General features: G+C 37.9%; 7 protein-coding genes and 3 long non-coding RNA genes across 16 annotated transcripts; 7 read left to right on the forward strand and 3 right to left on the reverse strand.

The window, feature by feature from the left end:
- Nucleotides 1–2,576: 2,576 nt before the first annotated feature.
- LOC147760358 (uncharacterized) lies at nucleotides 2,577–3,574 on the forward strand. The gene is made up of 2 exons (XM_086994450.1): nucleotides 2,577–2,982; nucleotides 3,455–3,574. The coding sequence occupies exon 1, from the start codon at nucleotides 2,645–2,647 to the stop codon at nucleotides 2,966–2,968; it is 324 nt and encodes a 107-aa protein (XP_086850576.1). The 5' UTR covers nucleotides 2,577–2,644; the 3' UTR covers nucleotides 2,969–2,982; nucleotides 3,455–3,574.
- Nucleotides 3,575–8,646: 5,072 nt separating this feature from the next.
- On the forward strand, nucleotides 8,647–10,415 carry LOC106167653 (uncharacterized). The gene is made up of 2 exons (XM_013546492.2): nucleotides 8,647–9,120; nucleotides 10,084–10,415. The coding sequence occupies exon 1, from the start codon at nucleotides 8,712–8,714 to the stop codon at nucleotides 9,099–9,101; it is 390 nt and encodes a 129-aa protein (XP_013401946.1). The 5' UTR covers nucleotides 8,647–8,711; the 3' UTR covers nucleotides 9,102–9,120; nucleotides 10,084–10,415.
- Nucleotides 10,416–11,640: 1,225 nt separating this feature from the next.
- On the forward strand, nucleotides 11,641–37,466 carry LOC106167662 (cullin-associated NEDD8-dissociated protein 1-like). The gene is made up of 32 exons (XM_087019400.1): nucleotides 11,641–11,846; nucleotides 12,849–12,950; nucleotides 13,179–13,246; nucleotides 13,957–14,069; nucleotides 14,595–14,695; nucleotides 14,859–14,925; nucleotides 15,345–15,443; nucleotides 15,964–16,090; nucleotides 16,505–16,667; nucleotides 17,220–17,326; nucleotides 17,760–17,911; nucleotides 18,172–18,280; nucleotides 18,420–18,605; nucleotides 18,929–19,040; nucleotides 19,883–19,976; nucleotides 22,014–22,131; nucleotides 22,450–22,615; nucleotides 22,931–23,030; nucleotides 23,974–24,059; nucleotides 24,445–24,559; nucleotides 24,963–25,123; nucleotides 26,360–26,455; nucleotides 29,577–29,644; nucleotides 30,075–30,169; nucleotides 30,605–30,708; nucleotides 31,299–31,366; nucleotides 31,835–32,024; nucleotides 34,644–34,832; nucleotides 35,107–35,178; nucleotides 35,441–35,612; nucleotides 35,901–36,047; nucleotides 36,603–37,466. Exons 1-32 carry the CDS (start codon nucleotides 11,805–11,807, stop codon nucleotides 36,719–36,721), a joined length of 3,708 nt encoding a protein of 1,235 aa, XP_086875526.1. The 5' UTR covers nucleotides 11,641–11,804; the 3' UTR covers nucleotides 36,722–37,466.
- Nucleotides 32,043–34,023, forward strand: LOC147760359 (uncharacterized). The gene is made up of 2 exons (XR_015335720.1): nucleotides 32,043–33,068; nucleotides 33,302–34,023. It is a non-coding gene; the product is annotated as an uncharacterized LOC147760359 (long non-coding RNA).
- A 749-nt stretch (nucleotides 37,467–38,215) lies between the features above and the next one.
- On the forward strand, nucleotides 38,216–50,255 carry LOC106167647 (uncharacterized). Its single transcript, XM_087018751.1, has 4 exons — nucleotides 38,216–38,414; nucleotides 47,450–48,526; nucleotides 49,090–49,440; nucleotides 49,698–50,255. Exons 1-4 carry the CDS (start codon nucleotides 38,216–38,218, stop codon nucleotides 49,877–49,879), a joined length of 1,809 nt encoding a protein of 602 aa, XP_086874877.1. The 3' UTR covers nucleotides 49,880–50,255.
- Nucleotides 50,256–70,851: 20,596 nt separating this feature from the next.
- On the reverse strand, nucleotides 70,852–72,572 carry LOC147760360 (uncharacterized). The gene is made up of 2 exons (XR_015330787.1): nucleotides 72,403–72,572; nucleotides 70,852–71,936 (listed from the first exon to the last, which is right to left on the reverse strand). It is a non-coding gene; the product is annotated as an uncharacterized LOC147760360 (long non-coding RNA).
- A 51,821-nt stretch (nucleotides 72,573–124,393) lies between these two features.
- LOC106174115 (uncharacterized) lies at nucleotides 124,394–128,945 on the reverse strand. Of its 6 annotated transcripts, XR_015335732.1 has the most exons (7): nucleotides 128,598–128,943; nucleotides 127,150–127,251; nucleotides 126,762–126,911; nucleotides 126,335–126,443; nucleotides 126,099–126,115; nucleotides 125,716–125,827; nucleotides 124,394–125,009 (listed from the first exon to the last, which is right to left on the reverse strand). It is a non-coding gene; the product is annotated as an uncharacterized LOC106174115 (long non-coding RNA). The 6 variants fall into 6 exon arrangements; XR_015335731.1 differs by having other exon boundaries at nucleotides 125,716–126,115; nucleotides 128,598–128,945; XR_015335730.1 differs by having other exon boundaries at nucleotides 126,099–126,443; nucleotides 128,598–128,945.
- Nucleotides 128,946–129,516: 571 nt separating this feature from the next.
- Nucleotides 129,517–136,018, forward strand: LOC106157081 (cysteine-rich secretory protein LCCL domain-containing 2-like). Of its 2 annotated transcripts, none has more exons than XM_013532578.2 (10): nucleotides 129,517–129,642; nucleotides 130,107–130,153; nucleotides 130,470–130,522; nucleotides 131,159–131,333; nucleotides 132,465–132,534; nucleotides 132,949–133,082; nucleotides 133,526–133,738; nucleotides 134,230–134,296; nucleotides 135,171–135,301; nucleotides 135,884–136,018. In XM_013532578.2, the coding sequence occupies exons 2-10, from the start codon at nucleotides 130,113–130,115 to the stop codon at nucleotides 135,954–135,956; spliced, it is 957 nt and encodes a 318-aa protein (XP_013388032.1). In that variant the 5' UTR covers nucleotides 129,517–129,642; nucleotides 130,107–130,112; the 3' UTR covers nucleotides 135,957–136,018. The 2 variants fall into 2 exon arrangements, with proteins under 2 accessions (XP_013388032.1, XP_086875564.1); XM_087019438.1 differs by lacking the exon at nucleotides 129,517–129,642 and adding an exon at nucleotides 129,811–129,867 and having other exon boundaries at nucleotides 130,105–130,153.
- A 1,283-nt stretch (nucleotides 136,019–137,301) lies between these two features.
- On the reverse strand, nucleotides 137,302–140,474 carry LOC106157079 (hemerythrin subunit beta). The gene is made up of 4 exons (XM_013532577.3): nucleotides 140,284–140,474; nucleotides 138,978–139,103; nucleotides 138,164–138,291; nucleotides 137,302–137,555 (listed from the first exon to the last, which is right to left on the reverse strand). Exons 1-4 carry the CDS (start codon nucleotides 140,329–140,331, stop codon nucleotides 137,504–137,506), a joined length of 354 nt encoding a protein of 117 aa, XP_013388031.1. The 5' UTR covers nucleotides 140,332–140,474; the 3' UTR covers nucleotides 137,302–137,503.
- A 1,140-nt stretch (nucleotides 140,475–141,614) lies between these two features.
- Nucleotides 141,615–143,788, forward strand: LOC106157089 (hemerythrin subunit alpha). The gene is made up of 4 exons (XM_013532588.3): nucleotides 141,615–141,774; nucleotides 142,691–142,816; nucleotides 143,059–143,186; nucleotides 143,537–143,788. The coding sequence occupies exons 1-4, from the start codon at nucleotides 141,724–141,726 to the stop codon at nucleotides 143,586–143,588; spliced, it is 357 nt and encodes a 118-aa protein (XP_013388042.1). The 5' UTR covers nucleotides 141,615–141,723; the 3' UTR covers nucleotides 143,589–143,788.
- The last annotated feature ends 391 nt before the right edge of the window (nucleotides 143,789–144,179 follow it).

Genomic DNA, 144,179 nt, shown 5'->3' on the forward strand with positions numbered 1-144,179 from the left:
AAACTCTCTCTCTCTCTCTCTCTCTCTCTCTCTCTCTCTCTCTCTCACGCACACACACACACACACACACACACACACACACACAACATTAAACATAGAACTCATTGCAGCTATTTCTATTATTACTAAAAAACGACTAAGTGGAGAAATATATTTTGGAAAATTACCGGCGAGCGATATTAATTTGTCTGTGGAAAGAAACTGTTTTAAATGATAGTAATGAAATGTTATAAAAGGGTCGGGGGTGCAGTTTCTCTATTAAAATTACACATTGAAGAGGAGCCTTTTTCTAATAAATCATGTAGGATTCTGAAATAATTGCCTAATTTATGTATTATTGATAATGAATAATTTATATTGCAGTATAAAGACCGAAAGCTCATTGTTTGCCATTAAAAGATTTTTAGGTGGCGATACTCAAACAAAATATCGCTAAGACTGTACTACTTAAGAGAAAGAGTCATATCCTTATGTGTTAGCAGAGAGAACCCTTCCCCCCCCCCCCAAAAAAAAAAAAAATGAAAAGTGAAAATCTGACCGTGATTGGTGACCCTGTCAGTGTCATAACGACGAAATTTTCTTATTTTAAGATACAAGTAGACCTCGCTGATCTTATATATATATATATATATATATATATATATATATATATATATATATATATATATATATATATATATATAATGATAATTCAATAACACGTGTATCATCTCCACAGGGCTGCTGACGCTAGGCCGTCGCCTCGATCTGTTGCTGACTCTAAAAACCAAAAGTAATCATTTTGAGGGCAAACTGTTTTGCATGTTGACAAAAAAGTTTAAGCGTTTGAAACGAGTTTGATGATATCGGCATATTCACCTTTGGTAGTCTTATCTCCATCGTAGAATGAAGAGCGAATGGGGTTTCACAAAAATAATCGGATCGTGTGATAAAACATAGCTCCACGTCCTGAAATGCCTCTCAAAAATAAAATAATAATAAAATGAAGAAATAAATTACCTGTTTTGTTTAACATTAAGACAAACAGGTAACCATTGGCTTTATTAATATATATCATATTCATCCTGGCTCGCACTAGTAGAAGGGGGTAATTGTAGATATATCGGGGATAAAGGTCAGTGATAAAACCAATGACACACATAATGAGGCTGAGTATCTTGGCCATTGATAAAAGCCATTGTCGGTAATAAGAGATCTCATTTAAGATACTGTGTACATGTGCCTGTTTTACCTTGTAACCACAATAAATGAACACTTGACTAGTTGGGGGTGGGGCAGCAGATCCTGATTTTTTATTCATCTGGAAGTCAATTACATTTTTACCCAGATACTTGTAGATGTTTATCATTTCGTTAAAAGCTCGACGGCGCCATTCTAACAAGGGGGGTTCATTATTGTCCGGAGAAATTCTTTGCTATTTTTGAATGAAATACAAAGATATTTATATATTCTGAACTGTGAGCAGATCTTCAATCTTTAGAGAACATCAGTATTTTTTCACAATATCCCCAAATCAAGCAGTCATGATGGTGCTGGAGAGAAAAAAACATTACGTGTATATCGTTTTAGGCGCCAGTGAAATTTCTCCACATATGTGTTACAATCCACACGTGTCACTGTTCCCACAAGAAGTCGCGTGTCCTCTTCCCCCTCTAATTATATCTGTCATTTTAATCAGGGACAGATTAATTACACGATGAACAATTGCCTTGGTCTCTTTATCTTTTGTCAACCAACAAATGCTTCTTGTCCTAGAAAATCATGAAGAATCAAGTCAAAGATAGAGGCTGCGATGCATTTAGGGCTTTCCACACTTGTATTTTGTTCTCTGGCAAATTTTGATAAATCACGCCTTTCATTAATATATAATAAGAATTTTACAAAAGCTGTAACTGGCTTAGGACTTACATTAGAACAAATCATAAATGTTTATAAATGGATGACTTACTTACTATTATCGTCCAACTACGGGATAGCACTAGAATTAATCATAAATGTTCATAAATACTTCCATTATTTACCATTCTATAGGACAACGAAGCGTTCTTTAGTTACAATGGGAATTGTTTTTATAATCAATTGTGATTTAATAGAAAATGTTTTGGGCGTTTTTCGACAATCATGTATTTACATGTATGGATTTTTTTACGATTTAAATACAATACGGAATTTTAATTTTTCTTAAACAGGTAAATTGCTGAAATAACCGTTAAGACTTTACCACAAAATTGACCATTTATTTATTTCTGTCATTATGTCTTCACATGTATTACTTACATGAATTACTTACGATATTGATTTAACACGAAACACTGTCTTCGGGACGGAAAACATAGGTAAAGGTAGGCAATTTATCACAAAATGCTATCAAGCATGTTCTTCTTTTTTCTTCACAGTAGAAGAAAAATGACACTGTGGCATTATTCTCTGAAAATTATCTCAAACTTCACTGACAAGCATTCTTACAAAAGTTGGGCATGCACCAAGCCATAAAGGGAAATAATATAATACGTGATGTCTTGAAAATCTCTCTGACCACGCGATGTAATGACTATTGGTCAAGTATATAAGAAGGGACTCTGACTTGGATGGTCAGAAGCCTCCTGAATCACCGAACGCTCTCCAGAACACCGAAAACATCAAGATGATGCTCAAAGCCGCCTGCCTTATTGCCATCGTGGCCATCGCCGCCGCTGTCCCCGGCACCAAGTACTACCCTGCCCCAGACAACAGCGGAAGACTCCTCTACTTCCCAAACGGCTACAGAGGTTCCCAGAGCTATAGCCAAGGTATCCCAGTAGGCGGATACGGTGGACACGGGCTCCCATACGGAGGCTACGGCGGCTACGGATACGGTGGTCTTCGCTTCCCAGCTAAGTTCGGCTATGTCCGTCCCCTGAACTTCGGCTACAAGCGCCCAATCAACTTCGGCTATGCTCATGGTCTTAAGAAGCCATTCTATGGTTAGATTTGAAGAGAAAGGTAAGCCATATTTTTGTCTTGCCCTTAGTGAACATTTCTTCTGTCGTGTGGATGTAACAAAACGTCACAAGGTTTCGATTTTCGTAACTCAGAACGTTTTCATCATATTTCGAAGATATTTGATTTTACACTTTATTCTCTTTAACTGTACCGTGGCCTTTAGAGTTTGAAACTTAGGAAAAATATTTTAAAGTAGCCATGTAGCATTTGCTTAAAGAAGTCCAAATACGCAATGCCAAATTGAACGTTTATTGTCTTGTCTTTCAAGGCCTTGGCTGTCTCCAAGACTGTCCTAGCATCTATCAGAATAACTTATTTTTAACGCAATATCAGAAAGAAATGTACTGACTGATTATAATAATTATTTATGTTAACTTCAATGATGGCCAACTTGCGAAAGTATTCCTCGTCACGTTTCTAATAGAGTAGTTTTGAGTTAAGCTTCATATTTTCTTTTGTTTTGTTTCTTCAGACTTTCAAGCCTAATCAAAGAGGACCAACAGTTACAGCTGAAAAAGACAATGTGTCCTCAACCACCACTCCTTACGTCATTATGTCAGTCATAGGCCACGCCCACTTTGAAGAGACATTGAATGAGCTGTCGGAATGGACGTATCCACAGTGACACTTGACTCCCTTAACGTAATTTATTGTCACAAAATGTTAAATATCTTATATTTTGTGGAATTAATATCATACAAAATAAATAAAATATAAAACCTTTTGTAAATACGACTTAATCTTATTTTATTATTACTTTTTTTTTACATTAGTAAAAATCAATGCTCTCGCTCTCTCTCTCTCTCTCTCTTTCTCTCTCTCTCTCTCTCTCTCTCAGAGAGCAGGATAATCAAAACAAGATATATTTTAAAACATGTACGTGTGCCATTAACAAACTTGGACTTAATGGTATCAGTTTCAACGACATTTCAAGAGGCAATAAATATATATATATATATATATATTTTTTACGTATTGCAAGCTGAGACAAGCGCATGAGAAAAAATTACAAATCGTATAACAAGTTCTCAGCACAAAAAAAAAAGAAAAAAGCATAGAAAAATGACCCTCAATTGACTTCAATTGATGTTATCATTGGCTTATTTTCGCTGTAGTGACACATTATCTGTGTTATTGGTTTTATCAAGGTATTTAAGGAAATGTCAACGGGTTATCTAGTTGGGCAGTGACCTAAAGTGAGTGGATGTAAATTATCGGGCAGTAATGCTTAATTGTTTACTTCATTTTACGCTGGTGGATATAGGAGTTTTCCAAGCGAGGGACGGAGGGGGAGGGGAGAATGAGGGAGCAGAAACAGTCGCTCTGCATATTTTGACGAGAAGAGTTTGACTCTAATATGTAGGGCACATGGATGGAAAAATGTGCTTAGTTTTGTCGCTTTTCGTTTGCAGTACTATTTTGGAGAGAGAGCCTTAATTTTGCAGTGGCTACGTTACGATGTCATGGAACACTGTCGTTTCTGTTTGTCCACAATTTGCTGTACTCAAACTGTGACTGAGACAACATTGACCAAACAACCGAAGCAATTGTGGCAGCTTCTCTATAGCAATTGCCTCTCTTGACAGACTCCTCAGATGCTGTGGCCATTTTTTGGTTGGTATCTGTATACATCAGTTTATCATACATTATTATATTTTTTTACATCATAGTCATTGTATCAATAAAAAAAATATTAAGCTGAACAGTGTTGAATTTGGTCACCTATAAAAGAACACCTCATCATTATGTAATGAAAGTTAAAATACTTTACCTTTTTTAAAACTATTTATTTATCTATTTTATTCATTTATTATTTATTTATTTATTTTACTTTACGTCCAGAGACATATGGTTGTACAAGGCATATATCTAAACCGGAGAAGCGTTTTTTTTTTTTTTTTTTTTTTTTTGCTAATCACTGACTTCTGTTACACGATATGTGCCAGTTAATCCAAACGAGAAAATTTCAAAATACATATTATAGGCGTAAAATAACGATTACGAAAAGAGCATTGCAATGTTACAAAAAAGATAATAAAAATAAATAATAATAAATTATAATATTATAGGCGTAAAATAACGATTACGAAAAGAGCATTGCAATGTTACAAAAAAGATAATAAAAATAAATAATAATAAATTATAATATTATAGGCGTAAAATAACGATTACGAAAAGAGCATTGCAATGTTACAAAAAGGATTATAAAATAAATAATAATAAATTAAATTATGTCTAACGTCATTTTTCTGAGTTTGCAAATGAATAATTTAAGTCCCGTAGTCACTCATTTTTACCCCTATACTTGCCCAACTTGAAAAATAGAGGTTTATACAATTTTTTTTTCCAAAAGGGCGATTGTATTTTAAACTCCTAGGACCATCCCTGCATGCATACCAAGACCAATTTAAATAAAATATAATAAAATAACGAATCTTGTATGGGACAATTTTAGGATAAATTTAAGAAAGAGTTTAAGCCGTATGAGTTGACCAGGGTGGTCATAAAGTGTTCACACCTGCTACTGAGTTTTGGTGATATAATTGATGGCTGGACGGGTCGTGTTAAGTAAAAATATGTTAGTGGCATTATAAGGTCTTAGGGTACAGACGCTGAAATAGGTCAGGTGCACGTGGGGTGCTTTGCCATGAAAGAGCTAACACATTTTTACTTATCTTACAAACTGTATCTCTCTCTCTCTCTCTCTCTCTCTCTCTCTCTCTCTCTCTCATTATGTATGAAAGAACCTAAAGTTTCTGGAATAATTCAAGTACATTTCGTCAAAAACAAAAACCCTTTCTGTGCCATTTATCGCCGTTAAGCGTTGATCTTGTGTTTTGTATAACACGCCAAAGAGATAAGAAAAATACAAGGTGAAGAACCTTAATAATTATAACTGCCTATATGTTAAATATAGTAATTAAAAGCGTCCCGTTGGTTTAACTGTGTTGAGATTTGAGTACTCTCTCGTTGTCACGCTATTGGCGTGTTCTGTCCAGGTGAGATGGACTGATTAGAGTATGAGGAAACAGAGAACTCGTTCAGTTCGCATTTTATAATTATCCAGCTCCATCCCGTTTAACAGAACTGCGTACAGTGTACTAGTACACATGTACGTGTAGATGTACATTGCTTCTTTACCAAGAGTGTTGTTGCGGTTTTGCCCAATTGAAAAAAAATAAAATGCTCCGAAGGTGGGGCTTATATATGTATATACCAGCACATGTAAGTGAGTTTCTTTAATAGATGGGGACCACATAATTACTACAATAAAAGTGACTCTGATAGTGAGGGCATGAAGTAAATAATTTTACCTTTTAAGAGTTGAAAATATCAATATAAGCAACAGAAAGCTATGCATGGGGATTGCTCAATTGTGATGCGTAGAATATGCACAACTGCTTAGAGTTAAAATCACTGTTGACTAACTACAGTGTAATGTACTAATTTGCAAAGGTTTTGTTCAGTCTGTTTGTTATTAAAGCTTTAACTAAAACGATGGCCTACTTCAACTAAAACGATGCGAATTTATCCTCGTCAATATCAAACATGATGCGGCATCCTGGTACTTCCATGTGCTACATGTATAAATATATACACTCTTTATTTCTGCATTGGGATTTAGGCTCCGTTCACATGACAAATATATTTTCTAAAAATCTATTTGCGGTATTTTGTGATCACGGTCTGTGCCCTGAATACCACACGGCGTAATTACGGGCAGCGCGAGCCAGTTTCTTCCAAAGCTGTAATTAATTCTCGGCGCCGCAAGTAATTACGCAGTGGGGTATTCAGGGCACAGACCGTGATCACAAGATACCGCAAATAGATTTTTAGATTTTTAGAAAAGAGATTTTTCATGTGAACGGTCCCTTAGCATCTTTATTTGAAAAACCTGTCTACTTGCCGAACACGTGACCACACCCTGCGAACCAATCAGATATCGTTTTGCAGGATAAATTTGAATTGTTAGATTTGCAGATTGGCTGATTTATTACCAGACACGTGCATATTTTACATCTCAAAAAGAAAATGACATCCCTGTTTGCCATAAATAGTACGACTCCGTGTATCCCTAAAACGATTTGTTGTGTTCTCCTGCAATATTCCAGTGCCATTAATTCAAATATTTTATGTCCCAAAAATTTACATCCCTGTTCGCCATAGAGGGCACGTCTCCGTGTATCTCTAAAACGATTGGCTGTGTATTGGTGCAATATTTCAATGCCATTAATTTGGATTTTACTCCCATATTTTGTTGTCCATTAAAGCGAGTAATACCGGAGCGGTAGTACTTAGTATTGAGACGAGGCGCATATTTTAATCTGGATGTTTTTGATATATGGGAATACTTTATATCGTTTTAAAACACGCTCTACGTGTTGTGTGGCCTTACAACAATCTACTGGTAGTACTTTAAGTTGAAAATAATACAGCATTGATATTGTATGTTCAAATGAATGTAAAAAATTTACGGAGACTGTTCGCAGGAGTTTTGCTCGTAAAAGAGAGCGAGAGAAAAACCATAAAATAAAGATCTACGTTGTTTGTTACAATGTCCAAGTTTTCGGCTTTCTGCCTTTTTCAGGCTCGGACATTGCACCAAACGCAGTGAACCTTCATAGATGCATTATCACATGTCACATAGGGTTACACTACATCTTTAAGACAGCGGCGGCGCTGGGGGCGGTATTATGAAAAATTCAGTAGGCCGAGGAAGTTTCGGGGCTGCTATTATAACCCAAGTTCCCATGAATGGATACTATAATCGTACATCACCGAGACTGAAATTAAGTAGATGCTGATTAACGCTACGACATGCCAGACGAGAGGCTCTAGTTATTCAGTTTCAATGTCATTATCATGATGAGAAACGGCAAGGCCTTACGTGCGTGTGAAACTTGATATAAATAACAAATCTGGGTGAAAATGAAAAAAAAAATAACTAAGGGCAATGTTTTTGTACAAAATAATAATAATAATAATAATAATGATAATCCGTGGCACAACCTCTGGTTACAAACATCTGCGGCGTTGTAGCGAGGTGTTTTAAGGGCATTAAGCAGCGTATGTATAAGTAGGTATAATGACAATTTGGAATGAATAAGATAATTTGAAATAAAATCTTTTGTAAAACAAGAATTCACAAGATTCCGTGTGTATTAGGTAGATACATGTAATACATAATGATTTTAACACAGACACCATTTTTAGAGAGGGCTGTCGACGTTATTCATGGAAAAAGGAAAAAATGAGAAGGTTCAGTGAACTAGACGAACGAATAAAATGGCATGAAAAAAAGTTTCCTCCCTATCTCTTTTCTCTTCCCAGAAATGAAATAACCAACAAAAACGAGACCAATCCAAACATTTGCCGCACGAATCAAGGGGGCATGTTTTTGTCCTACCCACTTCCCCGAAATTCAGCAAAATTCTGGCCCCGCCAATGTAGTGTTCATAGGGCCTTACCAGTTTAAATGGCCTTCATGTCCTTAGCACAGAGAGTCGTCGACGTCTTAAAAGACCCCAGTTTACCCTCCCATTATGCGGTTGTTGAAGGATGAAATTACGGTACAATTTTAACGACCAGTCCTTATCTGTAATCTGAAATCTCCCCCACCACGCTACGGACTGGCCACCGCTGGAGTATAAAAGCCGGTCAGTTAGCGGTGACCAGTCAGCAGTCTCCTAGGCCAGCCAACGCCAACCTCAAACGCTGAGATCGCCAAGATGATGTTCAAAGTCGCCTGTCTTCTTGCCACTGTGGCCTTTGCCGCCGCCGTTCCCGGGACCCAGTACTACCCAGCTTCTGACGGCAGCAACAGGATCATTTACTATCCAAACGGCTACTCTGGCTCCGGCAGTTACGGACAAGGCATTCCCCTTAGCGGTCACGGAGGCTACGGCGGCTATGGCTACGGAGCTGGCTACGGTGCTGGTATTGGAGCTGGCTACGGTGCTGGCTACGGAGCCGGCTACGGAAGCGGCTATGGTGGTGTCTTCGGATACCCTGGCTTCGGTTATGGTGGTGGACTAGGCGGATTCCGCATGCCGTTTGGATTCGGTGGCAACTACTTCCACAGACCTGCTTACAAGAATCCCGTTCCTTACTACGGTTAAGATGCATTCCATACCAAAGGTACATATGTTTATCATGAAGCTTAGATTGTATTTTACGGTTCGGATTTTACATCTGTTCATTATTTAAGTACTAATACGAGGGGGTTCTTAATTAAAATATTATGGCCCGTATATTATCGATTTAAAACCATTATATGAGTTTTTTCACAAATGTGCAATTTTTCCACAGTGATATACATGATATACGGTATATTATTTTTAAAAATTTATCCTGATAAAATTGTCAGTTCATCTAGAAATGTTACTTTGAACTAAAATTCTCTGAAGCACAACCACTTACCATCGTCGACCTACGTCCTTAAAATGACAACCATCCCTGTCTTAACTCTGAGTTTCTGCCAAGGGCAGATCTTGTATAAATCCTACAAATATCATATTAAGAAACATAAAGCCCGCTTGTCGCCTTGCAGCTGCAACATTTGTACTCCCAAATGCGTCCGTCACATAGCACTATAGATTATGAATCTTTTTCGATTTCACGTCCTCAGGCGAAAGATTTTTTAGAGAATTATGAAGTAAAGGGTTGCCTTAAGCAAAGCATCTCCTTTTATATTTGCTTGCGTGTAAAATCATGCCCTTTTTCATATCGGGCAACGCATTCGTGCGTTTTGCCCTTATTATGCTTTTAGCGCTTTTTAGACAGTTAATCTACAAGACATTTATGTTTTTCCTCCGCCTTCTATTCCCGGCGTGCAAACTCTTCATTTTCATAATTAATACCAAGATCAGAAATACCGTTAAGTTAAGTTTCCCACTAAACCTCGAATGAACGTTCCATTGAGAACCATTTTTGTAACGCCTTTATCTCTTTAAATGACGGGGTCTTTAATTTAAATTCACTTAGAGCGTAAACAGGCGCATCAAACGGTAAAATGGCTTTTACCTGGGGGATCAATTTTGATAACATTTTTATTGTAGGCGAAATAAGTATAGTGATGAAGTTCCTCCTATTTTCTTTCAGTTTTAATTCCGAAAATGAAGCGGATCGCCAAAAGTGACAACACCTTGAAGAAACGAAAGCGTTCCGATAAAGAACCTAAATGTATTATCTCAACACCCTTTTCCACACACATGGTGCTTGGCGCAGACCACTTTAAGACATCAGGAGATTAAAACTCTGCAAAATTTAGGGACATAACATCGGCAAAAGACTCTCTCTTATCGGATGAAACTGTGCCTGAAGAAATTTACGTGTGATATAGGCCATGCGGCGCCTTACCATTGCTTGGGAGCTTTAAAATCGCCATTTGATTATGATGGCATGTACATGTGAATAAATTATGTTTTGTTAAATATGTTTTATTTCTTTTTTCATTGCCGTCAAAACAGCTGGTCTCGCTTCTTGTCTCCTCTCTCTCTCTCTCTCTCTCTCTCTGTGTGTGTCTGTGTGTGTGTGTGTGTGTGCGTGTGTGTGTGTGTGTGTGTGTGTGTGCAAAATGATACCAATTGTTATTATAAAAAAGATAAATAAATAAATAAAAAAAGAATGCTAGACACAAAACGTATTACTAAAGAAATAAAGCGAGAAAAAGACCCAGGCCCAATGTAAAAATGGGCTGTCATTGCCCCACATAGGCTAACATAATTTGGTTTTGACATAGTGAAGAAGAATATTTCTACGATCTGTAAACACCTGCTGTGCCAAGCTGCAGGTAGAACACACATATAGCGCGCGTTGTCCTATTTTTCCTTTATCTCAGTCTTGGAGAATGTGGATGATTACATGGGCGACAAACGGTAATTTCTGGCCTGTGGAGGATGAAAACTTATCAGTGAGATTAAACGATTAGCGGTACAGTATGTGCTCCGTCAGGAATAAAGATTGTTGTCCCTAAGTTTAAGGGCATCCATGCATTTCAGTTAACGATCTTATTCTGATGGGTGGTAATGGAGATGTGGATTTGCTTGTAGGCTTACGCTGTTATAATGCAAAATTGTGGATTTTTTTTAAGGAAATGAATTGCATGTTTAGAACTACATAAACATGTTTGGTTAGTCTACTGTATGATTATTTATTTATTTTATTTATTTATTATTATTATTTTTTTTTTTTTGGATTGCTTTAGATAGGGCCTAAAGGAAGCATTCCTAAGGATTGTCACAACTCCCGTATTAAAATTCGTTGACCACCGTGAACAAATTAAAACCTGTTATCTTCAGTTATAGGTGAGATAAGAGGAGAAATATTACTCTTTTTTCAATTTTGAATCTCCGTAAGCTCTTAAGAGCAGTTCCTACCAGTAGGCCTATATCTTCCATCATACAAGGTGCTGGGCATATGCATGTAGCCGTTTTTCTAGAATCGTGTTTTTCACGATAATAGTTTCTGGTTGCCAGAATCGTGGTTTTTTTTTTTTTTTTTTTTTGAAAAGCTTAATTGGAATCTAGACACAATCTAAGACACTAACTTCAGCGCCTTGATATCAGTGGTATATGAAAGCGGGTATGAATATATTGCAAGCCACCATTCTTAATTTATTTGAAGCAGTGGCATTGCGTTAGCTGTGACAAAACAACACAATTCAACCTCTCCGCTTGAAGTCGCCACCAGTCCTGTTGACCGATGCAGTGCTAACGTGTTGCAGACTTATCTTGTCAGTTTGCAGACAATTGGCGTTGGTCAAGAGAGATAAACATCGGTAGCTCAATTACCTGTAGCTTGGGATAACTGAAAAAATCAAAATGGCGAGCGTTTCCTACCACATCGCCAACTTACTGGAGAAGGTAAGTCGCCGGCTCTACTCATGGAGTCCGCCATCTTGGATTGTTTCCTTGTTTCGTCGTAAATAATAATAGGCGTTTTTTTTCCAATAAAACAAAGACTGATGCAAGATGTGAATAAATGTCTGTCTTGTTTTTAATGGGGTCCCGAATTCAACTGGAAATCGTGCTGTACGAATGCCACGAAGACTTGTTCTAGAGTTGTTTTAAACTTTTTTGATCATTGTATTTTGACACATGACAAGTGCACTATGGTATCTGTCACCGAAAATACTTCACTGGCTTAATTTTATTGTTTCATTTCACAGTAACACCTCTGTCTGATTATAATCAGGTCTGTTTTCCTGATTGCCAGATTGCCTCTTCAAAGACCATGCTAATTCAACCAAGCTGAAAAAAATTAGTTATGGTCAGCATAGCAAAAAATATACTAGTATTTACTTGTCCAAGTATGCTATCTGAAGGAGATTTTAGGATGTTTCCTCTTTTTCACTTTTTGAATCAGGTTATACAATAATCTGGACAGCCTGTTTCGTGCTGTCATCATATTTGAAGATTGCATTCAGTTATACAAGGACCTTTATTTCATGTAAAATATCAGAGCAAAATAAAATATACATTGATTTTTCCAGTGTAACACATCTGCACTTGTTTGGCTAAATGGTGTCAGTTGTTAAAGTATGATACTGTAAAATATCACATCCGCTTTTATATAAAGCATTATATGACTAGGACATCTTAATAATCTGAAGGTACATTGTCCCAAAGGTTCATTGGTCTGACAATTGTAGGCACAAGCCTCTGAAAACTTTATTGCTAGTACACTATACACTTTATTAATGCATTAATTCAGACTGCCAAAACTTCAAACCAACAAACCTTCAGACTAATGCTACAAGTAAGTGCTCTATTGTTTGTCAACATCTAAGAAAACAATAACTTTTTTAGCCATCTATACACGAGATACAGTGAGGAAAAAAATTAACAATTTCTCCATGTTTGCAGATGACGTCCAGTGACAAAGACTTTCGTTTCATGGCAACCAATGACTTGATGGCAGAACTTCAGAAAGACTCCATAAAACTGGATGATGACAGTGAGAGAAAGGTGGGACATCAGTAACCCTAGCCCCTCCCCTTATCCCTGCCCACTTAAGAGTGACAGGTGTCAATCAAAAGTCTGGACTACGTATCATTTAGTAAATTTTAGTCAAATGCTAATTATAAACATGCCTAAATTCAGCTTAAGAGAATGTACTACTTTCACTGTGTGTTAACATGGTTATAAAAATTTCCTCTCTTTTTAGCATGCTCAAGAAGTCTAATTTTTTTCTAGGTGGTAAAGATGTTGCTAAAACTGCTAGAAGATAAGAATGGAGAAGTACAAAACTTAGCAGTAAAATGGTATGATTTTAATTGAATGTACTAGTGGATTGATTTTGTTGAAAAGAAAAATTCTTTAACCAACCAGATTGGTACATGTTTGAAAATTCTTAAAACAGCCAGATATTTGGGCCAGCAGCTATGAAAATTTTGCACTACTGAAGGAAATTTTGTCAGACTGGCTGTAAATTTATAATGGTGGCTCTTAATATTATTGCCAGTAAGGGGCTGACACAATTTTCTATCAGTCCTTGAAATATCTTATCCGCCATGAATGGTAGGATAGCCAGTTCCATAATGTCTACAGACTTGACGATGATTAAGACTACAATAATAATAGTAATAATAATTATTATTGTAAGCCAAAGTGATAACTGTAGTATGTCATGGGTTCATAAGTATACAGAAAAATACTGGTACCTGGGGTTACCGTAGCGCTAGCAATTTTTTTGGCTTAGCCAAATCACCACATTTTTGTCAATTTGTTATCAAAATGGTAGTAATTTGACTAAAACAAGTCAAGTCAGGCCTTTTTTCTTTAGCCAATTTAATTCAGTTTTAGCATTTGGCTAAATTGGCGAGTGTTAGCGCTACCCCAGGGTACTGAACTTAGCTGTAAAACAGATTTTTTTACTCCACGATAGCTACATTTTCACTCTATCAGTCTGTAGTGTGTCTAGCACTCATGTCATAAAGGCTCAGTCCTGACCATTACCCCTGTTTACTTCCAGTCTTGGTCCACTGGTGAACAAGGTGAAGGAGTTCCAGGTGGAGACCATAGTAGACACACTGTGTAGTAATATGATGTCAGACAAGGAACAGCTCAGAGATATATCCAGCATAGGTGAGGAGGAAGTGCATGAACATGCACACAAAGACACACACATACACAGGCGCACACACACACACAGACGCATGCATGTGCATACACATACACACAGACATATGCACCCGTACGAACTCATACTTGCACACACACTTGCACATCCATATTTGCACACGCATACATACACACACAATCACCAGTGCATGCATGCACGGAAACATTAAGAAGCACAAGCGAGGTAGCAAAGCATGCACTCTGCCACATATGCAGTACAAATGAATATATGCATATAACCAGTACACATGTGCGTGGGCTAGCAGTATGTGCAGGTATAAAAATGCACAAGTCAGCTTTAAGCATAAAATTGCACACAAAAATTTGTTTTGGAAAGAAATAATTGTAAGTAACAGCTTCATGTCCCTTATTTTAATTGGGAAATGTCAGACATTATTCCAGTAACTTTTCAGATCTTTTTAGCAGGTGATAAAAAATATGCCTTGCACCATATGGTTGAATAAGAAATGTTTAAGAACTTCATTGCAGGTTTGAAGACGGTGATAAGTGAGCTACCGCCCTCATCCACTGTTCTAGCCGCCAGTATATGCAAAAAGATTACAGGGAGATTAACCAGTGCCATCGCTAAGGTAGCCTCTTGCTGTTGATGAAATAAAATGATTTTAGCAAATGGAAGAAACATGTTTTTTGAAATTTTCTACCAATGAGGCATGATAAACTAAGTCAAGTCAGTGAGTGGTGTAATTTATTTTTAGGAATCTGATTGTTAGAAATATTAAATTAATCTTCCAGCAAGAAGATGTCTCAGTCCAGCTTGAGGCCTTGGACATCTTGGGGGATTTGCTCAGCAGATTCGGAGGTAAGGCACTGTGGACAATTCATAAGTATTTTTTATCTTAAAAAAGCATTGACATATTTCTTGAATGCAGACCTTTTGTCATGAAGAGTACCTTGTTTCACCAGAATTCAAACTCTTTATTATGCAGAGACTTCTTAGTGTCAGATTAAATGCCTGAAACCTTCTGTCTTTCATGAATAAAAAAATGCTATTTTTAGTCAAAGAGTCTGAGAGTAACAGATGTTGTACACATAAGATGTGCTGTTTTCTAGAATTTGCAATTTTTTTCATAATAATTGTAATTATTTGAATTATTATATTACGTTTATTGCTCAGAAAGCTGTTGTATTTGGCAGTGAGAAGACAGTAGAATTATACCATTTAGAGCTTAATTAACTACACAAGAATTATTTTACATATGTTATCTGGTATTATTTCAGGTTTGTTACTTTCTTTCCACCCCTCAATCCAGCAAGCTTTGCTGCCTCAGTTGTCCAGCCCAAGACTGGCTGTTAGGAAGAGGGCTATTTTGGCTATAAGTAAGTAGTTTTAAATAAATAAATAAATGAATATGATATTTTTTAATGTAGAAATATTTTTCACACAGGACAAATTTAGAATGAAAAAACAAAGGGCCATTTTTTGGCTATAAGTTGGCATTTGAAAACAACAGACGGGAAAAGTAAGTTCACAAGCAGAAGTAGTATTCATACAGGAACTATTTTGAAGGGAAAGTGGTCTTACAAGTGTATGACTGGATTTCTTAGAAACTACAAGTTTGTGTGACTAAGGTATTAGTGTCTTATCTTCAAAAGTTATGTTAGACTATGAGCGGGGGGGGGGGGGGGGGGTGCATTTTGTCTGGAAAAGGTCATCTCTGAGTCAAAATTTGATCCAAGTTCTCGTGTCTCAAGTTGTTCCAACTAAATAGGCAGGTTAAAAGGTCCATTATTCTCCAAAGAAAGAACAGAAACTCCTTTTGAAATTGCTGGCTACCTGCCTGTCTATTTGAGCAACATTTGTCTCTGTATTTGTTTCTATCCAGAACTTGTGTTTCAGGTCACTTGGTGATGAGTTGCAACAACAGTTTGTTTGTGGAGTTGATTGATTTCCTGTTGAAAGCATTGTCCAAGAATGCATCTACATCTACCACTAGAACTTATATACAGTGCATAGGAGCCATCAGGTAATGAGAAGTTAAGATAAATGACTCGATCAATTAATGACTCAATCTTCGCAGTGGGGCAAATTTATGTCTCACAGATTTTTAATTTTTGAATTGTTCAAATTGTTTTTCTGTGTAGCATTTGCTGGGCTTTTACTGTTATGATAAAACTGTATGGTAGCCACTTTTTCAGTTTTGTTTCTGTCACTCAGGAATGATCCAATTTATAACCTTAAAAAATACGTCTGTAAAATTCACATTTCTCCACATTGAAAAGATCGAGTCATCTTGTGTACTTTATTTTAGACAGAACTAAATAGCACTTTAAGAAATCTTTCAAGACCTTCGCCAAGGACAAATGCAATGAAAAATATTAAATCAGAAATTTAAGGAAACCTGTATTCTGTATTAATTGAATTTGATTTATATTTCCAGTCGTCAAGCTGGCCACAGGATAGGAGAGCATCTCGAAAAAATTGTTCCACTTATCGTGAAATTTTGCAAAGTTGAAGACGATGAGTTGAGGGAGTATTGCATTCAAGCTTTCGAATCCTTTGTAAGAAGATGCCCCAAAGAAATTTCTCCGCATATTGGCACGGTAAGTTCAAAGGGCAGCGGTCATGACTGGTGTTTAAATGAGGAGAGAGACGGGGACTTGCCTCTCTGCAAAACTAACGTTGAGCGCTAGTTCAACTTTTTTGACTGAAAATTATCATTTTCATTGACCATAGATTAATTAGTAGTGGCTTATTTTTAATTACTAAAAATACTTATAGTAAAGACCAATATTTGACTCAACTTCTTTATTTCTTTTTTTGAATTATTTTTTACTTAATGATATTTTTATGAAAAACTGGGCCTAGATTGGCCTGTTTCACATCTCAGAGGCACGTCTTGACTTCCAGAAAACATTTAGTAGATCTTCTCAAGTTTCAAATATTAGAGTTAATATTTTTGCCTTTTTATGTGCATGACAATAATGAAAACAGATTGAAACCACGATTTTTCCAGAAATCCATATATTTGTGTGTTGTCCCCCACCCTCTCCCCAAGCCTCCATTTATAACGGCATTCCTTTAATGTTTCCATCTTCAAATTTTCAGTACCTCTTTCAATACTGTAATAAAGGTTTCCTTATTTTGATTTTTAGATCATAACCCTATGTCTAAGCTATATTTGCTATGACCCAAATTACAACTATGACGATGAAGATGATGAAGACACTATGGAAATGGAGGCAGATGAAGACGAAGAGGGGTAGGTAGTGCTTGCTGGAATAGAGGAGGGGGTGAAGAGTGTATGATGGAATTGAAATGTTTAAACGTTTTTTAAAAGAATAAAATGAAATTATAAAAACAAAAAGAGAACATGTGGGTAGTGCTTGCTGAACCAACCATTGGATTTTTTTCAGCTGTAACATGTGCTCCAATTTTCTTAAAGAATGTTCAGACTAAATGTTAAAGACTTTTTTTTTTTTATTATATTTTGAAAATCTGATGTTTATGTTCTTATTTGTAATAGGAAACCTGTAAGATGAAAAGTATTTGTCACAGACTGACATATGTATGGATTATCTCTGGGCTGCAGTTAATGAATATTTGTGCATACATATAACCACATAATCACCTCTGCAGTGTTGTGATTGGCTACCATGAATCCTTAGCTGATTATTTTTCTCTTTCCCCCGCAGGAGTGATGACGAGTACAGCGATGATGACGACATGAGCTGGAAGGTCAGACGTGCGTCCGCTAAATGTCTGGACGCCATTATTAGCACCAGGCACGAAATGCTGCTTGACCTGTACAAAAATGTTTCCCCAACTCTGGTCAATAGGTTTAAAGGTATTTAAAGAAAATAATTAAGTAAGTGTGAAATAAGGAGAGAAATTTAAAAAGAGTGAAATAAGAAATAAAGTAAATTTACTGAACTCTTGATGCCCATTTAAAGTACATTTCAAAGTAATTTTTTTTTCTTCAAGTTAAAATTAAACTTTTGTGAAAATACTAAGTTGAAATTATTATACCAATGTTAAGTAAAAAGTTTTTCTCAGTCACTGGGAGTATTTTTCAAGAACTGCTGTATGTAATTATTTTATCTTCAGAACGAGAAGAGAATGTGAAGTCAGACATATTCCATGCATACATCTCTCTACTGAGGCAGACCAGGCCGACAGTGTCTGCAGACCCTGATGCCATGGAGCAAGGAGAGGGGTAAGTGTCAAGTATTGTGTTAGAGGAGACACAGCATTGTGATTTGTCCCTCTGCTGATTGTTACATTGTTACATAATTACAACCCAGTGGCTACCAGAGACTGCTAATGACGTTGATACATACAATTTTACCTTCCAGGCCAGTCATCATGCTGCAGTCTCAGATCCCTTCCATCATCAAGGCCATCCACAAGCAGTTGAAGGAGAAGAGTATCAAGACGCGCCAGTGCTGCTTTGCTCTGCTCACAGAGCTGGTGCAGGTGCTTCCCGGGGCTCTCACGGATCACATACAGGCCTTGGTTCCCGGAGTGATCTTTTCCTTAGGGTAGGCGGTCATACATAATTGTTTCTTCCAACAGGCGATCTCTCTCTCTCTCTCTCTCTCTCTCTCTCTCTCTCTCTCTCTCTCTCTCTCTCTCTCTCTCTCTCTCTCTCTTAGGTACCGATTAAAAATGTTTTTTAATATCCTACATTGTGTTATTTCATAGTGACTGTAAATGATACTAACCACAGAATAAATCTATAGAAATAATAGTAATGAAAGAAAGCTTCTGGACATAATCCACATTCCAGCTCCATCTGTGGTAACCAGCTGGCTAGAGGCCACTCTGTAGTTGAATGGAATTCACTGTCATTATTTCATTTCAGAGACAAGAACTCCAGCTCCAACATGAAGATAGACACTTTGTCTTTTCTGAACTGTCTGATGTCACATCACATCCCGACCGTATTCCACCCACATGTACCCGCTCTCATCAAGGTGAGTATTCCAGCCACATGTACCTGCTCTCATCAAGGTGAGTATTCCACCCACATGTACCCGCTCTCATCAAGGTGAGTATTCCACCCACATGTACCCGCTCTCATCAAGGTGAGTATTCCACCCACATGTACCTGCTCTCATCAAGGTGAGTATTCCACCCACATGTACCTGCTCTCATCAAGGTATTCCACCCACATGTACCCGCTCTCATCAAGGTGAGTATTCCACCCACATGTACCCGCTCTCATCAAGGTGAGTATTCCACCCACATGTACCTGCTCTCATCAAGGTGAGTATTCCACCCACATGTACCTGCTGTCATCAAGGTGAGTATTCCACCCACATGTACCCGCTCTCATCAAGGTGAGTATTCCACCCACATGTACCTGCTGTCATCAAGTTGAGTATTCCACCCACATGTACCCGACTCATCAAGGTGAGTATTCCACCCACATGTACCCGCTCTCATCAAGGTGAGTATTCCACCCACATGTACCCGCTCTCATCAAGGTGAGTATTCCACCTACATGTACCTGCTCTCATCAAGGTGAGTATTCCACCCACATGTACCCGCTCTCATCAAGGTGAGTATTCCACCTACATGTACCCGCTCTCATCAAGGTGAGTATTCCACCCACATGTACCTACTCTCACTTAGGTATTTCTCTCTAAGCTAAATGCCAAAATTTTTCAAAAGTGAATTTGAACATATGGCTCAAAAACGTTGCTCTTGCACATTTCAGTTATTCAGGTATCTAATCTATAAAGTTAGAATCCAGACATTTTAAAATATTACACGTCCGGAACTTTAAATTGATTATATATGTCCAATATTTCAGCCTATAGTGGCAGCAGTGGCAGATCCCTTCTATAAGATCACATCAGAGGCTCTCCTTGTCACCCAACAGCTGGTGAAAGTCATCAGACCCCTAGGTAGGTGTGCAGGGCTCGACATTAGCGCCTGTCCGCCTGTCCGGGACAGGTAAAAATTCAGTTCGGACAGGTGAAGTTGCAGGGTTGGCTGTCCGACGGACAGGTCATGTTTTATGAGAAATTTGGATCAAAAATCTTTAAAAAAATCATTTTTTGTTGCATACTAACGTCTTTTTGCCTCTTCCTAGACAACATTGAAAAGAGTGACCTACTTTTGGCACAAAACACATGCAGTCGCAAAACGAAGTCTGAGCAAACTTACCGCCAAATTATGAAAGTGAACACCCTCCAGAACTTCATCGGACAAAATTTATTCACATATCAGGTTCACTACTGAACATTTATTTAGTTAAAATCTACGTGCTCTAGTAATAAAGACACTTCCAAAAACAGAAACTACACAAGTACTGGGATGAACTGGCTATATCTAGTTCGTTGTCAAGGCAACATACTGCCTGTCAATCAAACACGTGGTATGCTATCTACTCACTATAGAAAGTGAAATCTTTGGGACTGAAGATCTTGTTGAAATGTTGTTTATTTGCCAAAATATAACCTGAAATTTTGTATGATGCTTTCTTTAATGACTCTAGCATCACCTCTGTTATTTACAGTTTAAAATTTAGTGCTGGAATATGATAAATTAACATTGCTCTCATATACCAGTGTTATATTGATGTAAGGAAGAAATAAGTAATAACAAATATGAGAATTTAAATAGAAAGAAGGGGAACCTTTTTATGCTGATTTTATTTAATTCATATATTTTTTAAAAATCAAACATGTGATAACCCCTTAAGAAGTTAAATTGTTGACATAAATATAAGTAAAGTATTATAAAATGAATATAAAATAATGAATAAATAAAATAATATATATAATTTTCATTGAACTTTATTCAAATATTATAAAATTTGAATATTTTTATAAAATTATTTTAACAGTACCACCTCCCCACTTCCCGCTCAGGTTTTTTTTTTTTTTTTTTTTTTTTTTTTTTTTTAGCTTTGGTTAAACTTCATGTGAATCTGTTATCAAATTGCAGACTTATAATTAGTAGACCCTGTACCCCAAATCCTAGAAGAAGCCCTGATGTTAAATATCAGACTTATATGCAAGATTAAATCTTCAGGGGTTCACAAGTATGAAAAAACAACTTTTTATCTGAACATAAATTCACTTTAAGGTGCATTTTCGGGGCTCATATGACTGAATGTTTTGGTAATATATACATTAATTTAAATGTATGACTACACGTATTAATTGACAAAGTTCAAAGGTATGAATAGAAAAAAATATTGGTTTTGTGGACAGGTTGGATTGAAAATCGGACAGGTCAAATATATGAGCACCTGTCCGAAGGACAGGTGCTCACAAAAGTTAGTGTCTAGCCCTGGTGTGACCTGTAGTTTATGCTGTAGTGACACTTGATATAGGGGTGGCATTGTCTTGATACACCTAGCTTATGCTGCAGTGATTCGTGGTATAGAAATGTCATTATAGCAGTGCCTTGCCCCTTTTACAGGAATGAGAGTTTTCAGACTATCGGCAGATTTTAAACTTTAAAAGGAGTCAAAAAAAATCATTTTGAGATCTATGCAGATCTGCAATAGAAAATGGGGGGGGGGTCTGGATTCCATGCCATATTTTCAGACTTTTTAACTGTCCATTTTATCTCTGCTTTTCATGAATCCTCATTGGCCTTTGACCTTAAGATGTATCCTCCATCCCTCATCAACCTACCCCCATTACTTCACCCACCTTCATAAATGGTATCTTATTTGGGGGGGTCTAGGTTCCTTTTATAGTCTTTGTTGGTTTGTAAGTTTACAGCCTAACTTTGACTTAGGGGTTGATTTTGATCAAACGTTCAGTATGTCAGAAATGGGCTTACTTACAATCTACTTCGACGTAGTTGTTATCTTTTCATTAATTAATTACAAAATTATAAAAGCAAGCAAAGATCTGCCTTGATAGAGGTCTACCCACTCTGATGGTATTTAATGTAAATTTTTGCTCTATTTTTCTCTCTTGCAGATAGTATCACAAACTTTGACTTCACCCAGTATGTGTGGCCAGTATATCAGTGTACACTGGGCAGGTTGAAGGCAGCTGACATTGACCAGGAAGTGAAGGAGAGGGCCATTTCATGCATGTAAGTTCACTATGAGGTGTGTTTACATTTGTTATAGGGCGGCGCTTCTTGGTACAAGCTGTGATTATCAAAGAGAGGGTCATTTCATGAATGGAAGTTCAGACACTTAGAGACATGTTTTCATGTCACAGGGTGCCAGGTTGCAAATAGATTTGAGTTCTAAGAACTGCTATTCATTGAAATCAGTGTTGCACATGACAGTTATATATTGCACACTGTTCAACACTTTGTGTTTAAAAGAGACAAAAGTCTTTGCATGTTAATATTTGTATGAGAAATCATCCACAGCACTCCACATTTTATTTCCTTCTTTTCTAGGGGTCAGGTGATCTGTAACCTTGGCGACAGTCTCAGTGCGGAACTGGGCACCTGTTTGCCCATCTTCCTGGAACGGCTGAAGAATGAGATCACGCGACTGACCACAGTCAAGGCTTTGACCATGATAGCCGGGTCACCACTAAAGATTGACCTCAGGCCAATCATGGTAATTAGAATGTTTTCATTTTAAATCTAATTTAAGAGATGTTTGTGGATCGGATTTTGCAACTGGATTTTGTTGTTAATAGTAAACGCAATTAACAAAAAGAAATTACTTGATTGAGCTGTGATATTAATATAACTGGAAACAATTAAGAAAAACATATTTTCTCTGAGACTTAGCATGTGTCAGATTAAGTTTTTTAAGAGTTACCACTTTGAGCAAAGCCAGACCTTTTTTTTTTAATATAATTTAAATTTATAATTTAAAATTAGTATTTTTTACTTTTTATTAATTTAATTTATATAATTTTCAATCCAGAGCGAGGGAATACCAATTTTAGCTTCTTTCCTAAGGAAGAACCATCGTGCTCTAAAACTGTGCACTTTAACTTGTTTGGACGTCATGGTTAAAAACTATGGTAAGTGAACAAACTGTTTACTGACAGTGCCCTCAAGTATTAATCATGTACAAATAATTCCTTTGGATCTTATAAAGTTACCTTAATACTGACAGAATGCTTCATTTTGTATAGTTTTATGAAATTTCTTTGCATGATGACTGTTCAGTAGCTTTATCACTTCTGAGACAGTTGCAGAGAAGCTGTCAAAACAGTAATCAAGCAAAGTATACTGTGGATCTGTACAAAATAATTTTTTTCTTTTTAGTGTCTTATCACAATATTTATTTGAATTTGCAACTAAAAGTTGGATGATACAGTAATAGTACTAAAATTGCTATAATGATAATAATAAAAGATACAGCAAAGAACATTGAAATACATTCTCTAACACATTTTCTAGAGATGCATTAAACGTGAAATTTGTAGACTGAATATAGTTGCTTAGTTTTTTTTTTTTTTTTTTTTTTTTTTTTTTTTTTTTTTTTTTTTTTGCTAAAATGTTTTCAACCTCTGTGATAATAGACTGGGTTCCCATGCCTAGCTGGATCCATCTGGATCGGTCTAACTCCCTGGGGAGTCTCACTAAATTGCTATCAACTAACTGGCTGAAAAGTCTGTCACGCCTACCGAATCAGCTAGGGGGTAAAGATGATTACCCCCTAACAGCTTTACTAGGCGTGGCAGACATTTAAGCAGGTCAAGTTGATAACAATTTAGTGAGACTCCCCAGGGAGATAGATCAATCCAAATATCTGAGTGTGTGAATGGTCCCCTAGATGTCCTGTATAACCCTTACGAAAAAGTCCTATAGGATCCTATAAGATCCTATAGGATCTTATAGGACTTTTTCGTTAGGGAATGTACCATACCCAGTAAGTACACAGTTCCTCATTGCAAGTGGTGTAACAGTTTTGGTGTAGAAGCTTGTTAATATGTAAAGCTGTACTGGGTTTAACTTCAGGGAATGCCTTGACTACAGCCATGATAGCTGACATCATGAAGGAACTCCCACCTTTGATCAACGAGGCCGACCTGCATATTTCCCAGGTAGGTTAAAATCTCTGTTTTTGTCAGGTAGGTGAAATCTTCGGGTCTTTTTCAGCATGTGAAATCTCATGTTTCTCAAGTTGATGAATTGTGCATTTTTTAGGTAGATGAAAAAGATTATGATGTCAAATCACATTAATGAAGTTTGTTATTTTAAATAATTGATGAAAAAGATTATGATGTCAAATCACATTAATGAAGTTTGTTATTTTAAATAATTTTTCATTTTGTGTACACAAGGAAACACACACACATTTATGCATGGAAACATGCACACACACACACTGTGTCTGTCCATATTACAAAGTGAATGAAAATTGCACATTTCTGCTTCCCATTACAAGTGCATGATTCATTATTAAATACAATTATCTTGACCTTCCAGTTAACCCTGAGCTTACTGACATCTGTTTCCCACATCCACAAAGGATCCATGGCGGACATACAGTCTGGAATACTGCCCCAGATCCTGGTGTTGGTGAGATCTCCTTTGTTACAAGGTAGGGGATTTTACATATATACTGATAGTCAATGAAAACGCATCAGAAATCTTTCTTGTACTTTTTTAACGAGAATCGATTCCAACCATATAAACGAGTACAAATGCACTTGTTTGGTCATAAGAGAGTCACCTTGTTTGACTGAATAATGGGTCATATTTCACACATAAACTGTTATTTTCTTAATGTGCCAAATGAACTTTAATGTAAGTTGATAAATAAATGATGCATTTTCATTGATTGTCAGTATATATATATATATATATATTTTTTTTTTTTTACACATTTTAATTATTATTACAGGGGTGATATATTACCAAATATTGGCAGATTTCTGACTTTTTGGTAAGCTAGAAATTTCTGCGAGGTTATTCTACGCTAAACATTCTTTGCTCTTCTCTAGGTGTTGCCCTGAACTCTTTGCTGGAGTTTTTCCAAGCTCTGGTAAACTGTGGGTTGGCTGGTATGGGCTTTAGACAGCTACTTCAGATGTTAACAGCACCAGTGTATCACCCTTCATCTGCTACACAGCCAGCTAACTCAACCCTGGCCGTTCACAAACAGGTATGTTTGTTGTAGGGCACAAGAAATAATTAAGCCATAAGCTGAAAGTGTGCGGCACTGCACTGTTCAAGATGTGGAAATTGAATCAAACATGCATGCGCACCTAGATGCAGGTGGCGCTGCTGCAGGTGGCACTGCTGGGACTCGTGCAATTTACTAGGCAGCGGGCATTGTGTGATGCGTTTAAATCAGATTATCAATGTTAATCTCCACATAAAAATATTCTATAACATAACACAGTTCAGGGGGGGGATTAAGGCAGTCTTCAGAGTCTTCTGGAAGACGGTCAGATTTTCAAGTTTACATCGACAGGTATGTAATTTTCTGTCGGAAGAAGGTCAAAAATGGATGATGGATCAGCAAAGAAAATTTGGAAGACTGTCAGAAAATATCTCTGGATCTAACCCTGCATGTTCTACCCTGGTGGTGGGGCATGTTTTCAAAAGTCTCTTTGAATCATTTTGAATCATGTTGAATTTCTGAGCCTTCTCTATTGTCTCTCATTCCTGTACAACTTTTAGGAAGCAAACTGGACAAAAACATTTCACTAGCGGGTAGTAAGAGATATTATCAAAAAATCTCTTTGACTACACCTACACTTTTTTTTACAATACCCACAATGAGTTTACTCAGCAATAGCTGTATACATCTGTTTTGTCCTTTTATTTATAATTGTTGCCGACAGTGTCGTCGGCAATTTTTGTTTCATTTGTTTGTGTTGTTCGTCATGTTTACTTTGTGTTGTCTCGTCTTGGTGTGAGTGGCGCCCTCATATGTTGGATGATTGGTGTTCTGTTGAGTGGTAATAAAACGTCACCATGTATTGTCATGGTTGGAACACGCCTAGTACTGTACGCGAATGAGTGGAGGCAGCATTGTTATGTATGTATTTAGTTATTTTATATATGTGTTTTATTGTAATTTCTTTATTGTGATATTTGTATTAAGTTGAAATTTATATTTTGTTATTCTGTTACTTTCATTTGTTTCATTTGTTTCAATTATTTCAGTTCACCGTCATCAGTTTGTGTCAAGACGTGTGTAAATAAATGTTTATACCTCCACCGGAAAATTATGTTTTTGTATTCGCAACAATAATTATTGGTATTAAATAGCTTGTTATTTTGACATTCAAACTAAGTCCCTCAGTCTTTTTCTTCATCTGTTCATAGAAGTTAGCCAGATTCCCATTGTAATATTGAACTGTTTTAGCATGTTTTATATTTCTGATTATAGGCGTTTCACTCCATTGCCCAGTGTGTTGCCGTTCTGACAATAGCGTGTAAAAACGAGGCTTCCACGGTTGTCAATCAGTTTGTGGCAGACATAAAGGTAGGTGGCACTGCTTTGCAAGACAAACATGAAGAGAAGTAGGTTATATTGTGTTAATGCGTTAATAGTATGTACATGCCAGTTTTAGTTGTAAATCGGTCCATTGCAGGCATAAAGATAGAGGGTGCTGCTTTACAAGACAAGCTCAAAGAAGTAAAAACAATTAGGTATAATGTTGATGATATTATATGCATACCCCAGCCAGGCCTATCATTTATTTTACATTTGAATGAACTGAGAGCTTTTTAAAATGCCAAAATGTGAACTTAAGGAAACCTTTTGGTTCATGAAATAAAAAAAAGAAAAGGTGCTCGCTTTTTAGTTATTTATTGTTTTCTTTTTATGTACAGACACAGATGTGTCTGTACATATTGCCATCACCTGCGTCTGTCGTCGCCGTCGCCGTCGCCGGCGCCGTGCACTTTCCTTGTAAACACGATAAGTGGAGGGCAGTTTTACTTTTTGGGTTTATAGTTACAGAGCTGATGAATATTCATAAAACGCAGGTCAAGTTCGAAAATCAGCATGATCGGGCCATTATTGTAGAAGTTATGCTGTTTTTTCACTTTTCAACATATATGCAACCCTGTAAACACATTTTAAGGAAAACCGTTAGGCCTGTTGTCATGAAACTCACAGGAGTAATCAATCTTACTAAAACGCAGGTCAAGTTTGAAAATCGGCATGATAGGGCCACTATTTTAGTAGTTATGCTGTTTTTTCATTTTTCAGCATATATGCAACACTGTAAACACAATATAAGAAGAACAGATAGGCCAATTGTCATTAAACTCACAGGAGTGGTCAATCTTACTAAAACGCAGGTTGAGTTCGAAAATGAGCATAATCGGGCCATTATTTTAGAAGTTATGCTGTTTTTTCACATTTCCTCAGATTTCCTCAGATTTCATTCTTAGGCATGTTAATAGCCTTATTATTTAAGTAATAAGATACGTAAAAGTGTTTGTTTGACATTTCCTGCATCTTTACAACATTGTTAGTTGATTATGTAAAAATGATGGTAAACTTGTTATCGTGTATTGTGTAATAAAGTGTCAAAAATGGAAATAAACTCATATCATTGCAGTTTGTCAGATTCAATCATTCACTATGTTCAGAATCTCAGAATGGAAGAAATTGGACATTTAACACTGTTCTATTGATATTTTTCACATCTCATCAATTTTCTTAGTTGATCTTATAAAAATGGCAGTAACCTTTTAATTTTATTTTATGTTAAAAAAGTGTTAAAAATGGAAATAAACCCATTTCAGAACAGTGCAGTCTTGTTTACATTTTGGCATTTTTAAGGTGTGACTTTGAAGTTCCATCGGCCTAAAAACCTTTGTTAGTCACGTTTACTATTTGTCCATGATACTAATATTTTATTATTAAAAATTGATGGTTATTATGCTGTTAAACATTATGTAATATTGCATCAAAATTTGAAAAAAACCTATTTTGGGCACTGCTCCCAAGATGACCATTTAAGAAAAACCATGTCACTTACTGTTCTCAAACAGTACAGTTAGTATGTACAGATGTGTCTGTACATATTGCCATCACCTGCGTCTGTCGTCGCCGTCGTTGCCATCACTGTCGCTGTCGCCGGCGCCGTGCACTTTCATTGTAAACACGATAAGTGGAAGGCAGTTTTACTTTTCGAAAATCAGCATGATCGGGCCATTAATGTAGAAGTTATGCTGTTTTTTCACTTTTCAGCATATATGCAACACTGTAAACACATTTCAAGGAAAACCGATAAGCTTTTTGTCTTGAAACTCACAGGAGTAATCGATCTTACTATAACGCAGGTCAAGTTCGAAAATCGGCATGATTGGGCCACTATTTTAGAAGTTATGCTTTTTTTTTCACTTTTCAGCATATATGCAACACTGTAAACACAATATAAGAAAAACAGATAGGCCAATTGTCATTAATTCACAGGAGATGATTATGTAAAAATGATGTTAAACTTGTTATTGTGTATTGTGTAATAAAGTTTCAAAAATGGAAATAAACTCATATCATTGCAGTTTGTCAGATTCAATCATTCACTATGTTCAGAATCTCAGAATGGAAGAGATTGGACATTTAACACTGCTCTGTTGATATTTTTCCCATCTCATCAATTTTCTTAGTTGATCATATAAAAAGGGCAGAAAACTGTTAATTTTGTTTTATGTTAAAAATTGTTAAAAATGGAAAAAAAAACATTTCAGAACAGTGCTGTCTCGTTTACATTTTGGCATTTTCAAGTTGTGACTTTGAAGTTCCATGGGCCTGAAGACCTTTGCTAGTCACATTTTCTGAATATCCATAATACTAATATTTTATTATTAAAGTTGATGGTCATTATGCTGTTTAACATTATGTAATATTGCATCAAAATTTGAAAAAAAAACTATTTTGGGCACTGCTCCCATGATGACCATTTAAGAAAAACCATGTCATTTACTGTTCTCAAACTTACAGGAAAGAAACATGGGACTAAAATACAGCTTCAGTAGGAAATACAGTCTGTTTGGTAATTCTTACTGCCAGTCAAACAGTTATTTTGTGAAAATTTAATTTTTCACATATTGGCATTTTCAAGGTGTGACTTTGAAGTTCCACGGGCTTGAAGACCCATGCTAGTCACATTTTCTGAAAATCCATGATATGTATATTTTATTATTAAAAATTGACGGTCATTATGCTGTTAACCATTATGTAATATTGCATCAGAATAGAAGAAAACACAATTTTGGGTGCTGCTGCCATGATGACCATTATGGGAAAACCATGTTACTTATGATTGCCAAACTTTCAAAAAAGAAATACGGGACTAAAATGCAGTCTGAGTTGGCAAAGCAGTCTAAGTGACTTCTTTTTCTGGAAGTTATACATTTTCAAAGTGTAAACTTGTCACATATTTCAATTACATTGGTATTACCTGTTGAGGATAATTAAAATTTGATGTTGAATTTGCAGTTTAACATAATGTATTTTTGCATCAGAATTGACAGTAGCCTATTTTGTGCATAGTTATTTCCTGTTTTTTGTCTGTACATTTGACAGCTTTGCTGCCTTGTTCTGTACTGTGCATGCATGATGATTTACATGTGTAATTCTCTTCCAGAACTCCAGTTCGACAGACTCTGTGAAGTTATTTGCATTGTTGGCACTGGGGGAAGTTGGACGACATGTGTATGTCATGTTTTTATGTGTCATTGCTACTACCAATACTATCATGTATATCTTGTAGTTGCAAGCATGGCAGCTTTGTTCTCTGACATGAAAAAAGTTGAATTATTACCAAAAGCACAATAACAAGACAGGGATTTTAAAATGGCTAGTAATAGTAGATTAAAAAAAAAAACAAAACAATTATTAAGAAATTGCAAACGATTAGTTGGATTCATAGCAGAGAGTTGCTGATGATAATATGAATCTTAAAATGAAGTATGTTTTGTATTAATTTAAATTGGACTAAAAAGTTCACTGAGGACCATATTACATATTTAATTTAAAGCAAAACATGCTTTTTTGGATATTAAATGACATGTGATAGTGTTGTATGCTCACCACTGTTATTGTATCTTTTGATGAATTTTTTTGATTATTGTTTTCACTACAGAGACTTAAGTGGCCAAGGTGAATTAGAGAAGGTAATCCTTGATTCGTTCTCGTCTCACAACGAGGAGGTCAAATCTGCAGCATCGTATGCTTTAGGTGGGTAACAGAAAAAAGTTTGAATGTATCAGACAGAAAAGAATACTGAATGACCAAAAAAAGAAAACTGACTCAGTAAAAAGGAAGAAAGAAAATAAAACAGATTGGTGATTAACCTAATAAAGAAAGTAAATAAATGGATATAAAAAAGAGATAAAAAAGGGTGCACATTTACTTGAAGAAATGGAAAATGTACAATATGTCATGTAATTAAAATAAAGTAATGAAAAAATAAAAATATCAGACTTAAAAAATGGAAAATCTACATGTAAATGAATTAAAAGATAGAAAAGGATACAATGTCATGTTATATTGAAAAGAAAGAAACCATTAGATACAAATTAGTACCAAATGTAAGATTTAAATGAATGCATTAGCAAAAATAAATCTCTTACAGATTGTATATTCTCATCAGACATTGCTTTTGTATTTTAGGCAGTGTCAGTGTAGGTAACCTGCCCAAGTATTTGCCCTTCGTTCTAAAAGAAATTGAAGACCAACCAAAACGGCAGTATTTACTCTTACACTCTCTAAAAGAGGTGAGTTAAAGACGTATTTAGCACTATTATTTGATTGTCCCAGTAGAGTTTATAAAGTTGAAATGTGCACAGTTTGGGTAGGTTTCTTTAATGCTTTTTACTAGCACACAGAAACATTGGTTTTGCTGTAAGACTGCATTCCCACAGATATAAGATCGATCTATCCTCGTGGGGAGTCTCACTAGATTACTGTCAGCTTAGCTGGCTTAAATGTCTGTCCCGCCTACTAATAGCTGTAAGGGGGTAATTAACTTCTGTGCGCACTCGGCTGACAGCAATTTAAAGTGAACCCCCTGGGAGTTAGGTCGATCCAGAGGGATTGATCTAATTCTGTGGGAATGCAGTCTAAGTGTCCAGCAAAAGAACTGACAAGAAGAAAAATATGGACTGTTTTGTAATTGGTTGAGCTTTCGAGTTGCGAACATCTTTTTCTCATCATTTTCAAAGTAGGTAAATTTTTATTGTAAGTGAATGTTAATTCTTGTAATTGTTTATGAAACAATTTTATTTACCGCTGTGGAGTTTTTAAAGCTGGGGCATGATTTTTATAGATAAATTGCCTTTATTACATTTTTTATTTTTATTTTTAGATAATAAGTTCTGAATCGGCAACACAAACTTCAGTAGAGGTGCTCAAGCCATATATTGTTACAATATGGTAAGTTTTAATATATTGTTACAAAATGGTAAGTTATTGTAACAGTATGGTAAGTTTAAGTATACTGTAACAATATATTTAAATATATTGAAACAATATGGTAAGTTTTAATGTACTGTAACAATGTGTAAAGTTGAAACATACTGTTACAATATCTTGATAAGTTTAAACATACTGTTTAAACAGAAGTGCATCTGCAGAAAACTGCACCAGTGACAAATACTGTACCTTGTCATTCCACCTCAAATGCATTGAAGAAAAAGAAAAAAAAACATTTAAAAACGTTTGTTGAACATTTGCATATAAGTTAACTTTGCCATAAAATGTTGCCAAGTGTGGCAAATTATTGACATTTATTCACACTTATTTATTTGTTATTATTATTGTTAAAAAAATAATGATGAAAGTATAATATTTTACTGAATCCTTTATTAAAGAAGTAACTATCTGGAAATAATTTTTCCTAAGGGCCATGTTGTTTCACCACTGTGAGTGTCCGGAAGAAGGCACAAGAAACGTAGTAGCCGAGTGTCTGGGAAAACTTACGCTGATCGACCCAAATAATTTATTGCCTGAGCTTCAAAAACATTTGACGTCACCATCAGCCTTGACCCGGAGTACGGTTGTTACTGCTGTAAAGTTTACAATATCAGATCAGGTGAGTAGATATAATTTATACCTGAAATTAATATTGATGTGTATAATACTGGGATAGCTCTGGCTTTTTTTTTTTTTTCTTAGCCAAGTCACTACATTATTGATATGTATAATTATAGCCACAGCCACAGAGGCAACATGGTAGCCTGTCACAGATACAAACCCCAACTTGTGAAAATTTTTAGGTATATTATGCCAGTCTGCGAAATAAACGGTTGTCCGATTGCCCGGGACAACTAAAAAGTACGTCGGGCAACTTAAAATTACGAAGTTGTTGTCTGGTCGGGCAACTGAATAATTTATGGACATAAAGAGTAAATCTTTGTCAAAATCTACACAGAAAACAAAATTTTAGGTTAACCTAAATCGTTATGTTTTCCTCGAGATTCACTGTCGCAGTAACCGACCTGCTGACTTCGACGTGTTTGTGCAGAATCTCTGTTGCTATTATTAGATCTACAGTTATTTATAGCACTGCCAGTAGCTGGTCGTTTAGACAGGAAGATGACGTAATGCCTGGGGAGGGGGGGTGGTGTTATGTTTGCCGCTTTTTCATTGGTCGAAATGAAACAATGGCGGACATTACTTCAAAATCATTGTGCTTCTATCTTCCGCGTGTTTCTCTATCCAACTTTCGTCATGGAGAAGTTTCTGAAATATTTTGACGGTGCAAACCCCGGATAAAGGTTACCCTAACAAACAGCTGAGCCAGAAATGTCAAAGAAAAAGAAATTATACGAAATTAAACAGATACACGCTGAAGAGGATTTCTACCGTCACGGCAATCCAGGCGCACTTGCATTTTTGACAGCATAGCTCAGCGTGCAAAGCATGCTGTCAAGGAGATTCTTCACCTTTCGTTCAAGGCAAAACCTCACTACAGTAAGATGGCATTAAGAAGCACAAGTCCTCAGAGCAGCACGTCAAAGCGACGGCGCGAGTGCTGGCGGCTCCTGCTGCTAATCAAAGTGTCGCGGTGGACTGCTTGCATCGGCTGCAGAAGGCAGAATCTGAACGTCTAGTCTAGGAGTTTTAATGAGAACATGTAAGTTTCAATTTTTTTATTTTTTTAAATTTGTACTTGTTCTTGTTTTCTGCTTTTAAGTATTTTTAACTTCTTTTTAATAAAAGATAAAAGTGAAATTCTGATGACGATTGATTTGTTTTTAGACAAGCACTTTTTCTGGAAAGAGAAGAATTAGTCTTCCAATTTTTTTTTTTTCATTTTTATGGTACTGTATGATATTTTGTATTGAATTATTTACTTGTCTTTTCTAGCAGGAGGTAGTTACAGATTCTTTGGTTACTTCAATGGGGAATGATGAAGATGAATTTGATGAAGTAGATGAGATCTATGAAGATGGAAGAAAACAGTGTTTTTATTTTTTTGTCCTTCAGAGACTAGTATAAACCAGACATTTCATTATGTTTAATAAAGTGACATTCCTTCTTATATACAGACACTCTATATTCTGATCACCCTGTCTGTCCATGCTGTCCAACATGTCTTGTACTATATCATTATTACAAAGGTGAAGATGAATGTGATGAAGTAAATGAGATGGAGATGGCAGAAAATACAGCATTTTAATTGTTTACTATGATAATTGTACATATAATAAATTAATGTGTCCACATTTCAAACTAAGTTAATAGACTAAGAGGCAGAGAAATGGAGAATGCTATTACACTTTGCTAGCAGGAAATATATAGAAAAATATTCTTCATTTATGATTTTGGCTTGTTTTCAAATCTTTACCTGGAATGCCTTCTTTTACTAGAAAATATTCTAGTATTTGTACAATATGTATGATGATGTATAGTTGTTCTTAAAATAATTGTTTGTGGGAAGGAAGACGTAACCAAATGCTGCATTGTTGCTGTTGAGGTTCTTTAACATTAAACTGCTCATCATCTGTTTATTTGCATAAGTTAATCTGTTTAAAGCTACAAAGCGCATGTTAGCCTTCACCCCGCTGAAATAAAAAGGGATCTAGGAAGTTTTCTATTAGTTTTCTTCGATTTATTTGGGCAACCAAAAGTGAATGGGGGCAACCAAAAAATTTTAAATGGTTGTCTGATGGGACAACCACTCTAAAAAGCTTATTTCACAGACTGTTATGCCTTGTTTGAAAATATCCAAAGTTCTAATTTACTGTGTCTAGACATCCTGCAACAAAGTCACTTAATTTTTCCTATTCAGAAAGAAAAATACAACACCCTCTAAAATAAAAACGCTGTATGTTGATGTTTCTTTCTGAAATGTACAGGAAGATGTGGTCTGAGTGACAGGCCATTCACTTAGAACTAAATCTATTCATTAAATATTTTGGAAAGTTCAGGGAAGGATCAAGCAGTGATTCTTGGTTTGGATAAATTTGTTTTTAATCGAGGTTTTTATTTCTTGGTGGGGTGTGTGTGTGTGTGTGTGTGGGGGGGGGGGGGGGGGGGGGGAGGTTGATCCAGGATAGGATACCCGAGATAAACCAACTGTTACCACCACTGCCTCTTTTTCTCCCGCAAGTGGTACTTTGAAACCCACATACATCTGATTACACCTTTGGAACTAACAATATATTTATGACTTTTTTTAAAGATATTTCTTTTCTTTATTTTTTAGCCACAGACAATAGACTCACTGTTGCGAGGCTGCATCGGGGAATTCCTGAATACCATACATGATCCAGATTTGAATGTGCGTCGGGTGGCGTTGGTGGCTTTCAACTCGGCAGCTCACAACAAACCGTCTCTGATCCGAGACCTGCTGAACACCATTCTCCCCCATCTGTATGAAGAAACCAAAGTCAAGGTAACACATTAGTATTTATATATTCTTTTATTTATTTATTTATTTATTTATTAATATATATTATGGTTTGCCTTTGCAAGTAGCCTTTTCAAAATGGAATTGCCAGTGCTTTTTACGGTCAGTGTTTTTCATCATTTTAGATGTTATATAAAGTGCAGTTAGCTATTTTATGGAAAGTTATGTGCCATGAGAGAATTCCATATTATTATTATTATTATTAGTTTAATTATTTTACCTTATCACATTGAAAAGTGTAATTTTTCCTCTTTAACAGAAAGAGTTGATCAGAGAAGTAGAAATGGGGCCCTTCAAACACACAGTGGATGATGGGCTAGACATCAGAAAAGTAAGTGGACACTCCTTCTATTTTCCAGAATTTACCTAAGTTGCCTATGTTCTGATCAGTCTGCCTGTCTCTGTCATCGCTGTCGCCATTGCTGATGCTGTCCGACACATGACGTTTGCCCCATAACTGCCAAACCATTTTTTTGTTTTACTTTAAATTTACTGAGTGGCTATTTTCTGCACTATCAACGTAATATTCTGCTGCATGTCTGTACATAAGACAGCTTTGTTGCTTTTTTTCAATGATCTTCTCCATGTTCTAGGCAGCATTTGAGTGCATGTACACTCTCCTAGATGCCTGCATGGACAGACTGGACATCTTTGAGTTCCTGAACCATGTGGAGGATGGTCTGAAGGACCACTACGACATTAAGATGTTGACCTACCTGATGCTCATCCGCCTTTCTCACCTGTGTCCAAGTGCTGTGCTGCAAAGTAAGTTTTTTTTTCATATTTTATTCATTTATTTAATTGTTTATTTATTTATTTATTTTTTATTTTTTATTTTTTTTATTTTTTTAATGCCAGATGTACCTATTTAGGTTGATTTAAAATTATTTTACCTATAATTTTTTATTAATTGATGTTTACCTTTTGAATAGTTTTACCTTAATTTTAGAAAATTTTATTTGTCTTTGTGTAAGAGAATGACAAAAAAGCCCAGCATTTATTTCGAGTGAATTGAGCGATAGTGGCCTTCATAAATTTTCATCAATTCTCCAGGAATGGACCGGCTCCTGGAGCCGCTTAGGTCCACGTGCACCACCAAGGTGAAAGCCAATTCCGTGAAGCAGGAGTTTGAGAAGCAAGAAGAATTGAAACACTCTGCAATGAGAGCGGTTGCCGCACTACTGGCAATTCCAGATGCAGGTATGTAGGGTGGGTGGACCCACTGTATTTTGACTGGCATTTCCAGATGCAGGTAGGTAGGGTGGGTGGACCCACTGTATTTTGACTGGCATTTCCAGATGCAGGTAGGTAGGGTGGGTGGACCCACTGTCTTTTTACTGGCAGTTCCAGATGCAGGTAGGTAGGGTGGGTGGACCCACTGTCTTTTTACTGGCAGTTCCAAATGGAGGTATAAAGGTTGTGTGTGTGAGGGGGGATTTATTGTCATTGGCAATCCCAGATGGAGGTATGTAGGGAGAGCCACCTCACTGTTGCCTTGTCACTGGCAATACCAGATACAGGTATAAAAATTGAAGAGGTGTAGCGGTCGGGGTTTGTAGTTGTTGCAAAGGAATGATGGTAAATGTTGCTTGTACGTTTATTGTTAAGACAGTGACAAATCTATTGGAGATAAGGAAAAAGAAAAGGATGAAGACGTATTTTTTTACCAATTTAAGTTCATATATCCATCCAGATAGCTTTTTTAGGTATGATTATTTAGAATTTGTAATGTTTTACTTTTTGCATTTATTTCAGAGAAAAGCCCTCTGATGAACGAATTTCTCTCACAGATCAAATCCAGTCAGGAGCTTCAGGGTGTTTTTGAGTCCATACAGAATACGGCATCAGAAACTTCCCTCATGGATACCAGTTAAACCAGACTGTGGAAAAAACTTTATATACTACCAGAAAACTAGGGCGTGTGACACAGGGTTTTGAACCAGTTTCACAAAGGAATTTTATATTGAATGCCAGGCACAACTTTAAGACCAAAACTTTAGCCTGCGACGATACGGGATACGGCAAATAGCCTAAAACGTTAGCCGTACCTTTCTTTTTATAAAACGAACCCATTATTTCATTTAAGTGGACTGCTACTGTTTTTTTTTTTTTTTTTTTTTGATCAAAGAAGTCTTAAAATTGGTCTAAAAGTCAAGACTGGAGATTGGTCTTAGTTTAAAGACTCGTATTAAATCTATCCCTGCTCTAGCAGAAACAACTGAAATGGGCAATTTATAGTCAGAAAGACACGAATCACTTGGTCAAGAATGGCCTTGCTTTGTTTCATAAAATAAGATACCTCCTCGACTGAAATCTCCCTCGCAGACGCAGTTGTAATGTTTAAGGAAAGACAAGAAATCAGAACTTTGTTAAAGGCCAACTTGTTTTATGGTCTTGGTGTATTTGAACGGTATAGTAACATTGAGAAAACCCCTGTGGTGATTCGGGTAAAATGCGTGACAACCAGAGGGGAAGTTTATCCCAATAGAAACCAAGCCCATACTACCAACATTTGTTGTGCAACCGAAATGCTTGCAAAATGATTGTCTTTTGCTACCGCCACCAGTTTTAGCTATTGAAATGCAGAAAAATATTGAATAAAATTATATATTAAACCTGTGACATTTTACTGGTTGCATTAGGTGAACTACATATTTTGCGCGTCAAGAGAATGTTAGACGCGTATAAAACGGAAATCAAATAAATCTTTGTTAAAAATGCCCCTAAACCATTTATTTTGTATGCCCACACATCCTGCAACGCTCTTTTTGCAAATCGGACCTTAAAAACGATAAAGCCCGTTAAATAAATGCACCTGATTTTTTTTTAATGCATAACATGATTGGTGAATAGAAGAAAAAAAAACACATTTTATATATATTATATATACTCACAAGATCCTGATATTTATACCATGACTACATTTTATAGTTTTTAGGGGGAAACCCCAGTATGTTTAAAGTAAAATAAGAGTACGGCTTTGCAGGCTGAACAGATAGCGTCGACTTTCGACAGACACCTCGACACTGTGAACATGGATAGACAATACATATAGTAATACAGTGTGTGTATGAAACTTCTATTAAAATTTGGTAAACAAATGTATACAGTTTATTTAAGGACTCTCTCTCTCCCAAATGCAACAACATTTGGTCCGAATGAAAGTAAAAAAATATCGTTCAATATTCAGTATCGTGGAAATGTGTTGGGTGCGCGCAGGCTGTAAAGTCTGCTACAGTTGCCTTAGGGGTCTGCCATTTTGATCAACATTTTCACAAGTCTCAACTTTCAATTCATGTTTCATACATTGTGTGGTATAAATTCAATCAGTGCAAGTATGTCTGATGAAATTCACAAGGGAAGCTAAAATGTATAAGCAGCTTGAGATAATACCTCATATATGTTGGTCATCGTCCAGTGCTGTGGGTGAAGATGGACATCGTCCAGTGCTGTGGGTGAAGATGGACATCGTCCATTGCTGTTGGAGATGTTGGTCATCGTCCAGTGCTGTGGGTGAAGATTGTCATCGTTCAGTGTTGTGGGTGAAGATGGTCATCGTCCAGTGCTGTGGGTGAAGATGGTCATCGTTCAGTGCTGTGGGTGAAGATGGTCATCGTCCAGTGCTGTGGGTGAAGATGGTTATCGTCCAGTGCTGTGGATGAAGATGGTCATCGTTCAGTGCTGTGGGTGAAGATGGTCATCGTTCAGTGCTGTGGGTGAAGATGGTCATCGTTCAGTGCTGTGGGTGAAGATGGTCATCGTTCAGTGCTGTGGGTGAAGATGGACATCGTCCAGTGCTGTGGGTGAAGAAACATCGTCCATTGCTGTTGGAGATGTTGGTCATCGTCCAGTGATGTGGGTGAAGATGGTCATCGTCCAGTGCTGTGGGTGAAGATGGTCATCGCCCACTTCTGTTGGAGATGATATTTGAGCAGTGCTGCAGTACGGAATGATCAAAGAAAAAATTTATTGTTTTCATTTTTTAATAATAGAAATAATGTAAATGTGCATTTGGTAGTTTTGATTTTACACACAAGTTGCCGTATTCATTCGCTTTCCCTAAGGATAAAAGTTGCGTGCCCGTGTTTGTATGTGTTTATGGGAACAGGGTGCTCACAGTAGAATTGCTAATGTAACAGGCTGAGACTGATGGTCGAAGCCTATTGTAATATTTTTTGTAAATATGCCTTTTAAATTTTTGCATATAGATTTTAGAATGGGAATGTCGGTACGCCTTCCTTATTATTTGGGGGGCATATGTAACAGGCTGACAAGAAGTTACATATTTTCTGTCACTTGGGACCTGAGCGGGAGATATGAAAAAATAACAGAAATTAAAAACCATTGTGCCGATTCCAAAAAAGATAAAGCACTTGCAGGTTTCCATACAGTTTAAAGTGAAGTGACGTTCTCATATACGCACTTACTGTCTTATTAATTAACTCCAGCACTACATATCATTACCTCAAATGGTGATGTGTTTTTGTTACCTCCACCAAGTAGGTTATGTTTTTGGTTCCGTTAGTTTGTCAGTCTGTCTGTTAGCAACATTACAGAAAAAGTTATGGACCGATTTTGATAAAATTTTTAGGAATTGTCAGAAGTGGGCCAAGTAACAGATGATTAGTTTTTGGTGGTGATCAGGATCAATAATCAATCAATAATCAAAAATAAAATAAAAGGTTATGGACCGATTTTAATGAAATTTTCTGGAACTGTCAGAAGTGGGTCAAAGAACAGATGATTAGTTTTTGGCGGTGATTCGGATCAATCAATAATCAATAATCAATAATCAAAAAAATTAAATCATTATAGAATGAAGATTTAGGGGTAAAACGGCATTGGGTGGAGACTTTGCTGCTTTGGCGGAGGTCTGCGCTCTCGGAGTGCTTTTCTAGTTTAACATATATTGTTATTGTTACAGACATAAAACTCAAACTAATGCTGTGATGACTCGTCCCAGCACTGCATATTGATTTCATTCTACCTTTCTGTCTGGTCATGTTATTTTTCCATAATTTATCCATATTAGTTGTGCCACCTCTTTTCGGTTAGAGGGCTACTCTAGATATAATTTCTCCTCTTCGAGTGCGTTTTCCCGTCTCCATTCTTCCCACCACTACTCTTTGTCGACTAAAAGAAATAACTCCCCCATCGAAATCCCAGTATGTAGTAACAATGGGTTTCCCCCAAGCTGTTTAACTGTGGGATCGGCCAGCGCTTCTGTTTTTATATCCGTTTTTCTGGTTAAATAAAAACTGCAAGATTTATAAGAGCTAGAAGTATACTTTGCGCATATTTATGAAAATTGAGATGTGGGTGGATAAAAAGAGATGTAAAAAATAATAATAACAGAAAATGAAAATCAATGTGCCGATTCCAATAAAGATAAGTAAAGTCGGTTTGGAATGTGTCTCCAGTTCTCATGTTCGCACAGGTATATGCGCACTTACTGTCTGAATAATTATCCCCAAGCACTGCATATCATGATGCATGCCACCTCCAATGGTAATGAGTTTTTGTTTAATATATATTTTTTATTGTTACAGACATAAATCTCAAACCAGTGCTGTGGCGGCTCGGCACCCCACTGCATATTAATTTCATTGTACTTGTACTTCTGTCAGGTCATGTTATTTTTTTATGATTTATCCATGTTAATCCTGCCACCTCTTTACGGTTAGAGGGTTACTCTAGATTTAATTTCTCCTCTTCGAGTGTGTGATTCCGTCTCCATTCTTCCCACCGCTACTGTTTGTCGACTACAAGAAATAACTCACACATCGACATTCCAATAGGTTAAAAAATCGAGTTTCCCAAAAGTTGTTGTAACTGTCGGTCACTAATTCAGTTTCTACATTCGTTTTTTCTGGCTAAATAAAAACCGGAAGGTTGCTCTGGATTTTTGGACTATTTCTAAATAAACATGTTTATAAGGGCTAAGTACAAATGGCGCATATTTATCAAAAATGAGACTTGAGTAGATCAGAATAGACGTAAAAAAAGAAATTGAAAATCAAATTGCCGATTCCAATAAAGATAAAACATTTGCAGGTTTCCATACACTTTGAAGTGAAGTGAGTTGATGGAATGTGTCTCCAGTTCTCATGTTCGCATATGCGCACTTACCGTATGAATAATTATTCCATAGCACTGCATATCATGATGTCTCCCTGCTTCAGTGGTGTGGTGTTTTTGTTTAACATATATTTTAGATTGTTGTGGCCTTAAAACTCAAATTAATGCTGAGATGACACGGCCCAGCACTGCATTTTAATTTTCATTCTACCTTTCTGTCAGGTCATGTTTTTTTTTTTTTTTTATGATTTATCCATGTTAATCATGCCACCTCATTACGGTTAGAGGGTTACTCTAGATTTAATTTCTCCTCCTCGAGTGCGTGTTCCCGTCTCCATTCTTCCCACCGCTACTTTTTGTCGACTACAAGAAATAACTCAAACATCGACGTCCCAATATGTAGTAAAATGGAGTTTCCCAGAGGTTGTTGTAACTGTGGGATCAACCACTACTTCAGCTCTACATCCGTTTTTCTGGCTAAATAAAAACTGGAAGGTTTCTTTGGATTTTTGGACTATTTCTAAATAAACGTGATTATAAGGGCTACGTGCACGTGGAGCATATTTATCAAAAATGAGTAAATCAGAATTAAGAGAAAAAAAAAAGAAATTGAAAATCAACGTGCCGATTCCAATAAATATAAAACAATTGCAGGTTTCCTTACAGTTTAAAAGTGAAGTGACTTTCGAATGTGTCTCCAGTTTTCACGTTCGTATATGTGCACTTCCTGTCTGAATAATTATCCCACGGTACTACATATCATAATATCTCCCGCCTCAAATGGTGTGGTGCTTTTGTTTAATGTAATTTTTTTTAATTGTTACAGACAATAAACTCAAACTAATGCTACGGTGGCCCAGCCTAGCACTCCACATTGATTTCATTCTATCTTTCTTTTAGGTCACGTATATGGTCCAACTTCCAAGCCAATGAACATTATTTGCTTACTCTGTTTTATGGATTTGATTTTGTTTCGCCTTCAGCGTGAGACCATGATATAAAACAATCGGTAACGCGTACACCTCATGTTACAAATGTGGGTGATACAGTAGGGAAAATGACTCTACGAATGATGATAAAAGGTTGGTACAGTTTGACTACAATTCCTGACGTACATATTTTGCACATGTAATAGGAAACTAATGAACTTTGTTCAATTTTATTATGAATGATCGATAGATGATATCTGTTACAGCATGTAGGTTTTTCTTCTGTGATTACTCGTTGGAGTCGAACATTTATTCCTAAAATTGCAGAAAAATCCATCCGTTTAGAGGCCTTACTACTGCTTGTGTGGGCTGCCCGTTTGAAACCCGTAACAGGTACGTCAAGAGCCATACCAATATTCGAACGTTTATTTACAACCGTAAGAGATATTTTTAAAAACATGCATAGTTAAATTTCCCGACATCAAATAAGTGAGTCTATAAATCTGCACCCTAAGCAGTGGCGGGTTTAAGGGGGGTGATTTCTAAAAAAAATCACAACTATTCTACCTACTTGAAATTAGAATTTCGAATCAAAGTTCTAAACCGTATCAAATGACACTGTTCGCCCTGAAGCTCAGGGTGAGATCTGTAGTGTTAGTTCACAAAAATGGAACATAGCTGATCATTGATTTAGACAGAATGTGAACTGTTGCTTAAAGACGCACATATTTGTGTAAAACTGTATTTTCAACTTTGGTTATGATAGAAATAACAGTTCATTGCCACCTAGTAATTTTTTAAGTTACTTTCCCGGACATTTGCTAGGTATACAGAATAGACAACTGATTAGAAACGTGTTTTCGTATCTTGTTCATATATCAATACATTAAAGGGATAATAACTCTTCGTTTCGGCCAAAAAATGAATTTTCCTGGGGTAAACAACAATTTTCCCATACTCACCAATGATTAATGAATCCATTTTTACATTCAAAGTTAGTCCCTGTTTTTTTTTCTAAAAAGTTTGTTTTTTTGTCAAAATCTCTTAAGAGATTCTCTTAAGATCCTCTTAAGCGATTTTAACAGAGTATAGCCATCAATGGAGGTCACGTGGTCAAAAGACAAGCTCAGATATCAGAATAATAGATATAACTGCTGTTTTTGTGATAAAACAGAATATATAATATTTCTACGAGTTATTCACAATGTTTTTATTGTGAAATATAGATCTCATGCGAAGAGTTATTATCCCTTTAACGCAGAATTTCACGTTTAAGTTATTAGTTATAAAGCACCGATATTTTAAGCAACTGTCTTGAAGGTACACTACATGGGTTTGAAAATACCTCAAAAGTTCATTAATTAATAAATTAATTAAGTAATAAATTAATTTATTTATCTATCTATTTATTAATTAATTTATTTATTTTTGCCATCCACAGCTTCTTATAAATGTCACTTTAAACTACACCAGCATTTATAAATTGAATTAAAGGTTGAACGTAAGTGCAAAGAGCTATATACTGTATATACAGGGAGATATATATATATATACAACATTGGCCAAAAAGATTGTCTCAACCCCGTTTCCATAAACTTTTATTTACAAATGATCACCTCACAGCTGTAAATTGTTAGAAATAGTGCTTTTTATTACAGATACCGTGTCTAACATGATTAATGGTTTAATGCTCGTTAAAGGTCGCGTGCCTAACAGCGTGTGCGTCTACCGCATACTGCAATTATCTCCTGTAGACGGCGAGACAAGCCTTCAACAGGGGTAACAATTCTGTTTTGTGGGATATTGTCCCATTCTTCTTAAACAAGTTGGGGGAGTTGGTCCACGTTTTTATGGGGTTGGTTCTCCTTTGCATTGCACATTGACCAATGTTGTATATGATTTGCGAGTACTAAAAAATTGCTTATTTCCTCGGGAAAAGTCATGTTGGCGGGTAATTCCAATTGCCCTTTAAGGCCGCATTCACAACAGCGGACTAACTAGTTAGCAGATCAAAAATGGCCGACCCACTTGAATGCTTTTTGCGTAGTCCCCGCGAAGAATGTATTCAGTGTCTATTACGGAGTAAGACGACAAGGTTTTAAGTGAGTCGCCATATTTGACCTGCGGACTACTCAGTCTGCTGTTCTGAATGCGGCATATAAATTTTGTGATCTTCAACTTGACGCAGGTCAATTGGCCGTGCGATTGGTTAACGGACGAACGTGCAGGGGGCGAGTGGAGGTACAACCACCCGGAGGCGCCTGGGGCACCGTTTGTGATGATTTCTGGGATGTCGACGACGCTATCGTAGTGTGCAGAATGCTGGGCTGGCCGTAAGTAAACAATGGGGGACCTAGGGGATGACACGACAATACCCCCCCCCCCCCAACACACTCACAGCATGAAAACGTCGTATACATCAAAAGGAGTCAAGTAATCTTTCCCACCCCTGCCAGGGGCAGATCCAGGATGAAGGGGAGGGGGGGTCCGGAACTACTGGCCTCGAATGGAAAGCCGACCTTTGGTGTGGGGTTCGGGACCTGCTCAATTTTTAGGAAACCCCTCTAAATCCGCCACTGGCTGTGCCTGACATGATATCATATATTAACCTGTCTGCCTTTTATGTTTGCAGACGGAATGGAAATGAAGTAGTTCATTAGGGTGCCTTCCCAATGTAACTTTTGTACTGTACTAAGTAGTTCGAAGTAACTCCGTGGGGGTCTCTCTCTCTCTCTTTGAATGCAATCAGATTAACAGCTGGTGATGAAATGAGGACGTTGGTAACAGGAGGAAGGGGTTGTGTCAGCGTGGACAGGTTTGGCAAGAACTTCTTGTACATTGTAGAACTTATTTAAAAAAAGCAGTCTACGTAAATGTGGTGGCATCTTAATTGTTGCGCCCTTTTTTGGTCTCTTGGCGATTCATTATCTTTATTAAGCCGGGCCACTGTTGGAGTGGCGAATATACCCTTGTCTGGATGGCACTGCAGACCCTTAACGTCTGTGTATTTAAAACTATTCCCGAGTGTCCATCACGCTGGTACCTCTAGTAAGCACATGTCGTCTAGAGAAGCTGAAACTCCTTGTAGGTATATTGTCTTCATTCTTTCGTACTTATAGCCCGAAACTGAACTAATGCTGAACGGTACACACATTTGAAGTAACACCCCAGTTTGTGCTGAGTGCAAGTCCCTTTTAAATTTTTTAACTGCCAGTTTGGTTTAGTTTAAAGTATCTAGTCCGTTATATTGAAATAACCCCTTCTCCCCCACCCCAGGCAGCACATCAGGCCCTCAATTTAGGGCAATGTTTGCCTATGATATTTTCTAGATGCTGATTCACAGTGACGGGAAAATCTCCACATGCACATTGCTCAGCTTTGTCCTGGTCGACAGAAACACATTTTCAAAACAAAACAGAAATACTGTCATCTGCAGCAGGTAATAAATATCTGGTTATTCATGTTTTTTAACCTTGGTCGCCATTCAGCAATTGTTTATTCGATCTCAGTGTCCAGTTTCAAATCGTTTCCATTATTAATAAGTATCCAAGTAGCAGTACAGAAGTACAGAGTTAATACAATATGATATGAAAATTAGTTGTAGAATTTCTAGTAGTTCAAAACATTAAACACAGCAAACAGCTGTATCCAGAGAGCAGATAATAACATGCAGTAACGATCGTTAAAATTAGATATTCACTATATGCCCTCATTGAACAATCCCTTTACTTAACAATCCCTTTACTTCAAGGGTAATGAAGTCACTGTGAGTTTCTACAAAAGACTTTGATCTATCTTCCTAACTGTAGAATGTTCTTAAATGTCAGTATGGATATCAGAACATTGACTTAAAGTTAAAACCTATAATTTACCTCATTACTACAGGGTTGCTACTTAATATGGAATATTTTTTATCATTGCTATTTTTGAGTGCTAATTAAAATTTTTTTTGGCTTGAGTCATTAAAAAAGTATGTCACTGAGTGACAATAACATCCAGTCTTCTGTTGTGAGATATTTTGGTCAATAATATCAAATCTGACATAAGATGCCATTCAAAAGAAAGGAACACCCCCAGAAAACCATATCAAGTTTGATGTCAGTATAAACTTTAAGATAAGATATTAAAGAAAATGATAGCCTCTGGACAGTGATATGTTACACAGTCAAAGAACTCACTACAGTAAATCATGGAAAGTCAGTAATTGCGGGTACGACCTTCAGCAGCCGCTTGCAGCGCCCTCATCCTACATGGCATACACTGTGACACGTTTTTTAGAGTTTGGGTGGGGATATCATTTCACGCAGTGATATTTGCCTGTCGCAGTTCATCACTATTTACCGGCCGAGGACCATAGCTATTCATTCTGTGAGTTACTTCCGCCCACAGATTTTCAATTGGTTTCATATCTGAAGAGTTTGCAGGCCAGGGCAGTTACTAAACCCATTGGTTTTGAAGAAAAACAGTGATTCTGCGGCCTCGATGTGGGGATGCGCAATCGTCTTGGTACACAAAGTTGTTCCTGAAGATGACTCTTACCAATTGAAGCATTGTTTGCTGTAGAATGTCTCTGTAGGAATCCTGGATGAGGTTGCCTCCTAGAAAAACCAACTGGTTCTGGGCACCCACATGAAATGCTTCCCAAACAGAGACGTTACCATCCCCTGCTTGCACCCTAGGCAGTACATGATCATCGTTTTATGCCCCTCGTACACGTCGGTGTACACGGATTCGACGATCAACCCTAAAAAATCCATATCTGGCCTCATCACTGAAAACGACATGATTCCAGTGTTTTGGCTGCAAACGCACGTGGTCCCCAGCCCATTGCAGACGTCGCTGTATATGGCCTGCTGTTAACAGTGGTTTCCCTACTGGCCTTCGTGCAAAAGAAACGGCTTGCTTGCAGTAATCTCTTGTTCACGAGGAACTTTGAAACTTGCGTTTGATTGACATTCTGCCTCTCTTTTCTGTCTTTGTACGGCCAGCACGGCGTCCTCTAAGGAGAAGGCGATCCTGTCTTCTTGGTGTGATACGCGCCGACACCCTGGTCGAGGTATTGGAGTAGGTGCCCCTGTTGCAGCAATTTTTGGAGGACTTCACAAACGGTTCCAGATAAATGTTGAATTACCTGGCTATGGCTGTCGGTTTCTGGCCATTTTCCCTGAGAGCAAGAATCCCATAGTAAGCTGCGTTGCTTAGCTGTCGAACCATATCTTCACTAAGGTACCTGTCAAGTTTCAGAGCGATCCCTTTGTTGCTTCTCTAAACACACTCCAAAGATTGACCAAACCCATGCGTTTTTATACAAGGGCAGAAATTACCGAAAAGACCACCCCTCACATTTCTGACCACAGAACATGCAACTGCATGCATCAATTGTTTCGAGAATAGTGTGGTAATTAGGTAACACACCTGGCTACACATGGAGTGACACCTCAGCTTTGGATTTAAAGTAGTTAGAGAGAAATTAAATATTTTGTAGAAAATTTACTCGCCAAAAAATAATATTCCATATTAAGTGGTAACCCTGTATGTTATACATATATGTACCATAGTCCTGTTGAATGAATGGGATTACTGTTTCATAATGAGGTAGAACTGGGAACGCTGCAGCTTTCTCTCGCTCTTTCTTTGGCGAAGGAACTGGTGATATCCTTTTGGATGATGTTCAATGTACTGGAAATGAAAATACTCTTGACGATTGCCCAAAAGAACCCATTGGAGTTCACAACTGTATCCATTTTGAAGATGCCGGTGTTAACTGTTGCGGACCAGATGGTACAGGGGGACCGCCTGGGGCACGGGGTCCATCAGGAACCGGTGGACCACCGAGCCCTGTCAATGGACCACCAGGCACTGGAGGGCCGCCAGGTACAGGCGGCCCACCTGGAAGTGGTTCTCCAGGAACAGGTGGCCCTCCAGGTATAAATGGACCTCCAGGTACAGGAGGGCCACCAAGTACAAGTGGAGCACCAGGCACAGGAGGGCCACCGGGTACAAGTGGACCACAAGCTACAGGCGGCCCCCCAGGCACTGGTAGTGTACAGGGCACTGGTGGACCTCCAGGAACAGGTGCTCCTCCGGGAACAATTGGTCAGTCGGGTACAGGCGGACCACCAGGAACGGGTGGACCACCAGGTTCAGGCGGACCCCCTGGGACGAGTGGTCCACAAGAAACAGGCGGTCCCCCTGGTTTTGAAGGCCCCCCAGGGACAGGAGGCTCCACAGCAACAGCAGGACCTCCGGGAACTGGCGGCCCACCAGGGACAAGTGAGCAACCAGGTACAGGAGGGCCACCGGGAACGGGCGGGCCACCAGGCAGTGAAGGAATGGACGGCACTAGTGGTCCTCCAGGCACGGGAGGACCACCAGGAACAGGTGTTCACCCGGGAACAGGTGGCCCTCCTGGCACAGATGGGCCTTCAGGCACGGGAGGACCGCCGGGACTAGATGGACCTTCTGGCACATCCGGGCCTCCCGGGACTAGAGGGCCTGCAGGGACCGGTGGACCTCCAGGGACGGGTGGTCCTCCAGGAAGGGAAGGACCACGTGGTTATGGTGCCCCACCTGGCAACAGTGGGCCTGTGGGAACAGGCGGACCAGCCGGTACAGGGGGACTTGCGGGATTAAACGGGACAGGCGGTCCGCCAGGAATTGCCGGACAGAAAGGTTGGTACTAGACACATGTATTTATCATCTGTGCATGTACATTATGTGCTTTAACCCACATATTCACTCATTGTGACCAAGGTATACTTCATATTAAAACATCTGTCTTCATTTTAAATACACGTAGACATTTATAATTTTCATATTACGCTCCAAAATGTTGACGTTTTACAGACTTGTCAGGAATCTTTGGTAAACAAGACGAGACAGAACCAGAGTCAAGGCAACAGAACACAGTTTGACCAATTAATAAAAACTCATTTAACTGTGCTAACTTCATGGTTACCGAGCAATAATTCTACATACACATAGCTTAATTGCGTGGAATTCATTTTTGTCAAAAAAGATGTCCGTAGGCTTTTTTTAAATAAAATACATACAACTCATCATTACTATTTGTTATAAAGTAACCCTTACGAAGAAGCCCACTTTCATATAGGATCTTATAAGATCTTATAGGATCCTACAGTATAACATTTTTCGTTAGGAAAGTACCTGTATTTTATATATTCTATATTACTTTTTTTATTACCATAAGGGTGTTTATCACTTCTTTTTTACAGGCCAGAGCGGTACACAAGGACCACCTGGCGACGTTAAAGGACAAAAAGGAGACAAAGGAGTGCAAGGATTCCAAGGAAATTTTGGCAACAAGGGCGAGGCTGGTATGGTTGGTATGAAGGGAGAAAAAGGAAATAAAGGATTACCCGCCAGAGGAATGAAAGGACAGAAAGGTGACTCTATGGTTATGATTCGGATGCAGCAGCAAACTACAGTCCCTCAAACTACCTTCACTAATGTCTTCATCGGAACGGCGTCCACGGGTTTTAGAACCGATGCTGGCGTCACCGGTGCCGTTTTGCCTTCGGATACTTTCGTTAGCTTGTTGGGATCTATTGGAATGGAAACAGTCGGTATGATCTACGATTTTGTTTACCTATTCATTCAATCATGTATGTTTTGTCTATTAATTGCAATTGCGGTACTTCATAAAATATACGTTTGATGTCTTAATGGTTTATGATAAAGCCAATACTGAAGACTTTACAATATCCTTTACGTTAGCTATCAGTTTTAATGGTTTACAAAGGAATAAAAAAAGAAAATTTTGTTTTGCTTTATGAATTCCGGATTGAATGCTATTTTCATTTATTCCTTTTATTTCATGCAGAATCTGATGGAGCGATATTGGAAGAAAAGTTGTATGCAGCAGAATTCCGAATGGTAATACTTGGAACGATAATATCCCTCGTGGCCGTTGGCACTGGAGCCATCTACGTGGTACATTTTCGCCAGCGACGCAGAGAGAAACTCTTTATAGCTGCTATTAGACGAAGATTATCCACCGTTTGATGCCAATTTAATACTGGACGCTGTTGGACTGTGGCAAACTTAGAAGCTAAAGACGTGTTCGAGGGTGTTTTTTCTCCAGCAAAATTATCGATCACTGAGAGGCTTGATTTTAGTGTTTTATAAAGGACGAACTTTTCTGAGAATGGTGTAAATCCCTCACTCATTAAATGATAACTGTTCTTTGATTTTTTTCCTTCTTCTGCTTAAGGATATATATTTTAAAAAATAAGTAAACTATTCATTTGCTGCTGGGACAATATTTGGTGGTTTCTTTTCAATTTAATGGGCATTTCTTTATCTCTGTGGAAATGACAGTGAAACGTCGGATTTGAGGGTACATTTAATAAATGTTATTAAATGGTATTAAATACTGATATCTTCACCGCTACTTTGTATTTTCTTTTCCACTAATCAGGTTAGTTATGGTGTCTGGAATGAAAATCACCATCCATAGCAATGACCTCAAGTGATGTGATTATTTATAAAGAAAAGCACATGAAACTAGGGGTGGGACAACCTTTTTGACCAATGCTGTATATTATCAACACACTCTCCGGTAATCAACGCTACACCAGAAATTAAAAATGGCCGCGTGCCTGATATACATACAGATAAGATGCCATACACCTTACCTCTCATGTTGGGCGCCAATACACCCAATAACTGATCGCCAATCTTATAACATGTGCAGGAGCCGTTATATACATCGTTGTGATGGCCACGTTAGGGCAATATGGAGTCATGAGGGGGCATTTAACACGTTAGTTAAGGCCCTCCTTAGATCCCATTATTTGTATACTGTTTGCATATTGACTATATAGTACCTCTGTCATTTTAAGTTAATTCCTATCAACAGCAATAAACGCCAGAGTAAAACGTTAAATTAATTTGAATTTCTAGTCTTTTACCTTTGATAAAACGAGACTAGGCGATTTTACAACTCGTGTCCACTCTTAACGTTAAGAAAAGACAAATATTTTGTATCGGTCATTTAACATATGAAATATAGAATATCAAAAAATCCGTTATCCCGCAAAAGCGCCGCTGTGTTATGGAAACTTTTAAAGTAGTAAGAGTTTAAAGAGTGAAATACGTTTGAAATTTTGTATTTATCTGTCTCAGACTATATCCGTTCTATCTTGGTCTCGGCGACCCGAATATCGCAAAATATTTATGTGGCGCTTGAAATTATCACCATCAAGCACACGGACTAGTATTATTGTGTCTTGGTCTTTATCCCATGCATTACCCCTGTAGCCGAAGGGAAGGCAGCACCCATTCTATAATGGTCTTTGGTATGACCTGATGTAACGAAACTGAGGGTCAGTGTAACTGAAAGTCCGCTCTCCATTTAATTATAATGTTTAGGGTTAGCCTGACCTAAATGGGTCAAAATCTGGGGCGAGTCTCTGTATCATGGACTCTGCATCATGGCGGGGGGGGGGGGGGGGGGGGGGGGGGGGGGGGGGGGGGGGGGGGGGGGGGGGGGGGGGGGGGGGGGGCTTGCTCGTGAATTCAACGACTTGCTTTCTTATAGACTTATACACATGAACGTGTCTGAAAAGAAAAAAAAATATCATCATAATGAGTTTTCTTTCTTATACATACTAGTTCCAGTGAATTAAACAGATTTCATGAAATCATACAGGCAAACATGGACAAAATTAGGGGATCTTATTATCATTCTAGTCCTTATATCTGTGCTCTTTGAGCAACTTCATTTTCTTCTATAAGACCACACTTTTTTTATTTATATGGATGACATCCTGCGCACGCACCGATTTTCGTCCGTTCTCCAAACCCCCCCTCCCCCCCATCGAAGTCGGTTGTCGCAAACGCCGTTATTGAATTTGCCGGAAAATGAGCTTTCTGCGCATGCGTATTACTGCCACTTGGAAATATGGCCGCTTTGCCATCAAATTCATCTCTAGTATTACTTTCAAATTACAGGACAATTAATTATATAAAGTCATAAAGAGAAGGGGGCCGTCGTTTTGGATTGTTTGTTATGCCATTGATATTGGGCATGGAGATATCCACTTTTTTACAATTATGCGAAAGGCTGGCGGCGGCCAGCAATTATCGCCCGGTAAATTTCAGTGACATTCTGTCCAAAGCAGCACATACCAGGTTTTTTGTAGCGAAAAAAGGGTTGACAGGGCGTCGAGGTATTTGGTGGGCTGTAGGTCGGTCAGGCCACCCGACAGTTTGGCTGCTTCGTGTGAGTCGAAGTAGACCAAATGGCATCGACCGAAATGACCTTTTATAAATTTGGTAGTATTAAGCATATCTTTGATTCATTTTGTAACATTTCTGTGTAGTGTTCATAATGCTTTAATATTCTGAGAAAACAAATAAAGACATGCTGTTTGTTTGATATTTGTTTTATTGATTGTTATACCAACAAAATGCATGAAATAACCTTAAATAGATTGGGTAATATGCAGCATGTCTAGCAGGCCCGTAGCCAGCAATTTCAAAAGGGGGGGGGTCTTTTTTTGAAAAAGTGGACCATTTTCCATAAAAACCTAATGTATCTAGATCAAATTTTACCCAGAGTGGACCTTTTCCCAACAAAAGGGGTGGTTCTTCCGAATCCCCTGGCTACGGGCCCGTCTATTCATGACTTTTTTTTTTACCTTTCTAAGAAGTATTCACAATGCTTTAATATTTTGAGAGCATGGATAAAGACATATTGTTAGTTTGATACGTGTTTCTGTGGTAAATTTGTGTTTCCAACTGTGTACTGACAGCAGTCCTTTACTTAGGCAGCATTTTTTTTTTGGGGGGGGGGGGGGCTGTTTTTTTTTTGTTTTTTTTTTCGCCCTCTCGCACCGATTTCGGGGTCCCCAGAGGATGTCATCCATAAAAATAAAAAAGTGTGGCCTAATTCCATTCTGCAGGAAAAACTCTGAGTGATCTATGCAGCTAGTACCAAAGAAAAATCCATTCTATAAGATTTCTTTGAGATAGCAATAATAAGAGATATACGTTGATGAATAAAGAGGAGTCTACTGTAATTAAATTTGCGAAGTTTGTGACATGAACACTATTACAGTACAAATGTCTCTTCACATGGGAGTTACGTAATACTCATGTGCATAGTAGCATGTTAAAACCTAAAATTAACTTACAAACTAACTTAACTTGTCACATTAGACATACAGCCTTAAATTAACTTCCAAACTATAAACTTAATATTTGATCAATTAATCTTATACCTGCACGACGTTGCATGTGAATTCTACGATGCTTGCTACCATCTCGGTTCTTTGTCTCTTTGACGTGAATGATTGTGTTAGCTGAGATGCACTGGCTGCGAATTCTAGCTGCAACAGGGGAATATCTGTCACGTTACACCGGCCTTGGCAAAGTCGAATCGGCCGGTGACAGAATGGTAAATAGTTAACCTGTATACCGCGCTCATTACACTAAGTTTACGTACTTGATGCAAGCCAGCTGTCCTAAGAGCAGATTTAGAAAGAAAGGTCTGCGGACTAAAAGATCCGTCGGCTTAATATGGCCAACCCTGCTTAAAGGAAAGCCGTTTTATTCCCTGATATTCTCCCGCCTCCACACGCGCCATTAAATCTCGGCTTCGAGGTATAATTGCCAGACCTCTCTAGCGACTGCGCGTGTGGAGGCGGGGAGACCATCAGGGAATCAGTCGGTATTGCCTGTAAGTGTTCTGAATGCGCTCTTTCAGTGTCAGTCCACGTGGCCTCTACTGCTTCAATGTTTTAAGAAAATGGACAGAATGCACCGCTTTTGAAGAGCTGCTTTATCTCCGGGTGGGGTCAAACTCACGAGGCGGACACTGTTACCCCGAGACCTCCAGGTTGGTATGATTAAACCTAACAAACAGTAGAAGTTGGATTCAAGTTTCCCAAGTTTTTACCTCTGTTTGTCTGTTTGTTTGTTTGTTTGTTTGTTTGTCATCAACATAACTCAAAAAAATATTAACCCCGCCAAGGAGGCTATGTTTTCACACCTGTTTGTCTGTTTGTTTGTTTGTTTGTTTGTTTGTTTGTTTGTTTGTCATCAACATAACTCAAAAAGTTATAACCTCCGCCAAGGGGGGGGGGGGGTTGTTTTCACTTTGTTTGTCTGTTTGTTTGTTTGTTTGTTTGTTTGTTTGTTTGTTTGATTGTCATCAACATAACTCAAAAAGTTATGGATCGATTTTGATGAAATTTACAGGAACTGCCCGAAGTGGGCCAAGAAGAGATGATTAGCTTTAGGTGGTGAACCGGATCAATAATCAATCAATAATCTATTATAATAAAAAAAACGCTGCCTTGGCGGAGGTGTGCGCTCCCGGAGTGCTTTTCTAGTTCCAAATGAAACTGACGTTCTACGTAGATCGATCCAACTCCGCAGGCATTCTCGTGAATATTAACACTTTCCCTCCTGGCGTTGAGTGAAATTAAGTAATGCTGGTTATTAAGCGAGTACGTTGGAAACAAGACGAGGCGTTCTAATCTGATTGTATTCAGCGAGAGACCCCGCGGAGTTGAATCGAACTACGTAGAACGACAGTCTCATTGGAATTGAGTCCACCAAGACCAGGTTGCTATACATACCAGTAGCAAGTTTACAAGTTGCACCGTCGAAGAAGCAGGTAAGAAGGCGTGGGATATTCCTGTAAAGAAAAATCGACTCTTGAATGTGCGTATAACTATTCAAGTAACGCTTGTAAAGACTGTTGCTAGAGATGATTGCAGTATATACTATAGATGTTCACTAGTTTGTTGTGTTTGATGAGAACTCCAGAGATCATAGAAGAGCAGAATAAAATATATTGCTTACTACATATAGTCTTGTTATTTGATGGCAGAATCCAAGAACATCCTTAAAACATCACATTGGCAACGAGAAATTATGAACGAGGAAGAACCCCAAGCAGTGGATTAGACTCATATACCAGTTTTTCCACCATTCTACATCAGAAAGGAGCCTAATGCTGTTTTTAAAAGATGGGGGAAGAGGAAGGAAAGGTTTGAAAATCTAATGGTTGCATTGAACATCAAAAACTCACAACAAAAGAGGGCCATACTTTCACATTTCGCTAACGAACAATTTTTGGATGTTTTATAGAATCTGTCACACATAAGGGCATCATATAAGGTTGTTGTATCTGATTTTGGACAGTACGTAAGACCCCATTATAATCCTGAATTTGAATTTGAATTTGAATTTTCCAAAACACTTAACAAGAAGCACTAAATAAGCACTAACAAGAAGGTAGTGAAATAATTGATGCGTTCCATATCAGGTTAAGACAACTAGGGGTCAACTGTGGTTTTGAGAACTTGGACAGATATATTAAGTCGCAAATTATTCAGGGATGTGTATCTCATAAGTTGAGAAGAAAAGCTCTAAGTGAGCAGACTCTCACACTGAATTACTTGCCAACACATGCAACAGCCTAAACACTATCAAAGCACAGGTCCAGTCCAACCACAGTGTATAACGTGAAAAAGTCAGCCCAAGCATTACCCAAACAACAAAAGCCAAGACATAACAAATCCAAAACGCAGCCAAAACATGGTTCCAGAGAATGTCGGTTCTGCACTGGAGAGTACCCACACAACGGAGTTTGTCCTGCCAAGGGGAATATCTGCAGAAAGTGTAACAAGTTGAACCATTTCCCAATCAAGTGCAGAAGCAAAGTAGCCAAAACAAAACCTGTTCATGCTTCTATCAGTACTGTAAATGATAATGAATGTAAAAAGTTTATTCTTACTTTACAGGTTAACACACAGTCTGTTGACTTTGAGCTAGACACTGGTGCCTCTGTCATGTTGATTGGTCACGATTTCTATGAATCAAAGTTAAAAAGTTACCCTTTACAGTCAATACGATTGCACCACACATCTTATTGCAGCAATCCTTTTAGTAAATTGCGGGAAATTACAGTCGCAGTGCGTTACAATGACCAGTCTGTAGACCTACCATTAGCAGTGGTGAAGGGATATAAGCCTGCAACTGTTGGGGCAAAATTAGTTAGAGAAAATATTGGATTGGTCAAACATCTTTTCTGTACGGAGTAACCCAAAGTTATAGCCACTTCTGCCTCAATGCAAAGTTGTATTTGCTTCAATTCAAGGATCAATCAAAGGTTTGAAGCAGATGTTTACATTCCTTTAGGTACAAACCCCCATATTCAAGAAAGCTTATTATGTAGCCTACCCACTTCAAGATAAGGTGGGATCTCAGCTGTTGGATGTAGTTGAGGAGGGTCATTATACCAAATGAAAAAGTATTAAATGGGAGAGTCCACAAGTCACTGTTATAAAACCATCAGGGGTGGTGACGTTGTGTGGTGATTATAAGATCACTGTGAATACAGCACTTGATAAAGATCGAACCATATCCACTCCCAACTTTTCAGTCCATGCTTGCTAAACATGCAAAAGGAAAATTCAGATCTAAGATAGATTGCGCCAAGCAATTCCCAGTTGAAACTTAGGCTCTATTCCCATAGATTTTAGATCGATCTATCCCCGCGGGGAGTCTCACTAGATTACTTTCAGCTAATCCGACTTAAATGTCCGTCCCGCCTACTACAAGCTGTAAGTGGGTAATTAACTTTCTTGTCCGCCCGGCTGATAGCTATTTAGCGTGAACCCCCAGGGAGTTAGGTCGATCTAAAGTAGGTCAATCTAATCTATGGAAATGGGGTGTTAGTGAGAAATCAAAACAGTATCTCATGATTAACCCTTTGATTGGGTTGTTACGCCCAGGACGAATGGCGTATAGTATTACGACTGCTCAGCAGCAGTTCCAACTTGTTATGGATCAAGTTTTTGATGGTATGGAGGAGGCTGCTTGTTCAATTGATGATATACTCGTCACCACTGATACTGTGGAAGAACATTACATTGCACTACAACGTGTGCTGCAGAGACTTCGTCAGTTCAATATTCGTGCACGTTTGTCAAAGTGTAGTTTCATTTAAGAAAGCATTGATATTCTTGGTCATATCTGTCAAATCTAAAGCTAGCAGTACATATCTGATGTAATTCCAATTGTGCTGAGGAAAATCCTGTTGTTGTTTAACAACCAGTTCGTAGATATCCTCAAAGGGAGTGCAAAACACCAGAGAGACCAACTTATACTTGACTGGAAAATATTGCTGTAATTGAGCATTCTCCAGGAACATTTCCTTACATGTAAGTTGATCAAGGACTGTTAAAGGACTGATAACTGTTTAGACTCTGAAGTGATTATTTAGAGTGCTTCAGAGTATTTGTAATATTTTAGTTTATTCTATTTTGATAGATGGTCATCGTCCAGTGCCATGGTGAAGATGGTCATCGCTCAGTGTTGTGCGTGAAGGTGGTCATCGTCCAGTGCTGTGGGTGTAGACGGTTATCGTTCATTGCTTTTGGAGATGATGGTCATCATCCACGTCTGTTGGAGATAATGTTTGATCAATGCTGTAGTACGAAATGCTCAAAGCTAATTTTTATTGATTTCATTCTATAACTATAAAAATAATATAAAAATGTGCATTGGTAGTTTTGTTTTTTCACACAAGTTGCAACACTGAATCACTTTCCCTTAGGATAATGGTTGCGTGCACGTGTTTGTATGTGTTTGTGGGAACAGAGCGCTCACAAAAAATTACTAATGTAATAGTTGATGGCTGGGACTGGTGGTCAAAGCCTATTGTAATGTTTTTTTTTTTTTTTTTTTTTTTTTTTGGTAAATATGTCTTGTTCATTTTTGTATAAATATATAAGAATGGGAATGTCAGGACGCCATCCTTAATTTTGGGGGGCATATGTAACCGGTTGACAAGAAGTTACATATTCTGTCACGTGGTTCAGGTGAGCAAGAGATATGAATTCCCTACGACAGGTCATTCTAAGTCATTCTTTGGTCATTCATCACTATAAAGATGTATAACGTATGTGTAAATGTACTTCTTCTGTGAGAATAAAGAAGCTGGTGTTCGATTAACAGTAAAGTCTACGTATCATTCTATTCTCGGCTACATTGTGATTTAGTTTGGTTTAACCTACCACATGAATACCCGCCATCAATATGAATCAGTGCAATAAAACTACGTAGCATAACTTATCTATATTCTCATTTACTCTTCAAATATTGGACACCTCTGCTTTTCTGGCTAAATAAAAACTGCAAGGTTTCTCAGGATTTTTGAACTGGCTGTCGGTGAAGATGGGCATTGTCCAGTGCTGTGGTCAAAAGTGGTCATCTCCCAGTGTTGTGGGTGAGGATGGGCATTGTCCAGTGCTGCGGGCAAAGATAGACATCGTCCGGTGGTGTGGGTGAAGATGTTTGGTCAGAGCTGTAGAACGAAATGATCAAAGGAATTTTTTTATTGTTTTCATTCTATAGCAATAAAAATAATATAAAAATGTGCATTAGGAGTTTTGATTTTCATGAAAGTTGTCGTACTCAATTTCTTTCCCTTAGGATAAAGGTTGCGTGCACGTGTTTGTATGTGTTTATGGGAACAGAGCGCCCACAAAAAATCATAATGTAACAGTTGATGGCTGAGGCTGATGGTCGAAGCCTATTGAAACATTTTAATAAATATGTATTTAAATTTTCGTATAAATATTTAAGAATGAGAATGTCGGGAGGCCATCCGAATTTTTGGGGCATAAATAACCGGTTGACACGATGTTACATTTCTGTTACGTGGGTCAAGTGAGCGGGAGATATAAATTTCCCGCGACAGGTCATTCTAAGTCATTCTTCAGTCATTCATCACTGAACAGATGTATAACGTATGTGTAAATGTACTTCTTCAATGAGAATAAAGAAGCTGGTGTTCGATTAACAGTAAAGTCTACGTGTCATTCTATCCTCGGCTACATTGTGATTTAGTTTGGTTTAACCTACGACATGAATACCCTTCTTTTATCAGTATGAATCATTTAGTTGCAATAAAACTACGTAGAACAATTTATCTATATTCTCATTTACTTTTCAATTAGTGGATCCCTCTGTTTTCTGGCTAAATAAAAACTGCAAGGTTTCTCTGGATTTTTGAACTGTTTCTAAATGAAAGAATGCATGCCAGGTGATTATAAACTCTTGAAAATCAATATAGTGGTTCTAGAGGACGGTGCATGGTCAGGCATTGTCAATTAATCCAAAAAAAGTATCAAAGTAACAGCAGATTTTGTTGAGACTGCTATGAGAATGCATAGTTTACATGACATTGACAGTATTTCATCACTAATTGTCGATAATGTTGTGAATAGCTTGTTATTCACTTGTAAAGATAACCTGCATTAGTACATGTGTAACATACACCAGTGAATTATATTGCACTGTGATATAACTCCCCTGCGTACATGTAGCACTGTATATACAGAGGCGGATCCAGGATTATTTGAAGGGGGGGTACATAGCGACAGGCCTCGGATGCGAAGCCGACCATCGCCCCTTTGGCGTGGGGTTCTGGGCCTGCTATTGAGCCTCAAAATATTTTTGCCGTTTTAGAAAACAAACGGTGCCCACTATGATTCAGCTAGTCAAAATTCTAATTTGAAGAGGGAAATGTTGGTGTGGTATATTTTTCAGAAACCGCAGGGGGGGGGGGGGTCAGGACCCCTAAATCTGCCACTGATATACATATACATATATGAATGTATATCCTTATATATTGTGTAAATATTGTGTAAATATTGTTGTCTAGTGAGCCTTCAAGTTTACCCTCATATCATTTAGTTTCCCATAATCTAATTATGAAATAAACATGTTTATAAGGGCTAAGTGCACGTGGCGCATATTTATCAAACATGAGATTGGGGTAGGTCAGAAGAGAAGCGCAAAAATAACAAAGTGAAAATCAGTGTCCCGAATCCAATAAAGATGAAACAATTGAAGGTTTCCATACAGTTTGAAGGGAAGTTAATTTTGAATGTGTCTCCAGTTCTCAAGTTCGCATATGCGCACTTACTGCCTGAATAATTATCCCCAAGCACTGCATATCATGATGTATGGCACCTCCAATGATAATGAGATTTTGTTTAATGTATAATTTCAATGTTACAGACATAAAACTCAGACTAATGCTGTGGTGACTCGTCCCAGCACTGCGTATTGATTTCATTCTACCTTTCTGTCAGTTCATGTTATTTTATAGAGTTTATCCATGTTAGTCGTGCCACCACAGTAAAGCAAGAGGGTTATTCTATAGATTTAACTCCTCTTAGAGTGTGTGTCCCGTCTCCATTATTCCCACCGCTACTGATTGTCGACTACAAGAAATAGGTCACACATTGACATTCCAGTATGTAGTAACAACGAGTTTGCCCCAAGCTGTCTAACTGTGGGATTTGCCAGTGCTTCTGTTTTTATGTCCTTTTTTTCTGGTTAAATAAAAGCTGATAGAAACTGCAAAATTTATAAAAGCTAAGTATACTTGTCGCATATTTTAGAAAAATGGGACGGGGAAGATCAAAAGAGATGTAAAAAAATAACATAGGTGAATATCAATGCCTCGATTCCACTAAAGATAAAATAAAAGTGCTGTGGGAGGCGATGGTCATTTGTCAGTGCTGTTGGAGATGGTGGCCATCGCCCATTGCTTTGGTTGAAGATTATCATCGTCCATTGCTGTGTGTGAAGATGATCATCACCCATTGGTGTGGATGAAGATGGACATCGTCCAGGGCTATGGGCGAAGATATTCATCGTCCAGTGTTGCGGGTGAAGATGGACATCGTCCAGTGCTTTTGGAGATGATGTTCATTGTCCATTGCTGTTGGAGAGGATGTTTGGTGTGTTTTTGTTTAATGTACATTTTTGGCAGTCCGTACATGAAATTCAAAACTACTGCAACGGTGGCTCGGCACAGCACTGCATATTAATTTTATACTACTTTTCTGTCTAGTCATGTTATTTTTTATGGTTTATCCACATTAATCCTGCCACCTCTTTACGGTTAGAGGGTTACTCTAGATTTAATTTCTCCTCTTCGAGTGTGTGTTTCCGTCCCCATTCTTCCCACCGCTAATTTTTGTCGACAACAAGAAATAACTCACAAATCGACATTCCAATATGTAGTAAAATGGAGTTTCCCAGAAGTTGTTGTAACTGTGGGATCGGCCACTAATTCAGTTTCTACATCCGTTTTACTCGCTAAATAACTGGAAGGTTTCTGTTTTTTTTTTTTTTTTTTTTTTTTTTTTTTTTTTTTTTTTTTTTTGACTATTTCAAAAAATGAGATGTGAATAGATCAGGAGAGATGTGAAAAAAAAATTGAAAATTAACGTGCCGATTCCAATAAAGATAAAACAATTGCAGGTTTTTATACAGTTTTAAGTGAAGTGAGTTGATGGAATGTGTCTCCATTTCTCATGTTCGCATTTGCGCACTTACTGTCTGCATAATTATCCCCCAGTGTACCATGACTCCCCAGTGACTCCCCCAAAATGTGACTCCCCAGTATGATTTTCATTATGAAAATGTGACTCCCCAGTCAAATTTTCATAATGAAAATGTGACTCCCCCCATGAAATTTTGACTCCCCCCCACAAAACTTAATAATGTTATTTTATTTGAGTATATGACTTTTATCTTGTAGTATGCATAATAGAGAATACATTGGCATTTTTAGTAAGTTTGCAGGTGAAAATTTTAATGAGAAAATAAGAAAATTTAAAATGTGTATTCTACCACCCAATGACTCCCCTATGATTGATTGATTGTTACAGACATAAAACTTAAACTACAACTACGTTGGCTCGGCACAGCACTGCATATTGATTTCACTCTACTTTTCGGTCAGGTCATGTTATATTTTTATGATTTATTCATATACGGTTAGAGGGTTATTCTAGATTTAATTTCTTGTCTCTTCGAGTGTGTGTTCAAGTCCCCATTCTTCCCACCGCTACACTTTGTTGACAACAAGAAATAACTCACTCATCAACGTTCCAATCTGTACGGTAGTAAAATCGAGCTTCCCAGAAGTTGTTGTAACTGTGGGATCTGCCACTAATTCAGTTTCTACATTAGTTTTTTCTTTTTTTTTTTTTTTTTTTCTGGCTAAATAAAAACTGAAAGGTTTTCTCTGGATTTTTGGACTATTTCTAAATAAACTTGTTTATAAGGGTTAAGTACACGTGGTGCATATTTATCAACAATGAGACGTGAGTAGATCAGAATAGATGTAAAAAAGAAATTGAAAATCAAATTGCCGATTCCAATAAATATAAAACATATTTAAAACATATATGTTTGATTGTTACAGACATAATTCTCAAACTAATGCTACGGTGGCTCAGCCTAGCACTCCATATTGATTTCACTCTATCTTTCTCTCAGGTCACGTAAAACCAATGAACTTTTGCTCTTTCAGTTTTATGGATTTGATTTTGTTTCGCCTTTAGCGTGAGATAATGCTATAAAACAATCAGTAACGCGTACCTGTACCACCTCATGTTACGAACATGGGCGATACAATAGGGAAAATGATTCTACGAATGATGATAAAAGGTTGGTACGATTTAACTACAATTCCGGACGTACATATTTTGCAAGTGTAATAAGAAACTTATGGACTTTGTCCAAAAGTTAATATGATTAGTCGTTAGATAATATCTGTTACAGCATATAGGTTTTCTTTTGTGGTTACATTTATTCCTAAAATTGCAGAAAAACCCATCCGTTTAGAGGCCTTACTACTTCTTGTGTGGGCCGTCTGCTTGAAACCCGTAACAGGTACGTTAATGATTTCTTCTGAGCCAACAGATAAATATTCGAACGCTTACTTACAATCGTCAGAGAGTGCATTAAACTGGTCCTTTAAGCCACGTGTTGCCACGTGTACCTGTCAGGGGTGTCCTGCCCCCCCCCCCCCCCCCCCCCCTTCGAAAAAGCACACCAATGGTTCCCTCTTGAATTTAGAATTTTGAATTATAGTTCTAAACCGTATCAAATGACACTGTTCGCCCTCTAAAATACCCAAAGGTGCTCCAGTAAATAAACCCACGTGTTGCTCTAGTCTCATTGGAAATATTTCTTGACACTCATCCAAACTTTGGTTTAAAAAATTGAAACATGGATTCGATTGTCTTAATAAACTACATGTACATGTAGGCCAAAGAAAATCTGGTCAGAGGTGACTTAAAACGGCAAAGGTATGCTTTAGTGTAGAGGTATGTTATCTCTGAAGCTCAAGGTGAGATCTGTTTTCTTAGTTAACAAATCTGGAACACAGCTGATCACTGATTTAGTCACTGATTTAGTCTGAACTGTGCAAATACACGTAGATGCACATTTTTATTTAAACTGCATTTTCAACTTTGAGAATGACAGAAATAAAAGTTGTTTGCCACCTACTAATTTTTTAAGTTACCTTCACAGACATTTGCTGGGTATACAGAATAGAGCGATCAGATTAGAAACGTGTTTTCGTGCCTTGTTCATATATCAATATATTAACGCAGATTTTCACATTTAAGTTAGTAGTTATAAAGCACCTATATTTTAAGCAACTATCTTAAAGGTACACTTCATACACACACTGGACAATAGAAGTGTCACCCCTTAAATCAGAGTAATAAAAGTAGGCAGATCTTGGGTAGTTATAATGCCTGTAATGTGACTAATGAGTATAAAACCGCTATACTATGGAATTGTATTGTTGGTCTTATACATGTACAGCAAATGTTATTCCTGTCTTCCTCCATTATGGCAAGATACAGGCAATTATCTAACGGTTATAGGCGTCAAGTTATTAACCTGAAGAGGCGGAATATAAGCAATGTCAGAATATGGATACAATTGAATTGTTCAGTCAGAACCGTTCAGAGGGTCTGGTCTCAGTATAGAAACACTGGATCAAGAGACAAATTGCCTCTGATGGGTCGTCCAAGAAAAACTACTGACCGTGAAGACCGACGACTGATTTTGATGTCCAGGTTGTCCAAGTTCGACACTGCTTGTCAGTTAACAACACAGTGGAACAATTTCACACATAAGAATCTGTCTGTGAAAATTGCTAGGCGTCGGTTACATGCTCAGAGAGTGTACAGCAGGGTAGCAAGACTGAAACCTTTTATATCGTTACAAAACAGGCAACGTAGAGTGGACTAGGGTCAACAGGATCTGGAACTGGACAGTCCATGACAATTGGTCCTGTATATTTTTTTCTGATGAGTGTCGCTTTGGTCTGACCTCTGATGACAGACGGGTACGATGCTGGCGAACTGCTGGTAAAGCATTTGAACCACATGCACTGAATTTTCGAACCCGGAGCAGCATATTCATCATGGTGTGGGGATGCATCAGCATCCAGGACGTGGGCGAATTGATAGTGGTTGATGGAAAAATGAATCACTAGAAATATATCGATGTTTTGGAGTCAGGCTTGCTACCATCTATTACTAACATGTTTGGTGACAAGAATTATCCATTTGTCACCAGGATGACAATGCTCCGTGTCACAGGCCCAGAGCAGTTGATGATTGGTTTGACCAACAGGACATTCGCAGGGTGACGTGGCCTGCCCAGAGTCCGGATGCAAACATAATAGAAAATGTGTGGAATGATGTGCCAAAACTGTTGACAAATGCCCGTCCAATCAGCAGACAAACTCTGTTAGATTCAGCGTTTCATGCTTGGGTCAGCATAAGCCCTGAACGCATCAGACAATTATATGAATCCCGTAGACTGACACCTATTATTAGGTCACGTGGCTAGGCCACTAAGTACTAATTTTGGACTTGAAACTGCATATTTTGGTAGAATGTATATTTTGTTCTCATTTTGTGATTTTTTGTGAAATTTGATGTTAATAAAATGATACCAGGAGCATTTCATTCCACAGTCATTATCTCCCCCATAGTATTGGTTCAGTAGGGGTGACACTTCTATTGTCCAGTGTGTGTAGGTTGTAAAATACCTCATAAGTTTGTTAATGCCATCCACAGCTTCTTAAGTCATTTTATACTACATCAGTCTTGAATTAAATGTCAAACCTAAGTGCAGAGAGCGATTTACAATGATGCTCATAAGTAAAGCCACACCCCGATTTTTTTTCAAAAGTTTCTTCTATCAAGATCATTATTTCAATTGCTAGTGGGATTATGTATATTTCTTTCATATTTTATAAATTCTTTCATATTTTATAAATTTATAAATTCTGTCAATCATGCTTTGGGAGCATTTGTGCCATTCCCCAATTACTGCATGCCGGATCTCTCTTATGTTTCGAATGGATGTTGTCTCTCATTTACTGCTCTGTCAATCATACCCTAAGCATGTTTGATTACACTGAGAATTGGTGAATATGCAGGCCAATCGAAATTTGGGATGCCGTGCTGTTGCAACGCATCTTGTACGGACCGTGCGTTACGGACGGGCGAATTGTCTTGCATCAAAATCATTTTTCCACCTGGATTTGCTTGGACGTGTGATTGTATGCTCCCCAGTGATATTTCGTCTCTGTGTCGTTGGCCAGTGTACAGTACCTCCTTTGAATGACGTACAGTGGCAATTTTCCATCATATAAGAAACCGCACCATACTACCGGTATGATGGATACTCCGCCAACCTGAACACGTGGAAGAACACAATCATCCTGGAACGCTTGGTTCGCATCTCTCCAAACTCCTAAACGGCCGTCTGTATACATCAAAGTGAATCTGTTCTCGTCAGTCCACAGGACCTTTTGTCAAATCCTGAGATCCCATCTTTCTCGGTATCTGGCTCATGCCAATAATATTTGCTTGTGCCTGTTGGTCGACGGCGGCTTTTTACGGGGTCTTTTAGATGGTGGTTTAACTTCTAAAAGATGCCTGTTGAATATTTGCCTACTGACTTGAAATCTTCCTAATCTAGGCCAGATGTCTCTCAGTCGTTTGGCCGACATGAACCAGTCCTGGTGGCATAGTCGAACCAAACATCTATCTCTTGTGTCTGTTAAGACCCCATCACACTTATTCGAATCATCAGGAATCAAGCAGAACCAGCCGGAATGACGAATTTTCAAAATTCGTTCCACATTCGGGAAGAAATTTCAAATTGATATAAATTCTTGTAAGAATGCCGTTAGAATACTCAGAATGCGCTTGAATCCGCCTGGAATGATTCGTGCACATTTCGGCTGTATTAGCTCACAAATGCAGCTCGAATGTAGTTGGTAAACTAGGTATGCAATAACATTTAGAATACACATCGAATGCCGTACGTGTGTAGTTCGATTGCTGGCTGAAATAGGATTTCGGCAGCCATCGAGATGCATTCGAGTTCCATTCTGGCTCATCTTAGCAGGATTTGAAGTGTCTTGTCATTTCGGTTCTCCCTGGAATGCGATCAGATTGTTACGAATGCTGTCGGAATGTCCTAAGAATATTTAGAATGCATTTATAGTGCAGTTAGAATGCACTTAGAATGCCATTCGATATTTCTGCACTTGGAATGCACTTCGAAAGATTTGAGCATGAGCAAAACATTAGTACGGTGGCTGATTCGGGACATCGTAATATCGATTCGTTTAATGGGACGCGATGCGATATCACGAAAAATATCGTAATATCGTGATATCGTGATATCGCATCGTGCTATCGTAGTATCGCATCGTGATATCGCATCGTGCTATCGTGGTATCGCAATATCGCGTCCCATTAAACGAATCGATATTACGATGTCCCGAATCAGCCACCATACATTAGGGCCGGCCACAAGAATGGGTAAAATATTTGGAATGCACTCAGAAATTTTAAAATGATCTTCGAATATCCAGAAACGTACAAAGAATTGTCTTTCGGACGGTATTTTTGCTCATTCCACCTTAAGTGTGACGGGGCCTTTAATCTTGGTCTACCAAATAAAGGCTTGTCCAATACATGATGAGTTCGGCGCCATTTTGCTACCAGCTTGGACACTTGACTTGGTGCTACTCTCTCATGCCTTGCAATCTATCTCTTTGGCACCCTAGCGCGATGGCTTCCTATTTTTTGCCATCTGGTTACCTTGTTGAGTCTTCTTCTAACCATTGGTTGGTACAATATAACAAATTGTGCCCATGAAACTAGCCAAACTGGAAGCTCTGCATGCCATGCCCAAATTGTGTTTTTCGCAAGTGGCACCCCTATTGCATAATCTACCCTGTTCAAAGTAAGAACAAGAGAAATATCTAGCTACTGCACAGATTTTGCCTCAATAAAAAACTTGGTTTCTGAGAAAATTAAGAAATAAGTAAGTGTTGCTTAACTTATAAGCATCAGAGTATAAAAATAATTTGTGAGTACAAGAAAAATTGCTTATTCCCTCGGGAGAATCCATGTTGGCGGGTTATTCCTGTGGAATTGTCCTTTAAGGCCGCATTCAAAAAAGTGGAATAACTTGTCAGCAGATTAAATATGGCCGACTCACTTGAGTGCTTGTTGCGTAGGTCCCGCGGGGAATGTATTCAGTGTCTTTTATGGAGTTAGACAGCAAGCCTTTAATTGGGTCGCCATATTTGATCCGCGGACTAGTCAGTCCGCTGTTCTGAATGCAGCATAAGTTTATCTTTTGGTGTTCAAATCGGCACAGGACAATTGGCCGTGCGATTGGTTAACGGACGAACGTGCAGGGGGCGAGTGGAGGTGCAACTACCCGGAGGCGCCTGGGGCACCGTTTGTGATGATTCCTGGGATGACAATGACGCTGCCGTAGTGTGCAGAATGCTGGGCTGGCCGTAAGTAAACAAAGGGGGACCCAGGGGATGACACAACAATACCCTTCCACCCCCAACAATAATAATAAATTTAAAATAAATGTATTTTGAGTCTAAATTCCATTATAACATGTTCAGAATACTTTACGTATACATGAAACAATTATTTAAGAAATCAATTATTAGGAATAGATAAATAAAAAATCATAGCTTAACGACCAAAAAATTAAGAGCGTTCTAGATAAAACATACGGATTCTCATATAAAAGTACTTACACTACATAACTAAATATGTTTGATAAGAAAAAATAATCAGTTCAAGGTAAAAAAAAAAACAGCCTTACTTGCACACAGAAAAAATTATAAGTAGAACAGCCTTATTTCTTACAGTGCACAAATGCAATTACTATAAAATTTGTAAATCAATTTAAAAGTCGATTAGTCAAAAAAAAATCCTGAATAGGTAAGTCTTCAATTATTTTTCAAAATGCTTGGTAGACTCAATTGATCGGATTTCCAGTGGTAATAAATTCCATTCCTTTGGACCTGCTGATTTAAAAGAAATGTCACCATAAGTTTTAGGCGCATTTTTACCAGCTTAAGTAACAATTTGTCTACAGACCGCAGGTTTCTTGCTGGAACATAGTGAGTGATTAACTCACTTAAGTAGATCGGTGCAACTTTGTAAAGGGCATCATGAACAAAGGCATCATGAACAAAGGCTAGAAATTTAAATAAAATCCTGACTTGCAGAGGTAGCCAATGTAACTCTTTTAAAACTGGGGTGATATGGTTACTCATGGATGTACGGGTTAACAATCTAGCTGAGATGTTCTAAATGCGCTGTAGTCTTTTAATCTTTTTTTTTTTTTTTTTTTTTTTTTTTTGAACAACCATATAAAATAGAATTAGAGTAATCCATCTAGATGTTACTAAACCCTCTCCAACACACACACACACACACACACACACACACACACCACATAAAATCACCGTACAGGTATACATCAAAACAAGACAAGTGATATTCCCATCCCAGCGCCTGACGTGATAAGTTATATGTTAACCTGTCTACTTTTAATGTGTGCAGACGATATGGAAATAAAGTATTTTATTAAGGTGCGTTCACAGTGTAACTTTCTATGAAAGTAGTTCGAAGTAACTCCGCAGGTATCCTTGCTGAATGCAATCAGATTAACACGCCACCCCCTGGCGTTGGGCAGAAAAAAAAGATGTTGATTATATGAGAACATTGGAAACAAGGGGAACTGGTTGTGTCGGCGTGGACAGGTTTGACAAGAACTTTATATAGAACTTATCAAAGATTAATAATCTACCTAAATAATCGCCCGAATGTGGTGGCATCTTAATCGTTGCGTTGAATTTTGGCCTCTTGGCGATTCCTTATCTTTATTTAGCGGGACTACTCTGGTTGTGGCGAGTGAACACTTGTCTGGATGACACTGCAGACCATCCTCGTCTAAGCATTTAAAAATAATTCCCGAGTGTTCTAGGACAAACCTCCCCGGGCAATCCCCCCCCCCCCAAAGGAATATTTATTCATATACAAATATAAAGTAAAAAGTGTAAAGTTTAAAACCTTTTATCCATTTTATTAATTTTTTAGTGTAATATAACAACTTCATCAAGAAACAAATTATTATATGATATATTCCTTTTTCATTGAGTACAAGTATAGAAAGTATTATTAAGAGCTTGTCCACGAGAGAACCAGCCCAGGGTGGCAAGGTGGGGGTCAGCGGATTTCAACCAAATTTGTTGTATGGAGGCATATTAGGAAGTTATTCATGAGTGAGGAAGGAATCCCAAAAATATCCTTTCTTCAGAGAATTATAGCCTATTATAAGTCATGGCTTATGTAGCCTCTTTGAGACTCCATTTTTACCTTGGAAAAATAATGATATATTTTGTGTAAATTAAACAAAAATGGAGAAAACTAAAAAATATTAGTGTAGAACAGTTTCATTAGCTATGTTATTATAATAGACTTGTGAAGATTCTTTGTCTATAGCTATTTATATTAGTTTGATCTTACCATCCAATATTTCCTTAACTGAAAGAATCGCTGAACATCAAAAATCGATCAAAAAACATGATAAAAAATCTGCCCTCAGCCAACACCAGGAACAGACAGGGCATTGTATAACATCAACAACCACAGAAGACATAATAATCTTGGAAAGGGAGCCACGAGATCTACACCGGAAAGTTCTTGAAGCAATTAACATCCGCTTACATGGAGCCAAGTTGAATCGGAATGATGGGACTGAGCTACCCAACCTCTACCTACCACTCCTAAGGGAGGGGCAGGCAAGGGGGGGGGGATCTGACCAAATAGCACACCAGAGGGGGTGACAGGTTGTCATACCTGTCACAACCTCATTCCCTGATGAAATCTGACTGCAAGCAGATGAAATATTGGATGGTAAGATCAAACTAATATAAATAGCTATAGACAAAAGAATCTTCACAAGTCTAAAAAATATTAGACCTTACAAACATTGAAAACAATCATTTGGCTTGCCACAGATATATGTAGAATTCAGATAAGACCCTGCTTGGGCGGGCCACACCCATTTATAACACCCCTCCCCCCAAAGTCCAATTTTGATACTACCATCTTTAATTGCATATATCTCCATCTTCACAGGGTTTACAGCTATAAAACTGCATGAATATTTTAGGCAGATATAGATCACTCCAAATCAAGTTTCAAAAGTTACTGCTGTATTAAAACAGGTACTGAAAAATACCCCCAAAGTTGGCCATTTTTAAGGCAAAAAATCGTGGTGGATTCATTCAAGTCTATGTAGACAATGGGTTTGATTAATTTATTAAACCATTTTGCTCTACAATGATGTTACTTAATTAATAGGACTGGTGAGCATGGAAAGTAGATGTGTACTAATGAATATCAGGTCAGTGGGTCATAGGTCAAGGTCACTGGGCTTCATATTTGTAAATTGCCATATATGGACTTTTTAATTTGTATGGACAAAAAGTTTAGAGGAAATAAATCTTAGATTCTGTTACTTTGGATAGGCACTGGCAATTAACTTGAGAGTTTACATGATAATTTTAATACATATATTTTTAATATCATCAATTTGGTGAATACAAATTAAAATCTTAGTTTAGTAGCGCTTTCTTTTTGGTGCAATATTTATCATATAGAGATATGCCATAGTATTTATGAGAGCAAAGCCAGAACAAATCTTTTTTAATTATCAAGAGGTTTTTTTATTCATCCACACCACTTTTTGGTGACTATTTATGAGCATAAAGAAACTAAAAAATTATTCAATTTAGTTTATTGTTGTCTCAGATGAATAATTACAAATAATAAAAAAAAAATCACAAAATTATAATACTGCAATACATGCAAAGCAATGCAACATTAGTTGTGATCATCACAAACTATATCATAATGTAGCAAAACAAGATAATTTTCTATTCAAAAAGCAAAACTAACACAACCACAAAATATATCCTGGTGTTATGAAACATCTTTGCAGTTTTATATCAAACATTACAGCTCATAACATCAAAGTTTTTAATACATTCAAAAATAAATGCCGATTTTTTCTTCCTGAATAGTCTGTTACCCTCCTTACTGACATTTCAATCTCATCTTCATGCTCACAAATGCTACGTTCTGCTGGCCTGTTTCTTGTGCCCTTCTACACTCCTTCAATAAAAACTCCTTTACTTTATTTGAATATAGTTTCAAAGGTTTAGATGACTTTAAAGCTCATCCATTGTGTAACTCAGTGAGATATTCAAGAGGGTGGAGTTCTCTCACAGCTGATGTGCTTTAAGTTTTTCTTTAGTCAGATTGTTGACCCACTAGACTTTAATTTGATCAAAAGCTGTTTTTTGGCACATTTCATAACTTAAAAAAAGGGCCATACAATTACTCTTCAGTCTTGGTAGCAAAAGATTTCAGAGAAGACTTCTCTGGACAAGAAAAATTTCCTTGTTTGTGATCTTGCTTGGTATAGTCCCAGTTGACACATTTGCCCTTGAAAAACCCAAATTAACTTTAACATCAGCATCACTCATGTTAAAACTGCTCAAGGAAGGGAGACACCTTTTCTCATGTTGTAGGAATTAAGAAAGCTAAATTGTTGTAACTGGACACTCCAGTCCACGCAGGTTTGGAAGATGTCTGTCTAGCTGGATGTAGAAAATGGCTCCAACTGCAGAAACTAGGGCCTCATGCATCTCCTCAGCATTTGTTATATTGTGGCTTTCATTTACATACATGCCTTTCTACAACAGCAGTCATTTCCACACTAGTTTCAGTTTCTGCAAGGCTTTGGACTCTTTTGCTGACCATAAGATCACTGTGTGTCAAATAACACTTCTCAAATATGCCTGAAATATACATATAGCTTACGTACTATAGACACATGAAAACACTTATCTGAAAGTTAATTGATACATTGATGAAAAATAAATTATTATCCCATTTGTCCATGTTTTATAAGTAAGGCATGGTTTCGAATATTAATTATGATGAGCCTAGCAATTTTGCCAAGACCAGCCATAGCTTCAATCTAATTCCAATTGTTACCCTTAAATTTATTTTACCCAAATACCATTAAACCTACATAAATACCCACACAAATATAGCTTAAAAGATAAAATTATCACAGGTCCTTAGGCTGCAATTTCATTATTTGAAAGGGGGCATTTTTCTTTCGAAAAAAAAAAAAAGAAAAAAAAAAGAAAAAAAAATGGACCGTTTACCATTAAAAAATTACACCTGGATAATTTTTCTGAGTGAACTTTTTTTCTGGCTTTTAGCCTGTATTAAAATACAAACAAACCCGTTTCTTACCTGAACCAAGTGGTACCAGTACATTCAAATGACTTTTTGTCTACACTGGCATCTGCAGGTTAATCCCATGACATATTTCGTTATAGGCTCGTTTTTCCCTGTGTGGATGGTTTCCAGCACAAACCAAGCCCATATCCCAGTGCTGGTCACATGGTGTAACCCATTCATTCTCCCAGGGGGTGGAAACGCGCTACTTATATGATTAAGATGAGCCTGGCCGTCAGTACCGGATATTGTTTTGTGACCTTGAGGAGCAATTAGGCTCGGTGGTTGCGGCACGCATGAACAGTAGTTGAACTACCACACCTGGGTCTTTTGTTTTTGACAACTGTTCACTCGTCATCGAGGCGCTTGTTCAAGACTACAGGCTGATATCTACTAGTACTACCAGTGGCTTCATTAGTAACGTTCCCACAATACTTAGTTTTCTGTCTGTGCGTACATACCCTGAAAAAAGCCAGCCTCGCTGACGAGAACAATGGACGTTTCTCACCCCTCTCTAGGATTACCCCTGATTCTCCCAAAGATACTTGGAAATGTCCAATTACGATCATCGGAGACAAAAGAATCCACACCTGACAAGAATCAGTTTGCTTTCGTAACTCACGCTGTTTTGCTTCATGTAAACGCGACGAAGATGACTGTTAATATCTCTGTTGCAATTTCTCAATACACTACATGTTTTTTTATATCTGTACACAGAGTATAAACCACATGATATACGACTTCGTTGAGGAAGATTAGCAAACAAACAGTCTGCAATTTCCGCCATGTTGGATAATAACGCTGTGTTGTTCTGACGTTAGTACATTAGTTTCACATGATTTTAAAATGTGTTAGATGCTTGTTTTAACCAGAAAAAAATTAAAATAAGTAAAATGAAAATAAAAAGTTCAACTTACAGTGTTTTAAACCATTTGTTGACTTGAAAGAGATAGCTGAAGTTGAGAGCACCGATATATGTGTCCGGATATATTTACGAAAAATGAAGAAATTAGGTCATGTTCTATCTGTTACAACGGACAAGTTGTAGAACAGCAGTAAGTTTTGATTTCATGTATAAATAGAATAATGAGTTATCTGTTAGTCCTGAACACGCTTTACCCCAAAGACCTGTGAAGATGAAGATATTGTCAAAAATAGAAGGGGGGTGTTAAAAGCATGTGGTTTGTAGGCCTGAGAAAAACGCTTGGTTTGTTACCATGGAAACGAAGAGAGTGAAAAAAGTGTATATCATTTTAATCCCCTATCTTTAGATTATAATATATCACCAAACTAAATCATTTAGTGACACCTGTATAAACTTTAAGGCCAATCAATATAACCCTGTTTTTCAGAAGAATTTTTGGTTGATAATACCCCCAAATTGTCACTGGCCATATCTCTGTAAGTAGGGATTTTTTTCAGGAAATATTGTAGCCTCAGATATTGTTCATATAAAGGTTCAAACCCACCAAATATGATGTAAATCCGTTCACCCCCACCTTGCCGCATTTTCTACATTTGGTTTGGTTTTCTCGTGGACACACACTTAAATATCTAATGAAAGTATAACCACCTATCCTTCAGGTAAAGATGGGGTACACAGATGTACAGGTAAACCGATGGCTTATGAAAATTTCAGTGTTTGGGGTAGTTTATATTTGGGTAGTGGTCAAACAAATTACAAGTTACAGATAATAACAGAAAATCTGTTTACCCTACCTCTCCCTAGAGATGCACCTTGATTCAAGACTTACTCAATCAAGAAGGAGGGAGTAATGAGGCAATTAAACGTAACAGTTAATTCATCAAAGGGTAACCTGGATAAGTGAGACCATCTGTTTACCCCACCTTTACATGAAGATACAGCGATATACTTTGATCAGAATTTTTTTATAAAATTTTCTGTACTTCTCTTTCTAGAATCTTCTGTACTTGTACTCCATGAAAATAATTTGTTCAATTTAATTAATGTTATCTATCCTCGAGTTGCATCATCCCACTAAGAAATATTCAGAAAATGGATGAAAAGATTTGTACTTTTTTCTTTATATTATAAATATATATTTGGGGGGAGGGGGTTGTCCTGGGGGAGGATTGTCCTGATACCGAGCAAACAGTATCAGAAGAGCAGTTAATGACCTTCATTTGTATATTCACTATATGTCCTCATTGCACAATCCGTTTACTTCATGAAGCTTATGTGAGTTTCTACAAAATACTTTGATCTATTTCCCTAATTTAAGTAGAATGTTGTTAAATGTCAATATGGATATCAATACATTGACTTAAAGTTAAAATCTATATTTTACCTCATTACTCATTACATTGATATACTAATATGTACCATAGTCATTTTGAATTAATGGGATTACTGTTTCATTATGATTTAGATCTGGGAACGCAGCTGCTTTCTCTAACGCATTCTTTGGCGAAGGAACTGGTGCTATCCTTTTGGATGAGGTTCAATGCACTGGGAATGAAAATACTCTTGATGATTGCACAAAAGACCCCATCGGAGTTAACGACTGTGATCATTTTGAAGATGCCGGTGTTAACTGTTGCGGACCAGATGGCACAGGGGGGCCACCAGGCAATGGAGGGCCACAGGGCACAAATGGTCCTCCAGGAACAGGTGGCCCTCCAGGTACAGGAGGGCCACCGGGTACAGGTGGACCACCAGGCACTGGAGGGCCACCGGGAACAAATGGTCCTCCAGGAACAGGTGGTCCTCCAGGTAAGAATGGACCTCCAGGTACAGGAGGGCCACCGGGAACAGGAGTGCCACCGGGTGCAAGTGGACCACCAGCTACAGGCGCCCCCCCAGGCACTGGCAGTGGACAGGGCACTGGTGGACCTCCAGGAACAGGTGCTCCACCGGGAACCAATGGTCAATCAGGTACAGGCGGACCGCCAGGAACGGGTGGACCACCAGGTTCAGGCGGACCCCCTGGGACGAGTGGTCCACAAGAAACAGGCAGTCCCCCTGGTTTTGAAGGCCCCCCAGGGACAGGAGGCTCCACAGCAACAGCAGGACCTCCGGGAACTGGCGGCCCACCAGGGACAAGTGGGCAACCAGGCACAGGAGGGCCACCGGGAACGGGCGGGCCACCAGGCAGTGGAGGAATTGACGGCACAAATGGTCCTCCAGGCACGGGAGGACCACCAGGAACAGGTGCTCACCCGGGAACAGGTGGCCCTCCTGGCACTGATGGGCCGTCAGGCACGGGAGGACCGCCGGGTCTAGATGGGCCTTCTGGCACATCCGGGCCTCCCGGGACTAGAGGGCCTGCAGGGACAGGTGGACCTCCAGGGCCGAGTGGTCCTCCAGGAAGAGACGGACCACGTGGGTATAGTGCCCCACCTGGCACCAGTGGGCCTATGGGAACAGGTGGACCACCAGGTAAAGGGGGACCTCTGGGATTGAGTGGGACAGGCGGTCCGCGAGGAACTGCCGGACTGAAAGGTTAGTTCTAGACACATGTATTTATTATCTGTGCATGTACATTATGTGCTTTAACCCACCTATTCACTCATTATTACCAAGGTATACTTCATATTAAGACATCTGTCTTCATTTTAAATACACGAAGGCCTCATAATTTTAATATTACGTCCTAAAATTTTGACGTTTTACAGACTTGTCAGGAATCTTTGGTAAACAAGACGAGACAGAACCAGAGTCAAGGCAACAGAACACAGTTTAACCAATATTAATAAAAACTCATTAAACGGTGGTAACTTCATGATTACCGAGCAATAATTCTACATACACATAGCTTAATTGCGTGGAATTCATTTTTGTCAAAAAAGATGTCCGTAGGCTTTTTTTAAATAAAATACATACAACTCATCATTACTATTTGTTATAAAGTAACCCTTACGAAGAAGCCCACTTTCATATAGGATCTTATAAGATCTTATAGGATCCTACAGTATAACATTTTTCGTTAGGAAAGTACCTGTATTTTATATATTCTATATTACTTTTTTTATTACCATAAGGGTGTTTATCACTTCTTTTTTACAGGCCAGAGCGGAACACAAGGTCCACCTGGCGACGTTAAAGGACTAAAAGGAGACAAAGGAGTGCAAGGATTCCAAGGAAATTTTGGCAACAAGGGCGAGGCTGGTATGGTTGGTATGAAGGGGGAGAAAGGAAATAAAGGATTACCCGCCAGAGGAATGAAAGGACAGAAAGGCGACTCCATGGTTATGATTCGGGTGCGGCAGCAAACTACAGTCCCTCAAACTACCTTCACTAATGGTGCTGTCTTCATTGGAACGGCGTCCACAGGTTTTAGAACCGATGCTGGAGTCACCGGTGCCGATTTGCCTTCGGATTCTTTCGTTAGCTTGTTGGCATCTATTGGAATGGAAACAGTCGGTATGATCTACGATTTTCTTTACTGATTCATTCAATCATTTATGTTTTGTCTATTAATTGCAATTGCGGAATTTCATAGAAGATACGTTTGGTGTCATAATGGTTTATAATAATGTCAAAACTTAAGACTTTACAATATTTTTTACGTTAGCTTTCAGTTTTGATGGTTTACAAAGGAATAATAATGAAAATTTTGTTTTGCTTTATGAATTCCGGATTGAATGCTTATTATATATATATATATATATATATACTTTTTTATTTTTTTGAATTTATTTCTTTTACTTCATGCAGAATCTGATGGGGCGATATTGGAAGAAAACCTGTATGCAGCAGAATTCCGAATGATGATACTTGGTACGATAATAGCCCTCGTGGCTGTTGGCACTGGAGCCATCTACGTGGTATACTTTCGCCAGCGACGCAGAGAGAAATTCCTTATAGCTGCTCTGAGACGAAGATTATCAACCATTTGATGCCAGTGTAGTGTTGGATTCTATTGGACTGCGACAGACTTAGCAGCTAAAGACGTGTTCCATGGTGTTTTTTTCTCCGGCAAAATTATTGATCACTCAGAGGCTTGAGTTTAGTGATTTATAAAGGCGAACTATGTTCTGAGAATGGTGTAAATCCAAGACTCATTTAATGATAACTGTTGTTTGATGTTTTTTCCCCTTCTTCTGCTTAAGGGTATATATAAAAAATAAATTAGAAAACAATTCATTTGCTGCTGGGACAATACCCTACAAAACAGAATTGTTACCCTTGTTGAAGGCAGCAGCGCCGTCTACTTATGCATATTTCAGAACCCAACTAGATAAGATATCCCTCTTCCTACATGGCCATAAAACACTAACATCTGGACAAAACGACAAGATTTTCGAAATAGTGTCAGATTTCTTAATCAAAAATGTCTGAATCTTCTTCCATTTCTGTTCTGGCGCCTACCACTCTCTCCTGATGGCCCATTGCCCCCCCCCCCCCCATAATTACCTTTCCCCCATGCCCTGTCCCTCACTCCCCTCTAATGCCATTCATGTCCTCGTCACCGTCTTTTTCTTGAATATTATTATTATTATTATTATTATTATTATTATTATTATTATTAAATTTCAAAGGTGAGCATATAATGTCTAGGCGAATTGCCACCTTTATTTATACTGTATCAATATTTAACCCTCTTGAGAATAAAGATGTTAAAAAAAAAAAAAAAGCGCCGTCTACACATGTCAATAGATAATTACAGGGAGCGGTAAACACACACTAATAGACACGTGACTTTTAACGAGCACACCCTAATGCTAAATGTGTGTAATTTTGGTGACATTTGGTGGTGTCTTTTCAATTTAATGGGCATTTCTTTATCTCTGTAGAAATGACAGTGAAACGTCGTATTAGAGGGGGTACATTTAATAAATGTAAATAAATGGTATTAAATATTGATATCTTCACCGCTAGTTTGTATTTTCTTTACCACTAATCATGTAAGTTATGGCATCTGGAATGAAAATCACCATCCATAGCAATTTACTCCTGTGATGTGATCATTTATAAATAAAATCACATGAAACTGGCGGTGGGACAACCTTTTTGACCAATGCTGTATAATATCAACACACTTTCCGGTAATAGCAAAAACTGAGGCTGCTTTCCAGTTTGGTTCATTAATAAGGATATTGCTTGATAATCAGCCAGAATCTGCTACCTCCTACTGCTGGAGTGATCCCTGTGAATCGGGGAGTAACACCAACACTTCACCAGAAATTGGAAATGGCCGCATGCCTGCTATACATACAAAATAAGATTTCATACACATTACCTCACATATGTTGGGCGCCAATACACCCAATAACTGATCGCCAATCGTATAACATTTGCAGGAACCGTTATATACATCGTTGTGATAACCACATTAGGGCATTACGGAGTCCTGAGGGGGGCATTTGACACGTTAACGCCCTCCTTAGATCCCATTATTTGTATACTGTATACAGGGCCGTAGCCTCCGGGGGGCAGGGGGGCAGTTGCCCCCCCCACCCCCCCCACCCCCCAACCCCCACTCCACCCCACCCCCGGGATTTGAGGTGCAAAAAAAATAATCGCAATTTCTGACTTCTGATTGAGCAATAAATAACAGTAAAAATTCACCAGAATGCAGTATTATACATACAGTTTTTAAAAATTTTCCACACCGTGGGTTGGGGACACCCCCTCCCACACCCTTCCCCCTCGGGGGCTTCGCCCCCTCGTGGCCGCTTACTGCCTCCCCCCCTGGCATTTTGCTCAGGCTACGGCCCTGATGTATATAGTACCTCTTTCATTTTAATGATAAATTAAAGTGACTTTATAGTCTTTTAACTTTGATAAAACGAGATCAGGCGATTTTGCAACTCGTGTCCACTCTTTACGATAAGAAAAAACAAATATTTTTTATCAGTCATTTAACATATGAAAGTTACAATATCAAAAATCCGTTATCCCGCAAAAACGCCGCTGTGTTAAAGAAACTTTTAAAAAAGTAAGAGTCTGAAGAGTTATATACGTTTGAAATTTTGTATTTATCTGTCTCAGACTATGTCCGTTCTATCTTGGTCTCGGCGACCTGAATATAGCGTAATATATACAGTAAGTGGGTCAAAATCTGGGGCGAGTATACAGGGGGGTATACTTTATTACACACATGAACATGTCTGAAAAGAAAAAATAAATAGATAAAAAAATTATAACATAAACATATTGAGTTTTCTTTGTCATACGTACTAGTTCCAGTGAATTAACGAGATTTCATGAAATCATACAGGCAAACATGGACAAAATTTGTGGATCTGGTTATCATTCCACTCATTCCACTCTGCTCTTTGAGCAACTTCATTTTCTAATTAATTACATTCTGCAGGAAGAACTCTGAGTGATCTATGCAGCTAGTACAAAAAAATCATTCTATAAAATTTCTTTGAGATAAACAATAAGAAGATATATATTATTAAGTTGATGAATTAAGAGGAGTCTACAGTCATTAAATTTGCGACAGGAACACATTAAATTTACAATACAAATGTCTCTTCACATGGGAGTTACGTAATACTCATGTGCACAATCACTTGTTAAAAGCTTAAATTAACTTACAAACTAACTTAAATTGTCATATCAGATAAACAGCTTTAAATTAACTTGCAAATTATAAACTTGATATTTAATCAATTAATTTTATACCTACACGACGTTGTGAATTCTACGATGCGTGCTACCATCTCGGTTCTTTTTCTCTTTAACGTGAATTATTGTGTTAGCTGAGATGCACTGGTGGCGAATTCTAGCTGCAACAGAGGGATTCTCTGTCACGCTACACCGGCCTTTGCAAAGTAGACTCAGCCGGTGACAGTAAAGTAAAAAGTAAACCACCTGGTTCTTATACATGTATACCACACGCATTACATTTAGTTTACGTACTTTTTGGCCAATCCCGCTTAACAGAAAGCCGCTTCATTCCCTAAGCATCTCTCGCCTCCACACGCGCCATTAAAAGGGTTAAATCTCAGCTTCTAGCTATAACTGCAAGGCCCATCCAGCGACTGCGCGTGTGGAGGCGGGGAGACCATCAGGGAATCAGTCGGTATTGCTCGGTAGTGCATCGGCCATATTTGATCAGCGGATCTCCTAGTCCGAGGATCGTCTGTTCTGAATGCGTTCTTTCATTGGCAGGCCACGTGGTCTCTACTGCTTTGATGTTTCAAGAAAATGGACAGAATGTACCTCTTCTGAAGAGCTGCTTTATCTCCGGCTGGGGTCAAACTCACGAGGCAGACACTGTTACCCCGAGACCTCACGGTTACCCTTTGACACGCCGGGTGTGTGCAGGTGGGTTGGTACATAAAAAAAAAACTGATTCCAAGTGAAATTATCGTTCTACGCACATGTGAATCTAACTCTGCAGGCATTCCCGTTGAGTTCAATTACCAGATCACGTTTAACAGATGAACACGCGTCCTTCTGGCGTTGAGTGAATACAGTAATGCTGGCTACCAAACGAGTACGTTGGAAACAATAGGATGTGCTCTAATCTGATTGCATTCAGCGAGAGTCCCAGCAGAGTTGAATCGATCTACGTAGAACGATAGTCTCATTGGAAATGTGTCCGCCAGGATAAGGTTGCAATATATACCAATGGCCAAGTCATTTTACAAGTTGCATCGTTAAAGAAGCAGGTAAGAAGACGTGAGATATACCTGTAAAGAAAAATGTTGACAAAAGTATCAAAGTATTCGACTCTGTGTTTAGCTATCCAAGTAACGCTTGTAATGACTGTTGTTAGAGATTATTGCAGTAAATACTATAGATGTTCACTAGTCTGTTGTGTTAGATGAGATCTCCAGAGATCATAGGAGAGCAGAATGAAGTATATTGCTTACTACATATGGACTTGTTATTTGATGGCGGAATCCAAGAACATCCTGAAAAACATCACATTGGCAACGAGAAATTATGAACGAGGAAGAACCTCAAGCAGTGGATTTGACTCATATACCAGTTTTTCCACCATTCTACATCAGAAAGGAGCCTAATGCTGTTTTTAAAAGATGAGGGAAGAGGAAGGAAAGGTTTGAAAATCTAATGGTTGCATTGAACATCAAAAACTCACAACAAAAGAGGGCCATACTTTTACATTTCGCTGGCGAATACTTTTTGAATGTTTTATAGAATCTGTCAGACACAACGGCATCATATAAGGTTGCTGTAGCTGCTTTTGGACAGTACGTAAGACTTCATTATAATCCCGAATTTGAATTTTTCAAAGCACTTAACAAAAAGCACTAAAGAAGCACTAACAAGAAGGTAGTGAAATAATTTATGCGTACCATATCAGGTTAAGACAACTAGGGGTCAACTGTGGTTTTGAGAACTAGGACAGATATATTAAGTCGCAAATTACTCAGGGATGTGTATCTCATTGGTTGATTAGTAAAGCTCTCATTTAGCAGACTCTCACACTGAATTACTTGCCAACACATGCTAGAGCCTTAAAACTATCAGGGCACAGGTCGCATGTTATGGAGGGCGATTCCAGTCCAACCACAGTCTATAACGTGAAAAAGTCAGCCCAAGCATTACCCAAACAACAGAAGCCAAGACATAACAAATCCAAAACGCAGCCAAAACATGGTTCCAGAGAGTGTCGGTTCTGCGCTGGAGAGTACCCACACAACGGAGTTTGTCCTGCCAAGGGGAATATCTGCAAAAAGTGTAACAAGTTGAACCATTGCCCAATCAAGTGCAGAAGCAAAGAAACCAAAACAAAACATGTTCAGGCTCATATCAGTACTATATATGATAATGAATGTAACAAGTATCTTCACAGTCTGTTCACTTTGAGCTAGATACTGGTGCGTCTGTCATGTTGATTGGTCAAGATTTGTATGAATCAAAGTTTAAAAAAATTACCCTTTACGTCAATCTGATTTGCACCTCACATCTTATTGCAGCAGTCCTTTCAGTAAATTGCGGGAAATTACAGTCACAGTACGTTACAATGACCAGTCTGTAGACCTACCATTAGCAGTGGTGAAGGGATATAAGCCTGCAACTGTTGAGGCAAAATTAGTTAGAGAAAATATTGGATCGGTCAAGCATCTTTTCTGTACAGAGTAACCCAAAGTTAAAGCGACTTCTGCCTCAATGCAAAGTTGTATTTGCTTCAATTCAAGGGTCAATCAAAGGTTTGAAGCGGATGTTTACATTCCTTAAGGTATAACTCCCATATTCAATAAAGCTTATAATGTAGCCTACCCACTGCAAGATAAGGTGGAATCTCAGCTGTTGGATGCAGTTGAGGAGGGTCATTATACCAAATTAGAAAGTACTAAATGGTCACTGTTATAAAACCATAAGGGGTTCTGACGTTGTGTGGTGATTATAAGGTCACACTGAATACAGTACTACATGTAGATAAAGAACCATATCCACTCCCAACTTTTCAGTCCATGCTTGCTTAAAATGCAAAAGGAAAATTCAGATCTAAGATAGATTTGCACCAAGCATTTTTCCAGTTGAAACTTAGTGAAAAATCAGAACAGTATCTCATGATTAACCCTTTGATTGGTTTGTTACGCCCAGGACGAATGTCGTATGGTATTACGACTGCGCAGCAGCAGTTCCAACTTGTTATAGAACAAGTTTTAGATGGTATGGAGGAGGCTGCTTGTTCAATTGATGATATACTCGTCACCACTGATACTGTGGAAAAACAGTACATGGCACTACAACGTGTGCTGCAGAGACTTCGTCACTTCAATATTCGTGCACGTTCGTCAAAGTGTAGTTTTATTTAAGCATCCCCAGAAATGCACTGCATGACGTCACGCTTAGCCCACTGCGCATGCGTGCACTTTAAATGAGTTGCTAGATTGCCATAGGAAAATGAAATGGTTCGCGATTCGTGGGTAATTCGTGATAATTGACAAACTAACGGCCTGATGCCGATAGACAGCAACGCTGTGCTATGCTTTAAGTAACTCCTGACCATATATCGCTAGGGTTTTTAAAAAAAATTCTGTTGTACACAGGTACTAAGAAGTTTGCCGTGTATGCCTAGCCTATCTCAGCAAAACGCACATATTTTCAGAAATAGTGATTTTAGACGGTAGATTCACTCAGAAACAAAGGCAAACTAATTCGTTGCCGATAGCACCAGCAGATAGCAACACCATACAGAGTCTGATTAAAAACTTTCATGGCAATTGAAGAACTTTTACCACTGAACATTGAAGTTCAAAAAAGCACTTGGCACAAATGTAAAACTGCCCAGTGCAAGGCCAAGAAGTCAATCAGTATTTTCAATCATATTATCAGATTCTACATAAATTGACCGACAATATCACCACTCAGTATTTAACTAATCTCTTAATCCAAAATTCCTATCATCATTTAATAATTATGCAAATTTCTTCTTTCAGATTGCTATTTATTTTAAATTTTAATGCTGCAACTTTTCCAAAATAATCTTGTAGTAAAGGGAAAATGCAAATAAGAAGAGGAAGACCAATTTTACCCACATTATTCAATTATTTGAATATAAAAAGAATAAGATCACGATTTAACAAATTAAAATAATCTTTCATGAACTCTTTCATGAATAACATAGTAAACAAAATTAAAGTTATAAATTAGTGGTAATGGCTTATTCTGGAATATATGACCTCTGCACATCATCAGTACCTGACTTGGTACAGTATAGTTACTACTTGGATACAGAGTTAGATTTAATAATGTAACAATAAGAACAATATATATTATAATAAACTTCTCTGCACATGTCAGACGCTTGTTACCATGAACTAACACTACTTGACAATGGGCTGAGCACTTTATCACAGAGTCTGTGTGCGATGCCATTGTTGTGCTGTGATTGGCTAGTTGAGTCAAGTGAAGTCCTACTGTAGCGCCCTCGCGTATCGCGTGAATGCTGCGCATTTCTGGCCATGAAAGCATTGATATTCTTGGTCATATCTGTCAAATCAGAAACTAACAGTACATATCTGATGTTATTCCAATTGTGCATGGGGATAGCCATGTTGTTGTTAAACAACCAGTTCGTAGATATCCTCAAAGGGAGTGCAAAACACCAGATAGAATAACTTATACTTTACTGGGAAATATTACTCTGCTTGAACATTTTCCAGAAACATTTCCTTACATGTAAGTTGACCAAGGACTGTTAAAGGACGTATAACTGTTTAGACTCTCAAGTGATAATTTAGAGTGCTTCAGGGTATTTGTAATATTTTAGTTTATTCTGTTTTCCTATTATATGAGTAAATAAAGCTGCAAAGTTTAGTCGTTTTGATGCACATCTCATAATGATTTTCTGTTTATGAAAGAGATATGTAGTAAATTCTATAGATGTGCACTAATTTGTAGTGTTATAGAAGAGCAGACTAAAGTATGGTGCTGACTACTTGTTATTTGATGGAAGAAACCAAGAACATCTTTACTGACATCACAATTGATGGACATCATCCATTGCTATGGGTGAAGATGGTCATCGTCCAGTGCCATGGGTGAAGATGGTCATCGTCCAGTGCCATGGGTGAAGATGGTCATCATCCAGTGCCATGGGTGAAGATGGTCATCTTCCAGTGCTATGATGAAGATGGACATCGTCCAGTGTTGTGGGTGAAGAAGGTCATCCTCCAGTTCTATGATGAAGATGGACATCGTCCAGTGTTGTCGGTGAAGATGGACATCGTCCAGTGCTGTTGGGAATGATGGTCATCGTCCAGTGCCATCGGTGAATATGTATGATTTGTGCTTTAGTACGAAATGGTCAAACAAATGTATTATTGTTTTATTCTATAACAACAGATATAATATAAAACGAGCATTGGTAGTTTTGAATTATCAATCAAGGTGCAGTAATTAATCGCTTTCCTTAAAAGTAAACGTTGCTTGCACGTGTGTTAAGGTGGGAACAGAGTGCTCATAGTATGTAACAGTTGATGGTTGGGGCTGATGGCTGAGGCATGAGGTACCATTTTGTAAATATATCTTTTAAATTTCGAATAAATATTAAAAAATGGGAATGTCGGGGCGCCATGTTTATTTTTGGGGGGCTTATGTAACCGGTTGACAAGAAGTTACATATTTCCTTTCACGTGGATCACGTGAGCGGGAGATATGAATTTCCCACGACAGGTCATCCTAAGTCATTCTTCAGTCATTCATCACTCAACAGATGTAAAACGCATGTGTAAATGTACTTCTACAGAGAGAATAAAGAAGCTGGTGTGAGAATAATAGTAAGTCTACGTGTCATTCTATACTCTGCTACATTGAGACTTACCTTGTAGTTTTGGCTTAACCTACGACATGAGTATCTTTCTTTTATCGGTATGAATCATCTAATTGCAATAAAACTACGTAGAATATATTATCTATATGCTCATTTACTATTTGAATAGTGGACACCTCTGCCTTTTCAGCTAAATAAAAACTGCAAGGTTTTTTTAACTGTTTCTAAATAAAATAATGCATGATGAGTCAACAATTGAAAATTAATATAGTGGGTCAAATTGCCGATTTCAATAAAGATAAAACAAATGCAGGTTTCCATACACTTTGAAGTGAAGTGTCTTTATGGAATGTGTCTCTAGTTCTCACGTTTGCATATGCGCACTTACTCTCTGAATAATAACCCCCTAGCACTACATAACATGATGTCCCCTAGCTTCAATGGTGTGGTGGTTTTGTTTAATATATATTTTATTGTTACAAACATAAAACTCAAATTAACGCTGTGGTGACTTGGCCCAGCACTGCATATTGATTTCATTCTACCTTTCTGTCTGGTCATGTTATTTTTTTAATGATTTATCCATGTTAATCCTGCCACCTCATTACGGTTAGAGGGTTACTCTAGATTTAATTTCTCCTCTTCGAGTGCGTGTTCCCGTCTCCATTCTTCCCACCGCTACTTTTTGTCGACTACAAGAAATAACTCAAACATCGACCTCCCAATATGTAGTAAAATGGAGTTTCCCAGAGGTTGTTGTAACTGTGAGATCAACCACTACTTCAGCTCCACATCCGTTTTTCTGGCTAAATTTAACCTGGAAGGTTTCTCTGGATTTTTGGACAGTTTCTAAATAAACGTGATTATAAGAGCTACGTACACGTGGATCATATTTATCAAAAATGAGTAGATCAGAATTAAGAGATGTAAAAAAAAAAAATTGAAAGTCAACGTGCCGATTCCAAAAAAGATAAAACAAGTGTAAGTTTCCATACAGTTTAAAAGTGAAGTGACTTTCGAATGTGTCTCCAGTTTTCACGTTCGTATATGTGCACTTCCTGTCTGAATAATTATTCCACGGTACAGTACTACATATCATAATATCTCCCGCCTCAAATGGTGTGGTGCTTTTGTTTAATGTAAATTTTTTTAATTTTTACAGACATAAAACTCAAACTAATGCTACGGTGGCTCAGCCTAGCACTCCACATTGACTTCATTCTATCTTTCTCTTAGGTCACGTATATGGTCCAACTGCCAAGCCAATTAACATTTGCTCACTCAGTTTTATGGATATGATTTTGTTTCGCCTTCAGCGTGAGACCATGATATAAAACAATCGGTAACGCGTATCTGTACCACTACATGTTACCTGGGTGATACAGTAGGGAAAATGATTCTACGAACGATGATAAAAAGTTGGTACAATTTGACTACAATTCCTGACGTACATATTTTGCACGTGTAATAGGAAACTAGTGGGCTTTGTTCAAACGTTATTTTGATTGATCGATCGATAATATCCTTTACAGCGTGTAGGTTTTTCTTCTGTGATTACTCGAAGAAGTCAAATTTATTCCTAAAATTGCAGAAAAATCCATCCGTTTAGAGGCCTTACTACTGCTTGTGTGGGCTGCCCATTTGAAACCCGTAACAGGTACGTCAATGGTTTCTCGTGAGCCATACCAATATTCGAACGTTTATTTACAACCGTAAGAGAGATTTTTAAAAACATGCATAGTTAAATTTCCCGACATCAAATAAGTGAGTCTATAAATCTGCACCCTAAGCAGTGGCGGGTTTAAGGGGGGTGTCAGGGGGGGGGGGGGTCCTGACCCCCCCTTCGATTTCTAAAAAAAAATCACAACTATTCTCCCTACTTGAAATTAGAATTTCGAATCAAAGTTCTAAACCGTATCAAATGACACTGTTCGCCCTGAAGCTCAGGGTGAGATCTGTAGTGTTAGTTCACCAAAATAGAACATAGCTGATCATTGTTTTAGACAGAATGTGAACTGTTGCTTAAAGACGCACATATTTGTGTAAAACTGTATTTTCAACTTTGGTTATGATAGAAATAACAGTTGATTGCCACCAAGTAATTTTTTAAGTTACTTTCCCGGTCATTTCATAGGTATACAGAATAGACAACTGATTAGGAAAGTGTTTTCGTGTCTTGTTCATATATCAATACATTAAAGGGATAATAACTCTTCGTTTCGGCCAAAAAATGAATTTTCCTGGGGTAAACAACAATTTCCTATACTCACCAATGGTTAATGAATCCATGTTTACATTCAAAGTTAGTCCCTGGTTTTTTTCTAAAAAATTTGGTTTTTTTGGTTTTTTGTTAAAATCTCTTTTAACGAGATTTTAACATTGTATAGCTATCAATGGAGGTCACGTATAAGAAGATAACTACAACTGTTCTGTTATTTATATATATATATATATATATATATATATATATATATATATATATATATATATATATATATATATATATATATATATATATATATAAGAAAAGAACTATATGTATTAATCTAAACCTTGGAAATTTTAACTTAAAGGCCATACATTTATACCCTACATACATGTATATTTAGCCATCAAACATGTCCTACTGCTAAACACATCCAGGCTAATTTCCCGCTGGGTGGGATTGATATAACATTGTTTTCTGATGTTGATACCACGTTGTTATATGAGGTTGACACAACTTTCAAATCCAACGTTTATCCAATGTCTTCTCAACGTTGTGGTTCAACGTTGTTTCAACGTTAAAACAACATAATTTGCCCGCTGGGAGGGAGATATATATATATATGATTTGCGAGTACTAGAAAATTGCTTATTTCCTCGGGAAAAGTCATGTTGGCGGGTAATTCCGATGGAATTGCCCTTTAAGGCCGCATTCACAACAGCGGACTAACTAGTTAGCAGATCAAATATGGCTGACCTACTTGAATGCTTTTTGCGTAGTCCCCGCGAGGAATGTATTCAGTGTCTATTACGGAGTAAGACGACAAGGTTTTAAGTGAGTCGCCATATTTGACCTGTGGACTACTCAGTCTGCTGTTTTGAATGCGGCACATAAATTTTGTGATGTTCAACTTGACGCAGGACAATTGGCCGTGCGATTGGTTAACGGACGAACGTGCAGGGGGCGAGTGGAGGTGCAACCACCCGGAGGCGCCTGGGGTACCGTTTGTGATGATTTCTGGGATGACAATGACGCTATCGTAGTGTGCAGAATGTTGGGCTGGCCGTAAGTAAACAATGGGGGACTTAGGGGATGACACAGCAATACCCTTCCAACCACAACAACAATAATAAATTTATAATAAATGTATTTTGAGTCTAAAATCCATTATAACATGTTCAGAAGACTTTACATATATATGAAACAATTACTTAGGAAATAAACTATTAGGAATAGATAAATAAAAAAAAATTACAAAGCTTAACGACAAAAAAATTAAGAGCGTTCTAGATAAAACATACGGATTCTCATATAAAAGCAATTACACTTCATAACTAAAATATGTTTGTTAAGAAAAAAAATAATCAATTCAAGTTAAAAAAAAAAAACAGCCTTATTTGCACACAGAAAAAATTATAAGTAGAGCAGCTTTATAGTGCACAAATGCAATTACTATAAAATTGGTAAAATCAATTTAAAAGTCGATTAGTCAAAATGCCAAAATGCCAAAATGCTTGGTAGACTCAATTGATCGGATTTCCAGTGGTAATAATGTCTTAAGTTTTTAGGTGCATTTTTACCGACTTCAGTAACAATTTGTCTACAGACCGCAGGTTTCCTGCTAGAACATAGTGAGTGACTAATTCACATAAGTAGATCGGTGCAATTTTGTAAAAGGCATCATGAAGAAAGAAATTTAAATAAAATCCTGGCTTGCAGAGGTAGCCAATGTAACTCCTTTACAACTGGAGTGATATGGTTACTCATGGATGTACTGGTTAATAATCTAGCTGAGATGTTCTGAATACGCTGCAGTCTTTTAATCTGTTTGTCTTGGACAACCATATATAATAGAATTAAAGTAATCCATCTAGATGTTACTAAATCCCCTCAAACACACACACACACACACACACACACACCATTGTCTTGGGGGAGGTTAGTCCTGATACCCAGCAAACAGTATCTGGCGAGCAGTTTACTTTAAGGGTAATGAAGCTTCTGCGAGTTTCTACAAAAGACTTTGATCTATCTTCCTAAAAGTAGAATGTTGTTAAATGTCAATTTCAAAAATCAATACATTGACTTGAATTTAAAATCTATATTTTACCTCATTACTTATATCATTTATGTACGCATATGTACCATAATCATGTTGAATGAATGGAATTACTGTTTCATTATGATTTAGAACTGGGAACGCTGCAGCTTTCTCTGGCGCATTCTTTGGCGAAGGAACTGGTGCTATCCTTTTGGATAATGTTGAATGCACTGGGAATGAAAATACTCTTGATGATTGCCCAATAAACCCCTTCGGACTTGACAACTGTGTCCATTCTGAAGATGCCGGTGTTAACTGTTGCGGACCAGATGGTACAGGGGGACCAACTGGGACAGGGGGTCCACCAGGTATGAATGGACCTCCAGGTACAGGAGGGCCACCTGGTACAGCAAGTGGACCACCAGGCACAGCAGGGCCACCGGGTACAGGTGGTCCACCTGGAAGTGGTTCTCCAGGAACAGGTGGCCCTCCAGGTAAGAATGGACCTCCAGGTACAGGAGGGCCACCGAGAACAGGAGGGCCACCGGGTACAAGTGGACCACCAGCTACAGGGGCACCCCCAGGCACTGGCAGTGGACAGGGCACTGGTGGACCTCCAGGAATAGGTGTTCCACCAGGAACCAATGGTCAATCAGGTACAGGCGGACCGCCAGGAACGGGTGGACCACCAAGTTCAGGAGGACCCCCTGGGACGAGTGGTCCACAAGAAACAGGTGGTCCCCCTGGTTTTGAAGGCCCCCCAGGGACAGGAGGCTCCACAGCAACAGCAGGACCTCCGGGAACTGGCGGCCCACCAGGGACAAGTGGGCAACCAGGCACAGGAGGGCCACCGGGAACGGGCGGGCCACCAGGCAGTGGAGGAATTGACGGCACAAATGGTCCTCCAGGCACGGGAGGACCACCGGGAACAGGTGCTCACCCGGGAACAGGTGGCCCTCCTGGCACTTATGGGCCGTCAGGCACGGGAGGACCGCCGGGTCTAGATGGACCTTCTGGCACATCCGGGCCTCCCGGGACTAGAGGGCCTGCAGGGACAGGTGGACCTCCAGGGACGGGTGGTCCTCCAGGAAGAGAAGGACCACGTGGCTATGGTGCCCCACCCGGCACCAGTGGGCCTATGGGAACAGACGGACCACCAGGTACAGGGGGACTTTTTGGATTAAACGGGACAGGCGGTCCGCGAGGAACTACCGGACTGAAAGGTTAGTACTAGACACATGTATTTATTATCTGTGCATGTACATTATGTGCTTTAACCCACCTATTCACTCATTGTTACCAAGGTATACTTCATATTAAGACATCTGTCTTCATTTTAAATACACGAAGGCCTCATAATTTTAATATTACGTCCTAAAATTTTGACGTTTTACAGACTTGTCAGGAATCTTTGGTAAACAAGACGAGACAGAACCAGAGTCAAGGCAACAGAACACAGTTTAACCAATATTAATAAAAACTCATTAAACTGTGCTAACTTCATGATTACCGAGCAATAATTCTACATACACATAGCTTAATTATGTGGAATTCATTTTTGTCAAAAAAAGATGTTGGTAGGCTTTCTTATAAAATTTAATTGAAATACATACAACTCATCATTACTATTTGTTATTAAGTAACCCTTACGAAGAAGCCCACTTTCATATAGGATCCTATAAGATCTTATAGGATCCTACCGTATAACATTTTTCGTTAGGAAAGTACCGGTATTTATATTCTACATTACTTTTTTATATTACTTTTTTATATTACTTATATTACTTTAAGGGTGTTTATCCGGCCTGTTTATTTTACAGGCCAGAGCGGTACACAAGGTCCACCTGGCGACGTTAAAGGACAAAAAGGAGACAAAGGAGTGCAAGGATTCCAAGGAAATTTTGGCAAAAAGGGCGAGACTGGTATGGTTGGTATGATGGGAGAGAAAGGAAATAAAGGATTACCCGCCAGAGGAATGAAAGGACAGAAAGGCGACTCCATGGTTATGATTCGGATGCGGCAGCAAACTACAGTCCCTCAAACTACCTTCACTAATGGTGCTGTCTTCATCGGAACGGCGTCCACGGGTTTTAGAACCGATGCTGGAGTCACCGGTGCCGTTTTGCCTTCGGATACTTTCGTTAGCTTGTTGGGATCTATTGAAATGGAAACCGTCGGTATGATCTACGATTTTATTTACCGATTCATTCAATCATGTATGTTTTGTCTATTAATTGCAATTGCGGTACTTCATAAAAGATACGTTTGATGTCTTAATGGTTTATGATAAAGCGAATACTAAAGACTTTATAATATCCTTTACGTTAGCTATCAGTTTTAATGGTTTACAAAGGAATAAACAAGAAAATGTCGTTTTGCTTTATGAATTCCGGATTGAATGATATTTCCATTTATTCCTTTTATTTCATGCAGAATCTGATGGAGCGATATTGGAAAAAAACCTATATGCAGCAGAATTCCGAATGATGATACTTGGTACGATAATAGCCCTCGTGGCCGTTGGCACTGGAGCCATCTACGTGGTATACTTTCGCCAGCGACGCAGAGAGAAACTACTTATAGCTGCTATTAGAGGAAGATTATCCACCATTTGATGTCAGTATAGTACTGGACGCTATTGGATAGTGGCAAACTTAGCAGCTAAAGACGTGTTCGAGGGTGTTTTTTCTCCAGCAAAATTATCGATCACTGAGAGGCTTGATTTTAGTGTTTTATAAAGGACGAACTTTTCTGAGAATGGTGTAAATCCCTCACTCATTAAATGATAACTGTTCTTTGATTTTTTTTCCTTCTTCTGCTTAAGGATATATATTTAAAAAATAAGTAAACTATTCATTTGCTGTTGGGACAATATTTGGTGGTGTCTTTTCAATTTAATGGGCATTTCTTCATCTCTGTGGAAATGACAGTGAAACGTTGGATTTGAGGGTACATTTAATAAATGTAATTAAATGGTATTACATATTGATATCTTCACCCGCTAGTTTGTATTTTCTTTTCCACTAATCAGGTTAGTTATGGTGTCTGGAATGAAAACCACCATCCATAGCAATGAACTCAAGTGATGTGATCATTTATAAAGAAAAGCACATGAAACTAGGGGTGGGACAACCTTTTTGACCAATGCTGTATATTATCAACACACTCTCCGGTAATCAACGCTACACCAGAAATTAAAAATGGCCGCGTGCCTGATATACATACAGATAAGATGCCATACACCTTACCTCTCATGTTGGGCGGCAATACACCTAATAACTGATCACCAATCTTATAACATGTGCAGGAGCCGTTATATACATCGTTGTGATGGCCACGTTAGGGCATTATGGAGTCATGAGGGGGCATTTAACACGTTAGTTAAGGCCCTCCTTAGACCCCATTATTTGTATACTGTATGCATATAGACTATATAGTACCTCTGTCATTTTAAGTTAATTCCAATCAACAGCAATAAACGCCAGAGTAAAATGTTAAATTAAGTTGAATTTCTAGTCTTTTACCTTTGATAAAACGAGATCAGGCGATTTTGCAACTCGTGTCCACTCTTTACGATAAAAAAGACAAATATTTTGTATCGGTCATTTAACATATGAAATATCGGATATCAAAAAATTCAACGACTTGCTTTCGTATAGACTTTATTAAACACATGAACATGTCTGAAAAGAAAAAAAAAATATATATATAACATCATCATATTGAGTTTTCATTCTAATACATACTAGTTCCAGTGAATTAAACAGATTTCATGAAATCATACAGGCAAACATGGACAAAATCTGGGGATCTTACTATTAACTTACAAACTAACTTTACTTGTCATATTAGACATACAGCCTTAAATGAACTTTCAAACTATAAACTTGATATTTAATCAATTCATTTTATACCTACACGACGTTGTGAATTCTACGATGCGTGCTACTATCTCGGTTCTTTGTCTCTTTAACGTGAATGATTGTGTTAGCTGAGATGCACTGGTGGCGAATTCTAGCTGCAACAGAGGGACTCTCTGTCACGCTACACCGGCCTTTGCTAAGTTGACTCAGCCGGTGACAGTAAAGTAGGAAGTAAACCTGGTTCTTATACATGTATACCATACGCATTACATTTAGCTTACGTACTTTTTGGTCAACCCCTCTTAACAGAAAGCCGCTTCATTCCCTGATAGTCTCCCGCCTCCACACGCGCCATTAAATGGGTTAAATCTAAGCTTCTAAGTATAACTGCCAGGCCCCTTCAGCGACTGCGCGTGTGGAGGCGGGGAGACCATCAGGGAATCAGTCGGTATTGCTCGGTAGTGCATCGGCTATATTTGATCAGCGGATCTCCTAGTCCGAGGATCATCTGTTCTGAATGCGTTCTTTCATTGGCAGGTCACGTGGTCTCTACTGCTTTGATGTTTCAAGAAAATGGGCAGAATGTACCCCTTCTGAAGAGCCGCTTTATCTCCGGGTTGGGTCGAACTCACGAGGCGGACACTCTTACCCCGAGACCTCCAAGTTGGTATGATTAAACCTTACAAATAGTGGAAGTTGGATTCAAGTTTCCCTTGACACGCCGTGTGCAGGTGGGTTGGTATATAAAAAACTCATTCCAAATGAAATTATCGTTCTACGCACATGTAAATCTAACTCTGCAGGCATTCTTGTTAAGTGCAATTAACAGATTACGATTAACAGATGAACACGTGTCCTCCTGGCGTTGAGTGAATACAGTAATGCTGGCTATTAAACGAGTACGTTGGAAACAATAGGATGTGCTCTAATCTGATTGCTTTCAGCGAGAGTCCCAGCAGAGTTGAATCGATCTACATAGAACGATTGGAAATGTGTCCGCCAGGATAAGGATGCAATATATAGGCCTACCAGTGGCCAAGTCATTTTACAAGTTGCATCGTTAAAGAAGCAGGTAAGAAAGGAGTGAGATATACCTGTAAAGAAAAATGTTGATAAAAGTATCAAAGTATTCGACTCTGTGTTTATCTATCCAAGTAACGCTTGTAATGACTGTTGTTAGAGATTATTGCAGTAAATACTATAGATGTTCACTAGTCTGTTGTGTTAGATGAGATCTCCAGAGATCATAGGAGAGCAGAATAAAATGTATTGCTTACTACATATGGACTTGTTATTTGATGGCAGAATCCAAGAACATCCTGAAAAACATCACATTGGCAACGAGAAATTATGAACGAGGAAGAACCCCAAGCAGTGGATTAGACTCATATACCAGTTTTTCCACTATTCTACATCAGACAGGAGCCTAATGCTGTTTTTAAAAGATGGGCGAAGTGGAAGGAAAGGTTTGGAAATCTGATGGTTGCACTGAACATCAAAAACTCACAACAAAAGAGAGCCATATTTTTACATTTCGCTAGCGAATAATTTTTGGATGTTTTATAGAATCTGTCAGACACAACGGCATTATGTAAGGTTGCTGTAGTTGCTTTTGGACAGTACGTAAGACTTTATTATAATCCTGAATTTGAATTTTTCAAAGCACTTAACAAAAAGCACTAAAGAAGCACTAACAAGAAGGTAGTGAAGTAATTGATGCGTACCATATTAGGTTAAGACAACTAGGGGTCAACTGTGGTTTTGAGAACTAGGACAGATATATAAAGTCGCAAATTACTCAGGGGTGTGTATCTCACTTTTTGATTAGAAAAGCTCTCATTTAGCAGACTCTCACACTGAATTACTTGCCAACACATGCTAGAGCCTTAAAACTATCAGAGCACAGGTCGCATGTTATGAAGTGCGATTCCAGTCCAACCACAGTCTATATTAATAACGTGAAAAAGTCAGCCCAAGCATTACCCAAACAACAAAAGCCAAAACATAACAAATCCAAAACAGAGCCAAAGCAGGGAGCGTTGGTTCTGCGCTGGAGAGTACCCACACAACGGAGTTTGTCCTGCCAAGGAGAATATCTGCAAAAAGTGTAACAAGTTGAACCATTGCCCAATCAAGTGCAGAAGCAAAAAAACCAAAACAAAACCTGTTCAGGCTCCTATCAGTACTATATATGATAATGAATGTAACAAGTATATTCTTACTTTACAGATTAGCTCACAGTCTGTTCACTTTGAGCTAGATACTGGTGCGTCTGTCCTGTTGATTGGTCAAGATTTGTATGAATCAAAGCTTTAAAAAATTACCCTTTACGTCAATCTGATTTGCACCACACATCTTATTGCAGAAATCCTTTTAGTAAATTACGGGAAATTACAGTCACAGTACGTTACAATGACCAGTCTGTAGACCTACCATCAGCAGTGGTGAAGGGATATAAGCTTGCAACTGTTGGGGCAAAATTAGTTAGAGAAAATATTGGATTGGTCAAACATCGATATCTTCTCTGTACAGAGTAACCCAAAATTATAGCCACTTCTGCCTCAATGCAAAGTTGAATTTGCTTCAATTCAAGGGTCAATCACAGGTTTGAAGCAGATGTTTACATTCCTTAAGGTACAACTCCCATATTCAATAAAGCTTATAATGTAACCTACCCACTGCAAGATAAGGTGGAATCTCAGCTGTTGGATGCAGTTGAGGAGGGTCATTATACCAAATTAGAAAGTATAAAATGGTCACTGTTATAAAATCATCAGGGGTTCTGACGTCGTGTGGTGATTATAAGGTCACACTGAATACAGACCCATATCCACTCCCAACTTTTCAGTCCATGCTTGCTAAACATGCAAAAGGAAAATTCAGATCTAAGATAGATTGCGTCAAGCATTTTCCCTGTTGAAACTTAGTGAGAAATCAAAACGGTATCTCATGATTAACACTTTGATTGGTTTGTTACGCCCAGGACGAATGGCGTATGGTATTACGGCTGCGCAGCAGCAGTTCCAACTTGTTATAGATCAAGTTTTAGATGGTATGGACGAGGCTGCTTGTTCAATTGATGATATACCCGTCACCACTGATACTGTTGGAAGAACATTACATGGCACTACAACGTGTGCTGCAGAGACTTCGTCAGTTCAATATTCGTGCACGTTTGTCAAAGTGTAGTTTCATTAAGGAAAGCATTGATATTCTTGGTCTTATATGTCAAATCTGAAGCTAGCAGTACATATCTGATGTAATTCCAATTGTGCTGAGGAAAATCCTATTGTTGTTAAACAACCAGTTCGTAGATATCCTCAAAGGGAACGCAAAACACCAGATAGAATAGCTTATACTTTACTGGGGAATATTACTCTGCTTGAACATTTTCCAGAAACATTTCCTTACATGTAAGTTGACCAAGGACTGTTAAAGGACTAATGAGAAATGTTTAGACTCTGAAGTGATTATTTACAGTGCTTCAGAGTATTTGTAATATTTTAGTTTATTCTATTTTGCTATTATATAAGTAAAAAAGCTGCACAGTTAAGTCATTGTGGTGCACAGCTCACAATAATGTTATGTTCAGGAGGGAAAGATTTAGTAAATGCTATAGATGGTCACTAGTTTGTTGTGCTAGATGAGATCTCCAGAGATTATAGGAGAGCAGAATAAGTATGGTGGTGACTACATTCGGGTCTTGTTATTTACTGGCAGAATCCAAGAACATCCTTACAAACGTCAAAATTATGGTCATCGTCCAGTGCTGTGGGAGAAGATGGTCATCGTCCAGTGCCATGGTGAAGATGGTCATCGCCCAGTGTTGTGCGTGAAGGTGGTCATCGTCCAGTGCTGTGATGAAGATGGTTATCGTTTATTGCTTTTGGAGATGATGGTCATCATCCACGTCTGTTGGAGATGATGTTTGATCAATGCTGCAGTACGAAATGGTCAAAGCTAATTTTATTGATTTCATTCTATAACAATACATCCCCAGAAATGCACTGCATGACGTCACGCCTAGCCCACTGCGCATGCGTGCATTTTTAATGAGTTGCTAGATTGCCATAGGAAAATGAATGGGTTCGCGATTCGTGGGTAATTCGTGAGAATTGACAAACTAACGGCCTGATGCCGATAGACAGCTACGCTGTGCTATGCTTCAAGCAACTCCTGACCAAATATCGCCAGGGTTTTAAAAAAAATTCTGATGTACACACGTACTAAGAAGTTTGCCGTATATTGCCTAGACTACCCTCAGCAAAACGCAAATATTTTCAGTTATAGTGATTTTAGACGGTAGATTCACTCAGAAACAAAGGGAAATTAATTCGTTGCCGATAGCACCAGCTGAAAGCAGTAACATACAGAGTCTGATTAAAAAAAATTCATGGCAATTGAAGATTTTTACCACTGTACAATGGAGTCCAAAAAGAGCACTTGGCACAAATGTAAAACTGCCCAGTGCAAGGCCAAGAATTCAATCAGTATTTTCAATCATATTATCAGATTCTACATAAATTGACTGACCATATCACTACTCAGTATTTAACTAATCTCTTAATCCAAAATTCCTATCATCATTTAATAATTATGCAAAATTCTTCTTTCAGATTGCTATTTATTTAAATTTTTAATGCTGCAACTGTTCCAAAATAATCTTGTAGTAAAGGAAAAATGCAAATAAGAAGTGGAAGACCAATTTTACCCACAGTATTCAATTATTTGAATATAAAAAGAATAAGATCACGATTTAACAAATTAAAATAATCTTTCATGAACTCTTTCATGAATAACATATCAAACAAAAATGAAAGTTATAAATCAGTGGTAATGGCTTATTCTGGAATATATGACCTCTGTACATCATCAGTACCTGACTTGGTACAGTATAGTTACTACTTGGATACAGAGTTAGATTTAATAATGTAACAATAAGAACAATATATATTATAATAATAAACTTCTCTGCACATATCAGGCGCTTGTTACCATGAACTAACACTACTTGACAATGGGCTGAGCACTTATCACAGAGTCTGTGTGCGATGCCATTCTTGTGCTGTGATTGGTTAGTTGAGTCACGTGAAGCCCTACTGTTGCGCCCTCGCGTATCGTGTAAATGCTGCGCATTTCTGGTCATGAAAAATAATATAAAAATGTGCATTGGTAGTTTTGTTTTTTCACACAAGTTGCCGCACTGAATCACTTTCCCCTAGGATAAAGTGCATGTGTTTGTATGTGTTTGTGGGAACAGAGCGCTGACAAAAAATGTAATAGTTGATGGCTGGGACTGATGGTGGAAGGCTATTGTAACATTTTTTTTTTTTTTTTTTTGTAAATATGTCTTGTAAATTTTTGTATAAATATTTAAGAATGGAAATGTCAGGACGCCATCCTTAATTTTGGGGGCATATGTAACCGGTTGACAAGAAGTTACATATTTTGTCACGTGGTTCAGATGAGCAAGAGATATGAATTCCCTGCGACAGGTCATTCTAAGTCATTCTACGGTTATTCATCGCTCAACAGATTTATAACGTATGTGTAAATGTACTTCTTCAGTGAGAATAAAGAAGCTGGTGTTCGATTAACAGTAAAGTCTATGTGTCATTCTATGTTCTGTTACACTGAGATTTAGTTTGGTTAAACCTACGACATGAATACCCTTCTTTTATCAGTATGAAACGTTTAATTACAATACAACTACGTAGAATAACTTAAATATATGCTCATTTACTCTTCAAATAGTGGACACATCTGCTTTTGTGGCTAAATAAAAACTACAAGGTTTCTTTGGAGGTTTGAACTGGCTGTGGGTGAAGATGGACATCGTCCACATCTGCTGGAGATGATGTTTGATTTGTGCAGTATGAAATGATCAAAGATAAATTTTATTGAGTTCATTTTATAACAATAAAAATGATATAAAATATGCATTGGTAGTTTTGATGTTTCACACAAGTTGCCGCACTTAATCACTTTCCCTTAGGATAAAGGTTGCGTGCATGTGTTTGTATGTGTTTGTGGGAACAGAGCACTCACAAAAAATTACTAATGTTATAGTTGATTGTTGGGACTGATGGTTAAAGAATATTGTAATGTTTTTTTTTTTTTTTTTTTTTTTTTTTTTGTAAATATGTCTTGTAAATTTTTGTATAAATATATTAGAATGGGAATGTCAGGACGCCATCCTTAATTTTAGGGGCAAATGACACCGGTTGACAAGAAGTTACATATTCTGTCACGTGGTTCAGGTGAGCAAGAGATATGAATTCCCTGCGACAGGTCATTCTAAGTCATTCTTAGGTCATTCATCACTCAACAGATGTATAACAGGCCTACCCAACTACCAGACTCGGCACATAAGTATCCTGAATTAACCGGTATATCGGACAACACTGCCCGTTTTCAAGGTGTGTGTCAGATCGCATTTCGGAGTATCACACCCCAGAACAAATTTTGTAGGACGACCGCGGGCTCATCCACGCTCGGCTGTCACCTTGACTGGATAGTAAACGATTGTCGTAAAATCGCTATATAATTTTAAAACCGGGTCCATAAAATTGAAAACCACCTAGAACAACCTTACACTGTACTTTAACTTTAGAGTGCTCTATTTTATTGTCTCTGTGGGGGTAAATAGGGACTTTACGACATTCGGTTTGAATGCTTTAACCACTTTAGATAGGGCTTTTTTGCATTGCATTAGATTAATGTAGCAGTCTAAGGTTGTTCTAGGCGGTTTTCAAATTTACGCACCCGGTTTTAAAATCATATAGCGATTTTACGACAATCGTTTAGTATCCAATCAAGGTGACAGCCGAGCGTGGTCTCATCCTGTCGGTGTTCTGACTGATACTCCGAAATGCGATCTGACACACACCTTGAAAACGGGTAGTGTGGTCCGATATACCGGTTAATTCAGGATCCTTATGTGCCGAGTCTGGTAGTTGGGTAGGCCTGTATAACGTATGTGTAAATGTACTTCTTCAGTGAGAATAAAGAAGCTGGTGTTCGATTAACAGTAAAATCTCCATGTCATTCTTTTCTCGGCTACATTGAAATTTAGTTTGGTTTAACCTACCACATAAATACCCTTCATCAGTATGAATCAGTGCAATAAAACTACGTAGCATAACTTATCTATATGCTCATTTACTCTTCAAATATTGGACACCTCTGCTTTTCTGGCTGAATAAAAACTGCAAGGTTTCTCTGGATTTTTGAACTGGCTGTGGCAGGCCTAACCAACTACCAGACTCGGCACCTAAGGATCCTGAATTAACCGGTATATCGGACCACACTACCCGTTTTCAAGGTGTGCGTCAGATCGCATTTCGGAGTATCAGTCAGAACACCGACAGGATGAGCCCACGATTCGGCTGTCACCTTGATTGGATAGTAAACGATTGCCGTATTTAATCGCTATATGATTTTAAAACCGGGTGCATAAATTTGAAAGCCGCCTAGATGAACCTTAAACTGCCACATTAATCTAATACAGTGCAAAAAAGCCCTATCAAATATGGTTAAAACATTCAAACCGAATGTCGTAAAGTCCCCATATACCCCCATAGAGACAATGAAATAGAGTACTCTAAAGTAAGAGTACAGTTTAAGGTTGTTCAGCCGAGCGTGGATGAGCCCGCAGTCGTCCTACAAAATTTGTTCTGGAGTATGATACTCCGAAATGCGATCTGACACACACCTTGAAAACAGGTAGTGTGGTCCGATATACCGGTTAATTCAGGATCCTTAGCTGCCGAGTCTGGTAGTTGGTTAGGCCTGGGTGAAGATGGACATTGTCCAGTGCTGTTGGTGAAGATGGTCATCGTCCAGTGCTGTGGGTGAAGATGGTCATCGTCCATGGCCAGTGTTGTGGGTGAATATGGGCATTGTCCAGTGCTGTGGGCAAAGATAGACATCGTCCGGTGGTGTGGGTGAAGATGGTCATCGTCCATGGCCAGTGTTGTGGGTGAAGAAGGGCTTTGTCTAGTGCTGCGGGCAAATATAGACATCGTCCGGTGGTGTGGGTGAAGATGGTCATCGTCCATGGCCAGTGTTGTGGGTGAAGAAGGGCTTTGTCCAGTGCTGTGGGCAAAGATAGACATCGTCCGGTGGTGTGGGTGAAGATGGTCATCGTCCATGGCCAGTGTTGTGGGTGAAGAAGGGCTTTGTCCAGTGCTGCGGGCAAATATAGACATCGTCCGGTGGTGTGGGTGAAGATGGTCATCGTCCAGTGCTGTGGGTGAAGATGGTCATCGTCCAAGGCCAGTCTTGTGGGTGAAGATGGGCATTGTCCAGTGCTGTGGGCAAATATAGACATCGTCCAGTGCTGTGGGTGAAGATGGTCATCGTCCATGGCCAGTGTTGTGGGTGAAGATGGGTATTGTCCAGTGCTGTGGGCAAAGATAGACATCGTCCGGTGGTGTGGGTGAAGATGTTTGATCAGAGCTGTAGTACGAAATGATCAAAGGAATTTTTTATTGTTTTCATTCTATAACAATAGAAATAATATAACAATGTGCATTGGTAGTTTTGATTTTTTCACAAAAGTTGCCTCACTCAATTACTTTCCTTTGGGATAAAAGTTGCGTGCACGTGTTTGTATGTGTTTATGGGAACAGAGTTTGCACAGAATATTGCTAATGTAACAGTTGATGGCTTAGGCTGATGGTCGAAGCCTGTTGAAACATTTTAATAAATATGTCTTTAAATTTTTGTATAAATATTTAAGAATGAGAATGTCGGGACGCCATCCGAATTTCTTGGGGCATAAATAACCGGTTGACACGAAGTTACATATTTTCTGTCACGTGGGTCAAGTGAGCGGGAGATATAAATTTCCCGCGACAGGTCATTCTAAGTCATTCTTCAGTCATTCATCACTCAACAGATGTATAACGCATGTGTTAATATACTTCTACAGTGAAAATAAAGAAGTTGTTGTTAGGTTAACAGTAAAGTATACGTGTCATTCCATTCTCGACTAAATTGAGATTTAGTTTGGTTAAACCTACGACATGAATACCCTTCTTTTATCAGTATGCATCATTTTATTGCAATAAAATTACATAGAATAACTTATCTATATGCTCATTTACCCTTCAAATAGTGGACACCTCTGCTTTGCTGGCAAAATAAAAACTGCAATGTTTCTCAGGATTTTTCAACTGGCTGTCAACATTTTCTGTTACGTGGGTCAAGTGAGCGGGAGATATACCCTAAATCTGCTACTGATATACATGTACATATATAAATGTATGTGTAAATATTGTTGTCTAGTGAGCCTGCAAGTGCACCCTCATATCATTTAGTTCCCAATAATATAATTATGAAATAAACATGTTTATAAGGGCAAAGTACACGTAGCGCATATGTACCTGTATCAAACATGAGATTTGGGTAGGTCAGGAGAGTAGCGCAAAAATAACAAAGTGAAGATCAGTGTCCCGATTCCAATAAAGATGAAACAATTGCAGGTTTCCATACAGTGTGAAGGGAAGTTAATTTTGAATGTGTTTCCAGTTCTCGTGTTCGCATATGCGCACTTACTGCCTGAATAATTATCCCCAAACACTTCATATCATGATGTATGCCACCTCTAATGGTAATGAGTTTTTGTTTAATGTATAATTTTAATGTTACAGACATAAAACTCAGACTAATGCTGTGGTGAGTCGTCCCAGCACTGCGTATTGATTTTATTCTACCTTTCCGTCAGGTCATGTTATTTTATAGAATGTATCCATATTAGTCGTGCGTGTGCATAATGAAAGATACATTGGCACTTTTTGAAAATTTTCATGAGAAAATAAAAACAATTGAAAATGTGTATTTCTCCACCCCATGACTCCCATGAAAAGGCTATGGGAGTCCAAATCTTACAGGTAGTAAGATGAATACTTGTTTAAAAAAATCAATTTTCACCAAAGTTTTCATTACCAAACTTTCAAATACAAACAAAATATGTGTCACAATGCAAACGATGCGGAAAACGATGGTATGGTGATTTAATATAAAATAGAGCCTTTTCTTCATGGGAGTCCAAATCCCATAGGTATGAATATGAAGATTTTTCATTATTATTATTATTTTTTTTTTGCACCCAATATTTTACCGCCAACTTTCAAATACTTCTTCACTTCTAAAGTATCCTTAAGGGAAAGATGTTGCAATGATCACAAAATATCATATAAACGGCTTTTCTCACAGGGGAGTCATTGGGTGGTAGAATACACATTTTAAATTTTCTTATTTTCTCATTAAAAAATTCACCTGCAAACTTACTAAAAATGCCAATGTATCTTCTATTATGCATACTACAGATTTACATGGGAGTCACATTTTCATGTTACACTACAAATCATGATGTCTCCCACCTCGTATGGTGGTGTGTTTTTGTTTAATATATATGTTTGATTGTTACAGACATAAAACTTAAACTACAACTACGTTGGCTCGGCACAGCACTGCATATTGATTTCACTCTACCTTTCGGTCAGGTCATGTTATATTTTTAGAATTTATCCATATACGGTAAGAGGGTGTCTCTTCGAGTGTGTGTTCAAGTCCCCATTCTTCCCACAGCTACACTTTGTTGACAACAAGAAATAACTCACACATCAACGTTCCAATCTGTAGTAAAATGGAGGTTCCCAGCAGTTGTTGTAACTGTGGGATCTGCCACTAATTCAGTTTCTACATTCTTTTTTTTTTTTTTTTTTTTTTTTTTTTTTTTTTTTTTTTTTTTTTTTTTATTGCTAAATAAAAACTGAAAGGTTTTCTCTGGATTTTTGGACTATTTCTAAATAAGCTTGTTTATAAGGGCTAAGTACACGTGGTGCATATTTATCAAAAAATGAGACGTGAGTAGATCAGAAGAGATGTAAAAAAGAAATTGAAAATCAAATTGCCGATTCAAATAAATATAAAACATATTTAAAACATATATGCTTGACTGTTACAGACATAAAACTCAAACTAATGCTACGGTGGCTCAGCCTAGCACTCCATATTGATTTCTCTCAGGTCAAGTACAAGCTCCAACTAAAAAGCCAATGAACTTTTGCTCTTTCAGTTTTATGGATTTGATTTTGTTTCGCCTTCAGCGTGAGACAATGCTATAAAACAATCGGTAACGCGTACCTGTTTCACCTCATGTAGCGAACGTGGGCGATACAATAGGGAAAATGATTCTGCGAATGATGATAAAAGGTTGGTACGATTTAACTACAATTCCGGACGTATATATTTTGCACGTGTACTATGAAACTAATGGACTTTGTTCAAAAGTTATTAGGTTTAGTCGTTAGATAATATCTGTTACAGCATTTAGGTTTTCTTTTGTGATTACATTTATTCCTAAAATTGCAGAAAAATCCATCCGTTTAAAGGTCTTACTACTTCTTGCTTGAAACCCGTAACAGGTATGTTAATGATTTCTTCTGAGCCAACAGATAACTATTCGAACGCTTACTTACAATCGTCAGAGAGTGCATTAAACTGGTCCTTTAAGCCACGTGTTGCCATGTGTACCTATCTTACTTTTAAAGTCTTAAAAACATGGTAAAATATCCAGAAATCACATAAGTGAGTCTATAGATCTGCACCCTTAGCAGTGTGTGTGTGTGTGTGGGGGGGGGGGGGGGGAGGGGGGGTCAAGGTTGTCCTGCCCCCCCCTTTATTAACCAAACGACACCAAAATATGCCAAACCATGTGTCTAAAAAAAGGTTTGCGCACACAGCAAAAAGTACGTACTGATCAAAACAGCTTACCATGAAAAAATAAAGTTCAATCATCGAAGAATTAGTTTAACGAAAAGAAGATTGTAGATAATATATGATTAAACATCTATTATGCAATAAATATCGGGTGTGCCTTCAATGGTTTTGAACAACAGCTTCACATTGTCTCCTGCAACTTGCCGCCAAATTCTGCCAATCTTGCTTTGGGAGCTTGGGGCCCGTTTCAGGAAGAAGTAGTTAGTTAAAATAACTATAACTACTGAACTATCTCGCTAACGAGAAAACTTTAGGGGTGTTTCACGAAGCAGTCGTTAACTCATCGCTAAGTTCAGTCGTAAAGTTCGGTATATTCTAACGTGCATTTTCATGTTACACTACAAATCATGATGTCTCCCACCTCGTATGGTGGTGTGTTTTTGTTTAATATATATGTTTGATTGTTACAGACATAAAACTTAAACTACAACTACGTTGGCTCGGCACAGCACTGCATATTGATTTCACTCTACCTTTCGGTCAGGTCATGTTATATTTTTAGGATTTATCCATACACGGTTAGAGGGTTATTCTAGATTTAATTTCTTGTCTCTTCGAGTGTGTGTTCAATTCCCTATTCTTCCCACCGCTACACTTTGTTGACAACAAGAAGTAACTCACACATCAACGTTCCAATCTGTAGTAAAATGGAGGTTCCCAGCAGTTGTTGTAACTGTGGGATCTGCCACTAATTCAGTTTCCACATTCGTTTATTTCTGGCTAAATAAAAACTGGAAGGTTTCTTTGGATTTTTGGACTATTTGTAAATACACTTGTTTATAAAGGCTAAGACCGCATTCACAACGAATTGAGCCAGGCTTTACAAATCCTGGGGACTAAATATGGAGGACGTACATAAAAGAAAAACCGCCTTGTTTTTTAATAGTCTCTCCGCCTCTCACACGCCTCCCCGTGTGTAGTCCCAAGCCGAGATATAATGACTGTACCCCTGCAGGGACGACGCGTGGGGAGGCGGAGAGACTATTAAAAGATTAGGCGGTTTTTCTTTCATGTACGTCCGCCATTTATAGTTCCAAGAAGTTATAATGAGAAGGAGTAGAAACGGGACATCAATTATCTCTCTCGTCCAATCAGATCGCAGCATCCTTTTCAAAGCGGCGTCCTTTGAAATTCGATCCTCGTAACTGGTCTAATCCTCCGCTCGCCTCCGCGTGACTCAAGACGGAGAAGCTGAACCAGTGCGTATACGTCTTGATTTATTCATGTTTAATGCGAATATTTGGAAGTTATACTTAGAAAAACGCCAAGTCGAGCGATATAAAGGTGAGTGAGAGTTGATAATCTACTTTGAGCATTGTTTTATGTTCATACGGTGGCTGTCAGTCAAATTTGTCAGTGCAGAAAGCAGCGTTAGCTCGAAGATCTGAGGCCGATTCAGCGGGACCTCCATGTTTAGGACTTTTTTCTTCTTAAGTGCGTGATGTATGTACATAATTTATGTTTTTCTGGTTAGTTAAGCACGTGCATCATTACAATACATCACTGTCATATTAAATGAATCAATCCTTTATTGAAAAACATCGTTTCAAATAGACAACTTTTCATCCGACTTTTTCAAAATGGCGGGTCCCTAAATTGGTAAGAGACAGTTGGGTGACAGTTTGGGACAATTTTTGGTAATTTTAACGTGGTGTATGCAGATAATTTATGTTTTTCTGGTTAGTTAAGCACGTGCACCATTACAATAGATCATTGTGATATTAAATGAATCAATCCTTTAGATGAAAAACATCGTTTCAAATAGACAACTTTTCATCCGACTTTTTCAAAATGGCGGGTCCCTAAATTGGTTAGAGACAGTTGGGTGACAGTTTGGGACCATTTTTGGTAATTTTAACGTGGTGTAAGCACATAATTTATGTTTTTCTGGTTAGTTAAGCACGTGTACCATTACAATATAACATTGTGATATTAAATGAATCAATCCTTTAGATGAAAAACATCGTTTCAAATAAACAACTTTTCATGGGACTTTTTCAAAATGGTGGGTCCAAAATTTGATGACAGGGAACTCTCGGAATTATTTCAATTTTTTTTTTTTTTTGCAATATGATGTTTGCAGAGTTTCGTTTAGGATATAGAGTTATATTTTGTAATGAATTCCGCACTTACTCATTTCAGGTTGAAGAGAATGCAGGTGAAAGATCTTTAGTTTTGCTGGCAGATGTAGGCCTACATGTAGCCATAATTGAACAGTCAAAATGATTGTTTCCAGCAGCAACTTGATGAGGCACAAGGCTCTGTTTTCTCACCACCACTAGTATTAAACTATAGTGCACAAGAGGTGCAAGTTTTAAAAGGGAATTTAGTGGTCCAAGTTTTAAAAGGGAATTTAGTGTTCACTGGCTAATTGTCTAAAGTATAAAATAAAATAATCACCACATCAAAATAAAAACTAACCATTTTTGTATTGCTTTAATCACTGTTGGGTGTAACAATATTGATATATTTTCATTGCTGGTACTTTGTTTTAGATATTATACAAGTTGCTCGAATGTTGAAATAAAGCAATATCAATCAATAAAAATATTTCTTTGATTTTTTCTTCTAATGAATTTAAACTATCAGTCTTCTGTTAGTTGGCCTCATGTAATAGACAAAGATATAAACAAAAATATGTATTAATGAAATTTTATTTAGAATCGTACTAAGTGCAATAACTTATTTTCATTTCCCCAATTTTCCTGTTTAAGCTCTACCTGGTATATAAGCAATAATGTGCCAAAAAAGAAAGAAACGAGGCTGGCATACGGAAATTGCAAGTACTACTGTTTTGTGTACACGGCTGTGAATTGAATGTGTCATTCCTAGATGAAGGTAAATTTCCTTTACACGCCTTTACACGACAAAAATAATTTAAAATAAATATGAGACTTCTACAGGTGCAAATTTTAGCGTCGAAGGTGGGTTTGTGAAATTGTTCTCATACATTCTTGATGTGAAACTAATTTTTGTATAACTGATCGGCTCTAGATCAAATGAAGGTGTATCTCGCATGATTTGAGTTTTATTTCCCGAAATGGTTGCGTCCAGGCTTGAAATCTCTCTCTACACCTTTCTGTAATCCCACCATGTTTTCTCTGTGAGATTATTAGAGACTTCGCGAGGCTTTATCCCAATTGGCTGAAGCAACCCACGTGAACGGTCTTTTGAATATGTATTAGGCACAAGCTCTCCCTAGGACCATTATTGGGTAATTATTAGGATTAAGCCCGTTACGAGGATAGGTTGAAAGGAAACCCCTTGTTTCTACTCCTTCTCTTTATAACTTCTTGATAGTTCTCAGGATTTGTAAAGCCTGGCTCAATTCGTTGAGAATGCGGCCTAAGTACACGTGTCGCATATTTATCAAAAGAGACACGTGAGTAGATCAGAAGAGATGTAAAAAAAGAAATTGAAAATCAAATTGCCGATTCCAATAGAGATAAAACATTTCTAAAATGTATATGTTTGAATGTTACAGACATAAAACTCAAACTAATGCTACGGTGGCTCAGCCTAGCACTCCATATTGATTTCATTCTATCTTTCTCTTAGGTCACGTACATGCTCCAACTAAAAAGCCAATGAAATTTCGCTCTCTCAATTTTATAGATTTGATTTTGTTTCGCCTTCAGCGTGAGACCATGCTATAAAACAATCGGTAACTCGTGCATTTACCACCTCATGGTACCAACGTGGGTGATACAATAGGGAAAATGATTCTACGAATGATGATAAAAGGTTGGTACGATTTAACGACAATTCTGGACGTACATATTTTGCGCGTGTAATATGAAACTAATGGACTTTGTTCAAAAGTTATTATGATTAGTCGTTAGGTAATATCTCTTACAGCATTTAGGTTTTCTTCTGTGATTCCATTTATTCCTAAAATTGCAGAAAAATCCATCCGTTCAGAGGTCTTGCTACTTCTTGTGTGGGCCGCCTGCTTGAAACCCGTAACAGGTATGTTAATGATTTCTTGTGAGCCAACAGATAAATTTCCGAACGCTTACTTACAATCGTCAGAGAGTGCATTAAACTGGCCCTTTAAGCCACGTGTTGCCATGTGTACCCAGCTTACTTTTAAAGTCTTGAAAAAATAGTTAAACATCAAGTAAGTGAGTCTATAGATCTGCTCCCTTAGCAGTGGCGGATTAAAGGGGGGGGAGTGTCATGTACAGATTAGAAACACACTTTTCGTGCCTTGTTTATATATCAATACATTAACGCAGATTTTCACATTTACGTTATTAGTTAAGCAACTATCTTAAAGGTACACTCAACGAGTTGTAAAATATTTCAGAAGTTTGTTTTTGCTATCCACAGCTTCTTATAAAAGACATTTTAAACTACATCAGCGTTGAATTAAAGGTCGAACCTAAGTGCAGAGAGCGTTTTACACTGATGCTCATAAGTTAGGCAACACCCTGTTTTTTTTCAAAAGTTTCTTCTATCAAGATCATCATTTCAATTTTAAGTGGGAATCTGCGTATTTCTTTCATATTTTAAAAATAACTTATTCAAGTTGAATATGCCAAACCATGTGTCTAAAAAGGTATGCTCACACAGCAAAAAGTGATTAAAACAGCTTACCATGAAAAAAAAAGTTCAATCATCGAAGAATTAGTTTTAAGAAAAGAGGACTGTAGATAATAGATGATTAATCGTCTATTATGCAATAAATATCGGGTGTGACCTCCCTGGTTTTGAACAACAGCTTAACATTATCTCATGCAACTTGCCACCAAATTCTGTCAATCTTTCTTTGGGAGCCAGTTCCTTTCCTCAATTACTGCCTGCCGGAGCTGTCTTATGTTTCCGAATGGAGGTTGTCTCTAATTTTACTGCTCTGTCAATCATACCCTAAGCATGTTTGATTTCATTGAGAATTGATGAATATGGAGGCCAATCGAAATTTGGGATGCCGTGCTGTTGCAACACATCTTGCACGGACCGTGCGTTACGGATGGGCGAATTGTTTTGCATCAAAATGATTTTTCTTCCTGGAGTTGCTTGGACGTGTGTTTGTATGCGCCCCAGTGATATTTCGTCTCTGTGTCGTTGGACAGTGTACCTCCTTTGAATGACGTACAGTGGCAGTTTTTTCATCATATAAGAAATCGCACCATGCTACCGGGATTATGGATACTCCGCCACCCTGAATACTTCGGAGAACAAAATCATCCTGAAACGCTTGGTTCGCAACTCTCAAGACTCCTAGTCGACCATCTGTATACATCAAAGTGAATCTGTTCTCGTCAGTCAACAGGACCTTTCGTCAAATCCTGAGATCCCATCTTTCATGGTATCTGGCTCATGCCAATAATATTTGCTTGTGTCTGATGGTCGACAGCGTTTTTTACGTGATCTTCAAGATAGAGGTTCAACTTCTAAAAGATGCCTGTTGAATATATGCCTACTGACTCGAAGTCTTCCTAATCGAGGCCAGATGTTTCTCAGTTGTTTGGCCGACATTAACCGGTCTTGGTGGCATAGTCGAACCAAACATCTATCTCTTGCGTTAAGACCCCGGCACTCTTATACGGAATCAGCAGGAATCAAGCAGAACCAGCCGTAATGGCGGTTTTCTTAAACCCGTACCACATTTAGGAAGTAATTTCAAATTGACCTAAATTCTTGTAATGCCCCCATTTCACACAGACTACAAATCCCACGAATCGCCAGGAATTGACAAATTTCAGGAACTGATTACGATTCAACCACGAATCTTGGTTAGTACAATATAACAAATTGTGCCCATGAAACTAGCCAAACTGAAAGCCCCGCATGGCATGCCGCAAATTGTGTTTTTCGCAGGTGGCACCCCTATTGCATATTCTACCCTGTTCAACAATAAATAGTACTCAAATATCACGATCCAGTAGTTCAAAGTAAGAACAAGAGAAATATCTAGCTACTGCACATATTTTGTCTCAATAAAAAGGTTGGTTTCTGAGAAAATTAAGAAATAAATAAGTGTTGCATAACTTATAAGCATCAGTGTATATAAATAATTTGTGAGTACAAAAAATTGCTTATTTCCTCTGAGACTCCATGGCGGGTTATTCCTATGGAATTGCCCTTTAAGGCCACATTCAAAACAGTGCAATAACTAGTCAGCAGATAAAATATGGCCGACTCACTTGAGTGCTTGTTGTGTTCAGTATGTATTCAGTGTATTTTATGGTGTTATACAGCAAGCCTTCAATTGGGTCGCCATATTTGATCCGCGGACTAGTCAGTTCCCTGTTCTAAATGCAGCATACGTTTATTTTTTGGTGTTCAACTTGACGCAGGACAATTGGCCGTGCGATTGGCTGACGGAAGAACTTGCAGGGGGCGAGTGGAGGTGCAACCACCCGGAGGCGCCTGGGGTACCGTTTGTGATGATTTATGGGGTGTCAATGACGCTGTCGTAGTGTGCAGAATGTTGGGCTGGCCGTAAGTAAACAATGGGGGACCTAGGGGATGACACAACAATACCCTTCCACCCACAACAATAATGATAATAAATTAATAATAAATGTATTTTTAGTCTAAACTCCATTATAACATGTTCAGAAGACTTAACATATACATTCTTGCCCAAAATGGTTGGTACACAGAAATTTTGGAATGCATTTCGCTCTGTTTCTTTCATTATTTTTGTTATTACCAAATCTATATCCTTTATATTGCTAAATATGTGAAGCTGGAGGTTTAGCAAAGTAAAAAAGAAACAAAAAATGCATATCTAAGAAAAGTGTTTATTTATTATGGTTTTTTTTTTTCTCATGCCCCCTGAAATGAGTATCTTTTTATACAATAGAAACAAGTGAAAAATTAAACATAAATTTGTATTGTGATTGACAATTAATTTGAAATTCGGTGGGATTATCAAGAAAACACTTCAGACCTCATTATTAATCTTAGTAGCGGGATTACTCAACCGCAAGCTTGGATTATGGCTGCCAGGCGGCGTGGCATAGAGTGAAATAGAGTTACAGCATTTTGGAAAGGAATTCCGGTACATTCAACTGGGAGGGCATCTCAAAGTTGGTCTACATTTGCAGCGGAAGGGTTTTTCCTTTGAATGGCAAGTTCGTCCCACTTGTGCCCAATTGGGTATGCATCTGGGCTGTTTGCTGGCTGTGGCATAAGCTGAATGCTGTTTTGGCGGATATAGTCGTTAATTTAACGGGCTGAATCGGGAGTTGCGTTGTCATGTTGCAATCTAAAATTGTCTCTGTATATCCCTCTTGCGAATGGCCACAGGTTCTGTTGGAGCGTTAAGGTTTTCATCCAGAGGAAGCAATGGGCAAATGCCGTTGCTGCAAATGGCACCACAAACATGTAGTGAACCACCTCCTCCAGATATTTTTCTTGGATATTTTCAGTCAACAGCCATCCTCCAAGGAGTCTGCGCACCTCATTCTTCCATCTGTTCGATACAGTAGAAAACAGGACTCGTCAGCAAACACCATGAGATTCCAATGTTGGACCGTATAAGGTCAAGGTTCTGTCGCGCCCATTGCAGCCTGTTTGCTCAATGTGCAGGTGCCAAGCGTAGCTTCTTCGACATTCTTCTTGAAGGATAGGGGTGTTCCAACAGCCTGCAGTTTACTGTCTGGTCAGACAATCGAGCCAAACGTTGGGCCTGTAGCTCCAAGTCAATGGCTTTGGCAGTTTTGGTTTGCTCTCTTCTTGCCAGGTTGATGATGACACGATCACTTCTGGCATTTCCACTTCGGGGTCTACACGTAGATTTAACAGGTGTCACGTTATCCGTCACAGCCCTTTTCCTCAAGATTCTATTCACAGTTTTCTTGTCCACACCCAAACGTCTGGCTATCTCGATTTGTTCCTCGTCCATATTTGCATATGCAACCATCTGGTGTCGTATTACCATACCAGTAGGTCACAGCATGGTCTCAGTAATTGGTAGACACAGTTACTAATATGCAAATCTCCGCAAAAATTGACAGAACATGACAAACGCACCCCACCAGCACTGTACCAAAACTCTGTGACATGTTTCACACACCGCAGGCATTCCAGTCATAACCATTGGAGAGTGACTGAATGAAAAGTGATCATAGTACACATGCATATTGTCGTGCCAATTGCTGCAACGACTCCTTTTTCGCACCAAGAGTTACGTCTTAGAAATGATAGTAAATTATCCCAAAAAGTGAAGTTATTTTCGACGTGTACCAACCATTTTGGGCAAGAGTGTACATGAAACAATTACTTAAGAAATAAATTATTAGGAATAGATAAATAAAAAAAATTACAGAGCTTAACGACAAAAAATTAAGAGCGTTCTAGATAAAACATACGGATTCTCATATAAAAGCAGCGGTGCAACTTTGTAAAAGGCATCATGCACAAAGACTAAACATTTAAATAAAATCTTGGCTTGCAGAGGTAGCCAATGTAACTCCTTTACAACTGGGGTGATGTGGTTACTCATGGATGTACGGGTTGATAATCTACATGTAGCTGAGATGTTCTGAATACGCTGCAGTCTTTTAATCTGTTTGTTTATGACAACCATATAAAAAGTATTACAGTAATACATCTAGATGTTACTAAATCTCCTCAAACACACACACACACACACACACACACCACATAAAATCACCGTATACATTAAAACGAGATACAGTGGAAGTCATTTTTCCCTTTCCAGCGCCTGACTTGATAAAATATGTTTACCTGTAAACTTTTCATATTTGCAGACGGAATAGAAATAAAGTATTTATAATAAGGTGCCTTCATATTATAACTTTCTATCTAAGTAGTTCGAAGTAACTCCGCGGGTATTCTTGCTGAATGCAATCAGATTAACACGCCACCCCCTGGCGATGCGCAGATAAAGAAAAGCTGCTGATTATATGAGAACGTTGGAAACAAAGGGAACTGGTTGTGTCGGCGTGGGCAGGTTTGGCAAGGACTTTATATTCAGGGCCGTAGCCTGAGCAAAATGCCAGGGGGGGCAGTAAGCGGACACGAGGGGGCGAAGCTACCGAGGGGGGAGGGTGTGGTGTGTACAATTCCAAATTCCAGGGGGGGGCAGCTGCCCCCCCTGCCCCCCCCCCCCCCCCCCCCCCCCCCCCGGAGGCTACGGCCCTGTATATAGAACTTAAAACAATGCATGTACCTAAATAATCGTCCGAATGTGGTGCTATCTTAATCGTTGCGTTAAATTTTGGCCTCTTGGAGACTCCTTATCTTTATTTAGTTGGTTGTGGCGAATGTACAATTGTCTGGATGACACTGGCGACCCTCCTCGTCTAAGCATTTAAAAATTATTCTCGAGTGTTCTTCTTCACGTTGGTACCTCTAACAAACACCTCGTCTAGAAAAGCTGAAACTCCTTAATGGGGAATACCAGCTTTGAGGGTCTGCCGCTAGATGGCGTGGGGGTGAAAGCAGTCCTTCTAACATCTCGCAGAATCTCGCTCACGGCTTTAGACCACAGTTTAACATGGAGCGTGTGCACGCGTCGCTGACAGTGAACCAACTCAAACGCAATTTACTTGAATGTGGTGCCATAACATCTGGATGAAAATGTGAATTGACCGAAAGGTATGTGTTTTCATTTCATTTAGTGCTTGAAAAACACGAATGCTAACTATTTTCCTTGAAAAAAATCAAAGATTAGTCGAGGTGTGTGTGTCAAATCTGATATGTTATGTACATGTAGACTACTGTAGGTACAAGTAGGACTACGCTCATATTTTTTTAGTAGCACGAAAGACGAAGATTTTTAATACTTAGTAAATGTACTTATTTATTTTCTTTATAAGGTTACCCAAAGAAGGCCCATATATTGGGGGCAAAGCCTGAAACTGTCGATTTCAGGACCCCAGGACAGCCAACTTAAGTTAACATCACACCCACTAAGAATAGAACCCATGCAATCTCCTTGACAGACCAATCATCTTTTTTTTTCTTAAAATCATAGCTTTTTTAAAATTTAAATCGACGAAAAAGTTTTTCACTGCTATTGACAGGATCTGCCAAACGAGCTTATAATAGTCAGCCATTTTGTTAGAAAGTATGTCACGATCTTGTCCTTCCAATGCAAATTGTATAACATTGCATGAGGTACAACTAATGCACTGTGGTCTGTTTTGACACTGGCAATATCCTGTAGATACCTGTATAATTCCCATTGTTTTAATGAATGCGCCATATTGAAATATACTTACATTGTTTTTTAGTTTTAACTAAAATTTATTTCCAAATATGGCATAGATCATTTTTTGTAAGCTTTTACAATGTTTAAAGCAACCAATTGCACTATAGGAATGTCTTTTGCCAAATATGTTATTTTTATCCACTGGTTTACTATCATGGACAGGTAAACAGATGGTTTATGGAAATTTTAGTATGTGGGTTAGTTGATATTTAGGTAGTGGTCAAACAAATTAAAAGTTAGAAATAATAAAGGGATAGCCTGATAAGATGCACATTAATTCAAGGCTTACTCAATCAAGGAGGAGGGAGTAATAAGGCAATTAAACGTAACTGTTAATTCATTAAAGGGTTACCAGGATGAGTGAGATCATTCGTTTACCCCACCTTTACATGAAGATACAGTATAATTTGATCAGACTTTTTATGGAATTTTCTGTACTTCTCTTTCTGTACTTGTATTCAATGAAAATAATTTGTTCCATGAAATTATTATTATTATCTATCATCATAAAATGGATGAACACATTTGTAATATTTTCTGTAACATGTGTGTGTATGATGTATGATTGTGGTTGTAGAGAAGTGTGTTCGTGACTTTTCGTTTGTGTCCGTGTGTCTTCGTTTCTATACAAAACACGCCGCTCTTTGTTACCCGGCACATTCGTTTCTTGTTTGTGTCATGTTCACACACAGGTATGATAGACTTGATTGGTTTGGTTTTCATTTTCTTTGTGTTAATATTTTTATTTCTCTAAGTTATTTTGTTTAATAATTCCAGTACTTATAATTTATTTTCATCCTTATTTAGTTTAGAAATTTAGTATCTTTAGTACATTAATGATGTTCATTTAATTTTTTCTAAGTTAGTTCAGTTCTGCATGAAGTTCATTTAATTTATTTGTAAATTATTAAAAGATATTCGTTTCTTGTTTCTGTCATGTTCACACACAGAGAACACTTGGGTTCGTAAATAAAGTATAGTGAGAGCTGTTACATTTCTTTATATTATAAATATATATTCTTGGAGGGTGGGGGGTCGTCGGGGGGGGGGGAGGTAATTGTCTTGGGGGAGGATTGTCCTGATACCCAGCAAACGGTATCTGGCGAGCAGTTTACTTTAAGGGTAATGAAGCTTCTGCGAGTTTCTACAAAATACTTTGATCTGTCTTCCTAAAAGTAGAATGTTGTTAAATGTCAATTTCAAAAATCAATTCATTGACCTAAATCTAAAATATATATTTTACTTCATTACTTATATCATTGATATACGCAAATGCACCATAGTCATGATGAATTAATGGGATTACTGTTTCATTATGATTTAGAACTGGGAACGCAGCAGCTTTCTCTAACGCTTTCTTTGGCGAAGGAACTGGTGATATCCTTTTGGATAATGTTCAATGTACTGGAAATGAAAATACTCTTGATGATTGCCCAAAAAACGCCATTGGATTTCACAACTGTGTCCATTCTGAAGATGCCGGTGTTAACTGTTGCGGACCAGATGGTACAGGGGGACCAACTGGGACAGGGGGTCCACCAGGTATGCATGGACCTCCAGGTACAGGAGGGCCACCTGGTACAGCAAGTGGGCCACCAGGCACAGCAGGGCCACCAGGCACAAATGGTCCTCCAGGAACACGTGGCCCTCCAGGTACGAATGGACCTCCGGGTACAGTAGGGCCACCAGGTACAAGTGGACCACCAGGCACAGGAGGACCACCGGGTACAAGTGGACCACAAGCTACAGGCGGCCCCCCCGGCACTGGCAGTGGACAGGGCACTGGTGGACCTCCGGGAACAGTTGCTCCTCCAGGAACCAATGGTCAATCAGGTACAGGCGGACCACCAGGAACGGGTGGACCACAAGGTTCAGGAGGACCCCCTGGGACGAGTGGTCCACAAGAAACAGGCGCCCCCCCTGGTTTTGAAGGCCCCCCAGGGACAGGAGGTTCCACAGGAACAGCAGGATCTCCGGGAACTGGCGGCCCACCAGGGACCAGTGGGCAACCAGGGACAGGCGGGCCACCAGGAATGGGCGGGCCACCCGGTAGTGGAGGAATGGACGGCACTAGTGGCCCCCCAGGCACAGGAGGACCGCCGGGAACAGTTGGTAACCCAGGAACAAGTGGCCCTCCTGGCACAGAAGGGCCTCCAGGCACGGGAGGACCGCCGGGTCTAGGTGGTCCTTCTGGCACATCCGGGCCTTCCGGGTCTAGAGGGCCTACAGGGACCGGTGGACCTCGAGGCACGGGCGGTCCGCCGGGAATGGAAGGACCACGTGGGCATGGTGCCCCACCTGGCACCAGTGGGCCTGTGGGAACAGGCGGACCACCAGGAACAGGGGGACCTATAGGATTGATTGGGACAGGCGGTCCGCCAGGAATTACCGGACAGAAAGGTTGGTACTACTACTAGACACATGTATTTATTATCTTTGCATTTACATTATGTGCTTTAAACCACCTATTCACTCATTGTTACCAAGGTATACTTCATATTAAGACATCTGTCTTCATTTTAAATACACGACGACCTTATGATTTTAATATTACGTTCCAAAATGATGACGTTTTACACACTTGTCAGGAATCTTTGGTAAACAAGGTGAGACGGAACCAGAGTCAAGGCAATAGAACACAGTTTGACCAATATCGAAATATTTATAAAAACTCATATAACTGTGTTAACTTCATGATTACCGAACAATAGTTCTACATACACATAGCTTGATTATGTGGAATTCATTTTTGTCAAAAAAATGTCGGTAGGCTTTCTTATAAAATTTAATGAAATACATCCAACTTATCATTACTATTCGTTATTAGGTAACCCTTACGAAGAAGCCCACTTTCATATAGGATCCTATAAGATCTCATAGGGTCCTATTAGATTATTCGTTAGGGAAGTACTTGTATTTATATTTTATATTAACTTCTCATATTACTTTAAAGGGTGTTTATCACTTCTTTTTTACAGGCCAGAGTGGTACACAAGGACCACCTGGCGACGTTAAAGGACAAAAAGGAGACAAAGGAGTGCAAGGATTCCAAGGAAATTTTGGCAACAAGGGCGAGGCTGGTGTGGTTGGTATGAAGGGAGAGAAAGGAAATAAAGGATTACCCGCTAGAGGAATGAAAGGACAGAAAGGTGACTCTATGGTTATGATTCGGATGCGGCAGCAAACTACAGTCGCTCAAACTACCTTCACTAATGGTGCTGTATTCATCGGAACGGCGTCCACAGGTTTTAGAACCGATGCTGGCGTCACCGGTGCCGTTTTGCCTTCGACTACTTTCGTTAGCTTGTTGGGATTTATTGGAATGGAAACAGTCGGTATGATCTACGATTTTATTTACCGATTCATTCAATCATGTATGTTTTGTCTATTAATTGCAATTGCGGTACTTCATAAAAGATACGTTTGATGTCTTAATGGTTTATGATAAAGCCAATATTGAAGACTTTACAATATCTTATACGTTTGAATCCAATTTAGTGGTTTACCACCGAATAATAAAAACATGTTTTGCTTTACAAAGTACCGATACAGATTGTATGCTTATAATATTTTTTCAATTAATCTTTTATCTCATGCAGAATCTAATGGAGCGATATTGGAAGAAAAATTGTATGCAGCAGAATTCCGAATGGTGATACTTGGTACGATAATAGCCCTCGTGGCCGTTGGCACTGGAGCCATCTTCGTGGTATACTTTCGCCAGCGACGCAGAGAGAAACTACTTATAGCTGCTATTAGACGAAGATTATCAACCATTTGATGCCAGTATAATACTGGACGCTGTTGGATTGCGACAGCTAAAGACGTGTTCGATGGTGTTTTTCTCCGGCAAAATTATCGATCTCTCAGAGGCTTGAGTTTAGTGTTTTAAAAAAAAACTTTTTTCTTAGAATGGTGTTAATCCAAGACTCATTATATGATAACTGTTGTTTTATGTTTTCTTTCCTTCTGATTCTTAAGGATATATATATAAAATTAAAAAAAAACAATTCATTTGCTGCTGGGACAATATCCTACAAAACAGAATTGTTACCCTTGTTGAAGGCAGCAGCGCCGCCTACAGGTGTACAGGAGATAATTACAGCGCGCGGTAAACACACACTAATAGACACGTGACTTTTAACGAGCACGCCCTAATGCTAAATGTGTGTACATTTGGTGACATTTGGTGTCTTTTCATTTAAAATTGGCATTTCTTTATCTCTGTGGAAATGACAGTGAAACGTCGGATTTGAGGGGGTATATTTAATAAATGTAATTAGATGGTATTAAATGATATTAAATATTGATATCTTCACCTCTAGGTATTTTCTGTACCACTAATCATGTTGGTTATGGTGTCTGGAAAGAAAGCACCATCCATAGCAATTAACTCCTGTGATATGATCATTTATAAATAAAATCACATGAAACTGGGGCTGGGACAACCTTTTTGACCATTGCTGTATATTATCAACACACTTTCCGTTAGCCTCTGGGGCGAGTCTTACCTGTATAAATGATTGGAAAGCGGACTCTGTATCATGGCGGGCGGGCGGGGGGGGGGGGGGGGGGGGGGGGGGGGCTTGCTCATGAATTCAACGACTTGCTTTCGTATAGACTTTATTATACACATGAACATGTCTGAAAAGAAAAAAAAAATAATAGATAAAAAATATAACATAAACATATTGAGTTTTCTTCCTTATACATACTAGTTAGAGTGAATTAAACAGATTTCATGAAATCATACAGGCAAACATGGATAAAATTTGGGGATCTTTTTATCATTCCAGTCTTTCATCTGTGCTCTTTGAGCAACTTCATTTTCATTTAAACAGTAAGAAGAGATATAAAATTATAAGTTGATGAATAACAAGGGGTCTACTGTAATTAAATTTGCGACATGACAACATTCAAAGTACGAATGTCTCTTCACATGGGAGTTACATAAAACTCATGTGCACAATCACATGTTAAAAGCTTAAATTAACTTACAAACTAACTTAACTTGTCATATTAGATATACAGCTTAAATTCAACTTACAAATTATAAACTTGATATTTAATCAATTAATCTTATACCTACACGACGTTGTGAATTCTACGATGCGTGCTACCATCTCGGGTCTTTGTCTCTTTGACGTGAATAATTGTGTTAGCTGAGATGCACTGGTTGCGAATTCTAGCTGCAACAGAGGGACTCTCTGTCACGTTACATTGGCCTTTGCAAATTCGAGTCAGCAGGTGACAGCATAGTAAAAAGTAAACCTGTATACCGAGCGCATTACACTAAGTTTACGTACTTTCTGCAAGCCAACTGCCCTAAAAGCACATGTAGAAAGACGTGGTTCGCGGACTAACAGATCCGCCGGTTTAGTATGACTGGTCCTCTTAAAAGAAATCCGCTTAATTCCCTGATAGGCTCCCCGCCTCCACATGCCCCATTAAGTGCCGGTGTCACGTGTACGGTCCGTTCTGCGTGAACCATCCGTCCTGACCGATTGTACACGCAGCAGTCGCGTGTATGAACCGTTCCGTGAATGATCCGTTGTTATTCACCTACACTGTTATACTTGGCTAGTGCATTGATGTGGCCTGTTCGTTTCCATCCTCACTATATATTTACTTTAATGGGGGTATTTCTAGGTAAAATTCATGTGTTGATACAGAGTTTGTAATTGATAATTTTGATTGAAAATTACTTCGACGCATTGCATGGATGAACCTACCGTGGACAGGCCGTCGTTATTCAGTTGTTGGCCTACTACATGTTTTATTGTGTTGATTTTTACTAGGCTTGTGTGTTGATATATAGCCACCTGAAGGAAATTGCAGTAGAAGTACATTGCAAACAATAAATACTTTCTATACATCTTACATGAACAACTATAAGATATGAATATTTCTAAAGATTATGTTTGAATTTGCAGTTTGTTCTTAACAGTGTATATTTATTATACTTAAAATAATGTTTATTAAAGTAATGTACTTAATATTGTATGTAACAAAGTCTGGGATCATGATATCCTGCTCGTTCATCATGGGGTGTGTTTGCCCTTGTAGACCATTAGATTGAGGAAATTGAAACTGAATATCTGACTGTTAGTATAGGCACATCAACAGGGACATGTGCATGTACGTGTCCTGCTTTGGCATATTTTACTGTGACTGGGAGGTGGGCTGCTCCTGCGAGTTGATGATTCCAATATTTGGCATCAATATGTTTAGACTCGCATCATGGAAGATTTTTTCTTTTATATTTATAATCAATAGTCAAGATCCACCCTGTGTATCCTTGGAGTTGTGGTCCCTGGCCATTGTTGCACGGAGATTTGCTTTTGTTTTGATTATTATTTTATACGAAGTATATTATGGGTAAGTGAATTTTTATAAATATTACTATACATTTTATCTATAATAAAAGGAACAACAACACTAGGACTGACACTATGATCCTTGGGGTGGTGCTGTCCTTGGCAGGTGGATACATACTTTTTTTCCACAAAAATTGACACATTATTTTTTTAAATAACCATGCATGAAAGCAGATTTCTGCCTTTTCATTTCCATTTGTGTATAGATCTAGGTATGTTTGTTATCTTTTATTGTCTGGACAATTTTGGTCACAATTTTTGATTAATATTTGTAATTTTTTGTTGGGTGATTGGGTTTGCTAAGGAAGAAGCAGCGCTTAATAATGGTCAGACTCAGATATATGCCTTCACAGTAATTGCTGTAATAACTTGAACATCACGAACAAATATTTATCCCCCCCATCTTTTTCCATAATTAATTTCATAAAATTAGTTTTGTTTTCTTTTTCCATAAAAGATGAGGTGCTGATAAGAGGGTAAAAGTGCCCACCTTTGTACATGAAAAATAAATTGTGAATCTGATTTTTTTTTTTTTTTTGTTTTGTTTTGAAATATCAAAAATTAATGCAAAATATGGATGAGAAGTGGAGTCTAAATACAGTTAGTATAATCTATTTCTATTCTCATTTCTAAGGATTAGTAAAGGTAAAATGTTTTTCAGATATCCAAATTTATATTAATTATGTTAACAGCAGGCATACATTGTGGTGGCCCCTACTTTATATAGAGACTCATGCTATAGAGACCCTTTGCACATAGGTTGGGCTTGACCCACCCCACTCCTAATGGGGATTTTAAAGTACATATTCTACAACTAAAACTTTTGTGTAAATGCCCTCTTTTACATCTATTTAGCATGAAAAGTAAAATAAAGTCTTTATCACACACATCCTAGTTTTGTTACATGTACTTGTGACTTAAACTTCAACACCAGCACTATTTGTAATAGCACTGTATTTTTTTAGGCCAAAATGCTATGAATGGCTTCTGATGTCAAGGACATCAGTGAAAACCTAATGGCTTGGTAAATGGTGAGAGACCACTATAGCATCTGCTAGGTGTCCAGGCCCCCGTTTCACAAAAAAACTTAAGTCGGTTTCCCTGACTTAGGGCTTGGTTACCAACGTAATTAAGTCGTTACGTCACTAAGTCCCGTTTCACAAAGAATCTAAAAGGTCGCTTACGTCGTTTTTTTCTTAGCTGTAAGTCGACGATGTCAAGCCTCCTCGGGAGGAGACTTAAGTCGGCAAGCTCAACTAAAACTCGGTAAATGAGAGCATAAACAACAAAAATTTGAAAAGAACATACCTCCTTCAAGATATTGTGTTATAATATATCCTTGAATAGCACTGACATTTATGGAATATTAAAATAAAAAATAAAATTCCACTTTACCCAGCCGATCGCGTGTTTGTTTATGTTTTTGACCGCTTGACGTCCCTCAGTAGTGTTCCACGACAAGCTAATGTTTAACTGTTACTTTGAAGTTGTATTGAAGTTAAACTTATCAATAAAGTTCAAAAACAAACTTTGTTTGTGTTTTGGCTGACTTTTATTGTTGATAAACGATCGTTCTCGGCCGAAAGAGGCCATGAAACGTCATGTCTTGTGAAACTTTTGCAATTTTACACCTCTAGCCACCAGCACAGCCCATGGATTCAGACCTCCAGTAGCAAAAACGAGAACCATCAGTGGCTGGTACTGTCAGTGTAAAGTAGGTTTTTAGACAGTTGGAAGTTGTGCATATATCACTTCAGTCCTGAGGTATATAGGGTTTGCCAAAAGGCAGTGAGACAATTGAAAATTAAGTTGTGGAGAAGGTTGTTTAGATGCCTCATATCTACCAACATCAAGTGTTGACAGAATTAGTGAGAACGAAAATGTTTTGGACAGCACATCCGATTGATTTTCTAATATTTCTTATACATTTTTTTATTCTCTTATTTGTGTATTTTGTATAATGTAACTATTGCAGTGTGTTCTTTACAAGGTCAATATCATATATACTCATATGAAGTACTTTTTTTTGATGAATTAATTTCAGTCATACAGATTATTAGCTATAACTGCTACGATGTATACATATACGTTTCCATTCAGTTTTTACTTTTACCTTATCATTATTTTCGGAGAACTGATACCTTATTCATTTAATGGTTATTGGAAACATTCCATATAGCTATTTAGAAAGCTTTTACAAATGATTTTTTTTTTTGTTACTGTAACATCCTTTTGCTTTCAGCATTTATTCTTCTTCTTTATAGAGCCTTTTACAAAATGTATATTGGTTATCAATACAATTATTTAGACCAACAAATGCTGGTCTAGGAGAAAAGTTACATAAAATGAATAAATATGCTAAAACAAGTTGTCTTAGTGACAAGACTTTTATTTTATTTATTCTCACCTTACAGTAATAAGTCATGTACATTTAAAATAAGTGACAATGTAGTAGGTCCCTGGGATTCCAGCAAGTGGATGATTATCATTTTTTTCATTAAATCAATACACTTTAGTAGCATGCACTAAATCAAATGTTCTAATAAAATAAATAAAATTTTTTATTTCAGTCTCAGTTTGCATCGAAAACTATTTTAAAAACTTTATCAGATTTCAGTACTATCATATAAATATATGTAAACTGCATTATGTTATGGGTTGAGAAAACTTTAAACCAGTAATACAGATGCAATTTTCAGCTAACCTTGTACAGAAATGCACATTGGGCATGTAAACTGGGTTTTACGAAGTGTTTTTTTAGAACATTTGACTTCAGCACAAATGATATGTAGCCAACTTTGGCAAGTGCTACACTGTATCCATCAATGGTATCCTTTATTTTGGCAGAATGCTATGTTGCAGGCTTCATCCTCTGACTTTCTTCCACTCTTTCTAGTTTTCTGTCTAACATATTCCCTAAACCACTCGCAGTGTGTGCTGTCGATACTGTTCAGTCCAGCTCCTTTAAGGATATCTTCTGCATTCTGTAAATAAGAGTGAAAAAAGTGTAAGACAGTTAAAAATTCCTTTACTCCTGAAAAAGCTTTTTCAAAGCTTGTAGTTTCTGTTAATTTAACCAGTTATTACGTAAATAAAGCTACTATTTCGGATACATAAAAAAAAATTATATTCTGATAACTTGGTAAATGCTACAAGACAAGCTACCAAATGTACAGACTAAATAGGTAACAGAAATATCAAACTAGTCATCTACAATAAAATGTAAAGGAAATGTTTGTTTAATTTTATCTCATATGTTATACAAGAAGAGACATTTTCAATCTTTGTTCTGTGAGGGATGCCATGTCTATACATAAGAGAAGTATATTACAAAATAAGCACCTGTACTTGTACGACTAAGGTTCAAGTACAAATGCTATTAAACCACTTTGAAACATTATGAACAGCTTCATATTTTGGAGGTATCCAGACGCAACAATTTAAAGTTTTAATGTTACCAACATTTGTGCAGATGCTCTAATGAACTTTTGACATTACATGACATACATATTGATTAATGATACATTTAATCAATTTACTCTATGTAGCACACTGGTGAAGATCAATGCATTGAATAAACACTGACTGAAAACTTGAATGATCCCTTGAAATCCCCAACCCTAATACAGTATATTCCTTTCTGAGAGAGAAAACAAATTTCTGCTAACTTCAAAGCAATAGATACTATACCTATGAGATCCATCCCAACTAATTCCAGAGGCTCACTGACTGATATGGGCTTAAGCTCTGGGCTCTGAGTCTTTATCTTACTTTGTCTTTGGTATGCATCACACGCTTCAATCTGCAGCAGAAAGATTTTTCTGACGTATATCAATTGTGATCCGTCCTATTATTTTGCAAAAATAATAAAACTACAAGTACACTGAATCTCCTAAACTACTACAAATTAGTCACTGATGCTACATGGGCACTATCTGAATAGTTTACAAACACACTGTCTCTGGAGTGAACATAATAAGAAAATGAGAGAACAGTTTCATTATCTCTGTATGTATTAATTAAAATTATTGTTATTCTTTTTATCAAGAGCTTATAAAATATGTTGGTATTACCTCCAATATTTCTGTGACTGTCAGTCACCATCATCAGGGAGTAAAAATATAAGAAAACTCTTTAAAGCAATAAGCTAATGTTTGAATTTCCATGTGTATTAAGTATAATAAGTTAATATGGCTTATTCTGATCAGAATAGTATCTGATAATACATACATATTAAGAAATGTACCTGAAGATCTTTATATAGAAGAGCTTAAAACAAAGTGTACCTGTTTTGCTCAGACATACTTACATATTCTTTTACATCCTGTGTCATCTTGTACCAGACATATCCTCTACATCCTAAATAACTCTATGTCTGATGCCTGATTTGTCACCTTTGCCAACATAATAAAGGTCTCCTGAAGAGAAAAAAGTTACTTGTATGCATTCCCGTACATCAAATACACGGAATTTAGAACGTATATTCATTGTTTACTACAAAATATAAAGAATCCTGCAAAGGGATAGAAGCCATTCAACCATCTATCTTGGATAATAATGGTTTACCAGCCAGAGTGATATCTAGATATTGTGCCACACATGATGATGCACTGTAAGGGTGAGGTAAGGAGCATATCATGAATCAGAATAGACTTAGATGGAAAATATGATTTCTTTGCCAGACATCTGGACTCATTTTAAAAACCAATCAGATATGCCAAACTACAACTACTGACCTTCATCATCTAAAACATGAGTCTGTGCACTTTCTCTTATTTTCCTTAATTCTTTAGGGTCTTCCAAAAAGTCTCTCGGTCTCCCGTACTGAATGTACCGCTTCACTTCCCTCATAAATGTAATAAAGTCGTCATTTTTTTGTAGCCATGCTGGAAAATGTATAAAGTCACAAATAAAAACATTGCTCATTATGCCTTCTGCAGAAAAAGAGGGACCATAACTTCCATCTAATTAGGTTTTAAATTTGAATGTTCACCAATAGTGTGGCTCCTAGTTTATACTCATATGATAACAAATTTACATCCAAATATTTCAATTTACAACCATAACAAAGAAGTTGCTACATAAACATGCACAGTCTGAGGAACATCAAAATAAATACTGCACCCTGAAGACATTTTCCCTCTCTGAAAGCTGCTGGGCAATATGAGGAGTTTTTTCTTCCTTTTTAAAGCCATCATGCTTAAAGTGTCAGTCATCTTGGTTAGGCTGCTTAAAAAGTAAGTGAAAGTTATCAGATAATAATGCTGCAATAAGACAGTTTAAGAACAATCAACTGTAACTGGTGATGTAATCTCCTGATAAGATATAAACTTATGCTGTACCTGAGAGTTGTCATTTCATTGTTCTCATAATGTCAGACCAAAACTGACAGGTGATTAGCTCTGAGCTAGCTTAACCAAAATGACATTTTAACTGAGTCAAAGTGACACAAACATATATACCTTTAATCAAATCCATTCTTCAAGATATTCAAACTGAAAACAGTCCACCTGTGATAAAAAAAACTCACTTGATTTCAGACAAACAGATGGTTAAGACCATATAATCAAGTTCAAAAATCTAACAGGTGACCTACTGTAATATTCTTGTTTCAGTGCTTTAGAAAAAGAATAAGATAAATAAAAATTAAATTTTTTTAACTTAATGATTATCTTGGTAAGGACCATAGATACAAGCCTGCAAGCTGAAAGGTAATTAGGAAATTACCTAATAACAAAGTTGGAGACAAACCCTTCTTCCTATTATGAGACTATTTCTGTTTGACTTTCTTTACAAGAAAACCAACAACTCTCCATACACGTACGTATATTTTGTACTTACTACATAGTTAAATTTGGAATATATCTAATTATATGATTAATTTAAAGAAGGTCTCTCTCTCTCTCTCTCTCTCTCTCTCTCTCTCTGCATAAGAACGATTTAAAAATACATAATTTTCATCAGAGATTTGCCAATTTTCAATGAAATATTAGGTACATGTATGTTTGTTCTTTATTACAAGCCCAAAAAGTGAATTTTATCTACTAAATACTATTGAAGAAATAAGCATATGTTGAATACTCCTTCCCACACAGTTAACAATGGCTATGAAAGAAACCTAGGCTGTGCACTGTAGTAAGAATCAAATTAAAACATATTAGTTAAACAATCAAATGTCTATTATAGTGTGCAACATTGTATATTCAGCAACGAAATTCCAAACATTTCAGATAGAGAGGACTTGCCTAAGTAATAATAACTTAAAATCAATAATAGACATACAGAATTGTCATTCACCAAATTTAAAGGCAATTCTCAGCATCAGTGTGCAGAAAATGTTTATTTCTACTGCAACTGTGTGTATCTTTACTGAACATCTGTCCAGGTAATTCAAGTGATTTTGTTAATACACCGAAGAGTGTAGACACATTTCGACACATTTTTGATTTTGTCATTATGAAATTGGTGGGCACTACTCTGAGTAGTACATTATACTTACTAGTAGTAGTAACTCTACCTGCTGTGTAAGGTTACAAATTGACATGAACAAGTAAAACGTACGTTAGACTTACTTGCCAACTGGTAGATGATTTTTCCCCTTTTTTCTACTTTATTCTTTTGAAGTAGACCAAAAAATCGCCGATATCAGCCTTCCTCAGACCGTCCACTTTAAGTGATTTCCTCCTACATGCTGTGTTTTCCTGAAGTAAATGGCTCTTAAAAGTAAACAAACATCGTACTCCATGTTTCTTATCATCTGTTAAATACTTCTACTTATCAAATCTTATATAAATCGAGCATAATGTTTTGATAAATCGATTGAGACGGACTGTACACGCCGAAGTCTCTCAGATTTGCCTGCGCTTTGTGCGCATGTGCAGAACGGATGGTTCACGCTCCGAGCCCTACACGCCACACCGGCTTCGAGGTATAATTGCCAGGTCCCTACAGCGACAGCGGGTTTGGAGGCGGGGAGACCATCCGGGAATCAGTCGGTGTTGATTTTAAGTAGATCACAGCTATATTTGATCTGCTAGTCCGAGGATCATCTGTTCTGAACGCGTTCTTTCATTGACAGGCCACATGGCCTCTACTGCTTTGATGTTTCAAGAAAATGGACACAATGTACCGTTTCTGAAGAGCCCCTTTATCTCCGGCTGGGGTCGAAATCACGAGGCGGACACTCTTACCCCGAGACCTCCAGGTTGGTATGATTAAATCTTGCAAATAGAGGAAGTTGGATTTAAGTTTCCCTTGACACGCCGGGTGTGTGCAGGTGGGTTGGTATATAAAAAACTCATTCCAAATGAAATTGTCGTTCTACGTATATCTATCCAACTCCGCAGGCATTCCCGTTGAGTTCAATTACCAGATTACGATTAACAGATGAACACGCGTCCTCCTGGCGTTGAGTGAATACAGTAATGCTGGCTATTAAACGAGTACGTTGGAAAAAATAGGATGTGCTCTAATCTGATTGCATTCAGCGAAAGTCCCAGCAGAGTTGAATCGATCTACGTAGAACGATAGTCTCATTGGAAATGAGTCCACCAGGATCAGTTTGCTATATATGCCAGTGACCCAGTCATTTTACAAGTTGCACCGTCGGAGAAGCAGGTAAGAAGGCGTGAGATGTTTCTGTAAAGAAAAATTTTGATAACAGCCTCAAAGCGTTTGACTCATGAATGTGCGTTTAACTATCCAAGTGACGCTTGGAGTGGAAAAGATTTACGCTTTATTCTATGGATTATGTCAGTAAGTCATATTTCTAATGACTACATACATACAGGTACATCTGTAGTTGTTACCAGAGTGAGAGGAAGAGCGGGGCAGATAATTGAAAGTTGAGTATTCTGTAATATAGTCGACAAAATTGCCTTTCGTCTGTATTTAGGTTATGTGACCATTTTGTCTGTTTGCTTACAGGCATAAACTACCTCAATGTGGTGGCGTTTTAATGTGTAATATGTCAGCATGTATCCGGCCAAAATAACCTTTAGAGTATCTCAACCTTTTTCAATGCACCATGTTCCTTTTAAAGTTCATTCGATATATTTACCCGAGAGCATGTTTTTATTCAGATCACTATGATGCAAGGGGCACTGTTTCTGTTGATAGCCTCTCTAGCGTAAGTATTTACACCTATATACAGTAAGTTGATTTTTATCATAATTATTGTGTGTCGATAAATAAAATGAAAATGATTATTTTTAACATAAATTCACCCACCTCATATTTATTTATACAATAAGTAGGAGGAAAAAAGGAATTTAGAATATATATAATTTCCTTGTAATTCTAATATTATCTCTGTTACGTGAACTTTTAATTCAGAACCTCTTGTTTATTCCCAATGAACATTAATACCATATTTACAGGTCAAATCCTAATGCCGGAATGGTTATATATTTGATACGACACTTATATTTCATACTTTTATTTAGGGGTATTCACGCCGCATCTTTGGATAATGCCAACATAACCGTAACCGTTGTAGGTAGGTTCGTACCATCCACTTTGAGTCACATTTAACCTCATATGAATTATTTCACTCACGTGACCCTAGAGGGATAACATCGGTTATTTTTGGTCAAAAGGGAATTTTTTATAGGTAAACGACTATTTTTCCATATTGAATTAATCCGTTCCGACATACAAAATTAGACATTTTTGTAGTTTATAAAAAGAGTTTTTGTACTTATCTCTTTAGAGAGGTCACGTGGCCCAATGGCAAGCACAGATTCCAGAATATTCGATTAGCGCCGTTTGGGTGGTAAAATAGAATTGATTATATTTCTATGAGTTGTTTACTATGTATTCATTCTGAGATGTGGATGTCATGCAAATATTTGTTATCCATTTAGTGTACAATGACACCGCAGACTGTTAAAATCATTTTCCCCGAGTACTGCCCGATGACGTTCATAGTTTTGATAGTGTAGCAGTAGGTGTGATCTCCCTATTATGTGTTCATTCACTTTATAATTGTTTGTACACGTTACTTAGATTTATCATAGGGCTTAGATGGACACATTCAATCTACTGGAAAAGGTGAAAATATAGAAAAAAAAAACAGAGCAAAAAACGGCAACGTTCTTGAAGAAATAACATAAGCTAATTTCTTCCTTTCAAGAGATTTGTTCTTTCGACTCGTGCCGAAAGGGAGAAGTCTGTCAGGACTTGGACCAAGGCGGGTTTGTGTGTATATGCGACCCAGCGGCAGTTGACGCGCAGTGCAGCATCCGGCTGACCTGTACCTCCACCTGGGACACCGTCTGTAAGAGCAATTTCGGAACTGAAGCTTGTAGGTAATTGTGCATGCTTGATTGCTCAAGCAAGACTACTGGCATTTTATCAAAACGAGGATTGTCAGCTTTAACATTGCTATCTTGATGTCTTGGTAGTTTTCATATACTACTGTCTTTATTTCTCCACATTTGGCATGGTTAAGAATCGCCAAGTGGTTCTCGTTCTCGTTCAGTGGTCTTATTCGCTTATCAGAAAGCCTAACCAACGGTGAACAGGGAATCAAAACACATGTTGTTGATAACGAGACTTCGCCCCCTTGTCGCAGCACATGTGTCAACTACATCACGCCGTGCCTGTATTCAGGTCAATAGATAGTTTCATCAATGGGACAGTTACAGCTGCATGGATTAATATGCTCTAGATCATATTTGTAATATAATATTATGATTTAATACAATAACCGGTTATTATTTTGATTGTAATTGTATTACATTATAATATTATTTAGAAGGCAATATATCCAATTGAGAGTATCATTTCTAATTCATTTCAAATTCATTTATATAAATATAACCCCTAATGATATTCTGACTTTTTTTCTAGATTTATAATTAAGTGTTTTGTTGCTTCTATAGGTTTTATATTCTAAAATTATTATTAGTCCTTGCACCCTTTAACACACTGAATTCCCGCCTATTCCGCTGTACGGTATTCAGTTCCAGTAAACTTCTGTGTCCGAAAGACAAAATACGCAAGGTCATGTGTTACAGTTTTAGCCAATCTCTGCAATACAATTCAATCTCGCAATAGTACATTGCAGCGGCGATTTTTAACACAGCGGTAGCCCGACTTTGACTTCTTGTGTTAAGAGAATGCCTCATTGCACATGCCACCCTAACGGTTTCACGTCTTCATTTTCTCGTGATTATTATTTCAACGCAATTATTTTCTGGTGACCCGGCTGTCATTATTTTTGTAACATTATCTGTTTGTTTAAATGTTATATTATTTTATAGAATTACTTAATTCATTAATCCTATTTTACACCTTATTCATTTATCTTTTTGGCACAATTATCAGCGTGACATTAGCGCACCTTTTTCTATTTGAATTGTCTTTTTTTTTATTTTTGATGACGTTAGATTTATTACTGGTACTTGTCAACTGCATATATAACTTTAATTTTCCAGTGTGTGGTGTCCACCAGACTGCCTGGCTGCCGACGGTGTCGACATCTGGGGGACAGGCATTTATACAGGGGTACGGTAATTATTTGGGATTTCTGCTCGGTTCACTTTTTATGCTTTCTAATTTTTCCATGCTTTATCATTTTTGGACACTCGCATCAATCTACAATGTACTACTTGATACGGGACCATCTTACTTTTCCGTTGGTGTTAAGTGTCTCTCTAAGTAAAGTCCTTGTCCGATATATAATAAATCCGTAAACCAAACCTTTATTTTTCATGTACCAAATAGATCACGAATCCCCATTATGAGTAAATATGCAATTTGCCAATAGATTACATATGTACAACTCAATACAGAATGTTATTATAACATTACCATAGCGTTAATTAACTAAAAACGTTATGGTAATGTTAAAATAACGTTTGATGTTTGCTGGGGTTTATGTAATCACATGTTATATGTAATTGTTATTGACTGCAATAGGATTCCTCTATATGCCGAGCAGCTATTCACGACGGGAAAATGAAGGGCGCCAATGGCGGCGCCTTCGTTTTGGGATACTTGCCAGGACAGGACTCTTATGAATCCTCTCTCCAGAACGGCATTCCGAGCACTGGGTTTGTATGAACTGTTGTGTTCATAGGCATTAGTGGATCATGTCTTGGTAGTGGGGTCAAGAAAACGTAAAGCGACATAAAGGTGAAAGAAATGAGAAAGGAAGAAAAAGTTGCTGGTTAAACGTGGTTTTGGAGGCAAAAACAAACTATAGACAAGAGAAAGAAGACAATTAAGAAAGACTACCATTGCTATAAATTGTCATAAATGTGCTTGATAAATAGCATATCATTAATTTCAGTTTAGGTGATGTCTCGATTGGGTCTGTAATTTTGTGTTTATGTGTTGCTATAACACTTGTTGATAACCATCAGCACATGTTGTCACAGACACATTAGCGCAGGGCATACATATACACAGTTGAAAAAATAACCAGAGAGAGAGAGAGAAAAGAGAAACCTTCTGAACGGATGTATTTTTGCAATGATGCTTTCTGTCTTTTAAGTTACGGCGCATGGGATGAATCATTCCATTTCGTTGAGCCTGGCTGCTCTGATGACACCTGTCCTTTCGGGGAACGCTGTAAACCTTTGTCACAAGAAAACACTGTGTGTCTCTGCAACTCCACCCACGCCCACGACGCGTGTTACGTTCCCTTGGATTGTACATCGGACTGGGAGACTGCCTGCAGCCCATTGGTTGGAAAAGGACCTTGTAGGCACGTGTTTGGATATTCTTGTAGACACATTGATCGATTTCTGAAAGTTTGCTCCAAGATATTTATAATTAACTCAGGGAGACAATTTTATTCAGTATAGGGAAAGTTAGAGTGATAAACAGCATTTAGTGTCAATATACTGGTGTAAAATTAAGAAATCAGTAGACAGATTGGTATATACGAGAAATGTAATGACTTAAAAAAGGGGATTTTTTAAAAAATGAAAAAAAAAGCGAAATGCGCAATAGATAGTTTTTGTTTAAATTACTTTTACATTTGATCATTTAGTTTGTTTTATAGTCAGTTACTTCATTACTCGATTGGATAGTACATTTAGAATTCCGAAACCAGTAGATAAATGTGTATATACGAGAAATTCAATTACCTTAAAAGAAAAAAAAATTGTAACATTGAAATGAATTTGAAAAAAGGAAGTAAACAAAGTACATCTATGAAGCTGGTATTTTAATATTATCGTATTGTAAATGTAGGGTATGGTGCCCCTCCGGGTGTCTGAGCATATCTGCTGCTGTGTGGGGATCAGGCGTATACACAGGGGTGAGTGTTTATTATTCTCTTTTAATTTATTATTAATAATGAGAAGAATTGGGTCGATTAATTGGGTTATTAGTAAATCGATGAATAACAATCAAAATTAAGTTGATAAATAAGTTAATCAGTTACTTTGGCTAATTAATAGATAATTTAGTTCTATGATAATATATACGATAACGGGAATCAAGCTACCTTGGCGGAGGTCTGCCTTCTCTGAGTGCTTTTCCAGATTTATATATTTTTTATTCTATCTTATTTCATTTTAAATGCATACATATGAGAGTTGTCATCTTTTGCTTGATTCCTGAATAAATATGTTATAGTGACAACAACGACGATCTGGAGCTTCAGATATTTATTCCCCACACACACAATTTTTCACAGAATCTACAAGTATTTATATTCTATTTTCCATTCTCATATTTCCCATTCTCATATTACAAAATTATATTCAATATTTCCTAATTTAGTAATTTAAATGAGACTTGTTTATGATTAAAAAATATTTAAAATATTTCCCGAAATACTCATCTTGGATCTTGTCCAACCCGAGTATGCATGAGATCTACACGTGTTAAACACGCGCAAATCAGATGAGAAAAATTAACCAATCTGATCCAACTATATCGGACTCTGAAACGTTCCACCCTTTCCTTCTTCGAGAACAGTCTCTACACTCGTTGACACTTTAAGACATTTACTTTGCACTCGATAACTTCCTACACGTCTAATTCTGTTTTAATTGTTTTGTAATTGCCGAAAGTGTATGTCATTTGCTTTACAACAAATAGCAAGTTATACTCTTCCCCGAATTAGTTTCTCTTGATTCCGTTTGTTTGTCTATTCAATCAATTATTCATCAATTTATTTGAACAAGGATTCCAGCATTTGCCGTGCGGGTCTTCATGACGGTCGTCTCGCGCCATCTGGCGGCGTTTTAACCGTTGGGTACGTTCCTGGGAAAGAGGCCTTCATCAGTGTGGCTCAGAACGGGGTCAACAGTATCTCGTGAGTATCACGAACTCATCACGTCCAGTTCACATGTGAAATGAATGACGGGTTCATAGATGCCCTTCAACCTGTGATAATTTTGTCATATTTAATATTTGGATAATGAACATGATGTAAGGACTTAAGCACAGGATGAAAAAGCCTGCGCTATGCTACATAACCAGGTTACGTACTCGACTTTGTAGACTTTAAATTCCTCCAAATATAATTCTAAAGTAATTTGGTTTTATACTAGTGTGTTAAATATTCATTGTCGTTGAAACAAAATGAAGAAAAATAGTAGATCATTGCTGCATCACAAAATTAATAATTAATTAATGGTAAACATGTCCATACATACTCTCATTTTTGACACAGAATGCTCTTTCAGACAGCTTCGAAACAGTCTATTCAAGTATCTTGCTGAAGCCATTTTGGAAGCTGTCAGTCTATTTATTTATTTGTTTATTTATTTATTTTTAGCAGTTGTTTAATTATTTGTTTATTTATAAACATATTTTCTTTCTTTTTTTCTTTTTCTTTTGTTTCTGCATGTAGATATTTTGACATTCGTATACGATATTTCTCATTTCCCATTAGGTATGGTAGCTACGACACCGCCTTCAACTTCCTGAAGGAAGTCAAACCCACGGAGGGCACCCTCATAGGCTGAATATATGTTCGGTAGCAATGTCTTGTCTTTTAAAGCATATATATATATATATATATATATATATATATATATATATATCAAAGTCTATCAAAAGCATCATGTTTGATATTGATAAGTGACAGTTGTAAGGACAGAAAAGAAGTGTGGGTTGATATTTCCATGGGAAACTTTTGAACTTAGGAATAAAGCGGATGTATTATTATGCACATTTGTTAAACATTCCTTTTTTTTTGTTGTTGTCGGGTAACCATTTGAAGAGCATTCTAGGTATTCAATATTGTAAAAGAAATATTCGCGCTGAATTTAATTTTCCTCAGATATTTCTTCTTACTCAAGAACCGTTGCTCACACGGCATTGCACTTGGTACATGTTGTATTTATGTTTTGTACTATTCACCAGTCACATAACCTTCTTCTTATCCAATTATAATTCATTTAATACGCCTTGTCTTGCATAGACTTCAGGCACTTATACTGTATTTAAAATGTTTTATCATTTTAGATCTGACTTTGGGAAGATAAGCTAAGAGAGATTTAATTTTGACAGAAAATATAGCTTTAGGACGTCTTAACACATTCATGTTATATTGACGCGTACGTGTATATTGCCGGCGACTTTTTCCTTTTTTATTTTTCAAGTTCATTCTATTTTATTTTTTATTTTATTTTATTTATTTTTTGTTATTAGACAGCCTTCTTTATGTTTGCGATAACATGCAGTGAACTTTGCTGTATTTTGTCTGACCGTTTCATTTTGACATTTAACCTCAATCAGCTTACTGTTACTCATAAAAATCAAAGTTTTCTCAAAACAGGCACAATTCGGAATTATTTAAGAGACTGAAAACGCGTTATACACGTTTTTTAAAAGATTTTACATGAAACGCAACTTGCGGTTAGCCGGCTAAGTCTCTGAGTAGTTTTTTGCTAGGACCTATAACCATTGTCGGCCTTGTTGTGTTGCGAAACTGGCCTTAGGTGGTTTATTTAGGAGGGGTTAAAAGTTGGGTTCATAAATGGGGGTAAGTAACAGCCAACAGTTGGAACTGTTTGTCTTCATATAAAATCCATGGCTGTGAGGCAAATTTCAGCGAGAAAAGGGAGGGGACGCATTATCTTAGGATACGGTGAACTGAAGTGAAAACGAGGTCATGCTCGTGAAAGTGCGGGGGGCAGCTCTACATGACAGCCACTCATTTAATTTGAAAATGGAATAAAAAATCAAAAAGAAGTGCAGAAATTGATCGAGATGCTTTAGGGAAATGACGAAACACCGAGATTCAAAGGGCGTGGAACTTGCCCCCCCCCCCCTCCCCTTGGCGGTTTAAACAAGACAAAGAAATCGTTTACTTGCAAAAGCATCGGAACAATTTATTTTCTTTAAATTCAAAGCAAAAAAATGAGAACAGTTGGTATATTTCACCTAGTAAGTTACCCTGTTGGTTACGAAGTTGCACAGTTCATCACTAGTTAATTCAAAATAAAGTCATGACGTCAGCAACACGAATGCACACCGTTAGATGGCGTTAAAATCAGAGATTTTTCCTTTATAATTTGCCTTTGTATTTGAAGTCCTCTGTTGGGATGTGGTTGGCAAGCCTAAAACGACATAATTGAAAATGGAATTAAGTAAAAATAAACAACTGAATTGAATGACGCTAATGAAACAAGACAACCGCAGTATCTTTTATAGCAAATCTTAACATTGTATAAATACCACGAAAATTATTAGCAAGCCACAAGTAAAATTGATTTTAAAAAAACGTTAAAGGAATGAAACATAAGGAAAACTGAGCAAGTGTATTGCTAGCTGATCACGGTATTTGCATTGAAGAGTAGTAATAATAAATAGGTTTAGTAGATTATTTTACTTTCAAAATATTGGCCTGATGTGACACTGCTTTCAGTTTGCTTCTTTTTAATGCTGTTACAAACAGGTAGGTGCATTTCATACCGTTCATTAGGTCTCTTCGGAACATAATTACAAATATATCTATTTTTACATTATCATTTTTTTCCTATATCAAGTTATAAAATAAGAAATATTCATATTTGTCACGATACAAGACAAGCGGTTGAACTCACCAAGCCATGTATCCTTGTAACATAATACAAATAGATTTCTTCACCTTTTATTTTTCTACATAAAGTTACAAAATGAGAATTATTCATTTTTATCCCGATACAAGACGAGCTATTGAACTCACCATTCCATCCCGTCCTTGAGGTCTTTTTGTGGCACTGGGGAGCGCCACCCCCTCATGGTGTCCATGAAGCTGTTATGGATGTCGGTATGCTCCTTGGTGTTGACATAATTGGATCTGATCATCTGACCCTAGAATGTTGACATCTATATATAAGTAAGGGCGTGCATAACACGGTTGAATGGAAAGGCAGGGCTCCAATTTGAGTTTAAAAGTCGTTATTTCTTCAACAAATTTGTATAGTATATTCCTTGGTTATATTATTAAACGTTCTATGACTTAAACGTGAAACCAGTGACGGTTAAAGCTGGTGACCTGCCTCTCCCGTGAACCAAACGGAGGCGCCACTTTTCTAGTTAATGGTATTTATGTATAAAACTGGAAGTCAGACATTGTCATAGAGGGCATTTTCTATAGATAAACCACAGCGAATGTTTTAAAAAATAATAAACATAAGTGTATTTTTCTGTTTGGTGATGTCCCTAATTATCGTATTCCAACTGGACAAAATAGCTCGAATAATTGCAGATGTTTATAGCTTTGCTCGTTTTAAATGTTTGATACGGAGAGGTGAAAAAACACGCATGTTAAATACCTACGTAACAGATCGTAATGTAAGTTCTAGGCAGATTTTAAAATTGAAAAAATAATTCTATTTATGCTATTGCTGTCGGTCCTGCCTCGCAGAGAAAAACTTTACCGATTAAAAATTAACAATCCATAAAATAATATTTTCCCATCGCGTATCACTTAACATGGCACTTTTATTTGCCATGCAATCAATTACACTATTAACTGATGAGCTATCCTTACTTACCTGCTCATCATGAAAATGAAGAGTGAACACCTCAATCGCAGCATTGAGTTGCGTTTGAGTGTTGAACTCGGAGAGAGCAAACAGACCATTGAAGAGCGTTCTGTGCTCACTGTCAATGTTGTCATACTGAAAATATAATATTTTCAATTTTTATACCTTTCAGTTATCTTCTGATGCGTCAGATTTAATGAAATGATAATTATTCGCTACGTAAATACGCAATAAAATTCTGTTGCCAAGGTAATACCAGATGGACACTAAGATAATCTCGTCGGTGCCACAATGGGACTCACGGCGAAAGTTAGGCCTAAAGTTAAGACCGAGAATTGCACCTCACTTTGATCCCAGCTTAATTAACAGTAGTCTGCGTTTATGATAAGATATAAAATGGCTAGAATGTTAATTCGTTATTTTGTTTTAACCGGCGTCTACCTATTTAACTTAAAGCTCGCCTCACATGATAACTTTATCCAGAAGATTGATTGAACTTTTAAATCAAAATTTTAGTCTGCGATGCCAGGCCTACCCAACTACCAGACTCGGCACATAAGGATCCTGAATTAACCGGTATATCGGACCACACTACCCGTTTTCAAGGTGTGTGTCAGATCACATTTCGGAGTATCAGTCAGAACAATGACAGGATGAGCCCACGCTCGGCTGTCACCTTGATTGGATAGTAAACGATTGTCGTAAAATCGCTATATGATTTTAAAACCGGGTGCGTAAATTTGAAAACCGCCTAGAACAACCTTAGACTGCTACATTAATCTAATACAATGCAAAAAAGCCCTATCTAAAGTGGTTAAAGCATTCAAACCGAATGTCGTAAAGTCCCCATATACCCCCACAGAGACAATAAAATAGAGTACTCTAAAGTAAAAGTACAGTGTAAGGTTGTTCTAGGTGGTTTTCAATTTTATGGACCCGGTTTTAAAATCATATCGTTTACTATCCAGTCAAGGTGACAGCCGAGCGTGGATGAGCCCGCGATCGTCCTACAAAATTTGTTCTGGGGTGTGATACTCCGAAATGCGATCTGACACACACCTTGAAAACGGGTAGTGTGGTCCGATATACCGGTTAATTCAGGATCCTTATGTGCCGAGTCTGGTAGTTGGGTAGGCTTGGATCCCACGTAGTTTCAATGTTATATACTCGTGAATTAGTCTTAAGTTTTATGAGATGTTTTACGAACATATATCCAAAGAAATCGTTAAGTAAAATATTAGCATTTAGCCTCGTATACTGGATAAAGAACACTTAATTATTGTTACACTTAGAAGTGTAAATGTAAGCTACTCACGGTGGTTTTGAAATCCGGGGTCCACGCGTAGGGCACTGGGATTTTCATGGTGATCGGATAACTCTCTACTCTCCAAGTAGTAACAGGCAACAGTGGAATTCTTGGCTGTGAAGATAGTGTCTTCAGACCGCGACTTTTTATACACACCCAGGGAGGGAGATGACTTGCAATTCAACTTGAGGTGCGCGCCTCATTAGTCTTCCAGTCATGGAGCAAGTGTTTTACCACATGGGTACATATGGCGTGATGTAATTGTACGTGAGACACGTAATCACGTGTTTTGTCTATTTAAGTTTAAACGATAAAATGTGGGTTTGATCATTGATCGATTGACTGATACATCGATAGTCTAGGCTGTCTAGGGAGGGCGGAAAAGTGGGGTATACTCTCGTCACTCAAGTCTCGGTAATGTGTGGAACATTTTGGGGTTCAATACACTGGTCAGTCAGCCTAGTGATAATGGGAAAAAATGCTGAAATTTCCTTCTTTATGTGTATATTTGATTGAATGAATTATAAAATTAATGTTACTTATTTCATTAATGTCGATAGGAGACCGTAGTATATTTCTTTTGTTTTTTGTTATTATTATTATTATTATTATTATTATTATTATTATTATTATTAATATTATTATTATTATTACTATTTTAACGTTTTACCTCATGTCCAATGTCAAATACCCCAAATATGACTTTTTGCCTTCGAATGTGACGGGTTCGTACAGGAAGTAAACTAACGCTAATGTGCACAAGTAACAAGCTAAGGTGCATTTGTTTATTTGTTAATGTTTATGTATTTATGAATTTAGCAGCAACAATGCGATAATATTTTCCTTAGGATGGTTGAATCAGTTAACGTACTTATTTATTTCGTTGTCTCTATGGCCTAACTGAAACAGAGGAAAAAGAGAAATATTAAATGATACTTAAGTTCATTTATCCTTTCCTTTTTTATCCTGACCAATCAGTGTACCTTAAAGGTTGGTTAAGCTGTAAACCCACACCTGATGTGTTATAACGCGTACCTTTTTGAATCTATAATTCTCCCTTAACTTGAATGGATTTAATTAAACAGAAATGTCTGATTACTTTTACATAACTGTCACGTACTACACAGATGCTAAGTCCACGTTGCCTGTTCAGTAATTACCCATAACGGTGATGAGACGCTCACGGGTTTATTATAGTTTTAAAAGAGGATTTGTGTCTGAAATCTGCACGTATTATTGTCTCACGTTATCAGACACTTCGCCTCAGCATATGGGGAACTCATTGTCCGCTGTCTGGTTTACAAATGAGCCGCGACAATTTCTCACCTGATGAGGTGAATTCACCTCGCCTTAGTGTATAAAATGAGTGACTGGCGATCGCATCTTTACAGTCGCTAAACTCATAGTTACTTTTAGCTTGAAGTTGACAGTTTCTCCCATTTTTCCAAGATGGTTAAAGTGCCGGTACCGTTTGCCTGGAACGAGGATTTCGCTACCAGCGTGAGTACTTACTGTGTTTTTAGGGCTCATTCCCATTCAAATTATCGGTTTACGTCGCTAACTCCACAGGGACTCTCACTAAATGCAATAAGATTAGAAGATTGACAAGCCATCTCCTTGCGTTGAGTAGAAAACAGAAAAGCTGACGATGATACGTTGGAAACTGATTGCATTCAGCGACAATCCCCTCGGGGTTGGCTAGAACTTTGTATGCATACAGTTTAAATGGGAATAAGCCCTTAGTTTAGTCCTGAAGGTTTTGTTCTTGTCGGATACATCCGCATTACACCTGTTAGCAATGTATACATTTAAATAATAATTAAGCCCCCATCCTCAGGGCATTTTTATCCGTGTGTCTTAAAATAAATTATAATTAAAGAGAAGAGCAATATACTGTTGTCATTAAATTGTGCCCAATTAAACAAAAAACCTGTAAAATGTATCTGCCGTGATAGTAGCGGTTCAATGAAGTAGAACAAGTCTTTCGTCTTCTAATAATAATATTAAGTTGGACAACTATAACTCATGGTCCAATAGCATTTGTTTCATTCGTGTGGCAGTTAAAATAATTATCAATTTCCAACCAAGTAGTAATTATCAATTTCCAACCAAGAATAAGTTTACAGTCAGTTTTTATATGCAAATGATCAAGGGTGCATGTATTTTGTGAGTTAGGAAATGACTAATCCCTGTTCAGTAGTAGCATTTTATGGTAAGTGAAAATAAAAGAAATGCATGTAACCATGCACCATGCAGTATCAGGGCAAAGGATGACAACGAAATAGGTTTCTAAAAAAAAGGTTATAAGTTATCGCACTTTTACCTTTGCATGAAGAATAATATAAGTCTCTTTCACTAAATACAAATCGTAGTAAAAAGCACACCACTGTATGTAGCAATTTACTTTTTGTTTCAGTATCGACTTATCGACTTGGAGCACAGAACGCTCTTCAACGGACTGTTTGCCCTCTCCGAGTTCAACACTCGCGACCAGCTGTTAGCTTGCAAGGAAGTCTTTGTGATGCATTTCCGTGACGAGCAGGTAAGTTGATATTCTGTACAATCGGTTTCTTGTTGCTTTAATAGTACTAGACCTATAGTATGGTGAATAGTAGTAGTAGTAGTAGTAGTAGTAGAAGTAGTGGCAGTAGTAGTAGTAATAGTAGTATTAGTAGAAGTACCAGTAGCAGCAGTAGAAATAGTAGTAAAAGTGGCTGAAAACCACATAGGGGCCTAGCTTACATTATTCATATAATTAAAGACGTGTTCCTTTTCTTTATTTAGGGTCAAATGGAAAAGGCCAATTATGAGCATTTCGAAGAGCACAAGGGCATCCATGAAGGGTTTTTGGAGAAGATGGGCCACTGGAAAGCGCCTGTCGCCCAGAAAGACATCAGATTTGGAATGGAGTGGTGAGTCTCAGTACTTTTCTCTCGTCCTCACTCCCTTAGACGGTGAAAAAGTAATAACTTGCACATGAGTGACCCCCCCCTCTCTCTCTCTCTCTCTCTCTCTCTCACACATAAACACACACACACACCGTTAAATTAATCACGTCATCTCTAATGAAAGATTCAAAGGTAAAACAATATCTGCATCATTCCACATGCCCTTTCATTAGTTTGTATTACCTTTCTTGGAGTATCTTGAAATATTTCCCATATAAGAAGTTTCTGATATATATATATATATATATATATTTTTTTTTTTTTTTTTTGAAAATTTGACAAGAGTTATTTGTTTATTTGTTTTATTATTTTAGGCTTGTCAACCACATCCCCACTGAAGACTTCAAGTACAAGGGCAAATTGTAAATGGAACGAACGGAACAATGCGCCATCTATCGGACTATCGGACTGTGCAGAAACCATACGCAGGAACGTTGGAATAGTCAACCTATAAACAGTTCACTCTAGGAAAGATACGTTACGAAGTTACACAGCCTAAAACAACACTGCCAATTTTATCATTTGCTTATGATTTAAGAACAATAAAAAGCTTCCATTGCAATTGATCATGACTCTCTTTATTTACTTTGCCTGTGCCAGCGCGTTTATCCATATGCCTACAAGAGCATGCAACTAGAGTGACTTGTGCATCGGTAATAAACACATTCAAGCACACACACAAAGAGAGAGAGAGAGAGAGAGAGAGAGACATATATGGTTGAGCTATAGAGGTAAAAATGCATATATATATGCTGTCAAAATTTCGCCAGTGCGCGTGAGTTTTAAGGGATAACAACTGTTCATTTTGGCCAAAAAAAAAAATAATAATTCACCTGGGGTAAAGGACAATTTTCCCATATTTCCTAATGGTCAATGAATCCCTTTCCTCATTCAAAGTTAGTCCTTTTTTCTAAAAAGTTTGGTTTTTAAGAGATTATTACAACATGTAGCCATCTA

Source organism: Lingula anatina, chromosome 8 (assembly GCF_051362555.1).
Source record: "Lingula anatina isolate TDL-2025a chromosome 8, LinAna3.0, whole genome shotgun sequence".
NCBI lineage: Eukaryota > Metazoa > Brachiopoda > Lingulata > Lingulida > Lingulidae > Lingula > Lingula anatina.

What these genes read in the sequence shown, in the direction of transcription:
- LOC147760358 (XM_086994450.1), top strand. Translation starts at nt 2,645, where the DNA reads ATGATGCTCAAAGCCGCCTGCCTTATTGCCATCGTGGCCATCGCCGCC.
- LOC106167653 (XM_013546492.2), top strand. Translation starts at nt 8,712, where the DNA reads ATGATGTTCAAAGTCGCCTGTCTTCTTGCCACTGTGGCCTTTGCCGCC.
- LOC106167662 (XM_087019400.1), top strand. Translation starts at nt 11,805, where the DNA reads ATGGCGAGCGTTTCCTACCACATCGCCAACTTACTGGAGAAG. An exon ending in CAGAGATATATCCAGCATAG is followed by an intron (nt 14,070 to 14,594) that starts GTGAGGAGGAAG and finishes ACTTCATTGCAG; the next exon opens with GTTTGAAGACGGTGATAAGT. An exon ending in CAGTGCATAGGAGCCATCAG is followed by an intron (nt 16,091 to 16,504) that starts GTAATGAGAAGT and finishes TTATATTTCCAG; the next exon opens with TCGTCAAGCTGGCCACAGGA.
- LOC106167647 (XM_087018751.1), top strand. Translation starts at nt 38,216, where the DNA reads ATGTATAAGCAGCTTGAGATAATACCTCATATATGTTGGTCATCGTCC. An exon ending in GATGGTCATCGTCCAGTGCT is followed by an intron (nt 38,415 to 47,449) that starts GTGGGTGAAGAT and finishes TTTCATAATGAG; the next exon opens with GTAGAACTGGGAACGCTGCA. An exon ending in TATTGGAATGGAAACAGTCG is followed by an intron (nt 49,441 to 49,697) that starts GTATGATCTACG and finishes TATTTCATGCAG; the next exon opens with AATCTGATGGAGCGATATTG.
- LOC106157081 (XM_013532578.2), top strand. Translation starts at nt 130,113, where the DNA reads ATGATGCAAGGGGCACTGTTTCTGTTGATAGCCTCTCTAGC. An exon ending in TTCGGAACTGAAGCTTGTAG is followed by an intron (nt 131,334 to 132,464) that starts GTAATTGTGCAT and finishes TTAATTTTCCAG; the next exon opens with TGTGTGGTGTCCACCAGACT. An exon ending in AACGGCATTCCGAGCACTGG is followed by an intron (nt 133,083 to 133,525) that starts GTTTGTATGAAC and finishes CTGTCTTTTAAG; the next exon opens with TTACGGCGCATGGGATGAAT.
- LOC106157079 (XM_013532577.3), bottom strand. Translation starts at nt 140,331, where the DNA reads ATGAAAATCCCAGTGCCCTACGCGTGGACCCCGGATTTCAAAACCACC. An exon ending in CCCCGGATTTCAAAACCACC is followed by an intron (nt 139,104 to 140,283) that starts GTGAGTAGCTTA and finishes TTATATTTTCAG; the next exon opens with TATGACAACATTGACAGTGA. An exon ending in TTCATTTTCATGATGAGCAG is followed by an intron (nt 138,292 to 138,977) that starts GTAAGTAAGGAT and finishes TCAACATTCTAG; the next exon opens with GGTCAGATGATCAGATCCAA.
- LOC106157089 (XM_013532588.3), top strand. Translation starts at nt 141,724, where the DNA reads ATGGTTAAAGTGCCGGTACCGTTTGCCTGGAACGAGGATTTCGCTACC. An exon ending in ACGAGGATTTCGCTACCAGC is followed by an intron (nt 141,775 to 142,690) that starts GTGAGTACTTAC and finishes TTTTTGTTTCAG; the next exon opens with TATCGACTTATCGACTTGGA. An exon ending in ATCAGATTTGGAATGGAGTG is followed by an intron (nt 143,187 to 143,536) that starts GTGAGTCTCAGT and finishes TTATTATTTTAG; the next exon opens with GCTTGTCAACCACATCCCCA.